Consider the following 144,179-nt stretch of genomic DNA (forward strand, 5'->3'; position numbering starts at 1 on the left):
TTTCAGATGTTGGTGGCAGTGATTCTCCTTTTGTTTTCTCATATGCTGCAACCTCTGCCTGAACATCAGCATCTACTTCAAAATCAAAAAATCAAAGAAATAGACTTGAATCGATTAACCTGTTCTTCCACACCATTTTCTTTCTTGCCTACTTCTTCTTTTTGGTCTTTCTCTTTCAAGGAACTTACAAGCGAATCATTATAGCTCAAACCAACAAAGTTACCACATATGAAAGTTTCTATGGGATCTCTAATTCCTTGGTTGTTTTTCCCAATCCCATAAACTCACAATCTCATAAAGAATTAACATCAAAATTAAAATCTAGATTATTCATTCGCGCTACGCGCGAGTCTATATTAATAATTTAGTTTATTAAAAAATTGATTTACATAAATTTTATCTTTATGAAAATATATCAAAAATTATTTTTTGTCTATATAAGTATACTCTTTACAATATATATTGTTAGTTGTGAAATAGTTTTCTGATTCTTAGTTTTCAAGTTAAAAATTAGGAGTAGGCGTTTGGGTTATGTTCACATGTCTGTTCAGTTTTAGAGTCTTCGGGATTAAAGATTTATGCCACATTCAGGTATTTATAATTTTATTTTGGGTATGGTTCAGATCTTTAAGTGTTCAGTTTCGATTAGAATAAAATGTTTTGATTATTTAAAAAAAAAATCATATATATTTTAAATTTCTGAAAAAATAAAAATAATATATAACATATAAATTTGATTGTTTAAATCGGATTGATTGTACATATTAATTTTTTTAATCGGATTGCCACTAGGCTACCACCTTGGTTAATTGACTAAGAAGTTGATTGTTTCGAGTTTTAAAGTAATTTTTGGTTTTTGATTTTTTAAAATTCATTTTCTACCCAGACATGATTTTGGCGAAGTAGTTTTTCCTATTTCTTAGAGAAACTAGTTTTTGATTCCTTTTACCATTTTCTATCTGAAAACCAAAATCTCTTTTTTTTGTTTCTCATGAGCATAAACCAAAAATTATTATTAATTTTTAAATATTATTAAATTTAGATAAATTATGTAGCATATAAGACCTATACTTACCATTCTACAAAGCACAGAAACAAACGTAAAACAACGCTACTTTTCTAAGCAAATTAAAAAATATCTTTACTACTTATTGAAACAATTAAAGTTTTATTAAGGTAAGTTAATTTATTAATGTTTTAATCAATATTTTGTATCATAGATTTTATTGAAAATTAATTAAAGTTGTTAATTAAAATTATAATAGTTTTGTTAGACTTTATTAACTACTTTCGTTTTTTAAAAGAATTTCTATTAATTTTTATATATAACATCTTAATAAATGTTATTATTTTGCCATTGTTTTTAAAATAGAATTAAATTTTAGTTTATTCAAAAATATTATTATGTACTAGACCATATGTGTAGACCTATATTTGCCACAATTAAGGAAATATTTGTTAATTTTCGTTAAAATTTTAATTTAAATTTGTAAATATTATTTATCAAAAATTATTTAATTCTAAATTTTTACATAAAATTATTGCATATATGGTTAAATTCAACACATAGAATTAATTTTTTGTAGTTAACCATTAATGAATATATATAGATTATAGTTATGGTAAACTTTTATTGAAAAATTATATCTACTTAAGGTTTTACATGTAGGGATTTCAATATATATAATATGTACAGTTTTATAAAACAAAGCGTATATTTTATATAATATTTTATATTTTATTATTTCCAGAATACGTATTTTACTATTAAAATATTTTTTCGTTTTATTATTTTTAAAGCAAAACCCAAAAATTAAAAACCAAAATCTAAAATCATTGATATTGCTTTTTAAAAAAGATTAAAATCTACCGCAAAATCAAAAACCAAAATCAAAATCTAAAATTCAAAACCCAAAAACTAAAAACAGAAACAAAAAATAATGTAGAAACCAAACAAACAATAAATTGTTAATTTTAATAGTACTGGTAAGTGTTTCAATTTTTTTTTTTAAAATAGTACTGGTATTTCCTGTATTTTTAAATAATGTGTGGTCATAATTAATTGGTCACTTCTTTTTTACGGTAATAATAAATTAAATTGTTTAAATAATTACAATTTACAAGGTTTCCCTATAAAGCTTAGAGCATCATTATCGCCGACATCTAGGGGTTTCTTCTTATGTTTAATCTATACTATTAAAGCAGAATCCTTCTTATGATTATGCCCTTGATTTTTCTAATTAATTACAAAAATTTCCATTACCTTTTTCAATTGTTTTTAATGGTTTTCGGAAATTAAAAGTCCAACAAATTAGAAAGTAGTATGTTTCTGTCCAACTAAATAAAACAGTCCAATAATTTAAACCATTTATCCATCGTTTTTAAGCCCATTTCGCGTATTTTTAAGCCAATTTATCAATCGTTTTTTAATTGCTACATACAATAAATTCAAAAGATAATATATAGAAACAAGATTTTCCGTTAACTAAATTAACTTGATGAACACGCCGAGAATATATTCTGTTTGACATAGTAACTGGATTTTCCAAATCCCCCTATATATTAAATGAGAAGTTACTTTAGTGATTTCTCGTGACGTGTCGCTCATAGGTGAAGTTTCAAGAAATTGTTATAATTTGATTGGTAGATTGTTCTTAATTTTTATTTATTTAATTTAGATCTAAAAATTTAAAGTAGGTCTAAAATCATTTAACATCACTTGTCATATAATCTAAAGAATGTTACAAATAACAATTTATGGAAAGTAATTCTCGAAATTATAGAAAGATTAATAATGTTTTATTTATTACTTTTAATATTTATAAACTATAAAATATAATGAACAAAATTTTATATAAGATAATTATAATAGTTTTATACTCTACTTGGTGAATTGTATTCGAATATAAAAATATAATATCTATTTTAAATATTACAAAATCCAAACATGTTTATTAATATTATTTTTAAATTATTTATCGTTGTTTAAAGAATAAATTTATCTGAATTTTAAAATAATTTATAAAATGTTATAAATTGTTTATAAAAATATAAACCTACTATATATTGATTGGGAAGTCACATAAGTGATTTTTTATTACGTGTTGATCATAAATGAACTCCTCAAATTGTTATAATTTGATTGGCCGATGATTTTTAATTTTATTTATTATAATTATATCTAAAAGGAAAGGATAATTCAATTACTACTTTCCAAATAATCTACATAATTTTGGAAATAATTATTTATGATAACTAATTGTTGAAACTATGAAAGAGTAATAATGTGATCAATTGTTTTATATATTTATAAATAAAACAGTCCAATAATTTAAACCATTTATCCATCGTTTTTAAGCCCATTTCACGTATTTTTAAGCCAATTTATCAATCGTTTTTTAATTGCTACATACAATAAATTCAAAAGATAATATATAGAAACAAGATTTTCCGTTAACTAAATTAACTTGATGAACACGCCGAGAATATATTCTGTTTGACATAGTAACTGGATTTTCCAAATCCCCCTATATATTAAATGAGAAGTTACTTTAGTGATTTCTCGTGACGTGTCGCTCATAGGTGAAGTTTCAAGAAATTGTTATAATTTGATTGGTAAATTGTTCTTAATTTTTATTTATTTAATTTAGATCTAAAAATTTAAAGTAGGTCTAAAATCATTTAACATCACTTGCCATATAATCTAAACAATGTTACAAATAACAATTTATGAAAAGTAATTCTCGAAATTATGGAAAGATTAATAATGTTTTATTTATTACTTTTAATATTTATAAACTATAAAATATAATGAACAAAATTTTATATAAGATAATTATAATAGTTTTATACTCTACTTGGTGAATTGTATTCGAATATAAAAATATAATATATATTTTAAATATTACAAAATCCAAACATGTTTATTAATATTATTTTTAAATTATTTATCGTTGTTTAAAGAATAAATTTATCTGAATTTTAAAATAATTTATAAAATGTTATAAATTGTTTATAAAAATATAAACCTACTATATATTGATTGGGAAGTCACATAAGTGATTTTTTATTACGTGTTGATCATAAATGAACTCCTCAAATTGTTATAATTTGATTGGCCGATGATTTTTAATTTTATTTATTATAATTATATCTAAAAGGAAAGGATAATTCAATTACCACTTTCCAAATAATCTACATAATTTTGGAAATAATTATTTATGATAACTAATTGTTGAAACTATGAAAGAGTAATAATGTGATCAATTTTTTTATATATTTATAAATTACATAAAATAAGAAACAAAAATGTTTATTTGAATTGATATAATGATTTTATATTCGTATAGAAAAACTTATATTTTTATATAAAGTATCATAATAACTATTAATGTCTAATAAATTTCATGCATGCTTTATAAATAATTTATTAAATTATAAATTAATTTATAAAATTATTTATATTGGTTATGAGATGTTTTAAATTATTATAAGAGGTTCTAAGTCATTTATAGAAGCTTATATATTAATTTATAAAATGTATTTTGAAAATTTATTTTATATTAAATGAGAACTCACTTAATTAGTTTTTTCTTAGGTGTCTTTGAGTTTTAGAAAAACTATTATAATTTGATTCGTTAATAAATTTTCTGTTTTATTTATTTTATGAGTAAAAAAATCACTTCTAGAACCAAATTTTATCAGTATCCAAACGATATAAATTCATTTCATAATATAATTTATGGTAATTAAATATGTGATTTATATAAAATATATGTAATGCTCATAAAATCATTTTATTACTCATGTATTTATAAACTATATAATATATTTCAAAAGTAATTTATATAATTGATATAGTAGTTTATATTCCTTTGTATTTGAATATGAATATATAAAGAATGTGTAACAATCATATTGTTTTATCTTTTAATCTTGATAACGACATATGACTTTAGCTATAAATTATTTAAAAAATGTTTCAAAACTAAATACCTTCAAAACTCATTTTTAACAAAAACTAAATTATTAATATTATATATAACTAATTTTAGTAAAAAGGTTCAATACAAAATATCAACATATATTTAAAATAGTTATAATTATTTTTTTCAAAAATAATTATTCTTTAAAAATATTTAACAGTAAACACATATACAATTTTTGATGATGAAAAAATATCTTAATTTGACAAACTATAATAAATATATTGTTACAAAACATTCAAACCCGCAAAATTGCGGGCATCCACCTAGTACTAACTTTAAAAGATAATGATATTCGATAATAAAGAAAAGATCCCCAACTTTCTCCTAAAACCTAAGCATTCTCTTTTGTCGGTTTAAGGATACTTAAACATGGTTTGGGTTGAGTTATAGAAAACAAAAGTTGGTCGTTGATTTGTAAGCCCAACTTACCAGTAACACTTCATGTAATTTTTGATCCTATAGGCCTTAAAGCTCATTTTTTACTTTTTTTATATTCGTTAACATAAACATGGATAATTTTTGTTCTTATTAAAAATGGTTATTTTTATGAATTAATTTTAAAATGGTTCTTAAGTTGTATTATAAATGTTAATTTTAAAATAAAAAATCTTGATAGTTTTCGGAAAGTTATTACATATCGTAAGAGTTTTAAATATAATTTATTTTCATTATTAAAATCAACTTCAATATAAATAGATTTATAAAAGATAAAAAATATTACAATGTAAGATACAGATTTCTCAATACAACGAAATCACAAGAATATTATATGTTAAATATTTAAATTTAGCCGATTTTTTCTAAAAATCACATTAAAAATACACTAATATGATTTTTAACTGTATTATCCAAAAAACAGATACCGAACCAACACCAAATTAAACTCGAAACTTTATCAATTTTTTAATATTTTTATCCCAATCAAATTGAGAGGTAATCTAATTAATCCAAAATCAAACCTAAATTTAAAAATAATAGAACAGTCCCTATATTTTTCAATTCAAAAAAACAAAATCACAACTAAAACCAAAAACTATAAAAAAATAACAAATTACAGTCGAACTGAAAATTGAACGCACATACCTAAACATATTAGTGAGCAAATAAATGGATTAATAAATTTTTCAACAAAAATATCCCTCAAATTCTAGTTTGATTTAAAAGAAAATCAAAAAGACAAATAAACCGAAGAGTCGTCTCTTCATTTGGTACCGGAAGAGCTGTCTCTTCGCCTTCCTCTCTATCTCTTCCTCTCTGTCTCTCTCCACTCCCTCTCCCATGGCGGCTTCTTCTACCTTCTCCTCATCCGATAGCGAAGCGATTCACGGGACTACTGACTCGTCCGAGTCACAGTCAGCTGCAGCAGGAGAGAGGAATAAGGTTTTTATTTCATGGAGTTTGCTCCAATTCTCCGCCATGCCTCCGCTGCTAAGAACCTCTTTTCACTATCGAGACTCACCGTTGGCTCTTCTCCCTCCGTTATCGTCAACTCCCTCCCTCATCCATCGCTGGGTATCACGTGAGCTCCGGCGGATACATGCGCGGAGCTGTGTATCGCGAGCCAAAGCAGCCTCTAACAATCGAAGAATTTCACATTCCCCGACCAAAAGTGAATGAGATTCTCATCAAAACCAAAGGTAATTAATTACATATATCCTCATGGCTTGATTCGTTTTGAAATAATTAAAAAAAAAGCTTTGATTTTCTTTTTTCAATTTGGTATGTGGGCAGCTTGTGGAGTATGCCACTCTGATCTACATGTGATGAAAGGAGAGATACCATTCTCTAGTCCTTGTGTTAATGGTCATGAGATCACTGGCGAAGTCGTTGAACATGGTCCTCTTACTGATGACAAGATCATCCAAAGGTTTCTCAAACTATTTTAATTGGAATCATATTTTTGTTTCATATTACAAATCCTGAATGTCTCAAACCTTTTTTGTTTCAGATTTCCAATTGGTTCTCGTGTAGTTGGAGCTTTCATTATGCCATGTGGAACCTGCTCTTATTGTGCTAAGGTGAGGTGGAAAGTGTAGACCTTTCATTGGATTCTCAGTTTTTAGCTGATACTCTTTACTCGGATACAGGGCCATGATGATCTTTGTGAAGACTTCTTTGCTTATAATAGAGCTAAAGGAACTCTTTACGATGGTGAAACTCGTCTGTTTTTGCGTCATGATGGTAAAAAAAAAAGTTAAAATTTGATTAGGCTTTTGTGGCATGTTAGGGAGAAGCATGATTGTTTTACATTTCTTGCTTTCCGGCAGATTCACCGGTGTATATGTACAGTATGGGAGGGATGGCTGAGTACTGCGTCACACCAGCTCATGGCTTAGCTCCTCTACCAGAGTCTCTGCCCTACAGTGAGTCTGCCATTCTAGGCTGTGCTGTTTTTTACAGCGTATGGTGCTATGGCTCATGCTGCTGAGATCCGTCCTGGAGATTCTATTGCTGTTATTGGAATCGGTGGTGTTGGCTCACGGTATGTTACTTATTTGTGTCATTGTTGTTTTATTACTTGATTTGGTATGACAAGAAACTAACCATCTTTGAGGTTGTTGCTTCAGTTGTTTGCAGATAGCGAGGACTTTTGGAGCCTCTGATTTAATAGCTGTGGATGTCCAGGATGATAAATTGGAGAAGGCTAAGACTCTTGGTGCTACTTCTTGGCTAGAACCAAGACTCTCCCTAAAAGAACCAATCGCCATCAAGAAATTTAACTGTTTAAGCAGTCCAAAAACGGAGATGGTGTTTCCCCAACTGCCATCTCGCGATCAAGAAACTGCTTCTCTAGTCATCATGTTGCAGCAATTACAAAGAAGACGACATAAGGAAATTTCTTCTCTACTCATCATCTGGTAATGGCTGACAAAGTCATCAAACAAATTCTTTCGTTTTTATTTTCTATGTTTTTATTTTAAAATCAATGTTTAAAATGTTATATTGTACTATGTTTTAAGAAAAAGTTTAAGTTTAATTAAAAAATTTTTAAAAAAATTGGTGTTTAATTAATTTTTTTTTTTACATATACTAGGATAAGGACCCCCACAGTTTGCGGGAAAAAGATGTTAAATTTTATCTTAATTCTGGTGTATCCAAAAATAATTGTAAATAAGACTAAATGAATATATGCAATTTTGAAATAATTAAAAATTTTACGATCAACTGTAAAACTATTATCTTATAATATTTAAGGCATTTTACAGTAATACTTAAGGTTCAAATTTACATAACATACCAACATAAGGATGAACATATTAATTTAGTGAGCAGTCAATATTGGTATAAATTACAAACATTGATAATGACTGAATTGCGCATGAGTGGATGTCAAAAAAAAATTGTACATTGATAATGACTGAATTGTCTTAAACATATTTGATGAAAGTAAAATATAAATCATATCTTATACATCTATTAACATTTTTTTATATATAACCATCTAGTAAATATGATTTTCTGAAACACACAATAGCAACAATCGAATAAAAATGAGATTAATACTTTCTCAATATTTTTTTTTTGGTAAAATTTTCAAATAACTGGACATTATAATATTTAAATGAGAATATGTCATAAAAATTGAAAAAAAATAGAGTTGAAAAGATAAAATAATTACAACATTTCTTGTAAGAATCTGCTACAAAGCTAATGTATAATTGGAGTATATAATCTTCATAATTAATGGTAATGAAAGAAATTATAATAAAAATCGCATCGTTAAAGTCATTTATAATGATTATATGATTAAGAAAGATCTAAAACAAAAAAAGAAAGGGTTGACTGCTATGGCGATTGACTGCTAGGGTTCGATGAATTTTCGCGAATGGGATCCGGGGACTCGAGGGGTTACAGGAATCTCGGTTCATCAATATGGGGAGTTAGAGGCGACCCACAAAGGATTCAAAGGATTGGAAAGTACAGATCTGATTGAGATTACAGGCAATCTCATACAAAAAGGAGAATTGGGAATTGAGGGATTTTGGTGTTTCTTGGAAGTTTGGTCTCGGAATCTCCAAGGTATGATTCTGAACCAGCAAGGGGAAGTAGCTGCTTTGGAGTTTAAGGAAAAGATTTACGGATCTGTTTTCTGTTTAATCGGAAAACGGTAATAAAGAAGATATGGGTTTTAACAAAGACGTCTTATTTATGGTCGGAAAAAATGTTCAGTCGGTTACAAGAGAAATGAAGAGAATGCGACAGAAAGGAAGCCGGTGGCTCGATGAGCTACCGGAAAAGTACAACTAACGGCGAGATGAAGCAAAGGTGAAAACCCTAATCTAGCCGCCAAGTGTTGGTCAGTGATTTCGGATCCTTCTCTTGTTGTCTCCCCTTTCCCTTATATAGACGTCCTGATGCTTCGTCCTTGACCTAATTTACGCCATCTTGGTGGGCCTCTTCTGCTGGGCCGAGAAGCCCGTAGGCGTCCGAGCAGCCGCTGAGCCGAATATACTTTAGTCGATGACGATCGACTAAAAGTACTCAAGATTCAAGCCGAGAGACCTGGCTCTTGAGCCGACCGATCGAGCCGTCGCTCTACCTAATCCGGGCCAGGCCTTTCTATTCCTCGGGCCTTGTGGGATGGTCAAATCCATCCTCTACAGTAAGTCCCCCCCAATCTATTAGTGAGCGAAGTGCTTTCTGGCTCGTGATGGATTCTAAGGTTTGAAGGTTTGAGGGAATATAAGGCCTGTCAGAAGGTTAGAGCGGTTGGTCGACGAGTCGCATAGCGTCGTTCTTTCGGAAGCGAGCAATAGAGGCTTTCTCGCTCCTTTTGGTCGTTGTGTCGCAGGGAAGGTTCTGGAATATTTCCGCTTGAGGCTGATTAGTCGCGGATATTCGGATCCCGACTGACATGTCTAGATTAGCCGTTGGTTTATTCTGATTTTAAGATGACCGACGTCTGATTTAGACGAGAAGCTGAACCGTCGCGAGGGTCCGCTGGACATTTTGGAGAGTTTCGAGGCCCATTTAGGCCCGTTTAGGCTTAATGACGGCGCCTCGAATCCCCCCCGCCCTTTTTCCTTTTTAAATGCACCGAGAAGTCGAAGGGTCGCGAGGGTTCGCTGGGTTTTTAGGGAGAGTTTCGAGGCCCATCTAGGCCCGAATAGACCTAATGATGATGCCTCGAATCTCCCCCTCTCTTTTCCTTATAAATACGCAGATCCCTTCTCATTTTTTCAAGTTTCCTCCGCGATCAAAGGTACTTTCTCTCTCTCCTTCTTTTATCTCTCTAAGTGTTATAGCCTTCATTCGACGCGTTCTTCGCCGCCTTGTTCTACCATGTCGTCAGCTCAGAGGTTATCGAGGCAGCAAAAGGGGAAATCAGTCGCGGCGGCATCAGCTCCGGCAAGGAGTCCTGACGGAGGTTGTATCGGGGATCTCGAATCGACTCATCACGAGGCGATGATGGACACAGTTGATTTGTCTCGCTCCCAGAGGCTTTTGGTCGCAGATGCTACGCGGCTTGCGAGAGAAGGGAGCGAGAACGTCGTCGTGAGGGATGCGACTGAGTGTGCGAGAGACGGACAGAGCGGGGCGGTGCCCGTTGACTCGATTACCTTGAGAGCTCGCGCAGTGGAAGACGATCCTTCGGAAGACGACGATTCTGAAGCCGAGTTGTTTCCGACGACCTTCTATCCCGAAGGGATTTTTGAGGAGCTTCCACGACTACATCCTGACTTATTGCGCCCTGCTTTCGTGGCTGGTCAAGATTGGGACGACGTGGACGAGACTAAGTCGACCCTGAGGAGCGTGAAGAGGGTTCTTCGGGCCAATAACGCTACAGGCGTGACCTTCCTCATTCCTACGAAGGAGCAAAGGCCTTGGTCTCCTCCGATCGGGTACCAAACGGTATACGAGTCCTACTTCCAAGATGACACTCCCTGTTGGTTCCCCATCCCGCGACTGATCACCACGTACGCTAGGCGGCGAGATCTCGCGATTAGTCAGTTACTGAACGGCTCGCTGCGACTAGCCGTCACTCTATCAGTTCTAGCGGAGCAGATTGACGTGCCGATGAGCGTCAGGTCGTTCGAGGAGATGACCTCGATAACCGACATGGAGGATGGAACCTACTCGGTGAAGATGCGACCAAACTGCAATGTGTGCGCCGGTCATCCAAACAAAACGCAGAATTGGCAGCGTTCCTATTTCTTCATCAAGTCCGACGACTCGGCTTTCGAGGAGCCTCCTCGAGAGGACTATCGGGTCTTATGGAACCGTTCTTGTGGTAGAATATCTTGTCGCGAGCTACGTCTGATTTTGTCGATCTTAACGAAACTTTCTTTTTGTTGTGCTCGCAGTTGGCCATCCCACGTCTCCAGTCTATCCTGAGGATTTCCTGAAGAGCATTCGAGCCGTCGTTTTGCTTCGAATCTATCGTTGGTCTGAGATTACCGTCGAGAGGATTTGCGAGCTTAAGGACCGCATCGCCCGAAGTGCGTTCTCTCGCCGTTTCTGGTTATTCTTTCGATCGCAAAGTTTATTTGTCACGTCCTGACCTTTCTGCCTTATGTTTTCAGGAGAGTGGAGATCTGATCTTCCGACTGTTCTTCCTATTCGCACCAAACGATTAGACATCTTCCCGAAGGACGTCCAGAAGCAAGTTTCTGAAGCAAAGAGGATGGGAACTCTTCCTGATTTGAGCGCGATATTAGCCGCCCAGCTGGGACTGGCCAGCGAGGAGGGACCCTCGACGACGGTTCCTTGCGCTGGTGAGGTTCCCGCTTCTGGTGCTAGAAACGCGGGGAAGGGTAAAAAAAGGAAGAGGGGCGGCTCGGGAGTTGAGGGGAGCGCCGAGGAGGCGAGCGACGTTCCTCCTTCTGGCGAACCCCTGAAGAAGAAGAAGAAGAAGAAGAGGACGAAGAAGCCCGTTGACGAGCAGTCAGAGAATACCGAAGAATCGACTGAGACTGAGGAGGTTGATGTTCAAGAAGATGAACTTCAACCCGAAGAGGAGGCTTCTGAGGCTGAAATCTCGGGAGAACGGAACGATGCGGCGGAAGTTGGTGAAGGGGAGGAATCTGAAATTCCTCTTAATGCCGCCCGTCCGGACGGTTCTGAAGAAGACAGCGGAGAGTCGCCGCTTTTGATCAGGAGGCATAATGGCGAGGTTGGCGATGAGGCGCGATCTCCTATTCTGCTGTCGTCTTCCGCTATCTTGAGGAGGGTGCCCGGAGTCAACTTTCCAGACAAGGTTTCGTTTCACTACGAGGGACCGGCCCCTCTAGTGTACGTTCCCGAGAAGTGCGGAGAGTTCCTTCGCCAACTAAGGGGGAGGGCGAAACCTTTGCCCACCGTGAAGGACCTCATCTTCGGGAGTGAATACGAGGAAGCTGCGAGGGCCAAGCTACTGGTAAACGGCTCGGTCTCTTCTCTTTTTTTTTTGTTTCGTTCCTTAACTTTTTCTTACAATTTTCATCTCCTCGTCTGTTTAGGGAGATAGCGTAATGAACGTAGTGATCGATAAGTACGACACTGCCCTGAAGGGAGCTTTGGGCGAACTCGAGCTGGCTAAGAAGGAGCACGCGGAGAAAGAGGAAGCTTTTGCTCGCCAGCTGAATGCATCGAGGGCTGACGTCGAGAGGCTTAACGGGATGGTTGCTCGCATTATTGCTCGAAGAGACGAGCTCAAAGTCGAGTTGGAGGTATCCCGAGGAGTCGTCCGTGAGCTCGAGCGGAAGAACGCCGAACTCGAGGGCGAGAAGGTTTCGCTTGCGACTGAAAGTAGGGTCGCAGTTTCCTAGCCAAGGTGACTACAGCTAAGGCCATCTTTTCGAGTGTTGGGTATCTCATCTCCGGCTCGGTCATTCTTTTACTTGTAAAAGATTGGTTTCTGTTCTCCCCGATCTTCTCGAATGAGTACGCTGCTAACGGCGGAGGATGTGACGGCTATGTAGAGAGACAATGTGTCGCCGGCTTCTCGCATTGATAGTACTAGGAGGGTTGTGAGGTAATGCTTGAGTTGATTGAAAGCCTCCTCGCACTTTTCATCCCAGATGAACCTCTTGTTGCCCCTTAGTAGCTCGTAGAAGGAAAGACACTTATCGGTTGATCGCGAGATGAACCTGTTGAGAGCTGCTATGCGTCCGGTTAGTCGCTGTACTTCGCGGCTGTTCTTTGGGCTTGGAAGGTCGAGGATCGCCGAGATCTGCTTGGGGTTAGCCTCGATTCCTCGTTGAGTGACGATATAGCCGAGGAATTCTCCCGAAGTGACACCGATGGTACACTTGGCCGGGTTGAGCTTCATCCCGTAGTCATTCAAGATCTTGAAGCAGTCGCGTAAGTTGTTTAGGTGATCGTCGGCCTTGAGCGATTTGACTAACATGTCGTCGATGTACACTTCCATGGTGTTGCCTAGCTGATCAGCAAACATTCGGTTGACGAGTCGCTGATAAGTCGCGCCGGCGTTCTTTAGCCCGAAGGGCATCACCTTGTAGCAGTAGGTCCCTCTGTCGGTGATGAATGCCGTCTTCTCGCGATCGTCGGGATGCATCAAGATCTGGTTGTATCCCGAGAAAGCATCCATGAAGGTTAGGAGTTCGTTACCAGCAGTTGATTCGACGAGACGATTGATATGAGGGAGTGGGTAACTGTCTTTTGGGCACGCCTTGTTGAGGTCTGTGAAGTCGACGCATATGCGCCATTTGCCATTTTTCTTTTTGACGACAACCGGGTTAGCCAACCATTCGGGGTATCGGACTTCGGTTATGAAACCCGCGTCGAGGAGCCTGTCGACTTCTTCGTTTACGGCTTTAGATCGTTCTGGACCGAGTTTTCGTCGCTTCTGTCGGATGGGTTTGAACGTCGGGTCGACGTGCAGTTCATGGGAGGTAACTGCGGGGTCGATCCCCTTCATGTCGGAAGTCTTCCAGGCGAACGTCGAGGCGCTGTCTTTGGTGAAAGAGATGATCCTTGAACATACGTCGTCGGACAGGTAGACGCCAACTCGGATGATTTTCGTCGGGTCGGATTCATCAATTGCGACTTCGCGAACTTCCTCCTTCTGGGGGTATATCTTGTTGAGTGGTTTACTGACGGAGTTGACAAGGGAAGCTTGTTGCTGCATCTTTACAGTTCCGATCAGTAGTTCTCTCGCGGCTTGTTGATCTCCCCGAATCGTCTGAGTTTTGCCGTCTTTTCCGGGAAATTTGACGCATTGATGATAAGTCGAAGGGACGGCTTTCATGGAATGCAGCCATGGTGTTCCGAGTATGGCATTATAGGGTGCTTTGGCGCGGATGACGGAGAACTTGACGGTGCGGGTTATACCACCTGCGTAAACTGGAAGGCGAATTGTCCCGATCATTTGCTCCGAGGCTCCGTTGAAGCCGGTGAGCGTGCGAGAGGAAGGCTTCATATCCCTTAAATCAACTCCCATTTTGTCGAGTGTGTCGCGAAAGATGAGATCGACTGAGCTGCCGGTATCAATAAGGACTTTTGCGACCAGACATTCGCCGATGTCAAGGTCGACGAGGAGAGGATCGTTATGTGGCATGTGGACGCCCTTGGTGTCTAGTGCCGAAAAAGTGATCTGGTGATCATTTTCGACTCGAGAAGGCCACTTCTGAGAGGTGGTTGATTGACGTTTGTAATCTTTGATGGCTCGAACCGAGTCACCGCAAGGTGGTGATCCGCCCATTATGACACTAATGTGCGGGGCTCGGGTAGCTCGCATTAATTCGAGTTGCTTCCTCAAATCGTCAGTTGTGTTCTCGAATGTAGGAATTTCTGCGGGCTGTTTCTTTTTTGATTCGAGACGTCGTCGCAGATCGGACCCTTTCGAACGGTTGAGTTGGATTCGCAGGTCGTCGGCCTTCGAATTGAGCTGGTCGCGAAGGTCGCCAGTTTGACCGACTCTCCGAGCGTTGCATATTGAGATGGTCGCACGGAGGTCGGCGGTTCCTGTGTTTTCGTTCGTGGCGCTTTTTCGCTTCAATAGAATGCGCAGGTCTTTATCTGTTTTCGAGGGAGCGAGAGACTGCTTATCCTTGCTGTCCAATTTATCGCGCAGATCTGGTTGCACTGTCGGGACGTCGTCATCAGAGGAGTCGCAAGGGCGAGAGAGTATAACTTCGACTCGTCGCCGGCGACGTGGGTGTTCGTCTTCTGACGAATCGTTGGCGGGGCCGACGTTGTTGACGGGAGTGCGCTCAGGGCTTGCTCTTTCCTCGCTCAGGGCCGTGTTCTTTTGAGACTTCTGTGCCTTCTTCTCCTTGCTCTTACTCCAACTTTTGGTGTTTTTCGGTGTCGTAGGAGAGGTGGGCATTTGAATTGTCCCATTAGCGATCCCGTCGAAAAACTGCCCGATGAGGACCTTGCATTCCTTCGTATCATGGGAATCCCTTTTGTGGTAGAGGCACCATTTTTTTGGCTCCTCGGAGTTTGAACTCGCTGGTTCGGATGAGGTTGACTGCTTCGGAGCGGAGTCTCGATCCTAGTGGTTCCAGCCTTTCTCTCGCGTGATGGCTGCTGATTTTGGAGATTCCTCATCACCGACCGAGCTAACGTAGCCTCGCTTCTGAGTGATATTTCCACCGGAGGAGTGCTGGCGGGGCTCGGGGCGGGTGTCATTTGTTCGGGAGGGTCGCTGTTTCGCTGCTGCTTCTTTTGCGAACTTTGCTCTGGTGTCTTCTTCCATGCGGATAAAGTTGTGCGAGCGAGCGATGACATCGGATACAGATTTTGTCGGGTATCGGTAGAGATCCTGACGGAATGTGGAGTCGACGTGCAAGGTGTTCATCAAAGATTCGACGGCGATATTGTCGGGAATATCAATCTTCGAGACAATAGCTTTGAATTTCTCCATGAAGTCGCGGAGACTTTGGTCGCTGGCGTGAGTGAGGTTCCACAAATCTGACATGGTCGCTTCCTGGTTGGTGAACATGATATAGTTCTTAAGGAAAGCCGTCGAGAGGTCGTGGAAACAGTCGACATAGTTTTCTTTGAGGCCGGTGAACCAAGTAAGGGCCGGTCCTTCTAGGGTTTCGACGAAGAGTTGGCAAAAGCCGGCGTCTTTGTCTTTGTCTTCGTCGGTCAGGTTTGCGCGTCGCATCGCTATGTTGAAAGACGTGACGTGAGTAGAAGGGTCAGAGAGACCTTTGAAGGTTCGAAGACGGAGTTTCTCCATCTTCGGGAGCCGCACGCCAGTAACCTTTTGCGTGAAGGGTGTACGAAGAGATTCCGCGAGTACATGCTCGATTTGGGGCGCGGACGTCGTCACCTGGTGGATCTTCGAATTGATGTCGAGGACCGACTGTTTCAACGCGGCTAGTTCGCTTGCGGTGTGCGCGTTGATGTTGTTACCGGCGCTTTGGTTATCGTTATCCCGCGTAGGTGCTACGTCGGTGTTTCGTTCTGTGGCGAACAGGTGTCGACGATACTGCGCCGTTGAAGCTTCGGCGTTTGCAGCGAGAGGAGCAAGGATCCTCTCCGAGACAAAACAAGATTTGACGTTTATTCAGGGGTTACGGTCCCATTTTGGTTATGACAATTTAGTTACAGTGGACCCGGTTGGTGCGAGTGGAGGATTGGCGTTGTTTTATAATAATGAATACCAAGTTGATATTTTATATACTAGTAATCGTATGATTGATGTTGAAACATTGGCCCTCGGGAAAAAATTTTACATGACCTTTGTATATGGAGAGCCGGTCCAGAGTTTAAGGGATCAAGTTTGGGAACGTTTAACAAGATTTGGTCTAGCAAGATCAGAGCCGTGGTTTATTATTGGAGATTTGAATGAGATAACTGGGAATCATGAAAAAGATGGGGGGCCATACGGAGTGCATGATCTTTTGTACCGTTTAATAACATGATTAGGGGTACTGGACTTTTGGAGTTTCCGGCCCGAGGAAATCAGATGTCATGGCAAGGAAGAAAGAAACAAGGAAAAAAGAAAAAAAGTAATGGTCAGGTGTCGTTTGGACCGAGCGTTAGCAAACAAAGATTGGCATACGCTTTTCCCCTGCTCTTACACGGAATATTTGAGAATGGTGGGGTCCGATCATCGACCAGTGGTGGCTTATCTTGATAATAAAGTAACAGACGGAGGGGACAAACCTAACACATTTTTTTGGAGATTAATGGACAAACCTAACACATTTTTTTCTCGTGTTTTCAAAGGCATATATTTCAGGAATGCTTCACCCCTGGAATCCATTAGATCATACTCGTCATCTTATGGCTGGCGTAGTATTGTCTCTGCTAGATCTCTGGTTATCAAAAGACTAATCAAAAGGGTGGGAACAAGATCATCTATCTCAGTACGGAATGACTCTTGGCTTCCATCCACTCGCCCGAGACCAGCAAATAAAAATGAACACAATCTTTACCCGGAACTAACAGTGGATGCTCTTATCGATGGAACATCACGGTCATGGAATCTACAGGTTATTCGGACTCTGGTGGATCCGCAAGATGTGAAAATTATTGAAAGTATTCCTATAAGCAGATTTCACCTAGAAGACCGAAATGGATGGCATTTTACAAACAATGGGAAATACACGGTTAAATCTGGATATGAAGTGGAACGAGTACATCCGGACAGAGAAAGTATGCCACCCCAGTTTGGTCCTTCGATAACACCGTTGAAGGCGTTCTGTTTGAAAGTACGCTGCCCACCCAAGATGAAACATTTTTTATGGAAAATTTTAACTGGGTGTATAGCGGTTAAGAAAAATTTGAGGTCAAGAGGAATGCAAGGAGGTACTGTATGTGACCGATGTGGAGCCCCCGAGGAGTCCACTAATCACGTTTTTTTTTTAATGTCCACCGGCGGTTCAGGTCTGGGCACTTTCACGGATTCCAACGAATCCGGATATTTCCCCCACTCAATCTTTGTTTACCAATATGGATCATTTATTTTGGAGAATGTCCCCCGAAATGGAGGATCATTACTTTGCTTGGATTCTCTGGTATATATGGAAAGGTAGAAATAATAAAGTTTTTACCAATTTGGATATGGATTCCAGAGATACTCTCAAATTGGCAGAAACGGAATCGTTACTTTGGACGAAAGCACAAAACTCTCAGACTCAGAGTACGGACCGCACCCAAGTTCCAGTACCTTTGGCAATACCGAGTATACCAGGTCGATGGTATTTTACGGACGGATCTTGAAAAACAGAGGATAAATATTCAGGGCAAGGATGGTACAGTACCCTGGAAGGTTACGATGGACTAATGGGAGCAAGGAATACGAGAGCGAGTCAGTCGCCACTACACACAGAGATAGAGGCTCTCATATGGGCAATGGAATGCATGAGGAATCTTCGACAGTCTTGTGTTACTTTTGCAATGGATTGTGCTCAATTAGTGAAGATGGTTTCGGAACCAGAAGAGTGGCCAGCCTTTGCAAGCTATTTGGAAGACATAGAGTTCTTGAAGAGAAGTTTCAACAGCTCAGAGATCATTCATATACCACGGACACAGAACTCAAAGGCGGACAGTCTAGCACGCAGTGCAAGGAAACAACCGTCGTTTGTCGTTCATATGAATGCAGAGTTACCGGGATGGTTCGCAGAGTCTATATGAGTCTGTTTTGTTGCTGACAAAAAAAAATGATTAAGAAAGATCTTATGATAAAAAAAGCTCTTCTAGAAATTAATATCTATCAAATTTTTACGTTTACAAAAATAGTATTTGTAAAACTGAATGAAAGTCTTAATAGCAATGTTCATCTACATGTTGATTGACTACAAATATATTTTTCTATACCGATTCATAAGATATTGACTTTTTCTTTTTCATTATTTTTAGTGAAAACAATGTGACGCGTATTAGAATACACCTTTTCAACTTAATTCAATAAATTTAAGATATGTAATACAATCTTCCCCGCTCATTAGTGTTTTTTTGCTTGATTTGTATTGACACCATTTTTATTGGATTGTTACAAATATTTTAGATGATAAAGTAAGAAATTAAAAGTTACAGAAAACGAATAACACGAGAGGAGAGAGAGAGTTTGTCACCAAAAAGATGCATTTCAATTCACCTCCTCCTACCAATCCCAACCAGCCAAATTCTCTCGAAATCATGGAAAAGTATTATATATTAATTTTTTTTTAAATGTAGAACAATTATATTGTAAAAAACTTGAAACACTAGTTTAATAAAAGTACTTTGATCTTAAATTATTATAAAATATATTTTGTGTCTAATATTTTTCATTTCATAATGAATAATATAGTTAAAACAATAAATTTTGATAACTTAAATTGTGAATGTAAAATGTAGAAAAATAAAATTATAGAAAACTCATTTTTCAATTTAGAGGAAAATTAAGATCTAATCATTTATTTTAAAATCATAACTTATTTAATTAAAAAGTTTGTTCACTTACATAATGTACCTGCTTAAATATAAACTATGGATTTGGAAATACAAACAAAATAAAGTAATATATTTAAGATAATTTTCACACTTTCTAAACCCAAAGAAGATATCGTATATGTTGCTGGATACTTTAATATTTTCTTGTGCACCGGAAACTTTAATCTTACGTGAAATGTTGTTTATCAATACACACAGTTAAAGAAAATTTTAATACAGAAAACAATGCTAATTTCACTGCACTTATTTTAAGTGCTATAGAAATGAAACCAATATTCAATTCAAACAAAGGAGGTTTATTAAAAGAAAGCTGGTTGGATGGAAAACATAAAACATTACAAATTTAAAATTAAATATTAAATATATTTTGTGCTGCTAAACAAAGAAATAAATTGTTAAAATATTTATTTTCAAGATCAAAGTAAGAAATGTGTAAACCAAGAAATATCCATTCAAATTTGAAATATGAGATAATCTAAATTTCGTTTGTACGACGAATAGTGGTTTCCATTTTACGGCCAGCGACGACACCTTTGAAAAGACACAAGTGTCAAAAGTTGGGTCAAAAGTTGCTACTTTTGATGAATAAGTGGTTGTTAACAAAAATTAGATGCAACTAGTATAAAACAAAGAAAAGAAACTGTACGATTTTTTTTTTTTTTGTGTGTTTTTGACTTTTCTTTCGTCTCGTTAAGAATATTGAACATATATAAATTTTAGGTTTCTATAACATTTTGTTTGTCTCTAACCAACAATTAAATATATTTGCATGGGATAATATACATAAAATCTCTTATGAATGTTTTTATATTCTCTTGGAAATTTTAAACACGTATCCAAAACAGGCAGTTGAAAACAGGCCTGGAGAAAACAATGTAAATTCACAATTTTTAACTTTTCCAAGATGCCATGAGGGTTTTCTGAGTTTAAAACGTGACACCTATGCCGACTTAAATATTTCAATGGAAAACCATGGCCGCCGAAAAGAAACACCACCAGAATAGCACTTTCCAACTCAGAGACACAACGTTTGATCAACCCATGACTATCATATGACTGTTGGATTTTAATTTTTTTTCTTCAACTCGTTTTTCACAGTTACACGCCGCCTTTTCATATATCTTGGGTTGACATGGTTATAACTCGAAGCACCGCCTAGGCCAATCGAATGACCGATCATCACCTTCTCTTGAAGCGCTGACTCGGCCAATTTTGCGTCAACTCGGCTGCGTTTTTAAACACTTGTTTCCATAACGAAAACAGTAGGATATTAAAAATGAAAGTGAGTAAGAACAATGGCATGACAAAGTAACAAAGAAACAATATATAAATTTGTTAAGAAATTTTCTTTTGGAAGGGTTGTATCTTTTGGTACAAGAAGAAGCGGTTGTGTCTTTTGGTACAAGAAGAAGGGGTTGTGTCTTTTGAAAAGCGATGCGAAAACGAAACGTTAAGAGCACCGTTTAGATTACTGATGACATCATACATTTAAATGAAACTAAAACTTGACCATTAGATTGTTATAAAAAAGCAATTCTTACCGTTCGATTTAACTTTTTTTTTCCTATAAAAAAATGTTTACATCAACGAAGACAAAAATTGGTTTCCTATTATATATTGATTTTTTACTTGCAAAAACCAATAAGCTCAAGTTCAGTTTTTCTATCTTCTTCTTCTTACGTGCAAAAAATATTTTCACTTTTGTACTTATAAAAATCAATAAACTTAAGGTTTGTCATTTTCTATCTTAATCTTATTTACTTGCTTAGTTTTATAGATCGTTTTAAGATAATTGAGTACCTTTTTATGTTTATGAATCTTTATTTATTTAAAAATACTTGTATTTTATTTTTAAAATAGTTTTTTTCTTAAATAAATTTTCACTATTTATATGTTTATATATTCAATTTTGTTTATTAAAACCATATTGCAACTTATACATCAAAAATGTTACCAATCAAAAAAATTAATAAAATGATAACTCTTATTTTTACTGCAAACTTACCATATAAATTTACAGTTTGTACTACATAATTTTTACTGCAAATTACATCGAATGACAAATCATGCTGCAACTCAATTCTAATACTACATGCCACCAATCGGAGTAAGATCCATTATTCGGAGAAAGTTAGATATTCTAAGTATTTTTTTTAACATAATTTATTACCACATTTGCTCTAGAAGATAAGTAACTCGATCCACAATTCTTCTGGTTGGCTATTTTGATCCGGCTTTTTTCAAAAACAATTTATAGTATTTGAGATTGAGTATTTGATTCTAGCTGGTTAGACCCTCTTGAAAACTACATCAAGGGCCGGCAACAAAATTGAAAAAACTCCATACAAAAATGAAAAATGTGTATATATTTACATTATTTTGGTTCGAGAACAAAATCTCAAAACCAAAAGAAAGCTATACAAAAGGAAAAAAATATTTATCAAAACGCAAAAAAAGTCTTACAAGACCAAAAAAAAAAAAACTGTAACTAGTGTCCACAATAATTTTAGCCAATCTTGGCTACATGTACAAAAAATTCACACTTGCAGACTTTTCAAAGCATAGATTTAGTGAGACATTCATGAACTTGGATGATATGTCTCGATGACTTTGTTTCATTGACTTTTAAATCACCCATTTGGCCATTTACTCTTCGAATAATTTTGGAATTAATAAAACAAATCGGTGTATCTTAACATCATCTTTAATTTTCATTGTTAATTTTTTCGTTTTTGAAGATGTCTCATCATCGATCGGATTGCTTAGTCTCCGTACCACTGTTACTGCTTATCCTCAGCTTCCTACTGGCTTCCTTCTTCGACACGGCAGGTTCTGTTCTTTTTCTTATCCTATCGATGATATCATATTAAATAATCTATTTACACTTAGTTTTCAGAATTTGATTTAATGTAATCTTATTTTTGATGATCTTAATTTGGAAATGAATCTGGGCAAATCGGAGTGTGCTACGGGAAAATTGGAAACAACCTGCCACGTCCCGCAGATGTGGTTGCGTTTTACGGGCAGCGTAACATCCGACAGATGCGGCTCTACGATCCCGACCAAGAAGTTCTCACCGCTCTAAGAGGCTCCAACTTCGAGCTTCTACTCGATGTTCCAAACTCGGATCTCCAGCGTATCGCAACCCACTACCTGGAAGCCGACACATGGGTCCGCAACAACGTCCGCAAGTACACAAAGGGTGTCAGATTCCGCTACCTATTATCGGTAGGGAACGAGGTGCAAGTAATGCAAAACATCGAGGGAGCTGTTTCAGACCTCGGGATCAAGGTCTCCACAGCCATAGACACGAGAAGCCATAGGGGGGTTCCGCCCTCGATCGGATCGTTCACAGAAAATTTTCAGATCTTTATTGCCCCGGTGATAGATTTCTTGGTAAGCAAGAAATCTCCTCTGCTAGTGAATATCGACACTTACTTCATCTACGCTAACAACATGAGAGACGTCAGTTTCGAGTACGCTCTGTTAACTTCATATAAGAATGTAGTCAATGACGGGTCAAACATATATCGAAACCTCTTCGTCGCACTCCTGGACACTATCTACGCGGCATTGGAGGAATTAAGTGGCGGAGCAGTAAATATCGTGGTGTCTGAGAGCACTTGACCAATCGGAGGAACCGCTGCGAGTGTGGACAACGCAAGAGCTTATGTGAACAGTTTATTACAAATTGTGAAGACGGGATCTCCAAGGAGGCCAGAGAGAGCTATCGAGACATATATTGTTCGATTTTGATATCAAATTAGTGAATAATATATTGTTAAATCTGATTTGCTGTTAGTGTCACACAAAAGGCTCTTTTTGGCTTCGTTATTTATTTATTTGCCAATACATTATGTATTTTCTACAATATTGTAACTTTTTGTAAGTATCAAATGTTAAATTCATCCATTACAGAAACACAGATCATCAATGAAATCTAGAATGTTTCATATAAAAATAATTTAGTTTTTTCGGAATTTATCGGCTAATTAACTAACGAGCAATATGGTGACATTGATGATGTCAAAAACTAGTAGTAACGCAAGGATACAACTCTATAGTCTACAAATTACCAGCTTGTGGCATGATTCGCCATTCGCATTTAATCATAGACCGTGTGTTGGGTACAGTGTTCGGAGAATTTTAGATAATAGATGTCAACATAATTTATTTCGACATGCAAGTACCTAGATCGATAACCATGACAACAAGATAAATACTATATACATTATCAAACTAGCATATTAGTAGTGACTACACATACATACTATGTATAAGTTTATGCAATGATAAATATTCCAAGACAGATGGTTTTGATTCACTCATTGGCTGCAAAAAAATTATGCTACAAAATATTTGATTATACTGATATTTTTAAGTTTTTTTCTCGCCGTGGTCTCGTTTAAGGATTGAAACTATCTTTGTAAGTGAACTAAAACGATGATGCTATTAGATATCAAAACAAAATATCTGTGTGATTTGTGAAGACAGAGATTAAACAGATCGAGGTACCGTTTAATGATTTTTCATGTTGCAGAGAATTTATTTGTACCAACCAGCAAGAAAATGACTAAGCAAGAAACATAAATGAGTTGTCTTAGCCCGCTACTCAAAATCAAATGAAGGAAAATAAATGTTTCTAGTTATAAATCAAGTTTTTTTTTGTCACAAAGTTATAAATCAAGTTAAAAATTAATTTGGTGTCATAAAACTGAAAAATATGTAAATTTTTAAAATACTAAATTTGTGGTAGTTTTTTTTATATTGTAGTAGTTTCATGTGTATGCAGGGTGCTTAGGGCATGGGGTGTGGATCCCGAGGTCCAAACATTTTTGAGTAAAAATAGTATTAAAGAAGGATTCAAAATTTTAAAATAACCAAGGATAGGGGCCCAAAAATTTTAAGTTGTCCATATATACATATAAAAAAAACTAAAATATTTTTTTGCCCAAGGGCCCAATAATACCCTGAGCCGGCCCTATGTGTAGGCAGCTATGTATGCATACTTATCTTTCTCAATTTCTTATGGGCTTAATTAATTAGAGTATAACTTTGGTCAAACATCTTGTACATCTAACATAATACCAAATATGTTTGTTTGAAATACTAAAATTGATGGAAAAATCATGCAAGTATTGCTGTAAGATATGACACAAGACATATATGCAAATATGTTCCTTATAAAAGAATTGACTATATTTTATTAATTACCTCATAGTTGCCGATGATTTTTTTATTTCTCATTCTGATATTAAAGACGTAAGCTTTGAATATCCAAAAATAAATAAATTATTAACAATCAAATCAACCAATTATTATGATTAAGTTATTTTATAGATATTCATATATGTACATGAATTTTTAAACTATCACAACTTACAGGAAGAGGAGCACTTATTATTGCTTGGATTATCTATTCAGCACAAGCAAACCGCTGTGATTAAATATTTTGTTTCTTATTTTTCTTCTAAACCAATATAGATCAAACTATACAAGTTTTACAAATATAAGAGGATGAACTGAATTACCTGAAGTTAAGAAAATAATAAGATAATTTAAAATTAATTAAAAAAAAACGTTTTTCAATTAAAAAAAGATGCAACTCAAAATACAAAATTAATATTTGAACTAATCCAAAATATTATACTTGAAATCACATATCAAATTAAGATGGGAACATAACCATACTTAATACAGTTTTAATTTATTTTTCTTGCATATAAATTATAAAATATTTTTTTATAAACAAGTGAAAATGAAAGGAAATATTTACCAATTTTATAATTAATTATTTTATAAATATTTATATTCATCCATGAGTATGGAAGAATCACCTAGTATAAATAAGTGAAAAAGACACTTTATTTTGAAATTTGCAAAACTCTATATTTAAAATTTTAAGATGTTCTTCTCCAAAACCAAAATTTCAAACTTAATGTTAAAATAATTTGTATTTTACAATATAGATCATATATTTTTCATAATTAATATAAATTCATAAAAATAAAATTAATAACTAGCACATTAATAAAAATTTCCCTACTTCTCTACTTTTTTTCTTACTAAGTTTTTCTGCATTTGATAAAATTTTCTGAATTGACCTGGAAATTATTGTGTCGTAATGCTCTTTCATATAGTTGACAAAATTTGAAACTCAAGGGTTTAATGAAAACATATAAGGTAAACTTGGCTTAAAGTGAATTAGTAGTTGATGCCTTATGTTTTATATTTTTTTCTCGAGCTCGTCTTTCATAAAGATATATTTATTTCTGTTTTAAAAGATATTTTTTTTAAATGTAGTAAAAAATATAAATCAATGAAATGGAACTTAAAATACAAAGAACAAAACACAAGACTAATTGGTCACATTTCAAATTAATGACTTTTTAATTATCTGATAAAAGTTCTGAAAGTGATTAAATAATTATACCTAAGATGAATGGGTAAAATTAAGAACTTTATGTCACTCTTGTTAATTATATTTATGTACATTATTTTTTTGACAATAAATTAAGTTTCTGTTTTTTGTAACAAACCAATTGAGTTTCTATAGTATGTTAAAATTGTGATAATTTTTTTTTGTTACAACTAAGGGCCATTATTTTTCGATTTCTTTAGGCGCCGTTGAACTCCGGACCGGCACTGTGTAATTTGCACCTTGTAAATATGAATACATTTTTTTAATTATATATTATATATTTAATCGTTCCGAGAATTCTGGAATCAGAAACTGTTACAAGCTCGCGAATGAATAGGGATACATTTTCGGTGTACTGATACATTTATCGCCAGTTTTAGGCAACATTTTCCATTTTATCACCAGTTCTTAATATTTTTAATTGTGTGTTTCTGTAAAAATGTTATATAACATTAGTTGAATCTTTTGAGAATTTGGATATGAACTCAAGACATTTAGAACCTAACACTTATTATTTTATTTTTTTTACTGAAACCTAACACTTATTTTGTGAGACAGAAAATCAATGGTTTTATTCGTTCTTGTGGATCTTTACTTCACCAAAGTTTTTTTTTTTGTGAAAAGGGACTTCACCAAACTTTCATAGGGAAATGCCGTAGTTTAGTTTTTATTATTTAGTATAAAGTATGGGTTGTAAGACTTTAGAGCATTCGCATCGACGGTTTATAACCGGATCACGGGCTCGGGATCCTAGGCCCATTCGATTGAAAGAAAATGTTTATTGGGTTTAATATCGTGATCCGTCTCTTGCGGGTGAACCCGTATGATACGGGGTCAAGCCACGCGTCGATAGCAGAGTGGACACGCGAGTCCGCGTGTAGACGGAGAAAAAAAGGGATTCGCGATAGATCATTCATTTTCACTTCTCTCTTCTAAAGCTAGAGTTTCGTTCTCTCCCTGGCGATTTTTCGTGCGACGAGATAGCCAGATCATTTTCTCTTTTTTCTTCGATCTAATCGACGTCGTACTCTCTCGTAGACGATCTGAGGTGAGTATCCACTAGTTTCACCGATTGATTCAATCGTTTGGGGTCGAAAGCGTTTTAGGTTAAAAATCGATTTGGGGGTTTTGATTTATGGTTTTGGGGGTTTTGTCGTAGGGTTCGAAATTGAAAAGGGGGTATAGATTTCTGGTCGTCATGCGGGTACGTTTATTTGGGATTTGTAATCGATTTAGTTTATAGTTAGGGTTCTAAAAGGAATCGTTTTTTCTGATCTCTATATATATAAACTATGTCTTTCTATTATTTTTGTGCATCAAAGTGTTTCACAATAGTTGTAAACTTGAAAACCAAAACTTCTAAACTTGTAAACTTCGTTGATACACTTGCTTTGATACACTCATCACTTGCTTTGATACACTCATCAACCATCACCACTTGCTCTGATACACTTCTCATCCATCACCACGGGGGTTCACCACGATTGCATAGACATCACCACCTCTACTTGTCAAAAACCAATCCATAGAGGTAAAATACGAACTTTTCTTTTGTTTTTATGAGGCACAAGATCTTTGGATATGGCACGCATTTTTCGGCTTACCAGGTACCCTCAACGATATCAATGTTCTAGATCGGTCACATGTTTTTGATGACATCTTACATGGTCGAGCACCTAAAGTTAAGTTCAAGGTCAACAACCACACTTATTGTATGGCCTACTATCTTACTGACGGAATTTATCCAAATTGGGCAACATTTATCCAATCCATCACACTTCCTCAAGGTCGTAAAGCCGAGAAATTTGCTGAAAAGCAAGAATCCGCCAGAAAAGATGTCGAACGGGCTTTTGGAGTATTGCAATCGAGGTTTGCAATTGTTAAAAACCCAGCTCTACAATGGGACAAGGCAAAGATAGGAAAGATAATGAAAACTTGTGTCATATTGCACAATATGATAGTAGAGAACGAACGACACGGATACGCTCAAATTAATACATCTGAGTCTGAGTCAGGAGAGTCCAGCAGAAGTTCAAGGGTGAGAAGCAGAGATAGTATTCATGTCGGTGATATGTTAGGCATCCGCAGAGAAGTTCGAGATTTAGAGAAGCATGCTCGATTGAAAGCTGATTTAGTGGAAAATATTTGGCAAAAGTTTGGTGATGAAGATGAATAAGTTTTGTATGTTTTTGAATTTCTCTATTTATGTAATCTACTCTTAATGTATTGAATAAAAAAATTTCAAAATTTTATAATATATTTTAATATTTTATTCATGTATTCTGAATTATTTCTAATTTTTTTTTTAATTTATATTATTATTTTATTCTTATGAACTCCTTCTTCGGATTCACTAATGCAGAAAACAACAAATACATGTTCATAACTATTTATGGCCCCACCAAAAAATATTAAAAAAATTGGGTGAACTCCAATGGGGGGTTCAGCAATGCTGATGCTCTTAGTGTCTAAGTCTAACGTGCGTGTATGAAAGTGCCAGTGATGGCTAGCTCCAAGAATAGTCTAATCTTAGTGGTCTAAAATCTATAATTAATAACGTAAAGGAACAGTTAATATTAGCTCACACGAGATTGACGTATGATTAACGACGGCTCATAATAATACCATAATACCATGATCCAACCTATTACTAGAAAAACACAACCACTCAAATTTGAGTATTTTAAAAAACCGATTCATGCCATCTCATTTGACTCTTCAATCTCTGGGTACATTGACCTAGCTATTGTCCTTGTGTGGAGAACTCACAATCGTAGACTTTATATGTGATTGTATTTGTTAATGGTTTACATGCATTGACTGACATGAACCCCCGGGCTCGCATTATAAATAGGCGCAAAATGGTACGATTCAAACATATCAAAAAACTCAAAGTATAACAGAAAGAAAACCACATTATAACGTCTTCTTTATTATTTCATGAAAATGTCTGAGGTTAGGATGTTAGCATTATCACCAATGTTGATGTTACTTCTCAGCCTTCTAATGGCGTCCTTCTTCGACACCACAGGTTTAGTCATCTTTTAATCATCTTCTATAACCTTATTAATTATATTATATTGAATGAATTTTATTACTAGCTGGACAAATCGGAGTATGCTACGGGGAGTATGGAAATAACCTACCAAGTAATTCGGAAGCTGTGGCTATGTACAAGCAGTATAACATCCGGCGAATGCGGATGTACGGTCCCAACCCTAATGCTCTCGACGCTCTCCGTGGCTCCAACATCGAGCTATCCTCGACATTCCCAATGGCGACTTACAACGTATCGCAGATAGCCAAACGGAGGCCAGCACATGGGTCCGAGACAACGTCCAGAAGTACAACGATGTCAGATTCAGGTACATCTCGGTCGGAAACGAGGTGATGCCCAGGGGGCCAGGTGGGGCTGGGACGGTATCCAGGCTATGCAAAACATTGATAGAGCGCTTTCCGCAGCAGGTCTCAGCAATATCAAGGTCTCCACGACTACATTCATGGGAGCCTTCACGGACACGTATCCTCCGTCGCGCGGAAGATTCAGTGATGAGTTTTTAAACTTTCTCCAACCGGTGGTAGGTTTCTTGGTAAGCAAGCGATCTCCTCTGCTCGTGAATATCTACACTTACTTCGGCTACAAGAACGGCGACGTCTCTTTAGAGTTCGCTCTGTTCAAACCGAGCAATAATGAATTCAATGACCCCAACAACCGAATAACTTAATCCATAACCAGATCTCTCTCCAGGCGATTGCGGTCTTCAGGAACATTGACAAAGAGCTGAGAAACGTTATCTCCGCTAGAAGGAAGTATAAGAAATTCAGAGATCTTATGGCTATGTGGCTTCGATAAGTCCTTAGTCTCTAGTTTAAAATGTTGACCCATCTTGTTTTTCTCTTTTTTGTCAAGATGGTTCAGAACCAAGATAATACTTTTTGTAGAATCTATCTTCATATATGATATTTACAGTTTAGCAAAAAAAAAAAAATGACCCCAACAACCAGCACCATTACCAAAACCTCTTCGACGCCAATCTCGACTCAGTTTACGCTGCGTTAGAGAAAACGGGCGGGGGATCGTTGGAAGTCGTGGTGTCGGAGAGTGGTTGGCCCACGCAGGTCAGATCTCTTAGAAACACAAGGAGTTATAAGAACAATTTTTCTTATTAGCTTTAGAAACTACTCAAAACTAAAGCTCTCAATATGTTTCACTCAGATCATATGGAACACCTCTCCATTAGACCTATATTTATATGAAAGACAATTCCCTTTAACATGTGGGATGTGGAAAACACAAACCTAACCTAAATAGAAACTTCCTTTTCCTATTTCTAGGTTTCCTTATTGTGTTTATCTTAACATATTAAACATCTAATAATATGTTAAGTTTCCACAAGCTTGGAATTATCCAACATTCACCCCCTTAATTCCAACTTGAATTAGGGAGATCAATTTCTTGAACTCCGATTAAGCTCCTCATTTGCTTGAACATAATCCTTGCTAATGGCTTGGTAAGGATGTCAGCCTTCTGCTCAACACCCGGCACATGCTCCACTTCGATATGCCCGTTCTCCACACACTCACGAATGAAGTGATACTTCTTGAGTACATGCTTACTCCTTCCATGGAAAACTGGATTCTTGGTTAGAGCAATGGCTGATTTGTTGTCGATCCTAAGCTTGACTCTCTCGCCTTCTTTGCTTAGTATCTCACTCAACAATTCCTTGATCCATATAGCTTGCTTCGCTGCTTCTGTTGCTGCCATGAATTCTGCTTCGCATGATGACAATGCAACTGTCTGCTGCTTCTGCGATGTCCAAGTGATCAGTGATGAACCGTAGTAGAATGCATGACCTGACGTGCTCCTCCCTTCATCGAGATCAATGTTGTGACTGCTGTCACTATAACCAACGACACTCCTTGACCCATCTCTCTTGAAGAACAGACCGTAGTTTGTTGTTCCTTTCACATACCGCAATATGTGCTTGATGGCTTGTCCGTGAGAGTCTCTCGGATTGTGCATGTATCGGCTAAGAACACCTACTGCGTAACACAGGTCGGGTCTTGTGAGAAGCAGATACCTCAAACATCCTATGATTCTTCTGAACTCGGTAGCATATATCTCTCGCTCATCTTCAGCTTTTGAGATCTTCAAATTCGCCTCCACTGGAATTTGAGTTGCGTTACACGCTTCCATCTTTGTGTCACGCAGGATTCCTTGAGCATACCTCTGTTGTTTTATTCTGATTCCGTCTGCTCCTTGAATCACCTCTATGCCAAGGTAGTACGTTAGCTTACCTAGATCTGACATCTCGAACTTCTTAGACATCTCCTCCTTGAATTGCCTAATCACCTTAAGTGAAGTTCCTGTCACAAATAGATCATCAACGTATATGGCAATGATCAAGACGTCTTCTCCTTCAGTCTTGCAGTACACTGATGGTTCCTTCGTGCACTTCTCAAATCTCATATCCTTGAGAACCTGATCAAGTTTCACACTCCATGCTCTGGGTGCCTGACGTAACACATGCAACGTCTTGTGTAACACACAAACTCGATCCTCTTCTCCTTTCTTCTCAGAACCAGTTGGTCTATCTACAAGCTCCCATATCTTGTTTCTTGTGATAGACTCCAACTCGTCTTCCATAGCTTCAACCCAATCTTCTTCACAAGATAAGTTGAACTCATCTGAGGCAATCTCTCCTCCTCTATTGGTGCATCCTAGATTGAACACATCTGAGGCAACCTCTCCTCCTCTATCGGTGCAACCTAGATTGAACATAGCTGAGGCAAGCTCTCCTCCTCTATCGGTATGAGATCTTTTGAACCGATAGAATGCCTCATGATTATCTGCTGTCGTTGGTGGTGCGGTTTGTCCACTCAAATCTCCAAGCAATAATCTTAATGGCTTTGATGTACGAACCATGGCCTTAGTCAGGAGTGAGTCTCTGGTTTGCTTCCCTGCGAGACATGTGTCACACACGCCTTCTTCGTGTGTTACACTCGGGAATGAGTGTCTCGTTTGCTTCCCTGCGAGACATGTGTCACACACGCCTTCTTCGTGTGTTACACTCTGCATTCCTACGACCATCTCCTTCCTTACCATGTTGTTCATCACTCCATAGCATATATGTCCTTGTCGAGCATGCCACCTCCATGTAGCATCTACGTCCCTGACATGTAAACATTTCGGGTAGCTTATCTCCATAGGGGTCTTGTAGAGACGGTTTGGAGATCTTGTCACACGAACTAGCAACCTTCCATGCGAATCTGTGAGCGTTAAGTAGACATCTTTCATGTTAACCTCACATCCGTTTTCTGTTGCTTGCCCAAGACTCAATATATTGTGCTTCAGATCGGGTATGTAGTATATGTCCTTGAGTGCCTTCTTCTCTCCAGTATTGCACACAAAGGTAACCACACCCTTTCCTACAATGTCAACACACGATCCATCACCAAACTTCACCTTCCCTTTGGTGTTGAGATTCAAACTCGAAAAGAACTCCTTGTTCCCTGTCATGTGATTGCTCGCTCCATTATCCAAATACCAGACACTTGCACTGCCTTTGTCGATATCAAGATTCTTCGGAATCACCTTATCTTCGTTCAAAAACACCACCTCGTGTACATAGAGTGCATCAGCCTCTTCTGTCTCGTTTAGGTTGGTTTCTTGATTCTTCTCTTTCTTTTCGGGACAGACAGTTGCGTAGTGACCAGGCTTGTCACATCTCCAACATATCAGCTTTGAACGATTCTTCTTCGAGTTGTTATCTTCGGTGTGTGATGCACGGTTTTGGTTGTGTGACCTACCTCGACCTCTGCCTCTACCGTTCCGTCCTCTTCCTCTACCACGGGAATTCTCATAGCCCCTCTGACTATGCTCTTCATTGTTCGAAAACATCAGTTTCCCTTGGTCTTCTTTCTGAGTTTCTTCTCCTACACGCTCCTCGTACGCCTTAAGCCTTCCAACTATGTCTTCAAACCCCGTCGAGTTGAGATCTAGGACTTGCTCAAGTGATGCTACGATCTGGATATACTTGTGTCTTGGAAGACCCTTCAAGAACTTCTTGACCATCTTGGATTCTTCTATGTTTTCTCCCAACGAGGTTGCTTTGGATGATAGGCCCGATATCTTCCCCGCGAAGTCATCGACCGTATCTGCATCATCCATCTTCAACCTATCAGACTCCGTCATCAACGTCTGAAGTCTCGCCTCCCTTACACGATCAGCTCCTAGGTGTCGCGACTTGATGGCATTCCAGATCTCTTTTGATGCGGTTTGTTCTCCCACCTGGAGAATCAAAGTCTCTGGAACAGATTGAAACAAAAGAGCTATCGCAACATCGTTCTTCTTTTGATCATCTGAACCGGGTTCGATTGTGTCCCACACTTCATGAACACGTAGTAGAACCTTCATCCTCATCGACCAAACTGTGTAGTTTGTCGGTGACAACATCGGACATTGGATGGATGTAGATCCAAAATCCTTCGTGCGTGGAGCCCTAGTCACGTCAGCCATCTTGCCGTCGCGATCTCTTGTTCACAAGCACCAGGATCTTAAGGTACAACTTAAGCTTAGATCGAGTCTCCAACCTGAGGCTCTGATACCAATTCAGATCTCTTAGAAACACAAAGAGTTATAAGAACAACTTTTCTTATTAGCTTTAGAAACTACTCAAAACTAAAGCTCTCAATATGTTTCTCTCAGATCATATGGAACACCTCTCCATTAGACCTATATTTATATGAAAGACAATTCCCTTTAACATGTGGGATATGGAAAACACAAACCTAACCTAAATAGAAACTTCCTTTTCCTATTTCTAGGTTTCCTTATTGTGTTTATCTTAACATATTAAACATCTAATAATATGTTAAGTTTCCACAAGCTTGGAATTATCCAACAGCAGGGAGGACCCGGGGCAAGTGTGCCGAATGCGGAGGCTTATGTTAACAATTTGAGACTACATGTTAATAAGAATGGATCTCCGAGAAGGCCAGGGAAAGCTATAGAGACTTACATATTCGCCATGTTCGATGAGAATGAGAAGCCGAATGATGAGACTGAGAGGTACTTTGGGCTGTTTCTTCCTACTACTAAACAGCTTAAATATGGTGTTAGTTTCAACTAACTTCCTTGGAGAGACTTCTTGAAGAAGCAAGGGCTAGTAAAGCAGTGATGCGGTAACTGGTATTTGTCTATTTGCGGTAAGTGTATTAAAAATGTGCTGAATTTTTTGTAATAATGAGGAGTAATGAGCCTTAACCATTGTTTTTACTTCAGCTGTTTCAATAATGTAATGGGAGTTGTTTAAAATATATATATATGAAGTTGTTCGTTCATAGCAAACAAAAACTTTTAAATATTTAGCTGAAACATTCAGACATGACCTCAACCGAAATCGGCATCTAAGCAAAGCCATCATCAACACGGCGTCTATTTTTGTTGTTACCCGGCTTGGAGGGAACTTTGACGAGGCCCGTATACTCGGCCTCTCGCATCAAGGCCCAAAGAGGTACGAAATTAGGGCATCAAGGACAGGAGACCTATAAAAAGGGGAGAGGAAGCAACAAGAAAAGGGACTTTGGGATTTTACACACTGAGCGGCTGGATCTAGGGTTTTAGTGATCTCTTTGATCTTGTTGCTTTTAGCTTTCTAGACCGTCTTTCTCACTTTCATGTCACTCTTGTAACCTTTTGGTTCGAATCTAATAAAAAGTCTTTAGTCATCCCATTTCCGACTTCTTTCAATCTAGTCGACTTAATCCCGTTCAAACATCAATCTTAATTTGTGGTCTGAGTTTTAAACTAATTTAATTTTTTTTTCATCATCTTTTGTACGACGATGAGGTAGCTACGAGCCTACGACTTGATATTGAGACCATAATGTATATTTCACACATGTATAAGAATATTCATTAATATTTTCATAACAAAAAGGAATATTCATTAATACGATGAGGTTATTAATTATATACTAGATTTTGAAAATTTTATTTTTATAACTTTTAAATTTTATATTCTATAGTTTATATATTTCATACTTATTTTAAATTGTATAAAACAAAATATATTATGTGTTTTATGTAGATGTATAAAATTTGAAAGCCCATGATATTTTATTTGCTAAATTGAATTAATTTGCTACCATAATGTAAATGTGTGTAATTGTTTTTCAATATTAATTTTTTTTCCGATGTAGTTTCTTTTACTTATTTAACGCTATAATTTTGTTTAAATGTCTACAATTTTAACCCACTGATTAATTTTTACAGTTTTATTTTGATAATTTTAATTTCATAAAATTTATGAAAATACAACTAATTGTCCTACATTATTATCAAATTTTAAGTTTATCAAATTTAGTACTTAACTATACTATTTATATTGACCCTTTAAGTTTTAGTAGTGTACAATGGATAATTTAAGCTAAATTGGACGTTTTAGGTATATTTATTAACTTAAATGAAAGTGGATTTATACATATAAAACACTAAATACAATATGTTTATACATATAAAAACACTAAATATGTTCTCATGAAAAGGTACGTACATGTGAATTAACTAAATGTAAATCTACATGTTGCACGGAAGCTTCATCGGACGTCCACTTTCCGCTTCGGAACCGGAAACGAAATCGGAACCTTGTGGAAGCTTACGAAATCTCGCTTCCAAAATGCTTCTAAGATATTCTCTTTAATTCTTAAAACGTTGGAAGCTTACGATTCCGTTTTGAAATTACGCTTTCATTCTTAAAAAAATGACATTATCTTATATCAATAAAAATATAAAATTATAGTTTTTAATTTATATAAAATCTAAATCTTAATAGTATTGAATAGAAAGAATAGAAATATTAAAATATTAAAATTAATACTATAAATTATCTTTATGAATTGAGGTTTTTATTAAAGTTAAATCATATATTCAAATATATAATGTCAATTAATTATAAAGTATTAAAAATAATTAATATAATAATTTATTTTAATTTTTATTTATGTGTATTTTCACAGTTTTAATATGAAATCATTTCAAAATTATTATAAATGAATAAATTATTTATTTTAAATTTAAATCATATAATTTTTAGTTCTATAATTTTTTAAAATTTCTTATATATATATATATATGGAAACGCTTCCAACACGTACCTGCTTTCTAGTTTTTTCAAAAATCTCGCTTATGCGCTTCCTTACGCTTCCGCTTCCATACCCACTTCCGCTTCTGCTTCCATGTACCCGCTTCCGTTTACATGTAACATAGATGTAAATAACATTATCATTAACTAAATGAAAGAGTAGTTTTAGGAAATATTGTCATATAAGGAAAATCATATTTGTTAGTCAATAATTCCCTTACCTATTTTTTTGTTGAATAATTGTTTCTATTAATTGTATTTTTAACTTAAAAGTTAATGGAACATTTGTAAATACTATCAAAAATCAAGGAGACCTCAAAAAATGTACTTCAATTTTAATAGTATAGAATAGATGTATATGAGTGTTCCCTTAAATGCTTGGTTATCCAGTATCCACTACATTTTCATTTACCAATTCATTATATTCTTTACAGTATTGTCCTTTTCTGAGTATCAAATGCCAAATTTAACCATTACAGAAACTAGGGGTGAGCACTTTACCCGATATCTAAAGCCGCACCCGAACCCGAACCCGATCCGAAAAACCCGAACCGAAGTAGCAAAATATCTGAATGGGTATCAAATTAGGAGAGATTGGATATCCAAACCCGAACGGGTAATATCCGAATCCGAATGGATATCCGAAGATAACCGAACATATGTATAATTAATCTTATATTTCTAGTTTACATCTCTCATTTTATATAAAATATTTATATTGATGCTACACATACTTTAAGTTCATGTGATATACATACAATTACGGAGAAAATGATTTGCTACTCACTTAAAATGCATGTCAAACTTTTTATTTCAAGAATTGACAAAAATTACATCCAAAATTTAAAAACAATAACCAGATTAATGTCTTTTTAGTTTCAAAATGTTATATCCAAATGTATTAACCATTTAATCTATTAAAAATAAAAAAATTAGTTAAGTGAAAATTATATTTATAAATATAAGAAATTTGAGAAATGAAAATTTTAATTTTTTTTTCAAAATCTAAATATCCGAACCCGATCTGAAATAACCGAATCCGAACTAAAAATACCCGAACCTGACCCGAAGTACAGAAATATCCGAACGGCTCTACACCTCTACACCGAAATATAAACACACATAATTGATTATGGCTATAATGTTTCCTCTATAGAAAAACTTCAGAACTTTCGGAAAGTATCGTCTAAGGAGAGATAGCTAAAGTGCCATTGATGATTTCAAGAACTATTAGTACCAAAAGCCATCTCACCATAATTGATGAATAGTGCCGGCCCATTGAATGCAAGGACCAGAAGCTAAAAAAAATTGAGGGCCGTGATAGTAAGTATATTATCAAAATTTAAAATTTTTTGCAGGCATGTAGATTCGAAGTAACTACCTTTGAACTATACACACCTTGACTACCATTACGCTGTAGACAACTAATTGTCAAACTACGGCCGTTAAAACATATATATTATGTTGGGCTGGAAGCTGGAGCTTCCAATGCTTGCTATCAGGGCCGGTACTGTTGATGATGGCTAGTTTGTCTAACGACGTTAGGATAAATTCAGTGGTCCGCAATAGATTTGTGATTGCCGGCTTTTACCATGATTCCAAAATGCAAGTAATCATCGCATTTAATCTTTAGGTAGTATGCCGTGGGGTGTGTAGGGAAAGATCCACTATTTGGAGAAAGTTGGATATTATATGTCTAATTATTTTTATGTTTAACATAATTTATTACCACATTTGCTCTAGAAGATTACTGATTCACAATTCCCTCTGATTAGCTATTTGATCCAGCTTATTTTTTTCTTTAAATATTTTTTTATAGAATTTGAGATTGAGTTTTGACTTTGAGAAGGTGGACGATGCCTTCCATTTAACAGTAAGATTTTTTTGTGTCAAGCTGGTTTGGCCCTATTGAATCCTACATCCAGGATCGCTTCCTAGGGAGACATGGAGTGCGACGGTCCAGCTCAATCCTTTATGTCAATAACTAAACAAAATTGAAGAAAAAAAAAGAGAAAAAGACAAAAATAGCGCTAAATCAAGTTTTTGTTCCCAAACTAGCACTCAAGGTCAAAAGTCACAAAAATAGCACTTAATGTTTTATCAAAAGTCACAAACTTAGGGTTTAGAGTTAAAAGGTGAGGTTTAGGATTTAGGGTTTAGGGTTTAGGATTTAGGGTTTAGGGTTTAGGGTTTAGAGTTTAGGGTTTAGGGTTTAGATTTTAGGGTTTAGGGTTTAGGGTTTAGGGTTTAGATTTTAGGGTTTAGGGTTTAGAGTTTAGGGTTTAGGGTTTATGGTTTATGGTTTAGGGTTTAGGGTTTAGAGTTTAGGGTTTAGGGTGTAGGGTTTAGAGTTGAGAAATAAGGTTTTGGGGATAAGATTTCAAATTTTGAAAAATAAAAAAATTAAAATTTTCAAAGGATAAACTTAGAAATGTGCTATTTTGGTCATTTTAGTTTTTGAGTACTATTTTTGTGATATAAACTTAGAAATGTGCTATTTTGGAGATTTGCCCAAAAAAAAACTCCATACAAAACTGTATATATGTATATGTCTTTTTCATATATATATTAATATATGTACGTATATATGTATATGTTATTTTGGTTCCATAATAAAAATCTTATCTACCAAAAGAAAACTTTACAAAAAAAAATAAAGTTTTATTTATGAAAACGCAAAAAAATATATTAAAAAGCAAACTTAAAAGACCCAAAAAACTTGGGCAAATCTCCAAAATAGCACATTTCTAAGTTTATATCACAAAAATAACACTCAAAAACTAAAATGACCAAAATAGCACTTTTCTAAGTTTATCCTTTGAAAATTTTAATTTTTTTATTTTTCAAAATTTGAAATCTTACCCCCAAAACCTCATTTCTCAACTCAAAACTCTAAACCCTAAACCCTAAACTCTAAACCCTAAACCCTAAACCATAAACCCTAAACCCTAAACTCTAAACCCTAAACCCTAAACCCTAAACCCTAAACCCTAAAATCTAAACCCTAAACTCTAAACCCTAAACCCTAAACCCTAAACCCTAAATCCTAAACCCCACTCTTTAACTCTAAACCACAAGTTTGTGACTTTTGATAAAACATTAAGTGTTATTTTTGTGACTTTTGACCTTGAGTGCTAGTTTGGGAACATAAACTTGATTTAGTACTATTTTTGTCTTTTTCTCAAAAAAACTTTCCCTAGGGTCCAAAATAATTTTGGCCATTCATGGCTACATGTATAGAAAAGTTCACACTTTCAGACTTTTCAAAGCATACATTTATTCATGAACTTGGATAACATTCCAAAACTAGTGAATGATATGACTGGATGACTTTGTTTGATTTCATTGACCAGTCACCCATTTACTCTTAATTTTGGATTAATAAAACAAAATCGGCGCATCTTAACATCATCTTTTCATTGTTATTTGTTGAAGATGTCTCATCATCGATCGGGTTGCTTAGTCTCCATACCACTATTATTGCTTATTCTCAGCTTCCTACTCGCTTCCTTCTCCGACAGGGCAGGTTCAGTTATCTTTCTTAACCTATTGATGATATATCATATTAAATTGTCTATTTAAACTTGTTTATTGCCGATCTTAGTGGGTTTCCGCCCTCGAGCGGATCGTTCACACCGAATTTTCGGATCTTTATTGCGCCGGTGATAAATTTCTTGGTGAGCAAGAAATCTCCTCTGCTCGTAAATATCTACACTTACTTCACCTACGCTAACAACATGAGAGACGTCCGTTTGGAATACGCTTTGTTAACTCCAAGTGAGACTGTAGTCACTGACAGGACAAACACATACGGGATAAACCTCTTCGTCGCACTCCTGGACACTGCCTACGTGGCATTGGAGAAATTAAGGGGCGGAGCAGTGAAGATCGTGGTGTCGGAGAGCGGTTGGCCGACAGCGGGAGGAACCGCTGCGAGTGTGTATAACGCAAGAACTTATGTAAAGAATTTGATACAAACTGTGAATTCGAAGACTGGAACTCCAAGGAGGCCAGAGAGAGTTACCGAGACTTATTTATTGTTGGATTTTGATATCAGGCTAGTGAATAATTGTTCTGATATCTCAGGATCAAGGCTTGATAATAGGAGATGATTTTTTTTCTGTGTTGCTTTTAAGTTTGGTTCTATTTCTTTTACGTTTTCAAACGTTGTTAAGCTTCAGAACCCACGGCAGATAAGTCCGTACGTGGGAGTTAAAAATCCACCCACCTGACTACATGTGGAACTAGCAGTTTCACACTAAGAGAATCAATCTTTGACATAAACCAACAAAGCGATTCCTCATTTAGTAGAAATCACTAGATGATCACGATGTGTTCATCCACCTTTTTAATTTGCTGATCCATTATATTTTTCGTAATTTATTATAAGTATCAAATGTCAAATTCGTCCATTATAGAAGACACATCATTGATGATAAGTATCAAATGTCAAATTCACCCATTATAGAATACTATATATGGGTTTATGCAATGATAGACGCTCCAAGACAAATGGTTTTGATTCACACATTGGCTTCAATCCCCGGTTAAGTCTCTCTTTAAATTAGATTCAAACATGCTACAAAATCCGAATATACTGATATTTTTAAGATTTTTTCTCGCCTTGGTCTCGGTTAAGGAGTGAAACTATCTTTGTAAATGAACTAAAATGATGATGCTATTGGATATCAAAACAAAATGACTATGATTCGTGAAGACAGAGATAAAACGAGGAACCGCTTAAAGATTCTTCATGTTGCAAAGATTTTATTTGTACCAACCAGCAAGAAAATGCCTAAGCAGGAAACAGAAGGCGCAAGCTAGTGCCTGCAACAGAACACACAAAACCCAATTTGTAATCTCTCTCTGGCAAGTAGCAACAAGCCAACTTGTAAATAGAGATAAACGGGCATTAACAAGCTTACCTGGAAAACAAGAAGATGAATACAAAGAGACTTTTCTGATTTTCTACCAAAAATCCTCAAGTAAACGTTGACGAGCGTCCCATCTTTTGTTCCCGTTAATAGTCCCGTAGCAGGATCAAACCTGGTTCAAAAGAGAGAGAGGAAGAGTCATGTGTTGTCGGCTCTGCAACTATGTTACAGAGGGAAAAAAATAGCTTACTTGGGGAGACGATGCCGTGGACATTTCACAATGCCAGCAAGCTAAAGAGTTACACAATATCAATTTTGATGCTTAATAAGAAACTGAAAAGTAGAAGAAAGTGTGAGAGGGATCAAACCTGTGGAAGAGACAACAGAAAATTCAGCACTTGAGGAAGAAAAAAGATTAGGAGGGTTTCACTGCAAAGGAGAATTAAGTTAGTTAGTTGGAGGATTCAACACTTTAGTTAGATGCAAAACAGTAAATGATGAAACTGAGAAGAGGGGAAACAAGGTCTACACCTGAAGTGACCCAGAATGCCAGCAACTGCCATAGTCATTCCTGCAAAGACTGTGTAAGTGTCTCCAACAAAAACTGCAGAAGGGTACCTAACAACATGAAAGAAAGGACATCAATGTGGTTAGAGGAAAGCATTAGCTTCAGCTAAAGAAAAGTCAAAAGTATTCCAGAGAAAAGACTTAGAAAGGATTACCAATTATAAGCAAGCATTGCCAAGGATGTTGCCATCAACGGTTGAGTAAGATATATAGAGAAGGCATGAGCTTGGCGAAACTCAGTATCCACAGATGCTCCGATTTGCATAACGTTGTGTACCAAGATCTGCAAGTAACTGAGATGCATCATACATAAAGGAAAATGGTACTAAGGAGTTTCAACGCATTTTTTATTGCAGAACTTACAGCAGCTGCAATAACAACGGTTTGACCGATCTCAAGGCCGTTCAGACCAGCGTGAATGTTTATAGAGTTGGTGCAAAAGACAGCCAATAACGCCATGTATAACTTATATATCCTTCCTGCCATGAGAACAATACAAATAAGTAAAATCAGTTTTAAAATAATCGCAAAAAGGAAGAATTGTACCTAGATCAAGTATCTCTAGGCCAACATAAGAAACTAGAGGTTTTGGTATAACGATAGTTGTATGTCCAGCATAAGCCATTAGCAGTGGAAGGGTTGCAAATGATGGTAAGAGAAGCTTCCTGCGTATTTTAAAAAAGAATTAATATGTAGAAATTAATCAAACAATTATAAGAAGTGCACCTACACTCTCCAGGGAACATCAAGGACGTCATCTACAAACCCAAGCAAGATCATGAAGCAAATAGATGCCAGTGCTGCATTGTACTCCACAAGCCACTGCACAGCCAGATTGATGAAAATGTGTCTTCAAAAAGTAATAAATGAGCTAAGAGCTACTAAATATTACAATTCACATAACAACAACAGGGCTTACACATAAACAATGACCCATTCAGCCAAAAGAAATGAATGATCAAGCTTGTAGATCAGAGTACATCACACTTACCAACGAATCTTCAGTGAAGTTAAAGAACTGAAATATAATCGCCACAATCAAGAAGACAATACCCACAGCTATTCCCAAAGACTCAGGCCTACAAAGAAAAAAAAGAAGAACAAAAAGTGAGAAAATGGTGAAACTCAGCACACCAAAACTCTTTAATCCGACCAAACAAGCAGAAGTCAGATGTCAAATGACACAGAGTTCAAATCAAGCCTAGACTTCGACAGAACATCCATTTCAAACACTAAAACTAAGCTGAAACCAATACAACTAAAGGAGACAAATCTAAAGAGGTAAAGACTTAAACTTTAACATAAATAAACTAATCCGACCACACAAACAGAAGTCAAATGAGATTAAATCAAGCCTAGACTTCAACAGAAACTTCCACTGAAACCAAAACAACTAAAGGAGACAAAGTAAAGACTTACACTTTAACATCTCCTTGAGGAGTGCCACGTTTATTGATATCGAAACCAAACATGTTACGCCTCAGAACATATCGAGCAGCCACAGGAATCAGCTTGAGTGTAACGAAGAAACCCACCAAGCTAAGCCCAGCGTTGATGAGGATCGGACGCTTGAGCTCGCTATCGACATTGTAGTGGAAACAGAGTAGGTAGAGGTAGAGCGAGCAGAGGAGCGAGGAGATCACGAAGATCACGCCTAGTTTCGGCGGTGCGAGATGGAAATCATCTGCGGAAGCAATGGTCGTCTTCTTCGGCGGCGGTAGTGGATTCTCCGAATTAGTGACTGAAGAGGTTCTCTTGCGAGCTGTCATGGCGGATCCGTTGGCTCTCCCCGCCTCTCTGGATTTTGCTTTTCTAGACTTTTTGCTTAAGTTGAAAGTCTCTTTAGCTTTTCACAGGGGGTCTTCAATCCGGATATTGGTTCAGTTTCGGTTCGGTTTTTTCGGTTTTTCGATATTTCGGTTAGTAAAATATAACTATCATTTTAAATCCATATTTACTTCGGTTCGGTTCGGTTTATATACCGTCGGTTTTCGGTTTATTCGGTTTTATACCAAACACCATAATTCTTTATTTCGAGATCATATTATATGAATTTTAGAGTTTTGTTGTCAACACATTCATTTATTAAAAAAATATTATAAGTTTAAATAAAAGAACAAAAATAAAAAATGTTTCTATCATCTAATAAAATAATCAAATCTATAATTAAAATCAAAGCTCAAAATTTTGATAATAAAAATAAAAAATAAAAAATAAAACAGAAGCACGAAGCACAAGAAATAAGTTATTATATTCTTTCATATTTAGCGTTCACCAAAGTCATGTTTCTTCTATTAAACACGAAACTCTATTCGTTTATAGATAAAAAAAATTGTGAAGAATTTCCACTAATTGTTATCATCAAATTTATAATCTTTATTTCAATTTAGTCAATGCTAAATTAAAGCAAAAAGATCAAAAGAAGACTAAGAAAATAAGAAGCACATTTGCGATGAATTGTTATTTAATTATAGTTCAAGTGTTTTACAAATCAGAACTATTTTATTACTGTAAAAAATATGGTAATAGTTATTAGCAAAAAAATTAACTTATGATTTTCATATGTTGTTATAAAATATATACATATTTACATGTTTCTATTTTTTAATCGGTTTTATTCGGTTTATTCGGTTATATACCGAACCATATCCAAATCCTACAGTTTTTTAAAAATCATATTCATTCGGTTTGTATGGTATATACCAAATCCAAACCATATTATCTATTTCGGTTCGGTACGGTTCGGTTCGGTTCGGTACGGTTCGGTTTTGTCATATTGAACAGCCCTAGCTTTTCAAAGCACCGCACGCGTCACGAGCCGAAGGTGGACTTACCAAATACGACGCCGTATGTGGATGGAGTTTAGATTTGTTTAAAATTGCTAATTTTGAACCGAATCGAACCAAACCGAACCAAAATTTCGGTTGGATGGTTAGGTTAGAAATTTAGTTCGATTTGGTAAGTTTTCTAAAAAAAGAAATTTATTTTTTTGTTTGGTTAGGCAATCTGTTATCTCTTTTTTGGATTTTTCTTTTAAAAAAAAATATTCAATCCATAACAAAGAACGAAATCAAACTAACCAAATTTTAAACCGAACTAATCTAATTAACCCAAAATTTTAACAAAATTAAACCAAAGTTACAAATTTCGGTAAGATTTTTAAAACTCAAATAACCGGACTTTATTTCGTGTGACTTGGGTAAAAAGGTTAGCCAAAGGTCTCTCTCCTTTAGGGCATCTCTGCCTTACATGACTCTACATACATGGACATGTCAGGTTATAGTTTATGACACTCCGGTGAGTTCTTCTCCTCAGAGAAAAGCTCCTCTTAAGAAACCAAAATGGGTTCATGCTCTTCACAAGAGGCAGCCTCTGATTGACATGGTTTAGTTTCCAAAAGAACTTTTCTTTGTTTTATTACTTTCTCTACTTGTTGCTAATGTTATATTTGTTCTTATGAACCCAGGAAACTGTGATTCTTTCCATAAATTGCGCTTCAGCTGCCAAGCTTGCCTATAAGAAGCTATCCACGCAGGTGGAGACTTCTCCTCAACAACTTTGCTATTAGTTACTTGTAAGCTCTCGTGACTTTTTACTTTACTTGTTCACTTCTTCCTTTGTCTTTGTTGTTTGTTGTTTAAGCTGCTTTCAACTTAATTTTCAGGATATCTTCTTTGACATGGTGGTCACTCGCCGCACTTTTGAGCTCTCTATCAACTCTTTATTACAGCCTTATCCAATTCTTCTCTCTACTTTCAAGTTTTCCAATTTTCTCAAGGAGGGTACTCAAAAACACGTTGATCAACCTCAGAGTACGCAGTTGTCAGATCTTATATTGGCCAATCTTCCTTCAAGAGAATGACATGAAGTAGGTTCCATCACATACTCATTGCTTTTTACGTGTCTCTGATTTGGTCATATTTTTTTTGTGTATGTATTTATAGATTAATGACAATTCTTCTGGGTTTCACAATGTCCATAACCTGTGTGGAACATGCAGAGAAAGCATCACTGCAAAGACATACTACATGGTCGGCCATTGCTGTTGATCTTGTTTTGGGGAATTTGATTGGTCTACTACCTCTATTGTTTCACACCAGACCTGTCTGCTCGTGGATATTCCACTTTGCAAAGGAGTTTACCAACGATGATATATTGCAATCCGGTTCTGTGTGGTTGATGGGAGTCCCAGCTTCGTGTAACTGCTCTTCATTGGGCAATCACACTGGTGTACTCTCACCAAATTCAAGCTTTAGCAGCTTTGTGGAGGCTTTTCAGGTAAATAATATTACTCCTCCGCTTCAAAATAGATGATGTTTTAGGGAGGTTTTGATGTTTCAAAATAGATAATGTTTTCATATATCAATGCATTTTTTCACTTTATCAAAAACTGTGTAACCAATGATATTTTGTAGTATGTTTTGTGATTGGTTGAATAACTTTTAATTTATATTTTAATGATATTTTTAAGATAAAAAAAAAGTTTCTTAATAGTTGTGCACAATCTTAAAACTTCATGTATTTTGAAACAGAGAGAGTATTAAATTAGTTGAGTTCATTCATTAAGAACTCTCTCCGTTTCATTTATATATGTTGTTTAAGATTTTTTCGCACATAGCCTTTGGTTCTGGTTTTTAATGAATTACTAGATTTTGAAATTAAAAAAAAAAATGTGTTTCTATATAATATATTGTATAGATTTGATCCCATTTATTCAGAACCACGAACTAAATTATACAAAACTGAAAATCCTGAAACTAAAAATAAACTGAATTTCATAAGTAACTAAGAACCAAAAGGGTAAGTGAATTTTAAAATAAAATTATATACTTACTAATATTAATTACATTTAATTTCTAAACGACCAAATATTTTAAAATACTATATATAAACCGAATTACCCCAAAATATTCTTTAAATTATTAAAATTATTCGAATTATCTGATATTTTTATCCGAATAACCGAAATTACATGATATTTAAACTGATAATCCCAAATTATCTAAAATTTTATCTATAAATTTGTAATTATCTGGAAAACCAGAATCGAACCATAACTTAATTGGACCCAATTTATTTTCTGCATATTAGGCGATTCTCAACTTTGCTAATGAGCCAAAGAAAAAACCCCAACTAAAATCAAACCAAACCAAATTTTGTAAATAACTGTCCTAAATTTCGAAAACCAAAACTCAAAATGCTCAAACCAAAACCGAATGCTAAAGACTAACAATCCATCTACATTTAAATAGTGCGAAAAAGTATTATATTTTTACAAATTGGTTAACTCCTTTAAGTGGGGGTACATATGTGGTTTATTGACGAATTAAGATATAAGCAGTGTTTTTATCCGATCCTGACCCGTGGTCGAACTGATAAACCCGATAGCCATATATAATCTGGATTGGCATATGTTCTTCATGTAGAATTCTATCAGAGATTCTACCAACTGATATGTTATTACAAAATTCGGATTTAATAAAAATTGATTTATTAAAAAATCTGATAAAGCATAAAAAATTATAATTGTATAAAATTTAGTATAAATACACATAAGAAGTCCAAGAATTTTATAATTGTATAAAATGTAAATTCTAATATTTTACAGTTTAAAAACATGATCAAAAAGTGATTAAAATTAAAATATGAATATATGTTCAATCGGTCAATAAATTATGTTACATATATAAGGAACATAAATTGAATAATATGCTTTGAATATTGCACATGTTCGTGTTATTAATGAGATACATATATTTCATTGATATTACTATACCAAAAATATATTTAATAATTTTTAGATGAATAAATAAATGATAATGACAGAAAATATAATATTGAAAACAAACCAACGATATTTCTAAAAAGTATATCATGTATTTATTGTTTTGATTTTTAGAGAAAATAAAGGTAAGACCAAAATATAATGAATAGTTAATGAATAGAAGCAACAACTTTTCATAGGTAGATTTTTAAAAATATTTTCCTTTTAATAGTATAACTAGATTTTGATCCGCGCTTAAGAAGTGTGGGTATTTTTTTGTTGACCATAAAGCTAAATATTAAATAAATTTATAAGTATTATTATATATCTATAATATTTAAAAGCTGTTCTATTATTATTATTTCAGTCTTGTACAACATTTTCATTGAATTTTCATATCCGAGTCAGACTTGTGGTCGAACCGATAGATCCATTTACTCGTATATAGTGAGGGTAATATATAATAAAATGAACATGATAAAAATACCTTAAAATAATGTTAATCTTTTTGAGACAAATGTTTTATTATTATAAATCTACAGTATTAAAATAATGTTCTATTTACATATATTTATGTATAAAATGGTCTTCATAATTTTGGTTGTTTTTATAAAAGAATTGAAAGTGGGTCTGAAGTTAATTGAGTTTGTAATTGTTTTTAACTTAAATGTATAAGCTTAGATGTCTAAAAATATAGATATGTGACAGGTTTTGAAAGTCAAAAGTGTACCAAATAATTTATATAGTTTTGTAGTCGACGGTCTATGAATATTTTAAAAAGGTTCAGTTATAAAATTGTGTAACGGATTTGATGGTTACAGTGAAAACCGAAGACATTAGTAGTGTTTAATCCTGGTCACATGTTGTTATAATATATAGGGGAAGACCAAAATTTAATAACCCTATAATAAAACCAAGATTGGTCTTTGGGGAAGGTATTCCCAAAAGAATCTCAATCATCATCGTTATAGGATTTGGTCAGACTTCTTAGCTAAATCTTTTCAGGTACCATATCTTGTTAATCTATTACCAAAGCTGTTTTCATATGTATAATAACATCCAACTGTAAATAAATGATGGAAGAAGGAAGCATAGAATCGGAATCCCAAACTCATCACACATTGTTATGCCTTGTTGCTGGGTTGAAACAAACTGATCTTCTCTTACCTATGATCACAGACAAAAAAAGCATGATTTTCGTTTTTGGATCCTCAATTCTGGTTATGTTTAAAACTCCTTCATCAGAGGCATGAAACCCCCAAGAGAAAGAAATGATAATGTAAAAAAAAATTAGAGAATTTGAATGGTTTTGATCTAATAAACTTTCTTTTTATCATTGTTATGTTCACAACTAAACTTTAAGTAGATCGATATGGATGCAGCGAGGCCTTACCGCTGGTACTATAGACAGTAGCGGATTCAGAAAATATTTTGAGTAGGGGCATAAGAAAAATTAGTTAGTTAAAAATATTTTTATTTAATAATATTACATATTTTTATTTAATAATATTACATAATTTTATTTTATTTTTAGTAAAGATAAAATTTAAAAGAAAACATAGAGAGATAATTATACTAATACAACTAATATATTTTTATAACTAAATGAAGAAAACAAAATGAACCCATTACGGGCATTACCCAAATGAAATGGAAAATATTAAAACTATTTGTTTGAAATAAAATAGTACTTAGTAACTATGAAAAGAAGGAAGAACAAAGAAAAATAACAAAGAACAGTCGACAATAAAAAAAAAAAAAACTGAAAAGAACAAAAAAGTAATGAGTATAACACGTGACAAAAAAAGTTATAAGAATAAAATAAAGAAATGAGAAGAAAATAAGAAGGAAAAGGGTAAAGAGGAGATTCGAGCCTTCGTTGAGTGGGGGCAGAGTGAAAATTTCAACCAACCAAACTGTAGAATCATAAGAATCTGGATGTAATTAAATTTGTTTTTACTGTTAAGTGGTGGCAGTTGCCCCCTTTCTGTATAACGTAGGTTCGCCGCTGACTATAGACGTACTATATATTTGATAATTAACCCTAACATATATTTAAATATATAATTCAAGATCTTTCTCCATATGTGGCCTTTTCTCTTCTCATTCCACTATTCGTGGAATAAACATCTACATTTGTTTGCATATCCACGTAGACAGAGATAAAACCCCATATACCAACAAATTAATTAGATATTGAATAAGTCGTATCATAATTAGAAGATGATCGGCTCTAAAACCTAGAAGTGGCGGTGGTGGTGATAATGATACATCGTTGATGGGTCATGATGATGATGCAGGCTCATACCTTCCGTTTGATGTCCATGTTCATCTCCAAGATCCCGACTAGTAGCTCCAAGATTAAGATAAACCAATCTTGAATCCAAATTACTTCCGCTCGTGTGGTCTTCTTTCATGTTATTATCATTATTGTTCCCTTCTTCTCGTGAAATCACCAATGCTGCGGACTGGATCAGCTCAAGACAAAGCCTGAGTTTATTAGGTTCAATGTGAGTCAATCCATGAATTGTCCCCTTAAACAAGAAATTTGACGTTAGGGTTCTAAGGATGTCAAGTGGAGTGATACCATCAACTGTCTGGACGTTTGGGTCGGCATGGTGGTCTAGTAAGACGGCCACCATATCCGGAGAGACCATCTCGGCCGCGATGTGGAGTGCGGTTTTCCTGGTTGGAGCCACTTGAAAGTTCACATCAGTTGCACCAATCTCAAGAAGTGCCTTCACAACCTCTCTACTACAATTCTCCACTGCGTAAATCAAAGCTAGTGACTCGTCTATATTGAGTCCTTCTCCCATAACCATTAGCTTCACGAGCTCGACATCTGAGGAGTCCAATGCTCGTCTCATCCTCCTGATCTTCTGGTCGTCTAGGTCTAGAGCCGAGGTTAGGTCATGTTGGTGAGGCATGGAAGATTTGTGACGAAGATCTTCAACCTTGGCTACGAGTTCTATTGGGAGGTGTTTGGCTAGAATCTCCGTTGAAAGACCTGATTTGGTGAGTAGGTAAGAGCAAGTGGTCCACAATTGATGCATGTCATGCTTTCTTGAAGCTATTAGCACTTTCATCACGTCTTCAATGGAGGCGTTCTCCACCATGCTTGTCAAATGTTTCTGTGATTAAAAAACAAAAGAAGAAAGTTGAGACAAAATGCTGAATTAATTTAAAGACACCATCCACCACTTATTTTTCATTTGCATTAATGTGCATGTTCATTGTCAAAAATAACTATTTTTCACAAAGTGTTTTTATTATATCCAAACCCAAATGAAAAAAAAAGGATAAGAGCATATTTATTGCAGGTTTTTTAGGTTGAGATTCTTAGCGTAATATAAGATATGACCTCTTAGATTTTAACTAAAAACACTAAGAGACGTCTATTAAATAAGAGATATAAAACCATGATTATCGGGTGAAACCCAAAATGGGTTTCTAAATTTTTTTTTTGTCTTATCTGATTTATTAAAAAAAAAGGGAACCAATTGCGGATCGCCACGTGTCGTGGGGCCCGCAAGGATCACTCAAACATCGATTCTTAACTGGCGCTTTTGGTTACCGATTTTTATGTTTTTGTGGTCCCCCTAAGAAACTGCTAAAAGCCCCCGATGCACATGCCCTAAGAGACGTTTCTTAGCTTTTTTAGTTAAAAACTTAAAAACTAAGAGACCGTATTTTATATTACGCTAAGAACTCCAACCTAATACCTGCAATAAACATGCTCTAAGACCATTATAGAAAAAAATCTATTGATAATAAAACGACCATAACATTTCTCATTTTAGGGGTTACAAATAAGATCCAGGTTATTAGTAAGCTTACTATTTATAAATATATTATTTATATAGCTAAAGAGTTTGGATACTGGAAAAAGAAAACCACGAAACAAAATCTTAACTAAAATTTCTCGGTAATATTCAAGCTTAGTTACGCATACATGAAATCGTGGCAATAATAACTCTTAGAGCATCATTATCCAGATTTTCTTAGGGCGGTGTTCTTAAGAAAATATAAGAAACTGTTTCACGTAGGGGTTTTATCAATATGGTTTCAAACCCCAACTCAACCGAACCTAACCATATCGGACAGTACATTGCCAAGATTAAAGAACAAGAATCATTAACCCAATGAGATGATGAGTCAGCAAATAAAGCTAACTATGGAAGACTCATCTGCACGTGAAAATCAAAGTGAAGTTCAACTGCTAAGTCGTGAGACTTAGTCTTCTCTTTTTATTTTTTGTTTTATGCAAATAATTAGATCACTACTTCACTTCCTATCTAATTATGCAAATAATTAGATCACTACTTCACTTCTGCAACAAAGGTTTATCATGAGACTTTCTTAATTAATATTAATTAATTAGAACCTGAGTAAGCAACGCGAGCTGCTCGACGCCAAAGTAATGAGCGGCGGCTAAGATATCTAAAGAGAGATCTACAGCTGCAGTGCAGTGCGTATGCCAACATCCACTATCTCCACAGTTCGATCTTGGCTCGTGCTTATGCGGTACGAGTGAGACTTGACCACTGTATAAGAACTGAAGTAGAAGCAAGAAAACTTCGTAGCCGACCGAGTTGACCGGTATGACTCCTCCCATTTCGGCGGCTCTGATTACTGATCCGGTTAGGTTGTTAGCCGATTCGACTCCGGTTTGTGAAGGGTCATATCCGCAAATAAAGAATTTGCGGAAGAAGAGGCTGCGTGCGGCGAGGATGCAACGGTGGGCATGGACTAGACGGCCCTCGACGCTGAAGGTGACGTCGGAGAAAGCTTGACCGTTGATTAAAAGGTTTAGAGAATCCAACGATAGAGTTTTCAGAGATTCTTCCACACTACTGCTCATCTCTTCGTGTTAATTCTTTTAGGTAATAAACTTAGGGTTTTCAGAGGAACTATATCAAAAGGGTCCTCTCCTTATAAGCTATAGAAGACGAAGAAAACAGTTGTTTTCATCTCAAGCTTATCTTTAGAAGATCAAGAAGAGAGTATAGTGTTTGAAAGATTGGTTTTGTGTATAGATAGATATAGAGAGAAAAAGACAGAGATCTGAATGGGCGGACAGGGGGGTCTCGAATTAATTTATAATGAATAAATGACGATAAAAATGATTAATGTTGACATGAGTGCTCTTCTTTATTGGCTGGGAGCAATTGGAATTTTGTATGTACTTTTTTTTTCTGTCACTCGAAGCATATCAGCAATAATTACGTGCCAAATCCATTTATTGTTGTGTTGGGGGGGGGGGGGGGGGGGGGGGGGGTGGGTGGGTTAGGCAAGCGAATACGGAGAGCAGATGAATAAATTATAGTTTTGTGAAATATAATAAGTTGTGAGAGAGATAACTAATGTAAAAACGACAAAAATTAATATATCACTTGCTAACTACCCGCCCTGATCAATCCATATTTTACCTAATATTTTAGTCGCATTAATAGTCACGTATATGATTTGTTGCAAGAAAAATAGAACTGACAAGATCTTTGGCTACTGTATTTTTGGCTTGGCATTTGGGGGGAGGGGAAGCGAATATGGAGAGCAGATGAATAAATTCTGAATATAATAAGCTGTGAGAGAGATAACTAATGTAAAAATGACAAAATTTAAAATTAATACTTATATCACTTGCTAACTACCCGCCCTGATCAATCCATATTTTACCTAATATTTTAGTCGCATTAATAGTCACGTATATAATTAGTTGCAAGAAAAATAGAACTAAGACAAGATCTTTGGCAACTGTATTTTTGGGTTGGTATACGAAATATATATCTGTGAAACTCAATCAATACCATGATGCAGAAACATACATGCATGGGGTTTTAAAAATGCCAAATAATCTAGTGGCCTTCAAAAATGGATCACACAGATATCAAATATTTGAAAAGTCAACATTAACATTTTTAGTTAGAGAATGTAATACTAGTATTTTATTTTGTTTCCAGAGAAAATCATCATTTTTCCTTCAAAGTAAATTTCAGCCGTAAATATACCATATATACAATTTTTAATTTAAAGCGTTGACCGATTGATAACAAAAATTTACATTTATAATAGGGCAGTTGCATCACTTCTGATGCGACACGTCAGCAATATGTGGGTTCCACTTTTAAAAAGTGTGAAAAAAGTGTCAAGTCTGTGACTCGAACCCGGATTATTGAGATCTAAACAACATCATTTATACCACTGAGCTAAAGGATTTTTTGTACATTGATAGCTGAAACAAATATATATTTATGAAGGTCGGAAACCTTTGCTTCTTCGGTTTTCTCTGTGAGATCCACACTTATTTATTTTATCTAATGATTTAATAAATATTTTATAACTCACGTTTTGAAATGAGATTCGTTAAAAAAAAAAGCCCAATAAACCTCTTTGGTCTGTAAGCGTTCTCTTCAATGGAAGTTTAGGGCTTTCAATTTTTAATCATCGGTTCATGACTCATCTAAGAAACACAGATTGACTCTTTGAGTTTCATGAATCAGTTTTTCTTCTTTAGTCTCTACATCTCCCCATCTTTAATAAATTCATCAGTTCTTTTATTTTGCCTGATAAATCATGATTGTATGGTTTTAATTTTCTTTGGTCATCCTTAGCTTGCACCCTTTGATCTAACCAAGAAGAAGAAGAAGACATTTGTCGTTCAGGATGCCATCGAGGACTCAACTGAGTCACACGGAAGATATACTATCTGTTGTCTGATTGTTCAAGAAGAGTTTATGTGATGTGAAACATATTTGTTTCTTTTCATCAGTTGCTTTGTTTGATCTTTTTTCCTGCAAATAATGATGACTTTGACAGTTCATTCACGGGAGCCAAGAAGTAAAAGAAGAAGAAGCCAGTGAGTGTTTGACATTTTCTGTCGTCCAGAGTTTTTTTTTTTCCATTCATTAAACTTGGATTTTGAAGATTATGTGCCTCACATTCTTTTTATTTTGATGGTTGTTAGGTTGAATGAAGATCATTGAATAAATAAAATGTCGATGCTCCTGAAGATTTGGAGGGTACTTTATATTTCTTTCTCTGATAATTCTAGCGACATAAATTTGAACCTTACAGAGGGTATATTGCAGAGCATCCTAATGATGAGGAAGAGGTGGAGGGAATTGATCTGCACCAGCAACGTTACCCGTGGGAGGGAAGTGACATGGATTACTTATACGACGAGGTAAGCATGTCATTAGATGGTTTGCGGTCCATCTTTGAGAGCCGTCGATTGTAAGTGTCTATCGTTTTGAAGTTATACGACACTAAGATGTAAAGAATTACTAATCACGATTACCTTACTAGCAGAGTTTTTTCCACAGCTATTGTCAATGGAATTAACACTGGAAATTGATGGTGCTATATTTCATGTTCCAAATGCTAACGCAAGCTCAAATGTTGATTCTCAGCTTTAACATGCCAAAATCACAATGCAGTGGGTGTTGTAAGGTAATTCAGTAGGCACAAATGTTCAGTTGAAAAAAATTCTAAACTGTATTTATGCATCAAACTTATCATCCGTAACATAATAATATGTTTTTTCTGTGCTAGGAACCGTTTGTAAATAAATGTCTCGGATATATATGACTGCTTAGTTTGTTGCTTTTGACAGTGAAATCACTAAGCTTGCAATGTGTCAGGACAACAAAAGCATCTCAGCTGATGGTTAGCTTTACAATTTCGTTGGTTTCTTTTTCCTATTATGCTGGATGGATTATTTTAGCTAACAAATATCGCAACAGAACACTGTCAATAACTCTAATAGATTTATATATACATGTAGAATTGAAAGTTTGGTGAGAACAGGAACAAGTACTTCTGTCACGCTATTGGACAGTTATACGCCATTTCAAGATAATTAATTTCTTATATTTTCCATAATCAGTAAGATTTTAACTGTTTTGTCTACTTTGCATTCATACCTCATTCTCCATCTAACTTCTCGGTGCTACTATATAATGATCAAGTCATTTTCTGCACAAATAGGCAAGTGGGGATGTTCTGTTGGGTGCTTGGTTTATTGGGCTTGGCTATACAAAGTCTGTTATGACTCTAAAACTTTTACCTCATTTAACATTGATTCTGGTTCTTGGGATAATTGCAGATTGTGAATGAAAGGCACAAGCAGGGAACATATGTGTAGCTGCGTTCGACTCGACATGTAGCGGTATCTGCAGATCCGCTGATCCCATTGTGGAGGTTAACATGCAATGTGTTGACCTGGAAATCATTATTTGGAAGCTACATTTCGAGGCATTTCCTCAACATATAAATATACCATAGACTGAGTTTGATATTTATAATACTCAGTGATCATGGAGTCTGCAGAAAATAGTCTTTTTGCATATTCTATATGGAACCAAGAGATATGTCATTTGTTTGATGATTGTATTATGATATCTACTAACATAGGAGATGACTAGAGAAAGAGAAATGAGTATGAAACTCTTATATGGGTAGCTTTTGTAAACACATTTGGATTTATTAACAGTTGTGACAAACAATTATGTTTATAGTAAAAGGAAACCCGCCGCATCGTCAATAACAAATGCCCCTGTTTTTTTGTTGTTTGGGATTGAAATAGTTTATGGGTTTTCTAAATCAATATAATTGATTTGACTAAAGCTATCTTGGATGAAAAAAAGAAGGATTGCAAGTTTAATAACTTCTACTTTAGACTTTAATTTCAACTAAATTATAATCAGTCTTTTATCCATATCATCTTAGTTATAATCGTAAGAATTTATTAGAATAAATAAACAGTTTCAACAATATTTAATATGTGATTTAATAAATAAAAGAACATGTAGGATTTTAGGATTTAAAGAGATTGAAGACAATAATTAATGAATATGAAAAGAATACGAAGCAGATGATGAAAAATGATTCGAGCAAATTGGTGGCAACACAGAGCTAAGCGAAATAAAAATATCAATCAATAAAGAATGAAACAAGAATGAGCATGATTAAGTTATTACAAAAGCCAAAACTAAGACAAATCAAACGACAGAACGTGAAAACAAATGTAAACAAGACAAGAGGAGATGGTGAAGATAAAATGCATAAAAAAACTGAATGCTAGATTAGTAAGCAAGAGACAAAAATAGATTAAAATGCAAAAACTCTGCGCCTTGGCGCGGGTAACGATCCCTTGTATACATTAATTTGACAGATACTGAATGTTGGCATGGCAGACACAAACTTGCAAAAAAAAATGGTTGGTTGGTTCCATTTAGTATATACGGTGATATGCAGTCAAACGATTTAAATGGTAGATGAACTTAGCAAATTGATTTATATAACTTTCTTCGACACTAATAGTGATAAAATTAATCAACAATGTTTGTATCGCAAATGCACCTGTGCCGCGTCACTTTATACGACACGTCTATGAAGCTTGATTTAAAAAATGCATTTACCATATTTATCGCAGAGAAAAAACAGACCAACCACGATCATTATTGGAAGCCATCTGCATGCGTGTTAATATGGAACTGGTAAATTGGCAAGGACGGTGATGGATAAGAACATTGGCCTAATTCGTTAAGGCAGAGACCACCAAAAGTCTCAAACTGTTCTCAGTTAAAATGTGATTTGATGGTTTGGCGTTTGACCGCTGGTCCATTTTTGACTATCTCTCTTCCATTGTTTCCCATTTTTTACCCCACATTTTTAAAACAAAATCTCTTATCTTTCCACATGATCCATAATACATTAGGATGGAGAAACACCAATTGATGATGTTCTATTCCGGAAGTACTTAGAATTTTAAATGATTAATTATAAAAAAGAAATAAAAAATTAATGTCCGATGATGATAAACTATTGTGGAAGTTTGTTATTTGATTAAAGATTCACTAATGTTTTTAAGATATCTGGTTTGAGTCATAGAAAAACAATTTATTAAGAATTATTCCCCCGGTGTCATTGTAGCTGGTGTTTAAAGTTTTTGCATAACGATTAAGAAAACACAAATTTTTATACAATTTATTTTGGTTACATAAAAATAATATTAAATAAAATAATTCAACTAATAAAAATGCAGTATTTTGTAATTGGTCAAAAATTTCAAATCACATTAAATTTTATCTAAAATAGTGAGAACTTCACTTATTATGAAATAAAACAAAAATAGTATTAGTAACAAACGATTTAGATGGGTTTTCATAAAACAAATTATAATGGTGTAAGTAAAATCTTCATATGTAAATTCTTTTAAGACATATAAAACTAAATGGTTGTACAATCGTCTAGTAATAATTTTTCATAATTTGTAGCAAAATAATAAATCAGTAGTAACAAGATAGAGTGATTATGTCAACAAAAATTACTCTAAAATATTATTACTGAAGTTTCTTAAAACATAACAATTTCATACTATTATATGTTTCACATTGATTTCCTAAATCTACAATATTAATGGCATATACTAAAAACGATTACTATGTAGATTTTAAGTTCAATTAAAATTTTAGCCGATTATTTGCCACTTTGCTATTCTTTTTTCGTCTATGAATTTCATTGATGAAACACAGAGACAATAAGGAGGTGTTATTGGTTTATATTTTGATTGATTTAGAAATTCATATAGTATTTATAAATCCAAGTAAAATATGCAAATCCGGAGGTTTTTTCTCGGATTTGAGTCTTTGTATTTTTAACTAAAAAATCCAAACAAATTCATTCAAATCCATTATAAAATCAAATATATTAGTAAATCCGTACGATTGAATAACACTTGATTTGATATAGAATTTATGAATTATTAAACCAATAACACATGATTTTAATACAGATTTGAAAATTATAGAACCAATAACACTAGATTTAGTTCGGATTTTCAAATCTATTAAAATACAATAACCAATAACCCCTACTAAGTACAAGAGACAATGATAAATACCGCTTTGCTATTCTAGTTCACATAATTCTTTTTTCTTTTCTTTTCTGTTTGTAACAGTAATATTTTTCCATGACTTTTTTTGAACTGAATTTTTCCATGACTTCTTTAACTCAGAAGAGTCATTTTTTTGTCATCAATATAAACACTCATCGAAACTCTGCAAACCAAACATGTAATTCAAGATACATATGAACGGTAAAAGACGGATATTTCTTAGCATTGCGTACAAGACTATCCGTCCTTAAATTTATCGTTCGTGGTATTTGAAAGAGCTCTATGATGTGAAAACTTCTTTTAGATTTTGATATCTTCCAAATAACTTGTAACTGCTGGTCATTCTTCTGACACCGAAACTGTTTTCACCAATTAAAAATAATTTTTTGAAAATGTGACATGAAACAGGCGTAGATACCTAATAGATGGTGTTTTAGAACGGTTATTCATCGGGATAATATAAAACCTGAAAAGATAAAGTAAAGATCTGTCTAGTTAGACTACTTTCGTTTGCAGCGGTATGTGTTTAATTCAGCTAATAAACGAGGTATGATTTAAATAATCAATGTATTCTATAAAAAATAATGCAGATAAACAAAAAATAACTAGTACTAACAAATAATGTAAATCTAATAAATTTGGTGGTGGAGAATTGAAGGGCATGAGAATGCGTGTCGTCCGGGTCGATCGGATCCTTCTGTCGGACCACTATCCAAGAATTTCTGGAAATCATTATCCAAAAATTACAACATATCCTAGTTCAGAAAAAAGAAAAGAATTACAACACATCTAATCTAACTCCAATTTATATAAACTTCAGTTAAAATACTAGTTCAAGTTAGATGATGAAAACTATTAAGCCTGTTTCCATTGTTACCATATGCTGATGTCTAATCACTTAATCTAGGGGTGGGCGTTCGGGTACCATTCGGGTTCGGTTCGGATCTATCCGGGTTTCGAGTTTTCAAGATTAAAGATTTTAGCCTCATTCGGGCTTTTATAAATTTTGGTTCGGGTTTGGTTCGGATTCGAATAACCCGTTTAAATAATTTTTTAAAATTTTAAATTCACTATAGACTTTAAATTTCTCAAAATTTTAAAACAAAATAATATATTACATATAAATTTGAATAACATATGCCAAAATACTTAAACTTAATATAAAAATTCGTTTGGTTTGAATATTTAGATAGAGAATCAATAGATATTTTAAATATATTTGGTGTTTTGAATATTGTTTAGTTATTTTACACCTTTAATTTTGAATATTTTTAAATATTTTCAAGTATTTTGGACAATTTAAAAATATCTTATATATTATGGATATTTTTATATATTAAATCTAAAAATAACTAATATATTTAGGTATATAAATCTAATTCGGATACATTCGGGTACCCGAAATACTTCGATTCGGATCGGGTTCGGTTCCGGTTCTTTAATACCAAAATTTTAAATACATTCGGATATTTAATAAATTTCGGTTCAGGTTCAATACTACTTTTTCGGGTCGGATTCGGTTCGGTTCTTCGGATCCAGATTTTTTACCGAGCCTTAACTTAATCTCCTTGATTTTTTCTCTTGTTGAAACCTAAGGGCACCAGCATTAGGAGTTCATAAGGGGGGTTCACACGCTTCCCGAAAAAAAAATTATTAAACTATGCTACAGTCACGACTCTGTCTTGCAACGCTCCTTCTGCATGAACCCGGATCGTTACTGTTCAGCGGGCCCCACGCCACGTGGCGGCCCGTTATTGGTTAATTTTTTTTTTTTTTTTTTTTAAATCAAACGAAAAATGAAAAAAATAAAAAATAAAAAATTCACATGATGAACCCCAACCGGGGGTTCATTAATGCGGCTGCTCTAATCTTCTAGTCCTCGAATGAATATTCTTCAAATGGGTACATAGACAATGAGGTCAGCCAAGAACACACGTGCGGGGTGTCCATTTTTTTCTTTTGTTTTCTATATTTGGTTTTGATAGAAAGAAAAAAACTCTTCTCCTTTCCAAATATATCTAGCTTTTTATATTTATAATATACATATCGATTAAATTTGTGCAGAGAAGAAAATTGAAAATGTTAGTGAAACAAGTCTGACAACACATGAAGGCACTGGCAGTCGTATGATAAGATAGATATCCGATTTGACGTTGTCTTGTCTTTTCACTTTCTTTCTCTAAAGTAAATGATAATTTTCCTTCTTTTCTTAATTTTATTGTAACTATGGTCTTTGTCCGGGCGTTCTTCTTATAATTTTTAATTAATTTTAACTTGTTTTTTTTTTATAAAGCATGTATATATATTATTTCAAAATTGACTATCAAAAATATAAGTAATAATATGCAAATTAATTTACTATGTTGTCCAACGAAATTGAAATGAATAAACTCAGAGGTTGATTAGTAATGGTGGTAAATGTGATACCACTTTTTTCAAAAAAAAAAATTTTAGAAACAATCATATTTTAACTTTTAAAATTAAAGATACAGTATAAAATTTTTAAGAAAATAGTAGTATTTTAGTTTTCAAAATCAACTTTTCTAAAGATTTTATTTAGAGCTTTGAAAATAAATATATAGCAAAACAATTAAAGCCGAAACAAAATAATTCACAGCTTGTTTTTTAAAGTAAAAGCAAAAGCAAAAACTGCAAAACAACTAATCAACTCTTCGCTCTTTGTTGTTTATTTATTATTAAAATTAACGGAAAGTGATGAATAGTCAATATTCTTAAGTCTCAGCTAAAATCTTTTGTTTCATATAAAACAATTGTTAAATCTACATTTAATTTACATTTAATTTAGAATCTACATTTAATTTAAATTTAATTTAAAACTTTTTATGTATTTAGAATTATTGATTTTACATTTTCAATTTCTGCCATCTCTACAAAAAATACAAACTGACATATATACAGGTTTTTTGCATTGTTTATTTCAAATGATAAATAATTCCATTTGTGTAATTAATTTATGGCTATGCAATATTGATCTGTTACACTAACCAAAATTTTTTTATCAAGGAGACTAAAAATTAAATTTTTTAGCTAAAGGTTAAGAAATTTTTTTCGATTAAATATCAACGGAATTAAGAGAAATGAAATTGCTTTACATGGTTTCTGATTAAAATAGATGATTTAAATCGGTTATTTTTACAAAACCAAACGATTTTATGATAAAAAAATAAATTGAATAAAAATATCAAACAACAATAATGCTATTTTTCTCAAAACTAGCTTATAGAAACACATTATAAATATAAATAAAACACAAACCAAACTAATCCAATTTTTTTTTTTAAACACCACCCAAAAATTAGTCTTTAAATCATATAAACCGGACCATCACTCTGTAGATTTGGAAACACTATATAAAATTTAGAGTATAATATAGGACTGGCGATGCCTTGCAAGTGCATATAATTATACAATGCGTATGCAAAAGCATGTTAAAAAGCCAATATTATCTTAAAAACAAACTATGTTCTAAAAGAAATCTTAAAAACAAACTCTTGTTAGTGTGAATAGCTTGGTCGGTATATGCTTTCATCTTCTCGTAATGAAAATTATGTCTCAACCTCTCTGCCACTCTTCAAGTTGAAAACTATGTTTATCTTAACTGGTCTTGATTAAAATTGCATGAAAAAAAAATAGAGTAGACATGGTAGTCTCTTAGTGGATCTGCATTTATTCTTGTAGTATCCATCCTCTCCAATTATGCAAGCTGTATTAGTGTGCTCTCTCTTTTAGATTGTGTTTTTCTTTCATGGTTTTGAAATATGATAATTGTGACTATTTGCATGATCGCATCACCCAGACTTTATGGATGACAAAATATATGTGTATTAATAAGGATATAGACTATAATTTTTGACGGTAATGACAGCTTGATTATATATGCCTGAGACATCAACTAAGATTCACATTCACATATTTAAGTGAATTTTCGAGAAAAGGAATTGTCATTCACATGAGATTGATATATTATTTGGTCTTTTAACTCGTTACTAAACCGAACCGTCAAGGGTTCATGTGAGGATGTTCCATGACTATCATTATTGTATAAACGGCTTACGTGCAAATGTTATACCAAGCTAGTCATGATAGTTGAGGAACTTGCCACAATAGCAAAGTTTGAGGTTTTGGGAGGGAAGCCTCAGTTGCCGTCATTTCTTTTAAATATACTGCAGGAGGTACCAAATTGGATGACATCTTCATCTGCAGTAGGGAATATCAGTGAAAATATATTTGAATACACACTGAGCCCTAAATCATTTTTACAATCCAGATTATTGTCATATGTATAGATATAATTAAACATATAAAACTGTAATTTTATTTTACCTTTAGATGCATAGTTTTTCACTCGCTTTAGCTTTCTTCAGTGATAATAGAGTGATCAAGATCGTTGAACGAATTGTCCTAAAAGCACATGCTAAGAGAGATGATATGAAGACACATTTTCTCATTGGCCCTGTTCTTTTACCTGCTTTTTTTACTTCTCGCTCACTTTTGTTGCATTAGCAATCTATGAATCACAAACTCAATCAAAAACCCCAACTGTTGGAATCATATTTTTTTAAAAAAAAAATTGGAACACTTACCTGATCAAAAAGCAGGATATATGTACTTTGCAAACTGAATTCCTACATTTTCTTGATTTTCCCGTCAAGATCAAACACCAATAGATGTCAAATTCCATTTACAACAGTAAGAAAAATATAACATAGCCAAGAACACATCATCGCTGCTAGACCAGTACCAAACCCAACAATGCCTGAATCCAATCAGATACAAACTCAGTGAAAAGCTTATATGAACGGCTCATGAAAAACAATAAGTCTAAACCAAAACACAAGCATGTCAAATATGTGAAGGATTCAAAAATACATAATTGCTCACAAAGATTGCAAGCATGTCAAATATGTGAAGGATTCAAAAATACATAATTGCTCACAAAGATTGCTGAAGACACGGCTGTTCTTGGATCCACTAATCATGTTGTGCAGGGAAAGACTCCACCAATGCCAGTATCTTCCCCAAAGCCATAAGAGCTTCCACGAAAGAGTTCCACCAACTAATGAAGATCAAAAAAGAAGGCCAAGAACTATACGATGTAACTAATTAACTAATCTTCTTTATCAAACTTTCACATTCACCAATATTTTGGCCTTTGTGTTCACATTCATCAATTTATTTTATGGGGAGAGATGATGAAATTGAAATAAATTTAGGCCAATTGGATTTCTGCAGTAAAGTGATAAGCTTTATGGCTCTTTGAGGAGCATCAAAATCAATATTAACTGTCAGGAGTTGGAGACAGACCATGAGACGATGGTAGTAAGTCACCGGCGAGAAGATAGGTTTTACTTTTAAAAATGGGTCAGTTCTCAATATTATTATCAGCCCACATAATTGATCCGTGAAAAGTTTGTGTCAAGTAAACAATAGTCTGACGTGGTCACTAAAAGCTTTCGTATTCGTTGATTATTTTTAATGACGTGGGATAGCTCAGAGAACTTCATATTCCCCTTTCAGTATTGCAAGATTTCTTGAAATCATTATCGCATCTTTACGGTTTGTTCCACCCTTTAATGCATTTATGTTTCGATGTCTTTTGTTAATTTCTTAACCGTTGAACTCACTTTCGATTGTAAGTGTATAAACCCACGTAACTCTTAGGTTATGAACGGGAGGTGGAGAAAATAGCGGTTCTTCCATTCAAGTGTATCGCACACACATCAATTGCCATTCATGCAAATTATTTGATTTTGATAAGTGGTTCAGTTTAATTAATAAAGTAATCAAAACAGTAGTTATGGTTCAAGCAATCCAAATTTTATAAAGTAATTTTCTTGATCCACTTTAGACAGTAAAAACACAAGGGTTACATCTATCTATCTTATTAAAATAGAAGTACACTTATAAATTAATTCTTAGTTTTTAATTTATTTATATCTCAATGCCACTGAAATAATAAATTTACCTACTTTTTAGTATTCTTGTGTTTTATAGTTTAATGAATGAATTTTCCTAAAATGAAATACAACAAATTATGTCCTACTTATTTAAGGAATACTTTCTATAATCAAGCTAAATAATAAATTACACTTAATCAATACCAAAAATATAACAAAATGTTCATTATACGGACTGGTTATTTTTTATTTTGGTATATTAACTATGTATAAAAAAACATAGAAAATGTTATAAAAATATATAATATAAAGCACAAAAAATTATAAATAATATATATTCGATTATTTGATCGTATAAATCAAATATAACCATAGACAACATTTTTATTTTACCTAAATTTTTGATCCATAAAAAATACTTTTACACCAACACACGAGTTATATTTTAAAAATATGAGTGTAATAATTGACGGATCAAAAAATAAAATAAAATTATTCACTATAAATTATAAAATTTATGGGTTTAGAAATATATTAAACAATTATTTAATACATATAAATTTTATAAATATATATTACCATTTATATAAGATAATTTAAAATAAAAATAAAAATAAAAAAATATCCGCGCGAGTGCGCGGATCAAGTTCTAGTAACTATAATTAAAGCTTAACATAATAAACTAGTCTCTTAAGAAAAAAAAATATTTTAAACCATCTACTTTTTTTTACAATAAAATATCACCTAATTTAAAACTCTAAAAAATAATATACTTTTTATATTCAAGCATAATATAAATAGAATACATGTAATATAACATATATTTGCTTATAAAATTTTGTTAAAACTCTCTTAGTATATAAAAGATTAATGTTTTAATTTTGTTTTTGTATATAATGATTGATGTTTTACTTTTAATTAATATTGTTTTTAAGACATAATATATTAATAATATTATATGATAATAAATTATAAATAAATATTTTAAGTTGAATTATGAAATATACTCGAAATATATTATTTTAAATGAATATAATAATCATAAATATTTTAGACCGTTCGATCCGTTTGATCTACTTTTGCTCCACTAGATCCGTTCGATCCGCAAGGTGTGATCCACTTTAATTTAACATGAGAAATGGTTGCACAAGAAAAGAAATTCGACAAACAGTTGGCTTATAAATGATTTTTTCATGTGCTGGCAAAAGAAATATATTATGCATGCTTTTGATGCTTTTAATTAACTTAAATATATTAGTAGGTCCTTGCATAAAAAGTATGGTTTAATTTTTTTTATGATAAATATTTTTCTTTTAGTAGGTCCTCGCTTAATCATATCCTAGGATTCTGCTTTTTGATGCATTACTTTGAGGATTTTGTGCCTATATCCAACTTCGTCTCGAAGTGTACTGTCACTCGTAAGAAGATAGCTTATAGCTGTATGATCTTCAGATACTATATAAGTGAGGCGTCCTTTTAATCAGTCAATTTTAGATTACCTTTCTCAGTTTAGATCAATTTGTATGGAAATTTAAACTATTATTTGAATTCTAATTAAATTCGTCGTTATTTCTAATAAATATTTAAATTTACTTATATATTATTTAAAATAATTAATGAATTATTTTTGAAAAACGTGAATGTATTGTTAACTCTTATCTCCGATTAACATTCTCTAATTTACGCCCCTTGAAGCATAATGTTGGAGGAAGGCTAACAAAAAAAACAAACAAGGATCACGAGAACTCTCCTGTTACAGAAGTTGAGACAGTGCCCTTTTAGATATCTCGAATTCCTACATGTCAAATTAATATTTTATCAATCGATAATGGCAGTGTCAGTAGCCTAGGATAGAGTCTAAAGAATCAAATAGTACTGAATCTTTCGGATTACGGGCACGCAACAAAAGCCTCTCAATCTTACATGGTGAGATAGATGGCTTATTTTAGGCATTATTCATACACTAATCTTTTGCTGGTTTATAAAAAATCCTGGTGTAAATGCATTATTCGCATACACCTAGATACAGACATGTGTTTAACAATGTATGATCCTACTATGAATATATATCTTCAACAGGAAAGAAATATATATATATAAAAATATGTTCGCCTCACTCCTGTTGCGCCACGTCATAAAGTCGGTTCCTGACAGGCCGACACATGTCCGGGTTGGATGATACTCACCGTTTCACTTAATCACAATTATTAATGAGCTTTTCTCTTTTTGTTAATAAATATTTCAGATTAGTGTTTTGGACTTAACATAATTGGGATTCTGGGCTCTAGGGTAACACATGAGGGGGTCCCACATGAGACGGCTTCTTCTCCAAAAATAATGTCGACGAACGAAAGACAGATCTGCTGCGTTTTACAACTCCGGTTTAAACCTACGGCCAATGAAAATTTGTTGCACCGGCCACGCTGAATTCCGATCAAGGTCAGTTGGAAGGCGTCGTATTTGGCTGTTCGATTCCACTTCTTCTACCCTTGGTTGAATTTTGGAACCGTTATGGAAGTTGGTTGGATTCAAGCATCCTCATTGACTATCACATTAAATCATTCAATGAACCTCCTCATTAAAACATTTTAACTCAAATATAACTAATCTTAACATAAATAATCCTTCGACACCCTAAAATTCTCAAAACCATAAACATTATTATATACTTCTCTTAACAAAATTTAAACAAAACATACATACAAACGGAATATACAATTACATCACAAAAAAAAAAAAAGCATGAATTACTTTAGGAATGACTTCAAGTTTTGAGTCATATTCGCAAAAAAAAAAACCTTAAATAAGTTAGTTTAATTAAGAATATTATAAAACAAAACATTTGAATTAAAATAAATATTATAAATATAATGTTATTTATCAGAGAATAGTGAAATTTACTGTCATTATAATTCAAAACAAAAAAAATAATTATAATGATCTCATAAGTCTTTCATTATTTTTTCGTTTATAATATTTTTTAATATATCATAATTTTAAATTACTTCATAAATTATTATAAAATCATTTTTATTATAACTTCCCGCCCGTAGGGCAGGGCGGCCCTAGTGATTAATGAACTAATGTGTATATATTTTAAAGCATGTCTGAGATTTTTTTTATTTTCTTCAGTATATTATAACTCAATGTAATACGATGTAAGAAAAAATAGAATTATTTATAGAAAACTAAGTTTTGCAATTTAAAAATATCGGTAAAATACTTGTTGATTCCAGAAATCTTCACACACAATTTTCATGTTTTCTTATGAAAACGATATTGTGATAATTTTATCAACCGTTTAAGTTCTGTTTTTAAGTCATGACCCATGGATGTGGATTTTTTTTACAGTATCAGTAATTATATCCAATACACATAATAGACTACATACTCATATTTACATATAGGTGAAAAGAAAGAGACGAGAAAAGATGGAGTTTCCACTTACACTCCTAAAAGTATTGTGGCAAAGACAGAAGAAGTGTTTGGTAAGGTTTGCAAATGGGTAAATAAAGAATAAAAACAAGAAAACAGGTGGTGAAACAGTAATTCTCAGCTACTCTTTATTTGGCGAAAGAAGTTTTACTTCAACCGTTGTAAGTTATAACATGGAACAAGATCTTATAGTGTGGTCATACACTACAAGAAACGGAGCACAAGATCTTATAGTGTGGTCATACACTACAAGAAACAGAGCTGTACTCCGACGAAACTTTCCCAGAATATCTGTTATCGGAAAAACAGCAACGCAATACTGACGATTTACCGAGAATAAAGAAATTTTGTCGGTATCTGATCGGTAAGATCTGATATAGTGATTTTGTCGGAAGTTTATTGGAATGTTGTTCTCGGTAGTTTCTCATAAAATTATATGTACGGACAACAATATTATTTCCTCGGTAAAACGTCATAAAGTAAAACATAAATTCATCGGAACAACTGATTTGTTTTTAAATTTATTCTTTTATCATTTATTTATTAATTTTGCCAAAGTAATTAGTTACTATGGTTTTTTTACAACCATTCATTTTCTTTCACGGATCATTTTCATTCTTTATCTTATTACCTATCTTCTCATCTATCTTTTACTTCTCTTCTCTTCTTCTGCAATCTTCTTTCATCAACTTTTCAAGATCAATCATCTATTTCTTAACTTCTCTGATCTTCTCTCTCGTTATTTTTCTTCTCATCTTCTGCTTCCATTATGTTCCTACTGCATCTTTATTTAGATTTACATAATTTATTTTTCAGATCTGTTTTTTTCTTTCCGTAAAAGACAACTGATGTTGCTGACCCTCCACCTTCGCTAATACTACTCAGGTCCTGATACTACTCCTTCCACGGCCACCACTTCCGCCGTTTCTTCACTATCTATGTCTTTTTTTCCACAGCCACCACGGTTAATGCTTCTCCCACAGACATTACAGTCACCATTTCTTCTAACACCGCCGCCGTCGCTATTTCTTCTATCACCGCCGCCGTCGCTGGTTCTTCTAACACCGCTGCCGTCGCCGTTTCTTCTATGACCGCCACCGTAGCTGTTTCTTCTATGACCACCACTGTCGCCGTTTCTTCTAGGATGCCACGTCGCCGATTCTTTGATGGCCACCACCGTCGTTATTTTACCAACCACCGCCACCAAACAGTAGATTCTTTCATAGCCATTGTAAATTTAGGTTTACTAAATATTTTTAGGGGTTTTTGCCAAAACTAACCCACAACTTGATTTTAACCCCAAACCTATACCCAAACTTGAATCAAATGCAAAACTAACCTAAAAGCCTAGTGAAATTACAGCTCAGCCCCTTGTGCCAAACAAAAAAACAGAAGCCATTTTTACGAATATACCCCTAGTAAATCGTCTGAGTCGTCTGAGATGTTGGAAGTCGTCTGGACGACTGAAGTGTAAGTCGTCTGGTACCGGTTTATTTTAAAAATAATTTATAAATCTTGTAAAAAAATATTTTGATGCGTGAAAAATAAAAATCAAGTAATTATAAACAGTTTTAAGTGATATAAATTAAGATATGATAAAATTGATTTGTTTTGAAGATAGATGAGTGGAAGTAGTGAATCATGAAATTCTTTGGTTTAGGAGTTTGTCAAACATATGTTGTAGTATTGTATGTATTGTTAGGGTTAGATTTTGGAAAACTGAAATGTTTTTTTCAAAAATTAGTTTTCACCTATATGTGTTTATTTATGTGTATAGTAAACACTTTTCAAGTTTGATTTGATTTTATGAAGTCTTTAATTAGATAATTAAGTTTAGGGGTTATGTTTAGGGTGTGGACGACATATATTTCAGTCTTCTGTTGAATAATTTACTCAGACGACGTATATTTCAGTCATCCACATCGTACCGAACCTTTAATTTTACCAATGTACGTTTTAACCTAACCGGATCATTTTACTCGGACGACTTACATTTCAGTCGTCTAGTGAAGAAATTAAAACAGACGACTTACATGTAAGTCGTCCAAATATTCCCGCCTAAAATTTTTTAAAAAAATTATTTTTCCGCTTAAATAATTTAAACCAGACGACTTACTTGTAAGTCGTCTGGAAAGTCTTCTATTTTAGTTTCCCGCTAAAAATATTTAATTTCTCGCTAAAAATATTAAACTCTTCTGGACGACTTACATGTAAGTCGTCTGTTTTAATTTCTTCACCAGACGACTGAAATGTAAGTCGTCCAGGAAGTCGTCTGAGTCAAAAATATTTAACCTAATTGGATTTTTTGTCTACCTATATAAAGAAAAATTTACACGTTCTCTCTCCTCCTCTCAAATGACTGCAACAAAAATGTAATGTTCATCATTCTAAAACTATCCAACCTCTCTCTAATCTCTTTGACTTGAAAACACCAAACTTTACATGAATTTTTCAGTTTTGTCTCATGTATTTCTTATTAATCTATCTCTTTTGCAGGTTTTTAATCAAATGGTACTCATCTTCCACTAATTTAAAGGTAAATCTATTAATTTTAGATATGTATTTTTGTGTGTTCTATAAATGTAGATTTATCTAATCTTCCACTCATTTTCTCTATTTTTAAGTCATTTGAACGTTTTTGGATATGAAGGTTTTTCAGATCTGGATTTGATATGCAGGTTTTTTAGATCTGGAAGACTTCTTGGACGACTTACCTGTTAGTCGTCTGGAAGTCGTCTGGACTTCTTGGAAGTCTTCTGACAAAGTCGTCTGGACTTCCAGGAAGTCGTCTGGACTTCCAGGAAGTCGTCTGGACTTCCAGGAAGTCGTCTGGACTTCATGGAAGTCTTCTGACGAAGTCTCCCTTTCATAATAGATCTGAGCGTTTTGGTAAGTTCTTATGTCTGATTTTTCTTCATTTGGTAACTTCTTGTTGTATAAAGTTCTTACTTTTTTCCCAAACTAAAACTCTCCAAACCCACTCTAATCTCTTTGACTTGAAAACACCAAACTTTATATGAATTTTCCAGTTTTGTCTCATGTCTTTCTTACTAATCTATCTTTTTTGCAGGTTTTTAATTAGATGGTACTCATCTTCCACTAATTTAAAGGTAGATCTATTATTTTTAGATATGTATTTTTGTGTGTTCTGTAAAGGTAGATTTATCTAATCTTTCACTCATTTTTTTCTATTTTAAGCCATTTGAACATTTTTGGATATGAAGGTTTTTCAGATCTGGATTTAATATGCAGGTTTTTCAGATTTGGAAGACTTCTGGGACGACTTACCTGTTAGTCGTCTGGAAGTCGTCTGGACTTCTTGGAAGTCTTCTGACAAAGTCGTCTGGACTTCCTGTAAAGTCGTCTGGACTTCCTGTAAAGTCGTCTGGAAGTCGTCTGAACTTCCTAAAAGTCTTCTGACAAAGTCGTCTGAACTTCCTGGAAGTCGTCTGGACTTCTTAGAAGTCGTCTGGACTTCTTAAAAGTCGTGTGGTCTTGTCTACTCAAGTGGAATCCAAGCTTGTCTTTCTAGAGGAATGATCTATAATAGTTTTGTTTGTGGTCTGTTTTGTGAATTGCATGTCTACTCTTTTAGTTGTGAATTTTTGTAAAATCAGTAATAATGTTTTCCAAGATGTATTAAATGTGCTAACAATGTGTTTACACATTTACAAATCAATGAAATAATAGACTTCAGTAGCCTTTTTCTTATCTTTGGATCTCTCATATGCAATAATAAACTCCAATGGCCTTTTTCTCATCTTAATAAACAAGAATGTTGGTAGCTTTATATTGATACAACATTTTAAGAAGCATTTTAACCCTTCTTCCAACTCATAACAATAGTCATCATTATTGTCTATAACAATAATACTTAAGAGATGGAAACAAACAATAGTAACTAGTCAAAGCATATCATATTTTATTATAAGTTTGCGTTGAAAAACTTAGTCAAATTTAGTAAAACTAAGGGAGAGAACATATTTTGTAAATATGAGTTTTACATATCTTGAAGTTACTTATCACTCTTAAAAATACAAGTTATTCAAAAACTAACGTAGAAGACTTAAAAACTAGCGGAGAAGACGCGGACGACTTCAATCTAAGTTGTCCAGACGACTAAACTATACGTCGTCTGGTCAACGCACAGGTCATTTTTGCAATTGACTTTGAAATCTGTTATTTCGGACGACTGAAAAATAAGTCGTCTACTATTGTTTGGCTAAAAAAAAACTCCAAAAAAGCTAGACGACTTACATTTCAGTCGTCATAGGTTAGTTTTGCATTTGACTAGATTATTTCAGAAGTTTGACTTTTCTGGACGACTTACATTTCAGTCGTCTAGTGAAAATTAAAATAATAATATTTTTTTAAAAGTAGACAACTTACAGTTAAGTCGTCATAGGTTAGTTTTGCAATTGAAAAAAAAAACTTCAAGATTTAATTATATACAGATGACTTATAATTCAGCCGTCCATGAGACGACTGAAATGTAAGTCGTCCATGAGACGACTGAAATGTAAGTCGTCCAGGATTTACGAGGTTTGACCAGAATCTCGGAAAAAAATCCTGGACGACTTACAAGTAAGTCGTCTCGTGGACGACTGAATTATAAGTCGTCTGTGTATAATTAAATTTTGAAGTTTTTTTTTCAATTGCAAAACTAACCTATGACGACTTAACTGTAAGTCGTCTACTTTTAAAAAAATATTATTATTTTAATTTTTGCCAGACGACTGAAATGTAAGTCGTCTGGGGAAGTCAAACTTCTGAAATTATCCAGTCAATGCAAAACTAACCTATGACGACTGAAATGTAAGTCGTCTAGGTTCTTTGAATTTTTTTTTGAAACCAAACAAAAACAGACGACTTAACTTTCAGTCGTCTCAGGTTACAAATATCAAATTCAATTGCAAAAATAACCTCTGCGTTGACCAGACGACTTCCAGGTAAGTTGTCTACAGCCAGACGACTTCCCAAGTAAGTCGTCTGACGAACAGATCTGGAAAAAAACTCGATGTCATACCTTAAATTGGTGAGATAAGTTTCTTAGCATACATAAGGCTTCTCCAAGCACACAGAATCACAAACGAAAGTAACCCACCCAGAATCGTTAGCTTCTATGACTCTATGAACCATAAAAAAATTAGAATCAAAATCTTGGGTTTTTTTAGCTCATTGTGGAGAGAAAGTGAGAGATATGTTGTGTTTAGTTCACAAGAATGAAAAAAAAAGAAGGGTAAATCGATTTTGGGAGCATTAAGAGCTTCAAATTGGTTGTTCATGGTGGTTGTGGTATTGATGACAACGGCAATCTTGTAATTACTTGAAGATGATGAGGGTGAGAGAGTAAAAATGTCGTTTTCGAAAAAAAAAAGAAAAAAAAAATTGATGGCATTTTCGTAAATTATATGAACTTGTGGGGTGAATAGGGCAAAACCAATTTTCAAAAAAAAAGGAGGTTAGTTTTGTGTTTGACTTTAAGTTATAGGTCAATTCTGCAAAAAGCCCATATTTTTATTTACAAATTTTTATGTAATAATGTTATATTATTCTAATTTATTTATACTATTTAATTTTTTGCCAAAAATTTATACTATTTCATTATTTTTGCATTTATTTTTTTTTTAATTAAATTTTTACAAATTGTCGGAACGACATTGGTAACTACCGACAATTGATACCGATGAATTTTCCGAGAACGCGTTTTCTCGGTAATTTCCGTCAAGGTGTCGACGACCTGTTATTTCCGAGACCCAAACTCCGACGTATTGACATTTCTCGGAAAAATCTCGGAGACTAGGTCTTCGGACGACCTTCCGACAAATTCCAGCGTCGGTATAAAGCTCTCTTTGTTGTAGTGATATAATAATGATCTTGTTTCCAGTTATTACCCTGTTTGCAACGCAAGGCACCTAATCAATTGCATGCAAAAACAAAATGTGAGCATGCATTTTTAATATACTATATATCTATAGTATATGATAGTCTAGTCTTTTTTTTTTGTCACGAATATAATAGTCTAGTCTATTCTCTATATATAGTTGATTTTTAAAATTTCCATGGATCGCTGTTCAAAGTCTTACATCATTTATGAAGAGAAGATAACTCATAAAACGGTTATTTTAGACATTAACAACGTACTGTGTGTGTGTGTGTGTTCAAAAAAAAAGACATTAATAACGTACCTATAGCCGTATTGGCCGAGCAAAGCTTAGTTTGTCCAATGTCCATAGAATTGCAACACCATCCAACTGTTATTCAAATGGTTTAATTATTTAAAAGAAACTACTTCAGCAAAAAATACTGATTCGACTTTTGTGGTTAGACGTGGTTTATATCTAAAACAGTAAAACGATTGATTTTTCATTGCATGAGTAAGACTACCGATCAACCTTGTATATTTTAGATGAATACCCAAAAATTTGTTTTTAGTTCATTATAAAAAAATACCTTAGAATAATGCTAGAACACATTTTTGCTGAATATATTTTGATCTGAATATATCACTTCCTTCTTTAAATGCGTCTTGCAAGGTCTCCGTGATCCTTCTTAATTCGGTGGTGATTTATGTGTACAACTTCATCGTTCCTTTACCATCTTCCTCTTCACATCAGATAAAGTTAGTTTCCTTTCCACTTCCTCTCCACTGGTTACCCATCAACTTAAACACACATTTCCCCCCAAACCCACAAAACGTTGTCATTTCTTCAGATCAAACGGGTATGTGTAAAGACACAAGTTTTTTTTTTCCGTCAAGATTTTATTTAAACAGGTCGGAGCCCGAAAGTTACAAAGCCGAAGCCCAACCCTACTAAGCATAAAGCCCAAAAACCGAAGGGCAACATAATAAACTAAAAGGGCCTGAGGCCCAAACCGATAGAAACCGAACAACTGCTTGCAGGCCCGCGCGTCAAGGAGGCCGGACACGTGTTCAGATCTCCACCATCTCGTCCCTCCCGTCTCGACCTGACCGTCACCGCTTCTAGAGCAGCACCACTGAAACCCTCGTTTCATCGGAGATCGTATTACTGGAGAGCCTCCATCGAATCATCTTCGAGATCTCATCCCGAGCCTCCCAAACATCCTCCCCATAGAGTTGAAACCCACAAACCATCTCTCTTCATTCACGCTTTGTCTTCATTTCGGAGAGCTTCATCAATCAATTCAAAATCTCCTCCAACAGATCAAAGCCGCGAACCACAGGAACCATGAACCAAGAACCACACCCGATCCAGAATCGGGAACAAACCCTAACCCACGAAAAGATTGAAACACCTAAAGCCGGCGACGCAAGACTATGAAAGCCTTCACCCCCGGAGTCAAAATCCGGCGACGGCGGAGCTGAAGAAGCTCCCACCTCCCGAAGACAAGGGCCGGCGGCGACGGAGCTGTATAAGCCTCCATCACCCGGAATCGAAACTTAATCTGACAAGCCGACTTCACCACGCCAAAACCCTCCACACGACCGCGTCGTTACTCCAGCCGCATAGCCACCATTGATGTTGGTTCACTCCCCGAGTTGACGACGACGGTTGGGAACTGGACCAGAGCTTAGACAAAGCGGTCAGAGAGAGGAGGCGAAGGAGAAACAGTGGAAGTGCATCTTAACAGAAGAACAGAGGGCTCCGGCGACGGAACGCTCGCTCACGCGCCGACCATACGCCGAATCCAAAGGTAGATCTACTTTCTCTCTCTGAAACTTTCTCAAAGACACAAGTTAGATATGTTAATTTCATAGTATAATTTTAGTTGCATATACGTGTGGTAAAGGATCACTATGTGCATATATATGTTTGTTTCTCAGTGTATGTATTGGAATAAGATTTTGTCAAGATACAAATTGATTTGACAAGACAAGACATTGGTATGATTTTGCGTGTGTGAAGTGATATGTGATGTGGACTTATGTTGACTTGACCCCTCATTCTCTCCTCATTTTATAGTCAATCATTTTTCTACATATCCAATACGTTTATTTAGAATCTGCTTAATTGCTATATACTATCTGACCACTATTCTAAAAATCCCTTATGATTATACTTCTCTATCCAAAAAAACTTCATAGTTTTAGTTTCTTCCTCTAAAAACATTTTGGATTTCACATATTATTTTCTGTACAAGTACTTAGAAAATGGAAAGCTGAGGCTTCTGGCAACCTATACACCAAATCAAAGGACAAAAAGAAACACATACAGTGTATCAGTGTTATCTTTGCATCACTAAATTCTATTTGAGTCAAATAGTTGAAAACAAAGTGTGTTACGCCTTTCAGAGTCGCATCTTCAGACACCATGGAACGGTATCAAATAGAACCTTGTAATAGGCAGCTTCCACTTTTAATTATCAAGTTTGCATCATAAAGACTCTCGTCTCTTGAAGCAGAATATCAGACATCGTGTTGTTATAGAGACAATGCACTGGAATATCGCCAATAGTCTCTCCAGTGGAAAGCTTCAAGGCCCTTTTCCTTCTTTTCCATTGAATTTTAAGAGGCCCTGAGAAGGAAACATCATCAAGAAAAAAAAATCAGATTCTATTCAAATGCACCATGAGAAGAACACACCACCATTACCATTACGTACACTTGTTATCCAACTCACTAGTTAAATCATTATCAATTAAGCAATATATTCCAAAAGATAAACAAACAATGGAACTGTTTTCTATAACTTACTTACATCTAGCGTTGCTGAAGTAGACATATGGAAGTCCAACATTTTAATCTCTTCACCGTTTTCAGAACAGTAGCTGGCTTTCTGCCTTCTCTAGCCTCTGGTGTTACCATCATTAGCGAGACCTGAGACCCTGAATATCTCTTTCATTTAAACAGGAACCAAAATGCGGTTTGAGATGGCTATACAATACAGTCTTCTCTTCAGCCCTTCGTTGGGTGAAATAGCTAAACCATCAAGCGGTTCACCAATACTTTCTTAACAAAGATGATAATTTAGTGGATAGTTCTTCAGCTCTCCTGGTAGCCCAATAAAAAAGGATAAAAGAGCAAGCGAGAAGGGAGGCAAGGATGTTAGAGTCTGCAACACTGTTTGACGCACACACAGAAACTGCATAAGGAGGTTATATAATATAGCCTTACTCAAGAAATGCAGATCCACATGATCAACTATCAGGTATACCATCTTCCTCAGGGGTTTCCTTCCGGAAGGAGAGTCAAAGAGTTTCCATCACATCACCAAGGGCTTGTCGAAGTAAGTTGACAAGGTGTTACATCGTTTTGCGCTAGAAGACCCACTAGAAGAACACTTGCTATGCAGCATCAACTGATTCAGAACCGACTCGAATAAGACACGAGGGTTTCAAATCAGAAAACAACACTCGTTTTTCCAGTAGAAGCGTCTCCGTAGACCTAGGTTTGAGTCTTCCAAAGTAATGGAGTCTTCCACATATGTAAGATCATCAACGGTTTGTGGGTGGCATTCGAACACTCATTTCTCGTCATGTGTTAGGCGAAGAAAACGGAGGAAAGGGTGAAAACTTACATAACTCATTGAATAACAACAGTTGTGTTCATCATGTCATGATAAGACCAATATTTTTACAGCAATCAAGCAAGAAAGCAGACAATTATATTCTATACATTGTTCAGAGAGTAACAACACCCACTAAGACATGAAAGAGCAAATTCATATGTACAAAGATAATATTACTTCCATTCAAATTCGATACGTTATAACACGACCGATTAGTGGGTTTGTCCTGAATAAGAGCTAGACGAATTGAGAAACCAATACCGTCTTAGTAATAATTAGCTTGCTTTGAGCCATTTCTTATTGTAATATACAAATACTAAGCCAATACCAGTAAGACTTGTTCACCTCTCACAATTAATACAATCACTCTAAGCCCTTTTCACCCACACAGCTCCTGATCCATCAGGTTTTACTTTAGAGACAACACTCAAGGCAACGCACCAATCCATTCTCATTACACTTCGAACACCGCTTGAACATTTCGTCTTCCTCCTCAAACACTTTAGTGCTACCATCACAGTTACTACACGGCACAAACCTTGCATCACCACAGCTCTTGCATGTCCCCAAGCATTCACAAGCAGGGAAACCTTTCAACATCTCAACTAACTCACCACTATCGTTTAGCTTCATAATCTCCTCTACCCCACCAATGTGGGTATCCCCAATAAACACCTGAGGCAAACAAACCGGTTTCTCCGCATCTCCGACCATGCTTTGAAGCTCTTTCCTGTATTTAGAATCCATGGAGATGTCACGCTCGTCTACAGTCACTTGAAACCCTCTTAATATCGTTCTAACGCAACAGCAGTTCTCGTACGTCTTTCGAATCCCTCTGAGTGTTGTGAAGTAGAGTACAATCTTGTCTTCTGCTTTGGCCTGTGTAGTACTCAGTGCACTAGAGGGTGGGCTTATAACCTCGACATTGATACTATCATTGCTTAATTGCTTAGAAGACAGAGGTTTCTTGTAAGAAGAGACAATGCTAGGATCTAAACCAGACAAGAAAGATTCTTCAGACAAATGCTTCCAAAGAGGTTGCTTTGGTTTATAAGACAACGGGACCCAACCTTCTTCTACTTCTTGTTCGACTCTCACGACTTCGTAAGACTCGTCTAGTTTCAAAGCCGACACATTCGGATCCGGGTCGGGTTTAGGGCAAAGATCCGAATCTAGATTGGAGATAGGCTTACCAAGTTTAGGGCTTTCGAATTCGAACTCGTAAGATTCGTCAAGTTTCAACGCAGACACAATCCGATCCGGGTCGGGTATAGGGCAAAGATCCGAATCTAGACTGGAGATAGGCTTACCGAGTTTAGGGCATTCGAATTCGAATTCATCGTCGTCTAAGCCGTCCATAAGCTCCCACGTGTTGATGACTGAGTCAGGAGAGAACGAGTCGAGTGAGACCGGGTCTGGACCGGAGATTGAGATACGATCGGAGGCGGTTTTGGATCCTTCGAGGTCGATGAGGAGGAGAGAACCGTACGAGGTGGAGGTGAGGGAGACGAGGTGGTGAGTGTCGCCTTTTCTTGCCGGGGGGTGGTGAACCAACGGCGTTGGGAAAGAGAAAGCTCTGTGGATCGCCGGAGAAGGTGAACTCATCGTCGTAGAAGAAGCGGTTTTGGAAGCAGAAGAACCCATTTGAGCCACTGATGAGGTTTGAAAGTTAGTTTCTGGGTTCTTGATTGATGGAGAAGAGAAGAAGAAAGGTAGAGAGAGAGAGAGGTGGAGAATAGCTGTCTATGGCAGTTGGAGATGGTGAGGTTATTTAATGGCGGAAGAACGATATGGTGGTGTTGATTTTCCTACAACCAATTCTCGATTTGATTTTGATTTTGATTTTGTAAGAAGAAGTTGTCTATAAGTTGGGCAATATTTATAATCTAATTATTTAAGATTAGAGGCGAGAACAGAAATGAAAAATTAAATTAAAATGTCATTATCTATGTAACCACAATCTTTATCATTTTAACTAGGTGCGTAATTTAAAATTAAATAAATTTTATTAAATATTATAGATTTTACTATTTTCTTACTAATATTTAATATAGATTTGATATATATTAAATCAATTTGTATAAAATTAATAAAAATAATATAAAATTGTATAATTATCAAATATTTAACCTAAACAATATTTATAAAATTTGTAGATATATAAGACTAATGATCTTACGATTAGATATTTAAATTTTTTTAAAATTGTAGAAATTTTTGAAAGTTTTAGTAATACAAACTGTATAAGTATGAAAATAATAATATTTCGAAATTTCAAATTTCAAATATGAATATATTTATTTTATAAATAATGTATGAGCTATTACCATATTTTAAAAAAAGTTTACCATAAAAAAATATCAATATTAAATGTAATATATGAATTCTTACCATATTCTAATAAGTTTGCCAAAAATATAAATCGATATTAAATGAAATTATCCATGTCATATTTTTTCAGAAGCCATGTCATCAATTTCAGTAGACATGTCATATTTGTTTTGTGAAATTGATTGTAGAAATGACATGTGGCAAAATCACTTCGCAAATATAGTCTAGGGGATACAGGATAGTACTAAACCATAGGAAAGAAGGAAAAAAAAGAAAAATTAGTCAAATAAAATATTGACATGTCATTTTCAAAAGATTTAACAATATATAACTTTTGTTCAAAATATATATAATATTACATTTTAATTAAGTTTAGCTTTTATTTTTGCATTTCAATACTTTCCCTCATATTAAATCATAGAAAATGTATTTAAAACCTTTTCTTTGATAAAGTATGATTGAATACCTCTCTATACGGGATTTGTTTTTTAAATATAGTAACTATATAAAATTAGTGATTCAAATAATAAAATTCGAGATACCACTTGGACAGAGTATTAATGTGAATAATTTAATCAATGACTTTAGGGGAAAGTTTATGTATCAGACCTGCTGTGGATATGTTGCTTAATTTCTTAATTTTGCTTGATTAATTTTGTCATTTTTTTATGTGCACATAACTTTTTAGTTTATTGACATGGTGTTGTTATGCCGCCTGGTACAATTAAATGACTTATTTATCTGTAGATTCAAATCCCCCACGAGAGAGTTATATGGTGCTTTGCTGTTCTTTTTAGGGTCAAATGCTTTGCTGTAACATACTTACATGTAACATTATGATTAATAATATGTCGTCCAGTGTGACTCAAGCTAAAACCGTGTTGGAAAAATATAACGGTTTAAAATAAGGGAAATTGCACCCTGTAACTACTCAAAAATCCCAAATTAGCTAACTAACCAAAATCCTCTTATCTCTCTTTCATCCTCTTCCTATTTCTTTCTACTCTCACTCTATAAATCTAATTAGGAAACTAATGAAATTACGATTAACAATTTATTAATTTTTTAAAAAAGATGTAGAAAATTCTGAAAATATTAGTAATAAAAATTGTATAATTATAAAAATACAGTTAAATAATGTATTTCGAAATTTATAATACATATTTCAATATATTTATTTTAGTGATGATTTATGAATTTTTACAATATTTTAAGAAGTTTAACAAAAATATAAATCAACATTAAATGTAATGTATTAGTTATTGCCATATTTTATAAAGTGTACCAAAAATGTACGTCAGTAATAAATATGATTGTCCATGTCATATTAATTATAAGCTATGTCAATAATCTTGTTAGCCATGTCATCATTTTTTTGTAAAAATGATTGTAGATAGGACATGTGGCAAAATCACTTCGTACGGGATTTTAGTTTTTTTTTTTTTTTTTTTGCTATTTCACAAATCTATACTATTAAAAGAGAAACATTCTAAAAAAATGTACTTAAAAAGTTGTTTGGACCCATTCATTTTGGTCCAACCTATTATATACAACCAAATGTTAATAATTTAATCCTATTATATTAACCAAAATCTATGCTCGATTAGAATTGGTCAACATACCCATCTAAAAATACGTGATGTGTTATGATTATTATTTTCTACATTACCTAAGTAAGATATTCCTCTAATAACATACACTAAAGTCTTAAACGTGAGTAGGGTATATATTTTTAATGTTTCGATGAACCACCATGGAAGATGTATTCATGCTTCTGTGAATTTTTTTTTTGGTCGAATGTTTATGTGAGTTTTGGAGATTATATTTGCAACACTATGTTAGTCGTCATCATCTTGCAGTTTCCGCTTCATGTTACTACAACACATAACAAGTGCCATGTGGTAGAACATGGCAATCATGTCTTATTGGTAATGAGTCGTCGGGTCACGAGTCAGTCTGTTTCAAAAACAATTATTATCAGTCCAATTGAAAACGGGTTATATGCAATGGAGCCGAGGAAGACAAAAAAAGAGAAACAGAAAAGGAAAATCAGAAGAAAATCCTCACCGGCTATTAATGAATCTTTCAAAAAAATTTAATTTCGAAATTTAAGGAAATTTTAGATTTGAGATTACAATATAATCTAGAAACTTAACAAATAGCTATCTCTATGGAATTATCAATTTATTCTTCAGCGTATTTATTCACAAATATAATAATTATAAAATGATAATTTTACTAAAAAATATTAAACATATAAAATGAAACACTTTTGATCAAATCTTTCACTTAAATCCACACATAACTACACTACAGAATACCTTAAATCAATAACATCAGCTGCAATCATATAAAACTTTTTTATTCAGTTAAATATTTCAACTACATGTATTCCATGTCGCTAATTTGTTAAACAAAAGTATGATATATCATTTGACTCAAAAATTGAGAGATATTAAATCTTTAATCAAAGATCTTTCCAAAAACATTTGTTTCAATTTTTCAGCTTAACCTTACAAAACCTTTGATTTAATGTGAAATCTTACAGAAATCAGAACGCTTTTACGAATCATATGCTCATAATGAAAACTATTTTAAAAAAAAAACTCACTAATAGACCTACAATATTCAGACACATCAAATATTTACAAAATCAAAATTGATAAAAATACTTTAGAAAACTATATGTTACAAAAATTATATATATTATATTAACTTAAATTTTATTATTTAATATAAGTTTAAGAATATTATAAATCATATAACTTTATATTATTAAATTATCCAAAAATCTGTTAAACATATCTTAAATTTCACCAATTCAACAAACGTAACTCTTATAAAACGCACACACAATATACTGTAAGAGAGTAGGCTTGGGCATTCGCGTTTTTGGATCAAGTACAGATCATTCTTTTCCGGTCCGTATTTTACGAGTCCATACATGTGGCCCTAACTATGTATCTAATAATTTTTGGTTTGGATTCAGGTAGGTTCGTTTATTTCAGATCTGGATGGGTCCGGGTCTATAATTCATATACCTGTAATTTTTAGGTAAATAACGGATCGTTATTCGTTCAGGTATTGAAGACCCGAAAAAACTCGAAGTACCAGAAAAATCCCAGAAACACGAAAAATACTCAAAAACTCAAAACTACCTTAAAATATTCAAATATCCAAAAAATCCAAAAATTTAACATGACCAGAAAAACCAAAAATACTTAAAACTTTATCCACATACCCAAAATATATTTTTTAAAATTTTGAAATTTTATTCAGAACTCAAAACCGAAAATCTGAACCCGTAACTTAAAAATATCCGTTATACCAAAAACATATTCATAATATCCAAAAATACCTAATAACAAAATATTTTGGGTACTTTGGTTACCCAATAAAGTCTTGGATAGGACCCGTACTCGAATAAAGCCCCACGGGTCCAAAGAAATACACTATAGATACTTTTTCCTTGACCCAGACCCAAACCAAACCTGATTTCGAGTTGGTTTCGGATAAAATGCCTAGATTTAAGAGAGAATTACGTAATAATGTACATACAAAACCCAAATAAACTAATTGATAAATTATATATTTTTTTTAAAAAATGATCTTCTTCTATATAATACGAATTTGTAACATAATAATGGAAAACAATTCTAAAATACTAATTCATATAAAAATTATTTACAATTTAAAATCCCGCGTTTTTAAAGCGCGGATCCAAATCTAGTTCTCCTTTAAAATAATTGAGATACGCATCGTCATCAATGCTTGGTAATTTAATTTCGACACGTTATTAATAAAAAAAAATAATCACGGAAACTCATACGCTCCGACCCGGATTCTCATCCCGAACCCGACCCGATACTGTTGGTTCAAGTCTTCCCGCTCCGTCGCCATTTTCAATTTGATTTTGAAATTGCATCTCGCCAAAAGCTCTCTCTCTCTCTCTCCTCCGAACAACGTCTCTCAGTTTCTCCCTCTCTCTAAGAAAATGGCTCCTCCCTTCGTCTTTCCCCAAATTCTACGAGCCCTAGAAGAAGATCCGGAAGACAATCACCGCTTGTTCGCTCAGAATCCCGTCGACGTCACCTCCCTTCGCCCTTCGGATCTCGAAGAATTCGTCAAAGGTAACACTCTTCACTCTATTAGATGAAGCCGTTGAACTACAGTAATAGGTTCACTCCGAGATGGTTTAGGCTTCATTTGCGTTGCATTGATTCTGAGATTTACGGAGCTAAGGTTATATGCTTATTAATACATATATGTTTCTTAACCAATTTGGGAACAGAATACTCTATATATATTATATTAACCCGTGATTTAAAAAAAAAATCGCCTAGTCAGCAAATCGGACCTAAACGAAACGATTTTTAGATCGATAATCTTCGTCTAAACTGTAGCTTAGCGATTTCTTAAACATTGATATTAAACATTGATATGTGAGCCTTTTTTGTTGTGGAACTCAGGTGTATCATTCGACCTATCTGATAGAGAACTCTTCTGTATCGAAGACCAAGACGTTTTCGACCGTGTCTACTCTCTAGTCAGGGACTTCTATACCCTTCCTCCATCTTGCAAGTGTAACCTTGTGGAAAGCCTCCGCTCCAATCTAAGTGTCCTTCTTCCCAATGTCGATTCCATCTCACGGTCTGTACAAGACCAGGAGGATGAAGTTCCAATCATTGACAGGATCACATCTCATCGCAATGCCTTGAAGATATACACTTTCTTTCTCATCACTATCATTATGACTGAAGAGGCACATGTTAGCTCAGTAGAGAGCACAAAGGTGAGTTCCTTTTTTCAAAAGATTACATAGGAGAATCCATCTCTTTTACGTTGCATTTTGGTATAGTGATGTTGTGGATGAACAGGTTGCGGCACGAGGGAGGAAGAAGCAGGTTGTTCAGTCATGGAACTGGGAGCCTCAGAGGGGTAGGATGCTTAATTTGATTGCAAACTCTCTTGAGATCAACTTGTCCTTGCTCTTTGGATCATCAGAGCTAGACGAAAACTACCTGTCTTTCATTGTCAAGTAATCTTCTGTGAACTGATGAATCTTGTTTATCTTGAGTTCTCCATGTTAAAGGCATAGTCTTTTAACTTTTTTTTTTTTCATTTTATTTCCTTGTAGAAACTCGTTCTCTCTTTTTGAGAATGCTGCAATCTTGAAAGATCCTGAAGCAAAAGATGCACTGTGCCGCATCATAGGGGCATCTGCTACAAAGTACCGTTACATTGTGCAGTCATGTGCCTCGGTCATGCATTTGATACACAAATATGATTTTGCTGTTGTGCACGTTGCTGATGCAGTTGCTAGAGCTGAAAGTAAGTACTCAGACGGTACCTTGGCCGTGACAATCATTAGAGATATTGGGAGGACTGACCCAAAAGCATACGTTAAAGATACAGTTGGGGCTGATAATGTGGGACGTTTCTTGGTCGAGCTTGCTGATCGTTTGCCAAAAGTAATGTCGACAAATGTTGGAGTCTTGGTCCCTCATTTTGGTGGGGAATCATACAAGATAAGGAACGCGCTAGTCGGTGTTCTTGGAAAGCTGGTTGCTAAAGCTTTTAATGATGCCGAGGGAGATGTGAGTTCCAAGTCCCTTCGTCTGCGAACTAAGCAAGCAATGTTGGAAATTTTGCTGGAACGGTGTAGAGATGTCTCTGCCTATACAAGGAGCAGAGTTCTTCAGGTTTGGGCTGAACTGTGTGAAGAGCACTCTGTTTCGATTGGCCTATGGAACGAGGTTGCATCAATATCTGCTGGAAGATTGGAAGATAAGAGTGCAATTGTTAGAAAGTCCGCATTGAATTTACTGATCACGATGTTGCAACATAACCCTTTTGGTCCACAGCTTCGTATAGCGTCATTTGAAGCAACCCTGGAGCAGTATAAAAAAAAACTGAACGAACTTGAACCAAACCGGCCTACTGAGGACTCATCGAAAGAGCCAACTTCAGATGGTGACTCCTGTATTGGAGATGGTGAAATCGATGACTTGCAACCTGAAGTTGCAAATAATACGCATCAAGATAGTCTACCTGATAGCTGTCAGCCAAAGAATGGGGAAGAGATCACTGAGAAGGATGTTTCTGTTCCAGATATTGGTAACATCGAGCAGACCAAGGCCTTGATTGCTTCCCTTGAGGCTGGACTGAGTTTCTCCAAGTGCATGTCAGCTAGTATGCCGATCTTTGTTCAGTTGATGGCTTCATCTTCTGCCAGTGATGTTGAGAATGCTATTCTATTGTTGATGAGGTGTAAGCAGTTCCAAATTGATGGTGCCGAAGCTTGTCTCCGTAAAATTCTTCCTCTGGTATGGTCTCTTTTCATATATTGTAACTTACAAAAAGATCCATTCTTCTGACATTTTATGAGTTAAGAACATCCCCTTCGTAAATGGTCCTAGAATACCTTGTTTTATGTTGTCTCTGCAGGCCTTTTCTCAGGATAAGTCCATCTATGAGGCAGTGGAGAATGCCTTCGTTTCAATCTACATAAAGAAAAATCCAGTTGAAACGGCGAGACAGCTGTTGAATCTTGCCATAGATTCGAATATAGGAGATCAAGCAGCACTAGAGTTTATTGTTAATGCTTTAGTGTCCAAAGGTGAAATTTCTAGCAGCACGGTAAGTTCCTTCTTTGACTCTAGCGATGTATATCTTTGAAATTATACTCAATCAATACATGTGGTCAAGAGGCTAATTATTGCTTCTATCGTTTCTGTTTTTGTAGACTTCGGCTCTGTGGGACTTCTTTTGCTTTAACATCAACGGGACAACTGCCGAGCAAAGTCGTGGGGCTCTATCTATCCTTTGCATGGCTGCAAAGTCGTCATCTAGGATTCTTGGATCACACATACAGGATATTATTGATATTGGGTTTGGCCGCTGGGCAAAAGTGGAACCTCTACTTGCCAGAACTGCATGCACTGCTATTCAGAGGCTTTCCGAGGAAGATAGGAAGAAGTTATTGCTCAGCAGTGGCAGCCGATTGTTTGGTATTCTTGAGAGTTTGATCACTGGGAACTGGCTTCCAGAAAACATATATTACACTACAGCTGATAAAGCCATAAGTGCCATATACATGATCCACCCTACTCCGGAAACCTTAGCTGCTACTATTATTAAAAAGTCTCTGAGCACTGTGTTTGACGTAGTTGGACAAGATCAACCACAGGATGATACTGACGACAGTATTGTCGATTTTCTGACCACAGTTCAAGTAGCAAAACTCAGTAGATTCTTGTTCGTTGTCAGTCATATTGCCATGAACCAGTTGGTGTACATAGAATCCTGCACCCAGAAGATCCGGAGACAGAAGACTAAAACGGATAAAGCGGCTGCTGAAAGTCAGAATACAGAAGAAAACCTTGGGGCCACGCAAGAGGTACGGACAGATTCCGTGAAGTGCAGCTGGTGGTACAAATGTTGAAACCCTACTGGGTTACTTTTACGTACTAGTGCTATCTCATGCGATGTTTTCTTTGTTTTACAGAACAATAGCATAAATGCTGAGCTAGGACTGGCTGCCTCTGATGACGCACTGCTTGACACACTCGCTGAAAGAGCAGAGAGAGAAATTGTTTCTGGTGGTTCTGGCGAGAAGAATCTGATTGGGGATTGTGCAACTTTTCTCTCAAAGCTTTGCAGAAATTTTTCTGTGCTGCAAAAGGTAGTTAGTTTTTAAGTTCTTTTTCTTGTTTCGTTGTTTCTGATGAAGCTGTAAGCTTGTGTTTTAGATCCCTATTCTTTCGCTCCACATTTATTTTCTTATATATTTGAATTTCCATTCTCACAGCATCCAGAACTACAAGCTTCCGCAATGCTTGCATTATGCAGATGTATGATAATTGATGCAAGTTTCTGGTAAGTTCAAATCTTTATTTCGTTTTCTCTTTATCCTTTACAAAAACTGAACTTATAGTTAAATTAATGTCTAAACCTCACTGTATGCCAGCGAATCAAATCTCCAGCTTCTCTTCACAGTTGTTGAAAACGCACCTTCTGAAGTTGTCCGGTCAAACTGCACCCTTTCCCTTGGAGACTTGGCAGTTCGTTTTCCAAATCTTTTGGAGCCTTGGACAGAAAACATGTATGCCAGGTTACGGGATACTTCAGTTTCGGTCAGGAAAAATGCTGTCCTGGTCCTTTCACATCTTATATTGAACGATATGATGAAGGTATGGCTCATTACCACTCTACATCCTCCCTTAAAGCATCTGTAATAACAGTTTGAGGTTTCATTTTTTGAATCCTGATTTTCAGGTGAAAGGGCATATTAATGAAATGGCTATTTGTATCGAAGATGATGTGGAGAGGATCTCTAGTCTCGCAAAATTGTTTTTCCATGAACTGTCTAAGAAAGGTCAGGCGTGCAATATCTACTTTACATGACATAACCAGTTCAACTTTTGAATCAAATTTAATACTTGACCTCTTTTCTGCTAACCAAATCCAGGATCCAATCCTATATACAATCTACTCCCTGATATACTTGGGCAGTTATCCAACCGGAATTTGAAGAGGGAGTCATTCTGTAATGTCATGCAATTCTTGATTGGCTCCATCAAAAAGGTATATAGCTTTTGGATATTGAAGTCAGAATGACTATCTAATCACACATCTGTATCCTCAACAATCTCCAGGACAAACAGATGGAGGCTCTGGTTGAGAAGCTTTGCAATAGGTTTAGCGGAGTCACAGGTATGCATGTATTGATGATATATTCTTACACCTGTTGTGGTTTGATAGAAAAGTACATCCCTCACAAATCTACACCTACACTTGCAGAAACAAAACAGTGGGAATACATTTCGTATTCTCTTTCGTTGCTGACATTCACTGAGAAGGGAATCAAAAAGCTTATCGAGTCATTCAAGTCCTACGAGCACGCTTTAGCAGAGGATCTAGTGACAGAAAATTTTAGAAGCATAATCAACAAGGTAACGTTTCTCTGGTTTTCTTCACCCATGTCATCATCTTCATTATTCTCGTGCTATATGTGAGTTTGGGATCTGGTTGTGAATCTGAACAGGGGAAAAAGTTTGCAAAACCAGAACTTAAAGCGTGCATTGAAGAGTTTGAGGAGAAGCTCAACAAGTTCCATTTGGAAAAGAAAGAACAAGAAGAAACCGCAAGAAACGCTCAGGTTCATGTAGAGAAAACCAAGAACATGGAATCTCTTGTTGTCCCCAGCAAAGTGAAAGAAGAACCTGTAGAAGAATATGATGAAGGTGAAGGTTAGTGACTTTGGACTATTGGCTAAAGCAAAGTTCAATGTACCAGACGGATACTCTCTCTCTATCTCTATCTCTATCTTTCTTTCTAAGGCACACTTTTGTGTTTTCCCAGGTGCTTCAGACAGTGAAATTGTGGATCCGGCAATGGAAGAAGCAGGAGATAGTTTGAAAGCATCCGACTCTGAGGAAGAGCCAGCAATGGAAGAAGCAGGAGATAGTTTGAAAGCATCCGACTCCGAGGAAGAACCATCTGACTCCGAGGAAGAAGAACCAGATTCTGAGCAAAGCGGTACCACAAGTCCTCATTCCTTAAACCAAAATACCAGTGGCGGTATGCAAAAACTTTCATATATATCTTAAACTATCTCCCACAACTTAAGTTACATGAATCCCTTTAAGAAACAGTTGAGTAAAGTTCTTTGGTTTTCAGGGGAAGAAAGCGAATCCGAGAGCAGTAACGTCAAGAGAGGAAACCGTACAGAGACATCGAGCAAACTCAGGAGAAGCCTGAGGTCAGCAAGTAGAACGTAGAGAAACCGTGTCAGGGACAGAGAGAGTGTGTGGTTAAGTTGCTCAACATCTCGAGGGCTATCTTATAAACTAGGTCTGTTTTAGTCACTGCTTTGGTTTTCATTTGATAATGCCTAGACGTTGAAGGATCAATCACATCTATTTGTCTATGGTGATATGATAAATGGTTAGCTGGGACAACTTGTAGCCAGATACGTCCTAAATTTATTTTGTAGCAAGTTCTTTTTTTGTATATCTTCGCAATGGTAAGTGGCAACTATGTTAAAGGCTTAAAGCTGTTTAGCGTTATGGCCTTTATGAGAGAGCTTTAGAGTAGGTGCTTACCTACTTTCTCCACGTTTTATTTATCAAGTGTATGCAAATTGCACTGAAGCATTAAGTGGATTAAACATCTGGACCAGATAATATTCGGTTCAGATTTTTAGTATCTAAGTGAACCGAAATAAAATCCAAATAGACCGAACCAGAGACTTAAAAGCGGTACCTTTCGGTCTCTCTCTCTTCTTGTCCTAACTCTTCACTTCAGAAACAGACTTACCTCCGTCGCCGCCATTATCTCGCCGGCTGATAAAGAGTATCTCAGACGAGAAATCGACGCCGGAGGAGAGAATAGCAATTAATCTCTCTTGTTCATCGAACAAAATGTCATCTTCTCTGTCACTTCACTCCTCCTTCATACCTTCATTCGCTGATCTTCCCGACCGTGTAAGCCCTTTCTATTGCTTTTTGTGTTCACCAATCTTAGTGATGATTTGTGCTCTCTGACTCTTGTGTTGCTTCTCTCTGAAGGGATTGGTCAGTAAAAACTCTCCGACGACTGTTTCCATTACCAAGTTTCCAACTTGGGAGAAGAAGAAGCAGATCTCGAATCGGAACCTGTTCAAGCTAAGCTGCGTGATGGAGAAGAGTATCGATGGAAACACTCATTCTGTAGTTAACACAACCCCGGATTGCTTAAATGGTTCGTTAAAGCTTCTCTCTTTTTTCTTGAATTGAACACATGAGTTTGTAGTTTTTGTGTTGATGGAGTGTGCTCCGTGTTCTTTTTTGTTTGCAGCTATTAATGTCAAAGAAGAAGCTAGCGTCGCTACTTTACTGATGAACTTGGATAATAAATTCGATCCCTTTGATGCAATGAGCACTCCCCTTTACCAGACAGCTACGTTTAAGCAGGTATTGAACTTTGATAACGTTTTGTTGTTACTTCATGCTTAGGTTTTTAAGTTTTTTTTGTTTGATTACTTTTGCAGCCTTCTGCTATAGAAAATGGCCCATATGATTACACAAGAAGTGGGAATCCTACACGGGATGCACTTCAAAGGTAACTGTTACTTAGTTTCTTCTCCATTCATAAAAGTTTTCATCTTTTCTTTATGTTTTTTTTTTTTTTTGTGTGTTTAGTCTCCTTGCGAAGCTTGACAAGGCGGATAGAGCATTTTGCTTTACTAGTGGAATGGCTGCTCTTGCTGCTGTTACGCACCTTCTCAAATCTGGTAATTTTCCGATATTGACCACTCTCCTGAAGATTACATTAGGTTGGTCGCATAGATTTGGTCTCATTGTTGTATATTTAACTTTGTTTCCATAGGTGACGAGATTGTTGCTGGAGATGATCTATATGGTGGCTCAGACAGATTACTATCCAACGTAGTTCCAAGATCTGGCGTTGTGGTTAAGTTAGTATTACTACATATACGATCCGGAAGTTTATTAGTACTATAAACTAATGATTGATGGTATTGTAGACGAGTAAACACAACTAGTTTAGAGGAGGTTGCTTCTGCTATTGGTCCCCGGACAAAACTTGTGTGGCTTGAGTCTCCAACCAACCCCAGACAACAAATCTCTGACATACGAGTAAACTCTCTTTAAACCGAGACCACTTGGAACAGATCTACTTTTATGTAATGTTTAAGTGAGATCTTGACTTTGCTTTGTTTGTAGAAAATAGCTGAGATGGCTCATGCTCAAGGTGCACTTCTGTTAGTTGACAACAGTATTATGTCACCGGTTCTCGCTCGGCCGTTAGAACTTGGAGCTGGTGTGTTAAAAAGATTTATACTTTGTTTATTTGGTTAAGAGTTTGGTTAGAACTACTTCTTAGTACACTCGTATTTGAACTTGTCTGGCTTTCTAGATATCGTGATGCACTCGGCTACTAAGTTTATAGCCGGACACAGTGATTTGATGGGGGGTGTGCTTGCTGTAAAAGGCGAAAAGTATGTTTCTCCTTTCAAGTGTTTTTTAGATATTATTTCTCTATTTACGTTCTCATACTCATTTGTTAAAAAATTTAAGATTGGCAAAGGAGTTATATTTCCTCCAAAACTCAGAAGGTTCTGGATTAGCTCCTTTCGACTGTTGGCTTTGCCTACGAGGAATCAAGACAATGGCTTTACGCATAGAGAAGCAACAGGTATTGACTTTTACCTTTCTAATTACGTATAGACTATGGAGTTGTATCTCTCTCTTTTCTGTTGGTTTCATTACTCACATACAGGAAAACGCACGGAAAATCGCAATGTACTTGTCTACTCATCCAAGAGTGAAGAAAGTGTACTATGCTGGTCTACCAGATCATCCTGGTCACCATCTCCATTTCTCTCAGGTACTAAAAACCATTTAACTAATGTACCGAATGAAAAGAGATGACTTAAGTTCTCAAAACTGCAGGCAAAGGGTGCAGGATCAGTTTTTAGCTTCATAACAGGATCTGTCGCCCTATCCAAGCATCTTGTAGAAACCACCAAGTACTTCAGCATTGCTGTCAGTTTTGGTGAGAGCCAAATACACTATTTTTCTTCTTCTATTGTTTCTGCTGAAGAAGCTGTTAGTAATATTTGGGATAATATTAATTTCATCCACTTTCTTCTCTTTGGTAGGGAGTGTTAAGTCACTTATAAGCATGCCATGCTTCATGTCACATGCAAGCATACCTGCGGAAGTTCGCGAGGCTAGAGGCTTGACGGAAGATCTTGTCCGTATATCTGCAGGCATTGAGGATGCTGATGATTTGATCTCTGATCTTGATATCGCCTTCAAAACCGGTCCCATCTAATAGCTCCACTCTGAGAAAAAGACTGTTTTCTAGTCAGTTTTTTGTGTGTTTTCATAGGTTCTTGAAAGAGGAATCTTTGTTAAGTAACTACAAAACATGATTTGGTGTTTGATAACACATCTGCTAAACCTGTATTCTAAGTTTGTAATAGACTACAAATCCAAATAAACTTGTATTGCAAGTACATAGATCTTCCTTCAAATAAGCATCTTGAGATGTGAAGAAAGAGAAGAGAGGACCCAGATAACAACTTGTCCTTAAATTCTGTTTCAGGTTAGGTTACATGGAACAAACCATGACACATCTGCACCAGAATATACCAGATCACTAGGACAGCTACTTTTTTGTATACATGACATGTAACACTGAATTGAACTGAAAACTACAGTTTGCAAATAAAGTGACAGATCTACAGATCTTTCATTTACCATTTTCAGATAGGTAAGTTGAGTTTCTTTAAAGCAAACCTAAAAAGAGTGAAACAAAATTGGTAACTGGGTTATCACCAAAGATTTACTGATGTACATATAAACATTATCCCCATACATCATCATCATCATCATTTTATTCATTATCATCCATCTATATTCCCTACTGGAACCATGTATTGTACTAGCAGCATAAGCATTCCTACAAAACTCTAAAATTAGAAACTGAAAAAGAAGCATCAAGGTGGTAGAATCAGACAGCGGTTGTGATACACTCGAATCTAGGACGTGATCTATCTGTTGAGAGCCCTTCTTCCATGGACTTCCTCTTGTTGTTACCCAATGGCTGCTCCTCTTGTTGTGCTACTTGCAGATGTACTTGTTTCGGTTCTAGTTCAGACTGAAGAGTCAAGATTTTGCTTCCAACTTCTGCTGAATCTGTAATCTCTGGTTCAACTGCTGCGGCGGCTGCTGCTACATTTAAAGGCTTTTCAATCTCTTCCAGCTTCTGGTTGTTCAACTTTGTTTTCATCATGTGAGGTTTCAACTTGTTGAGATCATCCATTCTTACTGGTTTCAAGAAAAACTCCTCAGCTCCTTCTTCTAAACATCTGTTAATGATTAATAAACATAAGAGTCTTTCATTACTGTCCTAACCGAAAGGGACACAAGCTCATCAAAGTTTAAAGATTCAGTCTTTCTTTGTTTCTTTACCTGCTGATCCTTGCAGGAACGTTCTCTGAGGACATTATTACCACAGGTATGTTCTTAAAAGCTGGTGATTCCTGCAAAATTTGAAAACAAGTTTATACTAAATTCCAGAATAAATCAAAAGATGTTATCAATACATAAACAAATCACAAGTTAAAGATATCACAAACAAGTACCTTGACTTTCTTGAGCAAATCATAACCAGTCATGCCTGGCATACAATAGTCTGTAATGATAAGATTAACTTCAACCTCCTGTCAAAAGCCAAAATCGAGCAGAATGAACAAAGTTCTATTAAGACAAAAGACTTGTAAACACAGAAGTGATTTAAATAAGTAAAAAGGAGCAAACTTTTCGAACCTGAGGAGATGTAGAAAGAGCATTTGGGTCGTTACTCTCAATACCAAGAAACTCTAAAGCCTTATAGCCTGAATCAACAGTTGTTACTGCAAACACCAAAAAAAGACATTAAAAGCTGAGATCTTTCTTCGATTCTTACAAGCTACAAAGACTTGTTATTCATGTTCTTTGAAACACGTTTTCACCTTGACACGAAGACTTTTGAAGCAGTCTCTCTATGAGTTTCCTATCTAATGAACTATCATCGACGGCTAAAACATGAAACTGCGATTCCACTGCTGCCATGCCCATTACAGAAAATTTGAAGATCTAAGGTCAAAGCTACAAACCCAGATGTACAGTCTCCGACTTTTTATTTTCTTTCGTCGGGATTGTTGCTATTTTTAAATTTCAATTAGCTTTGCAGTGTGGAGAAAGCAAGTTCTGATAGAAAAAAAAATGTTTTGTTTTTTAAGAAGACAACGCAGAGGGGGAGAAAGAAACAAAGTTTACAAATGAAAAAATGAAAAAATAATCAAAACAAATCTTTATGGGGATTTTTAAGGATTAGATAAAGAGGGAGGAGAAGTTTGCTTTATATATAAACCACAAGGTCCACAACCGCTTTGCTTTTACACCAAATTTAAAAATATGCACAGACAAAAGGATTTAATATGTGAATGAAAACCATAAATTAAATAACTTTTTGAGTATTTTGGATTTAAATGGTCATCAGTTTTTGAATAAAAACTTAATCGGTAGGTTTTATAAGAGGGACAAAATATGGGTTTTTAAAATGATTTTTGTGACTATTACTGTATTACATATCATAATTGATAAATTGGTTTTGTTTTTTCATTGGTGTTTGCATGTGAAAAAGTACTATTACTTTTGTTTACCTAAATGATTCACTATACATTTTTATTATTTAATTATTAATGTTTTTTATTCATCAAAAATTCAAAATCATTTTCTTATATATTCTATAGTACTATTATCACTCCCAGTTTTTGGAGGTTATCTTATCTTGATAATTCATGCAAATTTAAAAGATATTCTGCTAGTGTTTTCTCCTAGTTTTCCTCAATGTATGTATAACATTTCCTGACCTTCAAGTCTTCCTATATAAAATTCATCAGAAGAAATAAATACAAAAAATGGGACCCGCCAAAATCTTCAGAGATTTAGGCGACGTTGTCAAAGATGCCCCTTTTTATTTAGAGTAACACTCTTTAATTTATCATCATTAAACTATTACTTGTGTCTTGATCAAAAAAAAAAAAAACTATTACTTGTGTGTTTTAAGTTATTATAAGAAAAATACATATATTATATTATGATTTATATAATAGATGATTTATAAAGCAAAACGTGCATAATGATGGCGTTTACCGCATATTGAGTAGTTACGACTTTGTGTTGGGATAAATTTGAAGTTAGTTTAAGTTTCGAGCTATCTTAATCACATAAAGATATGAATTACTAAACTGATTAGGAAATATGTGTTTGTGTTATTTCTAATGAGAATAAGAATTGTCTTGTCCTATATAAGAGAATACCAATGTGTGGTAATGCTTTACGAGTTGAGTGATTGGGATCAAAAGTTTTGAGTGAGTTTTTTCTTTGCGGTTAATAAGAAACTGATACTTGATAATCGTGTCCTTGTGTTCGTGTTCCATACAAGCTTGATACTGTGAGATAATATTTGTTATTAGAGCCCTATATTATCATGAGCGATGTTAAAGAAGAAACGAGGGAGGCCGGACCTCCTTCGATAAAGCTTCCTATGTTAAGTACTACAATCTACACTGTCTGGGCCATGAGGATGAAGATAGCTCTTAAGGTCAACAAGGTTTGGGAAACTATTGATCCTGGAAACAAAAACGAGGATAAAAACAATATGGCCATCGCGTTACTCTTCCAGTCAATCCCTGAAGCGCTAACACTGCAAGTCGGAGAACTTGACAATGCAAAAGCTGTGTGGGATGCGTTTAAAGCTAGGCATGATGGGGCTGAAAGAGTACGAAAAGCTCGTTTAAAAACACTAATGGCAGAGTTTGATCGTCTTAAGATGAAAGAAGACGACACGATCGATACATTCGTAGGCAAGCTATCAGAGATATCATCAAAATCTGCCTCTCATGGTGAAGTCATTGAAGAATCCAAAATTGTGAAGAAGTTCTTGAAAAGTCTACCGCGGAAGAAATACATTCATATTGTTGCTTTTCTTGAACAAGTTCTTGACCTAAAAGTAACAAGCTTCGAAGACATCGTGGGAAGACTCAAGGCTTATGAGGAAAGAATTTGTGAAGAAGAAGATGAACAACAAGATGACCAAGGAAAGCTGATGTATGACAACTCGGAATCGAATCAAACTGGTTATGGTAGCTCCGGTGGAGCACGAGGTAGGGGACGCGGCGGTCGCTCTACTTGGAGAGGAAGAGGTCGCAGTCGGTTTGGAAACTTCCAGAGCCAAAGAGATGCGTACAGACAAGGTCAAGGACAGGATCTCTCTCACATCACTTTCTTCAGTTGCAATAAACAGGGACATTATGCGTCTGAATGTCCTGATAAACAAGGACTTAAGCTACAAGAAACAATTGAAAACAAAACAGAGGAGACACAAGAGGCTGATGAACTAATGATGCATGAGGTTGTCTACCTTAACGAGCAGAACGTTAACCCGAGTGTGTTTGATACTAGTCTAGATACAACAAATGTCTGGTATCTTGAAAATGGTGCAAGTAATCACATGAGCGGCAACATAATGTTCTTTGTTACACTTGATGAAACAATCACCGGGAAGGTGAGATTTGGAGATGATTCTCGCATTGACATAAGAGGAAAAGGATCGATTCAGTTTGTTTTTAAAGGAGGTGAGAAGAAGATCTTAGGTAACGTGTACTACATCCATGGGCTAAAGAGTAACATAGTCAGCTTAGGTCAAGCCACATAAGCGGGTTGCGAAGTTCGAATGAAAGATGATCAGCTCATGTTGTTCGATCGACATGGAAGCTAATGGTAAAATCGACTAGAGCTAAGAACCGACTATACAAGGTTACTCTTGAAGTAGATAATCTCCACTGTCTCCAAATATCAGCACGGAGCGAGTCTTCAAGGTGGCATGCACGTCTTGGGCATATCAACACTGATACAATGAAAGCAATGATCAATAAGGGACGAGTGACTGGCATACCGGCTTTGCAGGTTGAGAAAGAAACATGCATGTCATGTCTACTTGGGAAACAAACGATGAAATCTTTCCCTCAAACAACTACATATCGAGCTACTCACCCTCTCGAGCTCATTCATGGCGATCTCTGCGGCCCTATCACACCACCAACACCGGCGCGCAAGAGATATGTGTTCGTACTAATTGATGATTATTCCCGTTATATGTGGACTATGTTGTTACAGGAGAAAATTGAAGCTTTCGAGAAGTTTATAAACTTCAAGAAACTAGCAGAGCATGAAACAAAGTCCGTGATAAGAACGTTTCATTCAGATAGAGGGGGAGAGTTATGCTCTAATGAATTTCGTGCGTATTGTGATGAGAATGGCATTAAAAGGCACTTGACAGCACCATACTCGCCTCAACCGAAAGGTGTTGTCGAGAGACGAAACCGAACACTTCTAGAGATGATCAGGAGTATATTAAAACACATGAAGGTACCGAACGGGTTATGGGGAAAGCTGTTAGACACTCTACATATCTGATCAATCAGATCGTGACAAAGACTCTAGAAGGCAAGACGCCATATGAAGTTCTGCGAAGTAAAACACCTGATGTAGCGCATCTTAAAGTGTTCGGTTGCGTTTGTTACGCCAAAACTGATGCAGTGGGAAGAAGGAAACTTGATGATAGGTCTAAGATCCTTGTTCATCTGGGAACATAACCGGGTTCTAAGGCTTATCGATTGCTTGATCCTACTAAGAAGATGATAGTAGTCAGTCGTGATGTGGTTTTCGATGAGAGTAAATGATGGAACTGGACTAATAGCAATACAGTTCAGGATGATGATGGTGGCACCTTTACAATTGAGTTCAAGAACATGGGTGAAAGTAATGAGATTGATGGGACGAGTCAAGCAGAGGATGAGGCACAAACTGTCGTTGAAGCCGGCGATGAAGATGAAGTAGATGATGAGGATGACAATGGCGATGATGAAGGGGAACAACCACAGTTGAGAAGATCGTCAAGAACCAGCAACAGGCCTGCATACCTCGAGGATTACATCCTTATGGTTGAAGCAGAGTGTGAACGTCTCTTGACAGTAATGAATGACGAACCTTGGGACTTCACTGAAGCTAAAGGATTAAAGGTATGGGTCGATGCTTGTGAAGTTGAAATCTTTAATATTGAAAAATATAAAACATGGGAACTTGTTGATCTTCCTATGGGAGTAAAATCTACTGGTTTGAAGTGGATATTTAAGATAAAGAGGAATATTGATTGTACTATCATTAAGTACAAAGCACGGCTGGTCGCAAAGGGCTACGTTCAAAAGCAAGGAGTTGATTAAGACGAAGTCTTCGCTCCAGTGGCTCGTATTGAGACTATCCGTCTGGTTATTGCTCTTGCAGCCTCTAAAGCTTGGGAGATACATCACCTTGACGTTAAAACCGCGTTCCTTCATGGAGAACTTAGAGAAGAAGTTTTTGTCACTCAACCAGAAGGCTTTGAAGTTGCAGGCAAAGAAAATAAGGTTTACAAATTGAAAAAGGATCTCTACGGATTGAAACAAGCACCTAGGGTTTGGAATATTAAGTTGAACAAGATCTTGCGAGAGTTTAAGTTCCAGAGATGTTCGAAAGAGCCTTCATTGTACTGTAAGGAAGAAAAGGGTGGAACTCTTAGCGTTGTAGTTTATGTGGACGATCTACTTGTCACATGAACATCAGTACACTCAATCCAACAATTTAAGAGGGAGATGACAACGAAATTTGAGATGAGTGATCTTGGAAGGCTAACCTATTACCTTGGGATTGAAGTATGTCAGAGCCAAGAAGGCATTACTCTAAAGCAAGATCGATACGCTCGTAGGATACTTGAAGAGTGTGGAATGGACGCCTGCAACTCATCGTCTGTTCCCATGGATTTCAACGTGAAATTGTCGAAGTCAGTTGAGGAGAAGAGCATTAATGAAAGAGATTATCGAAGAAGCATTGAATGTCTACGATACTTGCTCCACACGCGTCCTGGCCTTTCGTTTAGTGTGGGCGTTTTGAGTAGGTACATGCACGCTCCTAAGGATTCGCATGGCGCTGCTCTGAAACAGGTAATGCGTTACCTACGAGGAACTATCTCTCTTGGTCTCGCCTACACGCAGTCTACAAGTTTGGAGCTGACGGGCTTTAGCGACAGCTCTCACAGTGTTGATATTGACGATGGGAAGAGTACTACGGGGTATGTGTTTTACCTGAACAGATGTTCGATCTCGTGGTGCTCGTGTAAACAAGAGATCGTGGCCTTATCTTCGTGTGAGGCCGAATTCATGGCGGCAACTGAGGCAGCTAAACAAGCAATTTGAAATCAAGAACTTCTAGGGGAAGTCATTGGTCAAGCAAGCGGAAAGGTAGTTATAAAGGTTGATAATAAATCTGCAATCACTCTTACTAAGAATCCAGTGTTTCATGGAAGAAGCAAACACATACATAGAAGGTTTCATTTTATTAGAGAATGTGTTGAGAATGATCAAGTGGAAGTCGAGCATGTTCCGGGTATTGAGCAGCAAGCTGGCATATTGACGAAGTCTCTTGGAAGAGTAAAATTTATCGAGATAAGGAAGTTGATTGGAGTTCAAATGGTGAGTGAAGATAACTTCAAGCTTAAGGGGGAGAATGTTGGGATAAACTTGAAGTTAGCTTAAGTTGCAAGCTATTCTAATCACATAAAGATATGAATTACTAAAGTGATTAGGAAATATGTGTTTGTGTTATCTCTAATGAAAATAGGAATTGTCTTGTTCTATATAAGAGAATACCAATGTGTGGTAATGCTTTACGAGTTGTGTGATTGAGTGATTGGGATCAAAAGTTTTGATTGAGTTTTTCCTTTGTGGTTAATAAGAAACTGATACTTGATAATCCTTTTCTTGTGTTCGTGTTCCATACAAGCTTGATACTGTGAGATAATACTTTTTGTGATGGGGTTGGTGGCAATGACTAGGCATATTGACGAAGTCTCTTGGAAGAGTAAAATTTATCGAGATAAGGAAGTTGATTGGAGTTCAAATGGTGAGTGAAGATAACTTCAAGCTTAAGGGGGAGAATGTTGGGATAAACTTGAAGTTAGCTTAAGTTGCAAGCTATTCTAATCACATAAAGATATGAATTACTAAAGTGATTAGGAAATATGTGTTTGTGTTATCTCTAATGAAAATAGGAATTGTCTTGTTCTATATAAGAGAATACCAATGTGTGGTAATGCTTTACGAGTTGTGTGATTGAGTGATTGGGATCAAAAGTTTTAATTGAGTTTTTCCTTTGTGGTTAATAAGAAACTGATACTTGATAATCCTTTTCTTGTGTTCGTGTTCCATACAAGCTTGATACTGTGAGATAATACTTTTTGTGATGGGGTTGGTGGCAATGACTAGACATTTTTTTGGTGAGGATTCTCTTCCAAAGATTTGTTTTGGCCATGGTCTTTCCATGCCCCATTATCATCATCATGATTGCATTTATTAACAGACTGTATCAGCTACGTATCGAACTCTTGGGGTCACACGTTAAAAGGCCCTCCAATGAAACGTAACCTCTCATTCGTCTAGTGGGTTCCAGTTTGTCACTCTGTTTTCATTTTCGACATTTCGTTTGTAAAATAACGAAAGTTAGAGAAATAAAATACACAACAAATAATAAATCCTGGATAAGTTATTTAATCTGTACAATTTGCTGGTAAATTAATAAATATATACATTTATTTAACGACCCTGATTGTTTTATTCTGTAAGTTATTTTAAAGACCCTGATCATTTTATATTGTTGATGTTATGCATTTTATTAACGTCATTTTATATTTAAAGATTCAAATAATCAGTTTCAAATGCATTTTAAAGTTAATGAGTTTCATGAAAAGATTTGAATGCATATTAAAAAATGATCATACCCCCAAAGTCAAACTAGTGAGTTTCATGCAAGCTGCGACAAATGAAAATTTATGTTAATACAAAAATAAGCCAGTCCAAATCAGTCGTGAATTCAATTGTTCAACATGATGATTCCACACAAGTGGACCAAATAATAGACATGAAAGAGTAAGGCACTCAAGTAATTCAAAGAAGGTGCAACTGAAGAATTGAGAAAGAAAATCAAAAGGATGGAGGATTTGACCAAAAAGATATGGGTTGATCGAGCTGTCTATTAATCCACAATGTCGGGAAGACATGCTTTTAACCCACATCAGTTTAATAGATCTTCATTTAATCACATATCCTCTCTTTCTCAATGAGGACCCCTCCTCTTCTTTTATCTAATCTACGAACACTTCATCATTACAGATTTTGACACTAAAACGTTATTTAGATCTGATCAACAATGCTATTAAGTTCAATCAATGATGTATTATCATTTACTGGCACAAAGAAGAACCAAAGTTATTAGCATTTTTTTTCTCTAAACCCATGCATTATGCATACATTTACACGGCCAGTACTGTTCTTTTTTTGTAAACAAATTATATATTTTCGCTTTAATTTTCGTCATAATTTCAAATATATCTGTCAAGGTAACTTTAAATATTAGTGTATATGAAGGTTGAATATTATATACTACAAAAATATCTATCGTTCAGTTATTTGTAAACAATAAATTTGACTAAAGTACTATATATAGAGGAATGGTCGTTGTAGTTTTTAGTTAATGAGCTTAGTACGGATTTATCATATTCAAGTTTGAATACTTTTTAATTCAAGTTTGAATACGATGCTATATATAAATAATTGAAAAAAACCACCGCTATGGATAGAACCAGACTGGATAGAACTAACTTTTGTTGCTTACAATGCGTTATGAAAGATGCTGTTTTGGATAAATAATTTTTGATGACAAAAAAAAAGATAAATATTTTTCTTTGGAACACCGGATGAAGACTAATATACTACATGTGTATGATATTTAAAAATCATAAGAGAAAATAGACTAACAAAGATAAAATGCAAAATCATGCAAAAATAAATTGTGAAATAGAAATGATGTGAAGGGGGCACTCTTTGCCTTCTAAACTTGCACAAATGGCCCCGCTTTCTCTCTTTTCCTTGTCTTCAGGCTTTTCTCCATAATGCATGCTTCTTTTCTTCTCTTACTTTTCTCCATTCAATAGTAAAAACCAAAAACAGTACTTATTTTAACGTAATTAATTTGATGAGAGACAAAACGATTTAAATGGATAATTAAAACCGTTTATTTAGATGAGAGATCTATATATCATTAAACAAATTTCAGTATGGCTCTCTTAAACCAAACAGAACTTGCCGAGACTCTCACACTGACTCTTGAGGCTTGAGAGCATTTTATGTACTCTTGCTAGATGAAAAGCCATGGCACTTTACATCATCAATATACCAACTATAAACGTTAATCAGTTAGGATGTAGTCATGAATATTTTTGTGGTGAATATGAAGTAGAGCGCAGGGTCTGATCTAACTAGGAGGTGGGATTATCTACCCTTCACCATTACAAGCATCTTAACTCTGGTAGTGGCTGGGAGCCAAAGGTCCATGGGTCCGTCTTGACCTAATATCTTGACTAGAGAACCAAAAATATAGAGTTAGGGTATCAGAAATTCCTCTGTGAATTCGTTACCAATAGAGCATCTAATAAAATTATCTAAGTAAATATCTCAAGTACTGAATTAATGATTTCTAATTTCATGAATGCCGGTTTGATTCAGCTAGTTCACAAAGGCTCGATTTTCTTAAGTGGTGTATAGATATATAATGAAGAACGAGCTGATTATGTGCAACTTTTGGTTGTTTTCAGGACTCCAAACGGTAAGATCTCAAACCCTAAATTTTTACTCTTTTTTGGCAACGAACCCGAGATCTCTCAAAACTTGGTTTTTATAATGATAGAAAAATGAATAAGTCTATGCTTACTCATAAGTTCCAAATGACCTCTGTTGACTTGTTTTTTTCAATTCTAAATTCTGCTGGTTTAATTAGTGTTACTACAATAATTAAAAAGAACTTAACTAAATTAAATGTGGTTGCAACATTCTATTTGTATATATATCCCTCCAAAATAACACTTCGTTAAGGTTAACCTATACGGTTACAGTAACCAGAAACTCTTAATTTTATAAATAGAATGTTTCAACCAAATTTTATAAATAGAATATTGCGACCAATATTATAAACATATAAAACAATGAAAATTTTATAAATAGAATGTTAAAAAGAACTTCTTTATAACTAAATTAAATGTGGTTGCAACATTCTATTTGTATATATGTGTTTTGGACCTAATCTGGTTAAGAAGACGAGCAATTTTCATTGTTTTATTAACTCAAATCAACCCAACTCTTTTAGTTATATATAGTATGAACTAGACCAAACGGTGAGGATTGAGTGGTTGCACCCAATCTGTATCATAGTTGACAAATGTGGATGCGCTCGCATTATAGCACCGTCGGTATGTTATAGAGTATATGTCAAACCACACGATTACATTTGGTCAACATTACTACTAATGATAAACACATAACTAAGCTAAATGAGCGTTATGGGCTTAATACGGTGAACCAAACCTCAGCCATTATTTTAAACGATACGATGCATAACTTCACATGGTTTGAGAACATCGATATATAGATATATTCGGATTTTGTACTGTTTAATTAACAGCTATGAATTTTCATTACAAAAAAAGATGTATTGAATTAATGAACAAGAAGACACGAGTGGTTAGAGGTTCTAAAAATAACAATCGAGTTCGGTCCTTATCGTGTTTTTTTTTTTTTTTTGTTAAATCGGTCCTTATCGTTCACCTTTGAAATTCCATTATTGGTATCTATAAGCGAAAAAAAAAAAAATTCCATTATTGATTTTGCTTTTTTTATTTGGAAAAGGCTACGCTTCTAGCGATAACTTTTTCCTGATAATACCAGGCGATAGGTTCCCTATATAATTATTCTTCCTCTTGTCATTCTTGTCGTCGGTGACCAAACCTGTGTATATGTCGTGTTACCAATGGTTAATACGCGTATTAACTGAGCGTGTGTTTTTACGATCAAAGTTGCATGTTTTAATGTTTCACAAAGCAATTAACGTTCCTAATTTCCGATCTGTATAAAATAATTGGAAGAAAATCTTGTTTATGTTACTGTGTATGAAGACTGAAGCCAGAATCGTGTACAAAACTCATTTTAATTCGTTATCTTGAAAATGTAACGATGGTTCTTTCACTTTCTGCGTCCGAGGTTGTGCCAACAATTTAGAGATTGTTTATTCGATATAGGAAATGATAGTGTAAGCTCAAAACTTAGAATGCCCTTATAATAGCTGCTGGGGCACATTCAAGAATATGGGAAGTGTCCCTCCGATGAGCACAGAGCCACATTCCTAATTATTATACACCAAATCCCTTTTGCTTTATTTTTTCTTCTCTTTGTTGGCCAAATTTGCCAAATTGTCAGTACCTCTTATAATATTTTATTTATCGCGTGCGTTTATATTTCATATTACGTACATTTAATATGTGGAGTTTGTATGGATGATTATTTTTTCAAAAAAAAAAAGTTTGTATTGGATGATTGTGTTCCTATAAGTTCGTTTAACTATAAAGCTAGTAAACTCATTTCAACCCCTTCGTGGCATATCTCTCCCCGTTTATAAACATCAATTGTGATATATCAAATGTAGTGTGTTCACAAAAAATTACTATGTAGTAATTAAACGAAAATAGTAAAAATTTACTATCGTAAAAATTTACTATCGTAAAAATTTACAATTTTATTTACTATAGTAAAATGTTATATAAATGAAAATTTTATATAAGTGAACACACTATCAGTTGTAAATTTTATTTACTATAGTAAAAATTTACTATGTAGTGTGTTCACAAAATTTACTCAGTTTCATTTATATAGATGAAAATAACTCTTATTTACTATGTAGTGTGTTCACAAAAATTTTACGTAAATACTATTGGACTTATTAGTTTTTTGTTCTCTAAAATTCCACTTTACAAACTAAACTAACTACGTTGATTTTTTGTTGTTGTTTCTTTATTTCACAAAATAAGTTGTTTGCAACGATTATTTTCTTAAAAACATTTATTTCTCTCTCCTCTCCCCTCTCTCCTCTCTCCTCTCTCCCAAGCGAACAAGTAAACAACAGATCTCCGTCACGTTTTGCTCCGGCATTCGGAGACTTCGGACCCGCGTCCGGTGCACGTTAGTTCCGACGCCGTAGGCTCGTCTCTTATCCTTCTTCTCCGACTTCCCCTTTGCACTTCCGACGCTTCTTCATCCCTTTCGCTTTGCTTGTGGTCTGTGTGTCTAAAGCTTTCCCAGAGGCGACTTCGCTGCAGAAAAGATACGTGCTGGTGCGAGTCCTTTACGCATGAAGCTACGGCGCGTTGGGGTCTGGCGGTGCAGGCGGAGGAGTCGGCGTTTAGGGTTATGGAGGTGGTACCTTTAGCTACTTCCAGATTTGGTCGAGCGTGGAGGCGTACGGCTGGTTACTTTCTCAGATCCGGTTCTCGATCTACTCGATATGAGATCCATTGGTCTGAGGCGTAGCGGCGGTGATGGAGGTTCCGTGCTCAACCCTTGGCGTCTTGGTTAGGGTAGGTTCTTCTTCGTCTCCGCCATAGGTGTTTTGGAGCTCCGTTTAGCTCGATTGCGGGTTTTAGCCAAAGGTGGTGGTGTGTGCCTCTACTTGCGGTGGTGGCTCGTGGAGAAACCTTTATCGTGATGTTTGTATTGGTCGTCTATGGCCGTACTGATGCGTTGTTGTTACCTCCCTCCTATCTGGCCTCTCTCTTCCCGGCGTGTGTTCCGGTCCATCCTTGAAGCTGTGTCGACTGATTTCTATGGATCTCTGCTCGTGTTTGTAGTGTTCTGATTGCTCCGTAGCTACCGGAAGTAATCTTGACGTTCGTAAGCTTTCGTCCTTAGGTGCTCTAAGGCGACAGTTGGTGACTGTAACACCCCCGAACCGTTCTAGGCATAGGTCGAACCACCGGCCAACAATCAAACAAGAACATGACCGACGGGCCGACCGTCTACCAAGGATCGGGAGCGCTACATGACGGGTTAACGGCCGATCCGGCCAAGGTCACGAAAAGTGCAATTCGTAACTAGGCCAGTCCGCCCGCTAACACGTCCCGTCAGACCAAAGCCAAAGGCTTCTCAACCCGTACCCCAATCTGACGTTGTGTTAGCTTGGACAAGCTAATATCAGAAACAACAAGGCATTTACACAAAACATCGCTTTATTTATCTTATATGGTTTTCAACACACAAAATATTACACAAGTAGTGGCATGCCAAGAAAGAGAAAATACATACTTATAGTCTGAAACGCTTTAACCAAAAAGATGCAAATCTACACCAGCCAGCCTAGCCTCCCGCGACCTCTACAAGCTTGCTACTGGTCACCTGAAACAACAACGAGTGAGGAGTGAGTAATCTAGCATTACTCAGCGAGTTACAATCCCCAACTAACAAATACAACCCCTCGCTATCCCACCCCAAACAATCTAAAGCGAGAGGTTCACCTAACAACACAACTCAATAACAATAAGCAATATCAGAAATACGCAGCTGGAAAAAGATAGTAAGATAACTAGCAATATGCTAATTATTAGCTCAACACCAAACTCAAATTCGACTTAAACCAGGGTTCAATAACCCGAAACACGATATAATATATATAACAAACTCGGGCCCTGGTGACGTTATGTTCCTCCTTCACTATCGGCAATATCCTATCTTCCTACCACAAAGGCCAGAAGAAGGAACTTTCAACCGACCGCGGCCCACAGTCCTTTGGGTCACCGCGCGACAGCCCACAGTCCTTCGGGTCACTGCCACATTACACCGTCGTGTAATCACTCAGCCATAGGCCATGACCCCGTCTATCTGAGTCTTCCCGATCCAGCGAATAAGGGGTTTCCTTCAACCCGCCGGGTACAAGGTCTGAAGGAACACTAACTCACCCCAATATGCCTAGCATTGTGGGTTACACAAATGCTGTCGGCCAATATACGATTAATACTAAACCCGGTAAAAATAACACAAGGTTCCTAGTATTAATCACCACACAATCAACACATTCCACCTCAAACATGCCTAGCATTGTGGGTTACACAAATGCTATATGGCCAAAATATGATTAATACTAAACCCGGTAAAAATAACATAAGGTTCCTAGTATTAATCGCAAATTAACACAATCAATCATATTCCAGAATCTAGCATAAAGACTAATTCCAGAATACCTAACTATCCACAACTTAGCGATATCATCTAAGCATTCCGCATTCGCTAACTAACCAATCAACCTAACCATTAGCATGCTACTACGGTTCTCAAACAATAACAAGCATGCCATCAACTCAATCAACATAACCTCAGTTATTCAAACCGTTACTTAGTTAGACCCGGTCACCTGCCATGATCCAACTTCCAAGTAACAGGATCCTGCATGAAAACAACTCAGCAATCAATCGATTATAACTCACAGTTTTTGGTTGACTGTGACCTTGACCCCAAACCCGACTTCTGCGATCCGAACCCTTTCTCGACCTTCTCAAGCAGACCCACATCCAGAATGGTCTTGAACTGGTCTCCACTAGAACTGATCTCTCTTCAGTTGAACAGAACCTTCTCCAGGTGCTGACTCAAAATCGGCAGAATAACTGTTCTCGAAAACTGCCTAAATCGCTCAAAAACTATCGAAACTCGATCTTTCTTTCTTTGCTTTCTCTCTCACGTTTTGAACTGAATTTCAAGTGTTCTGAATGTGTTCAAATGAGAGGGGGTCGTGGGCTATTTATAGGAAACAACAACCAATCAGGAACAAGCCGTGTGGCACCCCGTGTGTCACTTCGCATGGCTCCGTACGCATGCACGGCGACACCTCGTGCTCCACATGGCTGGCTGCATGTCTCAGTCTCATACAGTATGACACCACGCCCTCTACCTGTATGGATTCATGGCCTGGCTCCATGCAAGGAGACACCACGTCCTCCACATGTCTGGCCGCATGGCCCGGTCGCATGCATCGCTACACCTCGTGCTTCTATGTGTCACTCCGCATGCTGTGATAATTTTTACTGCAACACCTCATGCTTCTCTTGCCACACACACTGCCAGGAGCTTTCCACCACGTCCTGAACACCACACATCTAGCCACCTCGAGCTTCTCGGTCAATTGTTCGATATCGACCTTCCGGTGAATTTTTCGTCCCGCTATCATTCCCAATATTTTTCGACGCCCGTTCTGATGATCTGATTATTTTTAATAAACTCCAAATGAATCCTGACTTGATGGAAAATATTTCCCGAGTTTCCGGCTTCTTCGAAAAATTCCATAATACCGAAATTAGGGTTTTTCGCCCAATTTTCGGTCTTCCTGTTGTGCTTCCAAAAGTGTCATGCTTGAAACGTCCTTTGAGTAAATATACCACATTTTCTAACCATTGTCTAGTGGGATATTTGACTCATGGTTCAGACAAAAACAATCTGATCGACCGCGACTCGACCACCCAAAAGATACTCGACCATTCTTCTTCTTTTTTTTTTTTTAATGGGTTTCTACATTCTCCCCCCTTAACAGAATTTGTCCTCGAATTCTAAGGTTCTGAGGGGCCTCCTTCTTCCATCACAACATCCTCTCAGAAGAACTCCGGGTGATCGGTTTTAAATCGCGCTTCATCTTCCCAAGTAACATGAATCCTGTCTTGTCTTCCCCAGAACACTTGCACTTGAGCAATCTCACGATTCTTTAGCTTCCGAATGCGCCGTTCTCCCAATCTGATTGGTCCTTCCAGATACGTAAGGTTTGTCCTCAACTCCTCTAGTCTCTCGGGTTCAACAGTACTTGGATCCCGTATATGTTTCCGTAGCATGGAAACATGGAATACATGATGTAGACGCATATCCTCTGGCAGATCCAAACGGTAAGCTACCTCACCAACTTTCCCGATGATCTTGTACGGACCAATGAACCTGACCGAAAGTTTCCCGACCTTGCCAAATCTGTCCTTCCCTTTCTGTGCAGTAACTTTCAAATAGACCCAATCTCCTATCTCAAAAATTACCTCTCTTCTTGACTGGTCTGCGTACTTCTTCTGGCGGTCCTGAGCCTTCTTCATGTTGGCCTGAATCGTCTCCAGCTTAATCATGGTCTCCTGAACGATAGGTGACCCAAACATTCTTCTTTCGCCCACTTCCGTCCAACACATAGGCGTTTTTGCATGGCCTTCCGTATAACGCTTCATAAGGTGACATCCCTGATAGAACCAAAATATGGATCACTCTTTCGGTATGGTTGATATGAACTCAGATCTGAGGGGATTGAGAACTGATGGATCGAGGGGTGACACTAAGGGTTGCAGAATAGCCCAAAGATACTACCAGAAATTCGAAGGTTGCCGGATGTGACGCACCGGTCCAACACAACGAAGTGGTTCGCTTAAAGATGACCTCACCAAGAGAAGTATGAATATTCTAAGCAAAGAACAATGAGAGAAGACTCAAAATAAGCAAAGGAAAATCGATGTCCTTTTTTATTAAGGGGATCATCACATACTTATAAGGTTTGTGAGTCAAAGAAACATAAAGACATTTGTGGGAAAAGACAACATAGAAAATAGAAATGAATGAAAACAAGACATAGAATTTCAAAATTTGACTAAGACTGGTCAAGGTGCGGATTCTTATGTTGACTGGTCCAGATTCATAAAGATGTCCAGGTTCATTCTGTGGTGATCAGGTCGTCCGCGGTAAGGAGCAGGACGGACGTAAGGCTGCCCGCATGGTTGATCGTCGATGATCCATGAACGGATGAAGAGATAGCTCGACCCAAATCTTCAGAGAGCTTAAGTATCCTTCCTTTGGAGTAGTTGGAAGCATCGATCAACATGAAATCATCAAAGTGGTTGGAAATGTCGTGATCAGCCTGATCCGGGCATGCGGTACGTCCCAAACGGGCCAGGAAAGACAGGCTAAGTCCGGAATCTGATTCTTCTCGATGATCATGGGTTCTGGCTTGATTGTTGGCTCTAGAATGGCAAATGGGTCGGGGAAGAACGCCTGTGGTTCGGCTGATTCGGTCATCAGGTCGTGGATCCATCCTTAGGTCACGTCCGGGTGCACGCGGGTCGATCCGGTACACGGCTCTGTCCGTTGATCTGGTACGACTGAATGGCTGAACCTCAGCTGGACTGATCTGATCGTCCTGGTCACCATGCTGAGTCTGCTCCACGTCCTGGTCCAGGTCCTGGGTTCTATCATTCCCTCCCTCTTCAAAAGGATTTGACCACAAATCCGGATCATCTGCGCAAAAAGGAGATAAATCAGAAACATTAAAACTTGAAGAGATATCATACTTACCCTGAAGATCAAGCTGGTAAGCATTGTCATGGAGTTTCCTGAGAATCTGGAATGGACCATCGACCCGGGGCATGAGTTTGGACTTCCTTTGTTCCGGGAATCGTTCCTTCCTCAAGTGGACCCAAACAAGATCACCTTCCTGGAAGATCATTTCTTTCCTTTTCTTGTCTGCAAGTCGTGTGTAGCCCTCGGTCTTGGCTTTAATGTTGGCCTGGACCTGTTCATGCAGCTTCTTGATCGTGTCCACCTTCCTCTTGCCATCTGTACTAACTCATTCACTCAAAGGAAAAGGTAAAAGATCAAGTGGAGACAAGGGATTAAATCCATAAACAACCTCAAAAGGAGTAAACTTAGTAGCTGAATGCAAAGCATGGTTATAAGCAAATTCAACATGAGGCAAACATTCTTCCCAAGTCCTAAGATTCTTTTTAACCAAAGATCTAACAAAGCAGACAAGGTTCGGTTAACTACTTCAGTTTGCCCATCAGTTTGCGGATGACAAGTTGTAGAGAACATCAATCTAGTACCTAGCTTAGACCACAAGGTCTTCCAAAAATAGCTAAGGAACTTAGCATCACGATCAGAGACAATGGTCTTAGGCATTCCATGCAATCTAACAACTTCCTTAAAGAATAAATCTGCAACTTGCACAGCATCATCAGTTTTGTGACAAGGAATGAAATGAGGCATTTTCGAGAACCTATCAACAACCACAAAAATAGAATCTCGTCCAGCTTTAGACCTAGGCAATCCAAGCACAAAATCCATAGAAATGTCTACCCAAGGATGAGAGGGAATGGGTAGAGCTGAGTACAAACCGTGGTGTGATGCTTTAGGCTTAGACTTCTTGCACACCACACATCGGCTACAGATCCTCTCAACATCTTTCATCAGGCTCGCCCAGTAGAAATGGTCATGAACCGCCTTGTAAGTCTTCTTGACACCAAAGTGTCCCATAAGCCCACCTCCATGAGATTCCCTGAGAAACAACTCACTCAAAGAACATTGGGGCACACACAAACGGTTATCAAAGAATAAGAAACCAGAATTTTGAAAGTATTTGCCATAAGCAAACTTTGAGCATTTTCGAAAAATCTCTTTAAAATCCTGATCAGAAGCATAAAGATCCTTGATAAATTCAAAGCCAAGCAATTTAGTTTCAAGGGCTGAGAGAAGAGTATACCTTCGAGACAATGCATCAGCCACAACATTCTCCTTACCTTGTTTGTACTTGATCACATAAGGGAATGTCTCAATGAACTCCATCCAACGAGCATGACTCTTGTTTGAGCTTTTGCTGACCCTTAAGGTGTCTTAGAGACTGATGATCAGTGTGGATGATGAACTCCTTAGGCCAAAGATAGTGCTGCCACGTTTGAAGGACCCTCACCAAGGCATAGAGTTCTTGGTCGTATGTGGGGTAGTTGAGCATGGCTCCTCCAAGCTTCTCACTGAAATAAGCCACTGGTTTTCCATCCTGTATCAACACAGCACCAATACCAACACCAGAAGCATCACATTCGATTTCAAAAGCTTTAGAAAAATCTGGAAGTACAAGTAAAGGGGCGTGAGTCAACTTCCCTTTAAGGATTTCGATTGCTTCTTCCTGAGCTGGTCCCCATTTGAACCCCACGTTCTTCTTGATTACTTCACTAAGAGGAGCGGCCAAGGTACTGAAGTTTTGAACAAATCGCCTATAGAAGCCGGCAAGGCCATGGAAGCTTCTTACTTCACCAATGGTGGTCGGAATCAGCCAGTCCTGGATTGCTTGGACCTTCTGCTCGTCCACTCTCAAGCCATCTGCACCTACAACAAAACCTAGAAAGACCACATGATCTGTGCCAAAAGAACACTTTCCAAGGTTAACAAACAAACGTTCCTTTCTAAGGACTTCAAGAACAGATTTCAAGTGTTGTTTGTGCTCATCAAGGCTTTTGCTGTAAATAAGAATGTCATCAAAGTAAACCACAACAAAATGACCAATAAAAGATCTCAAGACATGATTCATTAGGCGCATGAAAGTACTAGGTGCATTAGTGAGACCAAAGGGCATGACAAGCCACTCATACAAACCTAGTTTTGTTTTGAAGGCTGTTTTCCATTCATCACCTTCTTTCATCCTAATCTGATGATAGCCACTTCTCAAATCTATCTTAGAAAAGTACTTAGAACCATGGAGTTCATCAAGCATATCATCAAGACGAGGGATAGGATGTCGATACTTTACCGTGATGTTATTTATGGCCCGACAGTCCACACACATCCTCCAGGAGCCATCCTTCTTTGGTACAAGTAGAACAGGCACGGCACAGGGACTGAGACTCTCTCTGATGTATCCCTTCTCAAGCAAGTCGTTGATCTGTTTCTGCAGCTCCTTGGTCTCGACCGGATTGGTGCGGTACGCTGGTCGGTTCGGTAGAGAGGCGCCCGGGACGAGATCGATCTGATGCTCAATGCCTCTCACCGGTGGCAATCCTTTGGGATTTCCTTCTGGAAACACATCAGAATAATCCTGCAAGATACCTAAAAACTCACTCGGAATCTCCGGTGCAAGGTCAGAAGAAGATGAGGCCAAGAGAGACTCTTTATAAATCAGTAAGAGAAATGGCTTTTGAGAGCAAAGAGACTTCCTTACCTGACTTTCTTTGATAAAGAAGTTGGAGTTTCTGGTACTGGTCTCAGGTTTATCAGCTTTAGAGTCTTGGTCTCGGTTCTTCTTAAGTTGGACCTGGTCTTGATGGACTTCCGAAGGCGACAAAGGCACCAAGGTGATCTTCTTTCCCTTATGATCAAATGAGTGCCGGTTTGTGAAACCATCATGCACTGCCTTCTTGTCAAATTGCCAAGGCCGGCCCAAGAGAACATGGCAAGCATCCATGGGAAGCACATTGCACACAACCTCATCCTCATATCGGCCAATGGAGAGTGGAACCGTGACTTGCTCCTTCACATACTGTTCTCCGGCCTCATTGAGCCACTCCAACCTGAAAGGACGAGAAAGAGGCCGAGTAACAAGCCCAAGTTTCTTTACAAGGGTGTCACTAGCCACATTAGTGCAACTACCTCCATCAATAATTAAAGAACAAACTTTATCTGAAATGAGACATCTAGAGTGAAAGAGATTCTCCTTTTGTTCTTTGTCATTGGATTTTGGTTGAACACTCAAGGCACGCCTAGTAACCAGTAGTAAACCATGGCTCGGCTCATCAAGAACATCCTCATCATAGATCGGATCAGAACTCTCCACAAAGGTCGAGCAAAACTCATCGATCACTCCATCGACCTCCTCATCAAAGATGGGATCAGTGGTGTCGTCCAAGACCTTCCTAGTAACAAGAAGGGGACCATGAACCGGGAAGTCAAGTGCTTCTTCCTTATCATCATCATCATACACTGGTCCGAGATCCTCCTTGTCTTCTTCAGATTCGACTTCTCCATTCTCCAAGAGCACCATCACCTTTTGGTTTGGACATCGGTTGGCTAGTGGCCAAGGCCATGACACCTAAAGCATTGGATGTCTCTGGTTCGTTTGGTAGCCTCTTCTTTCTTTTCTCTATCAACACGAGCAGGGTCATTAGTCTTAAAAGCTGTATTTGTTGTGGTAGAAGACTTACCCTTGTCTTGATAGTTTGGCTTGGAAGCAAAGGTCGGTTTAGAAGCAAAGGTCGGTTTAGTGAGACCCTTTCTCTTGACTTGTTGCTCGATCAGCACGGCCTTGTGTAGCATCTTCTCCATGCTGTCATAGTCTTCCAGCTCCATGCGGTCTTGTACGTCCCGGTTGAGCCCGGTAAGAAATCTGGCCATGGTGGCGTCTAAGGGCTCTTCTACATCAGCTTTGATCATCAAGGTCTCCATCTCCTGCTGATAGTCCTCAACTGACTTAGAACCTTGAAGCAAACGCCTGAGTTTATGGTGTAGATCTCGGTGGTAATGGTCGAGAACAAAGCGTCTCCGCATCAGCATGGAAAGCTCATCCCATGTATCAACTGGCGCCTCACCTGCTCTCCTCCTGCTAGTCACAACTCGATCATACCAGTTAATAGCATAGCCAGTAAACTCAGCAGCAGCAAGTCTAACCTTTTTAATGTCAGAAATTTTTTGACAATCAAACACAAGTTCAATTTTTCTTTCCCATTCAAGAAAAGCATCCAGATCATTTTGCCATCAAAATTTGGAATTTTCAATTTCAACCCATCCAAGCCATCATTGGTTCTTTCATTTCTACCAAAAGGATTGACATCACCTCGGTTTTGATGCCTAGGAACTCTCCTTGGTTGGTTGATAGATCGATCATCATCATAAGACTCTTCTCGGATTTCTAGGTCGGACCGGCTGTTCCTCCTTGGATGGTCACGTCTGGTTCTGGTTCGTGACTGAGTTGGACGGCCCTGAAGTTCATCTAGCCTCTGATGGATCGCCTCCAAACCTGTATTCAACAAGTTAGACATAGAATCATTGAGAGCACGTATTTGCAAGTTAGATAATCCGGCATATGAATTTCCGGGTCGGTTTCTTTCTTCTTCACTATCCATGGTTACCTGAAAACTTAAACAAGGTAAAGTTATATTAAAACCCTCACACACTCAGGTGTTTATCCTCACCCACACACGTGTTTCACTCAATTTTAATCACACAAGAGAGTTCCTCCCAAAGTTCTAAGAGAGCAAACTAGATCACCCAATGAGCAAATCCAAGTGAACCACAAAAGATCAAGAGAGAAAGATAAGAGATTTAGAGGGGAACCCGCCTTAACCACCTCAAAGGCCGGATTTCTCTTCGGCCAGTAGGCTTTCTCTTCCACCACCACACCACAAACAAATCAAACTTCGGAATATCTTTTTTTTTTATATGGGGGTAATGAGGGGCCGGGGTTCAAGATAGATAGATAAGAAATTTAGTTGACGAATATGGAAGATGAGATGAAATGGATTAAAAAAAAAGAGTTACCGAGAGAGTGGCTCTGATACCAATTGATAGAACCAAAATTTGACTCTTTCGGTATGGTTGATATGAACTCAGATCTGAGGGGATTGAGAACTGATGGATCGAGGGGTGACACTAAGGGTTGCGGAATAGCCCAAAGATACTACCAGAGATTCGAAGGTTGCCGGATGTGACGCACCGGTCCAACACAACGAAGTGGTTCGCTTGGAGATGACCTCACCAAGAGAAGTATGAATGTTCTAAGCAAAGAACAATGAGAGAAGACTCAAAAATAAGCAAAGGAAAATCGATGTCCTTTTTTATTAAGGGGATCATCACATACTTATAAGGTTTGTGAGTCAAAGAAACATTAAGACAACATAGAAAATAGAAATGAATGAAAACAAGACATAGAATTTCGAAATTTGACTAAGAATGGTCAAGGTGCGGATTCTTATGTTGACTGGTCCAGATTCATAAAGATGTCTAGGTTCATTCTGTGGTGATCAGGTCGTCCGCGGTAAGGAGCAGGACGGACGTAAGGCTGCCCGCATGGTTGATCGTCGATGATCCATGAACGGATGAAGAGATAGCTCGAACCAAATCTTCAGAGAGCTTAAGTATCCTTCCTTTGGTGTAGTTGGAAGCATCGATCATCATGAAATCATTAAAGTGGTTAGAAATGTCGTGATCAGCCTGATCCGGGTGTGCGGTACGTCCCAAACGGGCCAGGAAAGACAGGCTAAGTCCGGAATCTGATTCTTCTCGATGATCATGGGTTCTGGCTTGACTGTTGGCTCTAGAATGGCGAATGGGTCGGGGAAGAACGCCTGTGGTTCGGCTGATTCGGTCATCAGGTCGTGGATCCATCCTTAGGTCACGTCCGGGTGCACGCGGGTCGATCCGGTACACGGCTCTGTCCGTTGATCTGGTACGGCTGAATGGCTGAACCTCAGCTGGACTGATCTTATCGTCCTGGTCACCATGCTGAGTCTGCTCCACGTCCTGGTCCAGGTCCTGGGTTCTATCAATCCCTATGCTCGAATGATGACTGTTGTTATATGAGAACTCGACCAACGGTAAATGCTTCTCCCAAGTTCCTGCCCAATCGAGAATACACATCCGAAGCATGTCCTCGATGGTCCGAATGGTTCTCTCCGTTCGGCCATCTGTTTCTGGATGGAACGCCGTACTTCTGAATAGTTTAGTTCCCAAGGCTTCTTGCAGTGCTTCCCAGAATGATGCCGTGAACCTTGGATCGCTATCTGAGACGATGTCTGAGGGTACACCATGTAACTTCACAATTTGGTCGATGTACAGCTCGGCCAGCACTTCAACTTTATCAGTGTCCCGCATAGGCAACAAGTGTGTAACCTTGGTTAACCTATCCACAATCACCCATATCGAGTTGTTCGATCTACCTGGAGCAGTGGGTAATCCAGTGATGAAATCCATGGAAATAGAGTCCCATTTCCATTGAGGTATCGGAAGACTCTGCAATAATCCTCCTGGAACTTGATGTTCGACCTTAACTTGTTGCAAGTTGCACACTGCGCGACCCATTGCGCTACTGATCTCTTCATTTCCGGCCAATGATAGTATCTTCTCACGTCTCGGTACATCTTCGAACTTCCAGGATGGATACTAAGTAAAGAATGGTGAGCAATCCTTAGTATCTCATCTCTCAGCCCTTGTCCTTTAGGAACCGTGATACTCCCATTAATTAGCAAGGTTCCATCCTCCGACAAGTAGTATCCAGCACTATTTGGCCCACCTTGTCCTTTGAGTTCCTCAGCAATCTTCAATAGCTTCTCATCCTTAAGTTGTTCTTCTCGAATTCTCAGAATCAAGCTGGCCTGGTTCACCGCTTGAAGTCCCAATGGCTCGCTCGCTTGCCCTTTCAAAACGACCAAATTTACTTGTTTCAATTCTTGGTTCAACAGCTCCACTTCTTTCTCTAAATCTGCGTACAACTTTCTTCGACTTAAGGCGTCTGCAACAACATTCGCTTTACCAGGATGGTAGCGAATCCTTATATCTTAGTATGCCACAAACTCCATCCACCTATGATATCTTGCATATTTCTATTGTTTTATCCATTCACCCATGTGCATTTTGATCATATAGATTAGGATTTAGCCATGTTTAGGTTGCGTTTTGCATACATGAGTCCTTATCAGGTATTGGAGTACCACATGGAGTTCTTGGAGACATTTGGGTGCATTTGGAGTTCAAAAAAAGTGTTTTAAGTGATCATTGGGCGAGCAGCGCACGGGAGCGACACCATCAAGTCGCTCTGATCTCCCTATCAGAGCGACCTTACCAGAGCGACAGGGAAGAGTCGCTCGCGTTTTCATCACCCGGAGACGCGAGAACGAGTCCGGAGCGACCTCTCGCAGTGACACAGCGAGGTCGCTCCCGAAGCATGGAGCGACCTTACCAGAGCGACAAGGAAGATCGCTGCGCGCCTGATTTCTGCTCGAACTTATGATTTCTCAAGGGCCTTTTGGTCATTTCATTATGCACGTTTTTATTTTCTAAACCTATGTTTTAATACTCTGTAAGCCACCAGGAGGCAGATCATCTTTGTTCTTAAGAAAAACCACCAAAAACCTTTGGAAAGTCATCTCTTGAATCAATTGATCAGTTTTGTTATTGAAATATCTATTTTCTGTGTTTCTCTACATGATTAATCTGAAATCCAACATGGGTTTAAGAGGAATCATGGATATTAGTGAGTAATCACCTTTTGAATTCATGGGTTGGGGAGATTAAGGGTGATTAGGTTAGAGCTAGGATGTTTTAGTGTAGATCATTCATATTTCCTTGCTAACAGAGTGAACATAATGCATTTTCTGAGTTGGCCACTCAGTTGTTGATCCTTAGGCATTTCTCACCCGAAAGGTATTCGAGGAAATGCCCGAGACAACTCTTCTAAGCTTTTAGCATACTTTGCCAAAGACATTTGTTGTTAGAGGTGCTAAGATAGCCATTGGACTTGCTAGTTATGATTGCTTTCATATTATTCAACCAAAGATATTTGATGTTTGAATTGTGTTAGTAAATGAACATTCATCTAGACATAGAGTTTGTTTAGGATTGTGTCTAAGCTTAAGGTTGATAGTTTGATTGATCGTTTGCCATCCTTAGTTCGAAACTTGATCACCCGAGGTCTAATCCCTATATCCATGAGTTCTCTTTTCCATAGTTAAGAAAGTATCATTTAGTTATTCCTTTTAGTTAGTTATAGTTTAAAAACCCATCTAAATCATTGGTTGCACTTAGATTAAGTGATTACTTGCATTCTCGGTGCTTTGATATCTCTCAGAACTGGTTCGACAATCATTTTATACTACAACATTTGTCTTAGGAGCCTTGAAAACTCCTAACATCAAATTGGCGCCGTTGCCAAATTCTGAGTAGATTTAAACATTGAGATTTAGTCAATTGCTTGAGACTAAGTCATTTTTATTTTCTTTTGTTACTGATTCTTTTTCACCTCCCTTTAATCTACAGGTGTATGAACTTGCGGAGCAAGGGTCCATCAAACCTAGTTCCACGAGCTGCAGACATCAGAGCTTTAGAGAGAGAGTGTGCTAGAAAGAAAAGAGAAGAAGAGCAACAGGCTCAACTGCAAAGACTGAACACTGATATGGGAGACGTTCATCAGCATGATGCGGCGTCAATGGCGCTAATAACAATGCTCCAGCTAACCAACAGCGAGCAGCTCGACCCATTGGCACTTACGACCGCCCCAACATTCATGGTCATAGATTGGGAATCCGAGCACCCGCTGTGGCAGCCAACAACTTTGAGATCAAATCAGGACTCCTCAACGTGATCGAGAACAACAAGTATCATGGCTTGGCTCTAGAGGATCCATTTGATCACTTGGACAGGTTCGACAGCTACTGTGGGTTGTCAAAAACCAATGGTGTGTCCGAAGATGCCTTAAAGCTCAAGCTATTCCCTTCTCTTTGGGGGATAAGGCACGTCAGTGGGAGAAGTCTCTACCCAGCGACTCCATCACCACTTGGGATGATTGCAAGAAAGCATTCTTGGAGAAGTTCTTCTCTACTTCAAGAACTGCTAAGCTGAGAAACGAGATTTCCAGCTTTCAACAGAAGAACTTAGAAGGCTTCAGTGAAGCCTGGGAGAGATTCAAGGGCTACCAAGCTCAATGCCCACACCATGGTTTCTCTAAGGAGAGTTTGCTGAGCACATTCTACCGTGGTGCTCTTCCTAAGTACAGGGCCAGACTGGATACAGCTAGCAATGGGTTCTTCTTGGGGAGAACTGAGGAGGATGCAGAGGAGCTGGTTGACAACATGGTTAAGAGTGATGCAGTCTACAGTGGAGACCACGACAGAGGTAGTAGAACAGATGATAAGCAGACGAGGAAGGAGTTGAAGGCTCTACATGATAAGATAGACATCCTCATTGCTGATAAAGCTACCCAAGAGCAGCTGCACTTTGTTGGCAGCCCAAGCCAAGAGACACCAGTTGTTGTCCATGAAGTTGAGGGTTTGGAAGGTCAGGAAGAGCTGTGTTTCATCAACAACAATGGTAGCTGGTACAAGAAAGAGCCCAACTTTCAGTACAACAACTACCAACAGAAATCCTATTCCAACAACCAACAGAGTGGTTATCAGCCTCGGAATAATCAGCAAGGCAGCTATCAACCTCAGCAAAACCCTCCTCCTGGTTTCAACAACAAGGGCAACCATTCTTCCCAACAGCAATCTAACCCCTCTACCTCAACTCCTCAAGTCAGCAACACTGAAGCTCTACTGAAACAAATCCTGGAGTCTCAAACAAGAAGTGAGAAGCATGTTGGCTATGAGTTGAAGAACCTTCACTCAAAGATTGATGGGAGCTACAATGAGCTCAACAACAAGTTCAGAGCTTTGGAGAACCAGTTTGCTGCCATGAACACTCAACAAAATCGCCAACAAGGTTCTCTACCTGGAAAATTTGAGCAAAACCCAAAGGAAACCATGAAAGCTATCACTCTCAGGAGTGGTAAGGAGTTACCTCAGAGAGCTCTCACCAAGGATGCTGAGAAACAAAGTGAGGGGGTTGCCATCAACATAGATGATGAAGTGGTGATTGTTGATGAGAAGATCAATGACGAGATCTTGGAGAAGATAGTGGAAGCCAAAGGAAAAGGAAAGGTTGGAGAAGAGAAGAAAACAGTTAAGGATGGTGAAGTTGTCACTCCTGCAAGTGAAAGTTCTTTTGTTCCTCCTGCCTATGAACCCAAGCTCCCATTCCCAGGTCGATTCAAGAGGCAGCTGCTAGAGAAGTACCAAGCTCTATTTGAAAAGCAAATGAGTGAAGTCCAGGTCACAATGCCCATTATTGATGCTTTCATGCTGATTCCTCAATACAGCAAGTTCCTGAAAGATGTTGTAGCTGCAAAGAAGAAAGAGATGGAGGGCATGGTGATTCTCACTCATGAGTGCAGTGCTATCATTCAGAGGCTTGTCATTCCAAAGAAGCTAGAAGATCCAGGATGCTTCACATTACCTTGTGCTCTTGGACCTATGGTATTTGATAGATGTCTCTGCGATTTGGGAGCTAGTGTCAGCTTGATGCCCCTATCTGTTGCTAAGAAGCTCGGCTTCACTCAGTACAAGAAGTGTAGACTTTCTCTGGTATTGGCTGATCGTTCAGTGAAGTACCCTGTGGGTATCTTAGAGGACCTCCCAGTGATGGTTGGAAATTATGAGATCCCTACAGACTTTGTGGTGCTTGAAATGGGTGAAGAAGCTCAAGACCCTTTAATCCTTGGAAGGCCTTTCTTAGCCACAGCAGGAGCTATTGTTAATGTGAAAGAAGGCAAGATTGATCTCCATCTGGGTAAAGGGCACATTCTCCATTTTGACATCAAGGAGGTAATGAGGAGGCCAACAGTTCAAGGGCAAGTGTTCTACATTGAAGAGATGGACGCCCTTGCTGATGAACTCCTTGAAGAGTTGTCACTAGAGGACCCTCTACAGCATGCTTTGACTGTAGAGAGAGAGGCTGAGGTGATTGAGAACCTGGAGAGTACTGCCTATGGGATGATGCTGGATTCACACCAGGGGTTTGTCAGTAAGGATCAGTACGAGGAGCTTCCACAGATGGTTCACCAAGAAGTCTCAGCCACTCAGCAAGATGACACCCAGCAAGATGACTGGAGTGAGCTTAAGGCACCTAAAGTGGAGCTTAAACCTCTCCCCCATGGTGTAAGGTATGCATTCCTTGGTCCTAATGAAACTTATCCTGTCATTGTGAGTAGTGAACTTACTGAAACTGAGCTATCTGAACTTTTGAAAACGCTTAAAAGATTTAGAAAGGCAATAGGTTACTCACTGGATGACATCAAGGGAATATCACCCTCTTTGTGCATGCATAGGATACATCTTGAGGATGAATCAATGACTTCTATCGAGCATCAAAGAAGGTTAAATCCTAACCTGAAGGATGTTGTAAAGAAAGAGATTCTTAAACTCTTAGATGCTGGTGTTATTTACCCTATCTCAGATTCTAAATGGGTATCACCTGTGCATGTTGTACCAAAGAAAGGTGGTATCACTGTGATTAAAAATGACAAGGATGAATTGATACCAACAAGAACCATCACAGGTCATAGAATGTGCATTGATTACCGAAAACTAAACTCCGCATCTAGAAAGGATCATTTCCCATTACCATTTATTGATCAGATGCTTGAGAGACTTGCAAATCACCCATTCTATTGCTTTCTTGATGGGTACTCAGGATTTTTCCAAATCCCCATACATCCCAATGATCAAGAGAAAACGACATTCACATGTCCCTATGGTACCTTTGCATATCGAAGGATGCCATTTGGTCTATGTAATGCTCCAGCCACCTTTCAAAGGTGCATGATGTCAATTTTCTCTGATCTGATTGAGGATGTTGTGGAGGTATTTATGGATGATTTCTCTGTCTACGGATCTTCGTTTTCTGCTTGTTTGTCAAACTTGTGCAGGGTCCTACAGAGATGTGAAGACACCAACCTTGTGCTGAATTGGGAGAAGTGTCACTTCATGGTCAAGGAAGGGATTGTGCTGGGACACAAGATTTCAGAGAAGGGGATTGAGGTGGATAAAGCCAAATCGATGTTATGGTTGGTTTGCCCCCACCAAAGACAGTGAAAGACATCCAGAGTTTTCTTGGTCATGTTGGGTTCTACAGGAGGTTCATCAAGGACTTCTCCATGATCACTAGACCTTTGACCAGGCTGCTGTGCAAGGAAGCCACCTTCAGTTTTGATGTGGAATGTCTACAAGCTTTCAAGAAGCTGAAAGGTGAACTCATTAGTGCTCCAATTGTCCAGCCACCTGATTGGGATCTCCCTTTTGAGATCATGTGTGACGCTAGTGACTATGCTGTAGGAGCTGTTTTGGGGCAGAAGAAAGATGGCAAAACCCATGTGATCTACTATGCCAGCCAAACCCTCAATGATGCTCAGATGAGGTATGCCACAACAGAGAAGGAGATGCTGGCAATTGTTTTTGCCTTTGAGAAGTTCAGGAGCTACTTGGTTGGGTCTAAAGTCATTGTCTACACAGATCATGCTGCCTTGAGACACCTTTTGGCCAAGAAGGATGCAAAACCCAGGCTTTTGAGGTGGATCCTTTTGCTTCAAGAGTTTGATATGGAGATTAAGGACAAGCCAGGAGTTGAGAATGGTGTAGCTGATCATTTGTCCAGGTTGAGGGTAGAGTCTGGTATTCCTATTGACGAAGGACTTCCTGAGGAGCAGATCATGGCTATTGAAGCAGTGATAGCAGTTTGTGAGACTGGTAGGAAGCTGGAAGAAGTCAAGGCAACAGAAGAGAAGGAACCTTGGTATGCTGATTTGGTGAACTACCTAGCCACAGGAAGAGAACCTTTGAATCTTGTGGGCTATGCCAAGAAGAAGTTCTACAAGGATGTGAAGAGATACTACTGGGATGAACCCTATCTCTACATTCTCTGCAAGGATCAGCTTTATAGAAGAGTGGTTGCAAATGAGGAGATTGATGGGATCCTTACACAGTGTCATGGATCATCTTATGGAGGCCACTTTGCCACCTTCAAGACAGTTGCGAAAGTGTTACAAGCTGGATTCTGGTGGCCACATATGTTCAAGGATACACAAGACTTTGTTTCAAAGTGTGATTCTTGCCAAAGAAGAGGAAACATCACCAAGAGGAATGAGATGCCTCAGAATCCAATCCTTGAAGTTGAAGTGTTTGATGTGTGGGGTATTGACTTCATGGGACCATTTCCATCATCTTTTGGAAACAAATACATCCTTGTGGCTGTTGATTATGTCTCCAAATGGGTGGAAGCTATTGCAAGCCCCACCAATGATGCTAGAGTTGTAACCAAGATGTTCAAGAGCATCATCTTTCCAAGGTTTGGAGTCCCAAGAGTTGTGATCAGTGACGGAGGTTCCCACTTCATTAACAAACTGCTTGAGGGACTTCTCAAGAAGAATGGTGTGAAGCACAAGGTGGCAACTCCTTATCACCCCCAAACAAGTGGCCAAGTTGAGATTTCTAACAGGGAGATCAAGTCTATCTTGGAGAAGATTGTGGGGATCACAAGGAAGGATTGGTCCAATAAGCTTGATGATGCACTTTGGGCTTATAGGACAGCGTACAAGACACCACTGGGCACCACACCTTTCAACCTAGTGTATGGGAAAGCTTGCCATCTGCCAGTGGAGCTTGAGTACAAGGCACTATGGGCAATAAAGTTGCTGAACTTTGACATCAAGAGTGCCAAGGAGAAAAGGATTTTTCAGCTACATGAGCTTGATGAGATAAGAATGGATGCTTTTGAGAACTCAAGGATCTACAAGGAGAAGACTAAAGCTTTCCATGACAAGAATATCCTGAAGAGAGAGTTTAAAGAAGGAGATCAAGTTCTTCTCTACAACTCTAGGCTGAAGCTATTTCCAGGAAAGCTTAAGTCAAGGTGGTCAGGTCCTTTCAAAGTCAAAGAGGTTAGGCCATATGGAGCAATAGTTTTGTGGAGTACTGATGGAAGAGACTTCACAGTCAATGGGCAAAGGGTTAAGCTCTACATGGCTACTGCACCAGAGGAAGATGGGGTTTCAACTCCACTGTCTGACCCTACCCCGGCCTGATCCAAAAAGAGGCAAAGTCAAGCTAAAGACTTAAAACAAGCTCACTTGGGAGGAAGTCCCATGCGTATCCTTGTATATATTGCATTGGTATTTTCATTTTCATCTTATAGCATAAAAAAAAAAAAAAGAGAGAGAAGTCGTGTGCAGGTGCTTGATCGATGCAGGTTTGAGCAAAAATCGTGCGTGGGAGCGAGGTCTCACAGCGACACCTCGAAGTCACTCCAGCTGGGAGCGACGTTACGGGAGCGACACCTCGAGGTCGCTCGGCTTAAAGACGTTTTGTGCTCCAAAAAACACTCTCGGAGCGACCTCTCAGAGCGAGCACATGAAGTCGCTCCAGCTGGGAGCGACGTCACGGGAGCGACACCTCGAGGTCGCTCGCATTTTCGTCATCACGGAGCTCAAAAACTGGCCTGGAGCGACGTCCTAGAGCGACACCTTGAAGTCGCTCCAGAGCGAGGTTTCGAGAGCGACACTCCAAGGTCGCTCGCGTTTTCGTCGTCACGGAGCTCAAAAACTGGCCTGGAGCGACGTTCTAGAGCGACACCTCGAAGTCGCTCCAAATCCAGAGCGAGGTTACGAGAGCGACACTCCAAGGTCGCTCGCGTTTTCGTCGAATCACGACGCGAGAAAACGACTCGGGAGCGACCTCTCGCAGCGACACCCTCACGTCGCTCCCGAACCGGTCCAGGTAAGTTTTCTAACTCTAAACCCTGGTTTAATTCATGTAAACCGACCCTAACCACTCCTAGACCGAACCGGACGACCCTAAACCTACCCCCAACCCCCGCGACTCCATCTCTCTCTCTCTCCCCTCCTCTCACAAACTCTCAAACTCTCTCAAACTCACCCACACCAAAAATCCCAAAACTTTCTCAATTCTCACCCAAATCAACTAGTTCTTGTTTCTAAATCCAAGCTTTCGTCCCTGTAGCCTATTCCTCACTACCCATTCACCATTTTCTTTCATCCAAAGCAAGGTATTGAGTTTTTAAATTCAAATTCGTAGGTCCATGAACCCTAGGATTTGAAAATCAAAATTTGGTCATTTTCTTGCTAGATTGTGGTGAAATAGACTAGGGAAAGCTTATCTATCAAGTTGGGTTGTCGAATAAATGGTGAAATTGAGTTTAATTTGCACTTTGGCAAAATTAAGGTTCATGGATTTGGGGGTTTTCGAATTTGACCTTAATTGGGTGTGTTTGTGGGTGAACTAGATGCGTTAAGGTGTTACAAGAGTGAGAATTGTTGCATTGTGTTGAACTTGAGTTTAAATTATAATTCATTTGTTAAGTTCACTTTTGCAATTTTCACTTGCAAAGTCTTGCCCTTCTTTACTTCCATCTACTTATCTCTTTTCAAGTTTTTAATTTTTCAGGTGAAAATGGTTAAGAAGACAAAGGGAAAGTTGGAAGCTGAGAGGCAAGAAGCTGAAAGACAAGAGTTTGCACTAAGAGGAAAAGCTTTAGCCTGCGAGCCAACTGGCTCAGGGACGCAGAAGACTGTTCGACAGCAGACTTTGGCTGCAAGGAAATCGAAAGAACAGGAGAAGAGGGCAGGGAAAAGTGTAGCAGTTCCCAACCATGAGGAAAGTGAAACTGAGAGTGCTGATGAGCAGGCACCTACGAAGAAAGCCAAGATGTCCAAAGGCAAAGGGGTTGCGGTTGATCGAGATAGGGCGAAAACTCCATCTGTGGAGGAGCTGTATGATCACTTGAAGAATGAGGTCACTTGGACTCCAACCAGGTTCGCCGACCTTGATCTGCTGAAGGAGTTGGGTCTTGAATCTGACATTGAGGAGATGCTAGGACATTTGAAGATGCCAAAACTCCTCACCATGGCATATCCTTTCTACAAGGATGTCACTTGTCAGTTCTTATCTTCTCTTGCGGTCACTTACCACGACACCGCGCATGTGAGGCAAGGATGGGGCAAAATCAGTTTCAAGGTCAATGGACGAGAATACAACATGAACTTCAAGGACATTGGGAGAGTCATGGGGTTCCAAGACCTAGAAGACCACTCCCTACCCAAGTGTGAGAACCTTCCCACGGAGCTTTGGAAGTTGATCACTGGAAACAAACACACTACCGGGGCTGACAAGAACTCACACATCCGACACCCGTCCGTACGTTACCTCCACAGGATGCTCGTCCATGCATTCTACCCACGGAAGCAAGCTGGTACGGTTACTGAGGAAGACATGCGACTGCTCTGTCCGGCTATCCGTCCCTACGCCCAACCTGGAGTTTTACCCCTTCCCAGCACCGACATCTATGCTACCTTCGGGATGGTCAGTTTCTTTGTGGGTCGTCTCCAGCACTACAGAGACTGGGCGTGGTACACCACTGATTCGCGCCCAAAGATGGGGATAGGTGGAATGATCACACCACTGCTCCAATTTCTGAATGTTCCCTTGGGAAAGGACGCAGCGGGACCTAAGTTCATTGATGGCACCTACTTGAGGATTGCTACCTATTTTAGTGGGATGTATGGGAAGGACTACGTCTACCACTACTACTTGCAGGGCAAGCCAGTCGAAGTGGTTCTTCCAAACCGGAACCTGACGAGTTTAGAGATACCTGGAGCTATCAGCTTCAACATACCCCAGGAGTACTTTCTTGGAGAACACGGGCCTCTCGATCCAGTTCATGCTGCTCCATCAAGGAGAAGGAGTGTTCCTACGCGACATGACTCGCCTGTTGCAGACCCTTCTGAGCATATCTATGGACCTCCGCGCTACTACTTCAAACCACATGACGGAGTTCTTCCCCCTGGAGCTCTTCGTGATGCTCATGACCACATTGGTCGCCTTCAGAGGTGGAACAAGGCTCAGGACAGAACGATAGAAAAGCTGAAGGATAAGTGCAAGGCGCTAAGCAAGACAGTAAAGAAGCAGGCAAAGACCTCAGCCAAATTCATGAAGAAAGTAGCTGATGTCTTAACCAGGGGAGGAATAGCTGGATGTAGCTCAGCAGACTTCGCTTTCGCGAACACCTCAAACCCCCAGCCTCCACCTCCGCCTGATGCTCTTGGCTTCCCCCTCACTGCTGCGCAGCTTCAGCGTAAGTGGAGGAACCCACCCACTCAACCTTCCACTTCCGGTAACAAGTCCCCATCCCTCGCTTCTTCTGATAGTGAGGTCGAGATTGACGAGGTTGAGAGCCAACCATGGTATGGAGGCTCCGGTTCAGCATCCGGTGGTTACTACACCACCTTCCCACCTGACGACGACGATGCTGGGGCATCTGCCCCCACCTACTATCCATAGGAGGTACTTCTTTCTCTCCCTTGTATATACCATTTCCTTTTTGCATATTAGTTTTCTTTTCGGTATCTCTCTCTTTACTTGACAACACAGAGACTGTGTAACTCAAGTTTGGGGGAGGTACCAAGCATTTGATCATGTTTGCTTTGATGTTGTTTCATGGAGTCATGCATTGCATACCTATTTGCATAAAAAAAAAAAAACAAATTCATTTAGTTTGCATCATTTTGCATTTCTAGGAGAGTCTAGAGCATATAGGTTGCATTCACTTGCATTGGGAGCAATGATTTTAAATGCCTTATAAAGAACACTACGTTTCACCTGAAAAGCTATGCACCTCTCGAAAAGACTTGTATGTTTCGTGCCTTGAAAACTCTTCTTGAAACTTGTTGATTGCTGAAACCTAGTCTTTGAAGCCAACTACAACCCTATTTGAACTAAACGAACTTAATGCTTCTTGCTTAGGGTCCCTTGTGTACTGAGTCATGGCTATACACACTTGAGTTGTCACATCTTTTATGCCAATCTTTTTTGACAAACTCTAGTGGTAGACCACTCCCAAAAACCTTTCCCTCCTTTTAAGCTTTCATTGTTTGATGAGTGAGGCCTTCTTAGGAAAGTCTTACATGTGCATAATGTTGAGAGTATCGGGAACGACAATGCTTGATCTTCATTCTTGCTAGATTAGGCACATCATTGTCTAGCCATAGATGGGGGTGAGTGTTGTAAAGTTTGATTTGGGAGTATGAGAAAGTGGAAGGAAAAGAGTGAACTCTTGTGCTTAATTGACTAGTCTTTATGGGATAAGTAGAGAAACTTCTAGCTCAGTTTATGAAAAGTCTTGGCCCCCGAAAAAAAAAAGAAAAAGAAAAAAAAAATATATATATATATATAAAAAAAAAAAAAAAAAAAAAGGGCTAGCAAAACTGTTTAGAGCTAAGTTTTGTTTTGAAGTTGAGAAAAATCCTTATGAGATTTCAAAGAAAAGAGTTTTGTGTGCAGGGTGTTCTTGAGATCTTCTGGTGAGAGATGTGAGTTGGGCTTGACATTGGGGAAAGATTATGTAATTGTATGTTTGGGAAAAGGGTAGAACAATGGAGATTGAGCATTGTATGCATGAGTTGGTCCCTTTCTTAGATATATTATGTGCAATGTCAAGGCTACTTGTTTCGAGAGTAAACCACCTTAAAGATTTTATGTTTCGAACCTCTTGAATCACTTGAATAAAAGCCTTCCCTTACCCAAATGACTTGGACCGACTGACCATTTGCAAGAATTCACTAGATGTTTTGTGCTTAATGAATGTGAGAGTTGGTTGATTTGAATGTGTGGATGCTTGATGATGAGTGTAGGGGCAAAAGGAGTTGAGATAGGCCTAGAGAAGCTAGAGTGTAATAAGAGAGTGTGCTAATTGTGTTTGCTAGTTGTGTTTCTTTTGGCTATGAGCTCCCACCTTCAAACCTCTCTCCCTATGAGTTCTAGAAAGTTCACTTGTGGACAAGTAAAGAACAAGTTTGGGGGAGTTGATATCTTGCATATTTCTATTGTTTTATCCATTCACCCATGTGCATTTTGATCATATAGATTAGGATTTAGCCATGTTTAGGTTGCATTTTGCATACATGAGTCCTTATCAGGTATTGGAGTACCACATGGAGTTCTTGGAGACATTTGGGTGCATTTGGAGTTCAAAAGAAGTGTTTTAAGTGATCATTGGGCGAGCAGCGCACGGGAGCGACACCATCAAGTCGCTCTGATCTCCCTATCAGAGCGACCTTACCAGAGCGACAGGGAAGAGTCGCTCGCGTTTTCATCACCCGGAGACGCGAGAACGAGTCCGGAGCGACCTCTCGCAGCGACACAGCGAGGTCGCTCCCGAAGCATGGAGCGACCTTACCAGAGCGACAGGGAAGAGTCGCTCGCGTTTTCATCACCCGGAGACGCGAGAACGAGTCCGGAGCGACCTCTCGCAGCGACACAGCGAGGTCGCTCCCGAAGCATGGAGCGACTTGTCGGAGGGACGAGCGGAGGTCGCTGCGCGTCTTATTTCTGCTCGAACTTATGATTTCTCAAGGGCCTTTTGGTCATTTCATTATGCACGTTTTTATTTTCTAAACCTATGTTTTAATACTCTGTAAGCCACCAGGAGGCAGATCATCTTTGTTCTTAAGAAAAACCACCAAAAACCTTTGGAAAGTCATCTCTTGAATCAATTGATCAGTTTTGTTATTGAAATATCTATTTTCTGTGTGTCTCTACATGATTAATCTGAAATCCAACATGGGTTTAAGAGGAATCACGGAGATTAGTGAGTAATCACCTTTTGAATTCATGGGTTAGGGAGATTAAGGGTGATTAGGTTAGAGCTAGGATGTTTTAGTGTAGATCATTCATATTTCCTTGCTAACAGAGTGAACATAATGCATTTTCTGAGTTGGCCACTCAGTTGTTGATCCTTAGGCATTTCTCACCCGAAAGGTGTTCGAGGAAATGCCCGAGACAACTCTTCTAAGCTTTTAGCATACTTTGCCAAAGACATTTGTTGTTATAGGTGCTAAGATAGCCATTGGACTTGGTAGTTATGATTGCTTTCATATTATTCAACCAAAGACATTTATTGTTTGAATTGTGTTAGTAAATGAACATTCATCTAGACATAGAGTTTGTTTAGGATTGTGTCTAAGCTTAAGGTTGATAGTTTGATTGATCGTTTGCCATCCTTAGTTCGAAACTTGATCACCCGAGGTCTAATCCCTATATCCATGAGTTCTCTTTTCCCATAGTTAAGAAAGTATCATTTAGTTATTCCTTTTAGTTAGTTATAGTTTAAAAACCCATCTAAATCATTGGTTGCACTTAGATTAAGTGATTACTTGCATTCTCGGTGCTTTGATATCTCTCAGAACTGGTTCGACAATCTTTTATACTACAACATTTATCTTGGGAGCTTTGAAAACTCCTAACATCAACCTACGCTGGCGCAGGTTGAGATCTGGCTGAGTGAAGAGGTATTTAAGACTTTGGTAATCCGTGTATACCTCCACTTCTTCTCCATACAAGTACGATCTCCAAATTCGCAAAGCGAACACCACGGTCGCTAACTCCAAGTCATGTGTACTGTAGTTATCCTCATGCTTCCGTAGTTGTCATGAAGCATATGCAATGACTCGTCCATCTTGCATAAGAACACAACCTAACCCAACTCGTGAAGCATCCGTGTAAACCATGTAAGGTTTACCTTGCTCGGGCAAAGCTAACACATGTGCGGTCGTGAGAGCTTCCTTCAACTTCTTGAAAGCCTTCTCGGTTTCTTCCACCCATAAGAAAGGAACTCCTTTACCGGTAAGTTTAGTTAAAGGCTTTGCAATGGAGGAAAAGTCCTTAACAAACTTCCGATAATAGCCCGCAAGTTCGAGAAAACTCCTTACTTCCGTCACAGTGGTAGGTCGAGGCCATTCCCGTATGGCTTGGACCTTTTCTGGATCAGCAGCCATGCCCTCTCCTGATACTATGTGACCCAGAAATCCTATCTCTCTCTTCCAAAACGAGCACTTGCTGAACTTGGCAAATAGCTTCTGATTCCGTAACCTTTCCATAACCAGTCTCAGATGCTCTTTGTGCTCTTCCTTACTTCTCGAATACACCAGGATGTCGTCAATAAAAATGATCACGAACTTATCGAGGTAGTCGTGAAACACTTCATTCATCAGGTGCATGAAAGCCGCATGTGCGTTTGTGAGACCAAAGGGCATAACTACAAACTCATACTGCCCATATCTCGTGCGAAACGCCGTCTTCATGATGTCCGACTTGGCAATAGGAATTTGGTGATACCCTGATGCCAAATCAATCTTCGAAAACCAACTAGATCCCTTTAGTTGGTCTAACAACTCATCTATCCTCAGAAGAGGATACTTATCTTTTATCGTGATGTTGTTGATACCACGATAATCGATACACAACCTCATGCTTCCGTCCTTCTTCTTCACAAATAGCACAGGAGCTCCCCAAGGTGAAGAGCTCGACCGAATGAATCCCTTTTCCAATAGATCTTCCAATTGCTTCTTTAGCTCAGCCAACTCCGCTGGTGCCATCCGATATGGTGCCTTAGCTATAGGTTTTGCTTCAGGCTCCAAAGTAATGGTAAAGGGATTAATCCGAGGTGGAGTTAATTCCTTTAGTGGTGCAAAGATATCCTCAAACTCTTGGACCACTTCTATGTTTTCGACCTTAACTTCATCATTAGTGGCTCCTCCACTAACCGATAAGGTCACCAAATATACTTCCCCATCTTGAAACAAATCTTGTACCCTCATTGCTGCTACCAAAGACACGGTCATACTAGGACTAATTCCATAGTACACCATCTCTGGTCGTTTACCTCTGTCAAACAACAACCTTCCCTTTCCACAGTCGATCTGAACTCTGTAGCTCGATAACCAATCCATTCCAAGGATTACTTCGTACCCTTTCAAAGGCACGACTAACAGATCTGCAACAAATTCTTTCTCTTGAATGACCAATGGAACATTCTTGATACACTGATCTTCTTGAAGGGTTTGGTCTGCGGGGGTCAAGACGGCCACGTTTATCCTGTCAACCACAAAACAATCCCAAAACCGGACAGCTACTTCAGGGGTCACAAAACTATGTGTTGCCCCCGAGTCGAACAATACATGTGTGGGTTTACCAGCAACATGTATGGTTCCTGCCACAGTAACCCAATCAACAATATTTCAATCACAAAAACTAATCAAAATTCGCACAACCATCAATCCAAAATTTCTAAACGCGCAAAATAGCGATCAAGCAATCTATACTTAACCAGCATGATAACTAGGTTCCAACAACTAAATTCCATTCAATAAACAGGGGAGGTTATGCACCCAATACCTGTGATGGGACCGCTTGACGGTCCTGCATTGTCTGGGTTTTCTATCCCTAAGGCATAAACTCTACCTCCTAGGTTTTGCTTCTTTGGTGCTGGCTCAATAGCTGGACGGCTAGGAGGAGCTCGGATCGCGAGAGGGGTCGCAGGGACTGGCTTGTTTGGACATGACGATGTATAATGGCCCTTCATACCGCAAGAGAAACAAGTGACATCTTCCATCCTTAACGATGAATAGCCCTGCTGGTTACTCCGCTGGTTTTTGGGACAAAACCTTGAAATATATCCCGGCTGATCACATGTATAACATATCCCAGAGTTACCACGATTGTTGGCTTGGCCTCTGAATCCTCGCCCTTTGCCTTTGTTAGATCTTGGACCCTTGTTGAAATTCGGCCTTTCTCCTTGGCTAAACTTGGTATGTCCACCAGAATGTTGTATAGTCTTCCTTTCCGCCTCTAACGCAGTCTCAATATTAACAGCTTTTTCCACCAACTCCGATAAGCTGCTAAAGTTGCTTCCAGCTAAACGACTTCCAAGCTCCGGCTTCAATCCGTACATAAAGTTACAGATCATAGTTGCTTCATCTTCACGCCCATCAAAAACGTGTCGCCTCAACCTTGTGTATTCCGACTCATAACTCCTTACGGGCCTATCTCCTTGAACAAGGTTCATGAATTGGCGCTCCAACCGATGCTTCGCTTCTGGAGGAAAATAATTCCTCTCAAACTCTCCCTTGAACGATTCCCATGATGTGATGGTGTGTCCACGCTGCCTGTCTATACTGTCCCACCATCCTGTTGCGTCGCCTTCCAAATAGTTCACCGCGATCTTCTTCTGATACTCCTTAGGACAATCCATAGCCTCAAAGTTCTTCTCCATCATAGTAATCCACTTGTCGGCTTCAATAGGATCGGATCCTCCTTTGAACTTGTAGGATCCAATGTTCTTCATGGTAGATAATAGCTTGGAAACTTCAGGGGGTTGAGTACGCCTGCCTTGGTTACCAAGTGCCTCGGTCATCACGTCATGTAAAAGCTTCAGGTTGTTTTCCGCTCCTTGATCTTGTGGTCCTTCAGTGGAACGGTTTTGATCTGGCCTTGGGTGTGATTGAACGGATTGATCATGTTAATGTCTCCGGTGCCAAATACGACTTGCACTAATGCTCGCCATACAGTCTTCCCTTACTCTAGTCCTGTTACCGTAAATCGGAAAAGATCTTGTTCTCTGCAGAGGGCTCCTATCGTGTCCAGACATCTCACTGATGCCATTTCCATCCTCCTGATCAGATCTGTAACCCAATCCTCTGCCTGTCCAATCCATACCCTCTCCCTATATCCGACCTCGTCCATCATCACCTATCCCACGATTAGCCATCTGCACACAATCAAAAGGGTAAGTCCTATTCCTATTAAACCTATTACGGGAAGCGGCCGGTTTCCTAAACATCTTTTTGCGACTCCTTTGACTCGATAAAATCGTTAAAAACCACTTGTGTCACGCATGGACGAAACCATGCTCTGATACCTCCTCTGTAACACCCCCGAACCGTTCTAGGCATGGGTCGAACCACCGGCCAACAATCAAACAAGAACATGACCGACGGGCCGACCGTCTACCAAGGATCGGGAGCGCTACATGACGGGTTAACGGCCGATCCGGACAAGGTCACGAAAAGTACAATTCGTAACTAGGCCAGTCCGCCCGCTAACACGTCCCGTCAGACCAAAGCCTAAGGCTTCTCAACCCGTACCCCAATCTGACGTTGTGTTAGCTTGGACAAGCTAATATCAGAAACAACAAGGCATTTACACAAAACATCGCTTTATTTATCTTATATGGTTTTCAACACACAAAATATTACACAAGTAGTGGCATGCCAAGAAAGCAAAAATACATACTTATAGTCTGAAACGCTTTAACCAAAAAGATGCAAATCTACACCAGCCAGCCTAGCCTCCCGCGACCTCTACAAGCTTGCTACTGGTCACCTGAAACAACAACGAGTGAGGAGTTAGTAATCTAGCATTACTCAGCGAGTTACAATCCCCAACTAACAAATACAACCCCTCGCTATCCCACCCCAAACAATCTAAAGCGAGAGGTTCACCTAACAACACAACTCAATAACAATAAGCAATATCAGAAATACGCAGCTGGAAAAAGATAGTAAGATAACTAGCAATATGCTAATTACTAGCTCAACACCAAACTCAAATTTGACTTAAACCAGGGTTCAATAACCCGAAACACGATATAATATATATAACAAACTCGGGCTCTGGTGACGTTATGTTCCTCCTTCACTATCGGCAATATCCTATCTTCCTACCACAAAGGCCAGAAGAAGGAACTTTCAACCGACCGCGGCCCACAGTCCTTCGGGTCACCGCGCGACAGTCCACAGTCCTTCGGGTCACTGCCACATTACACCGTCGTGTAATCACTCAGCCATAGGCCATGACCCCGTCTATATGAGTCTTCCCAATCCAGCGAATAAGGAGTTTCCTTGAACCCGCCGGGTACGAGGTCTGAAGGAACACTAACTCACCCCAATATGCCTAGCTTTGTGGGTTACACAAATGTGGTCGGCCAATATACGATTAATACTAAACCCGATAAAAATAACACAAGGTTCCTAGTATTAATCACCACACAATCAAAACATTCCACCTCAAACATGCCTAGCATTGTGGGTTACACAAATGCTATATGGCCAAAATATGATTAATACTAAACCCGGTAAAAATAACACAAGGTTCCTAGTATTAATCGCAAATTAACACAATCAATCATATTCCAGAATCTAGCATAAAGACTAATTCCAGAATACCTAACTATCCACAACTTATCAATATCATCTAAGCATTCCGCATTCGCTAACTAACCAATCAACCTAACCGTTAGCATGCTACTACGGTTCTCAAACAATAACAAGCATGCCATCAACTCAATCAACATAACCTCAGTTATTCAAACCGTTACTTAGTTAGACCCGGTCACCTGCCATGATCCAACTTCCAAGTAACAGGAACCTGCATGAAAACAACTCAGCAATCAATCGATTATAACTCACAATTTTTGGTTGACTGTGACCTTGACCCCAAACCCGACTTCTGCGATCCGAACCCTTTCTCGACCTTCTCAAGCAGACCCACATCCAGAATGGTCTTGAACTGGTCTCCATTAGAACTGATCTCTCTTCAGTTGAACAGAACCTTCTCCAGGTGCTGACTCAAAATCGGCAGAGTAACTGTTCTCAAAAACTGCCTAAATCGCTCGAAAACTATCGAAACTCGATCTTTCTTTCTTTGCTTTCTCTCTCATGTTTTGAACTGACTTTCAAGTGTTCTGAATGTGTTCAAATGAGAGGGGGTCGTGGGCTATTTATAGGAAACAGCAACCAATCAGGAACAAGCCGTGTGGCACCCCGTGTGTAGCTTCGCATGGCTCCGGACGCATGCGCGGCGACACCTCGTGCTCCACATGGCTGGCTGCATGTCTCAGTCTTATGCAGGATGACACCACGCCCTCTACCTGTCTGTATGCATGGCCTGGCTCCATGCAAGGAGACACCACGTCCTCCACATGTCTGGCCGCATGGCCCGGTCGCATGCATCGCTACACCTCGTGCTTCTATGTGTCACTCCGCATGCTGTGATAATTTTTACTGCAACACCTCATGCTTCTCTTGCCACTCACACTGCCAGGAGCTTGCCACCACGTCCTGAACACACACACATCTAGCCACCTCGAGCTTCTCGGTCAATTGTCCGATATCGGCCTTCTGGTGAATTTTTCGTCCCGCTATCATTCCCAATATTTTTCGACGCCCGTTCTGATGATCTGATTATTTTTAATAAACTCCAAATGAATCCTGATTTGATGGAAAATATTTCTCGAGTTTCCGGCTTCTTCGAAAAATTCCATAATGCCGAAATTAGGGTTTTTTGCCCAATTTCCGGTCTTCCTGTTGTGCTTCCAAAAGTATCATGCTTGAAACGTCCTTTGAGTAAATATACCACATTGTCTAACCATTGTCTAGTGGGATATTTGACTCATGGTTCAGACAAAAACAATCTGATCGTCTGTGACTCAACCACCCAAAAGATACTCGACCATTCTTCTTTTTTTTTTTTTTTTTATGGGTTTCTACAGTGACGGTCGTGAAGTTCTTGTTTGGTCAGTGGGTCTTCATGGTTCTGTCGGTGGCTCCATCCGGTGCTGCGCACATCCTAGTGCCTTGGCCTCCTCTTTGATGTCATGGTAGTGTTAGCGGCTCTTGCTTTCTTTCAGGTCTCCGAGCAGGTTCTGGTTCATGCGCTGCGGCCATCTCGTTCCCGACTTCTTGTTTTTCCGTTCTTGGTATGGAGATCTCTGTATCTCTTGGCCTCGACCGGGTTGGCGCTGCCGAAGTTTGTATAGCGGGAATTGGATCCATTTTCAGGTTTGTGCTCTAATTCCCTTCTTCGTTAGCGTTTGCTCGTAATGAAGGTGACGGTTATAAGTTTCGAGGAGATCATCGAGACCTAGCTACTCCAAAGGCGACACGGGAACTCCCGGCATCTGAGGCAACGAGGAGAACCTCACTTTCTCTTGATTATCGTTGATGGTAGAGAACAGGAATCGATTTCTAATGTTTACTATAAGCAGATTAGCGGAATGTGCTGGGTTTAGTGGGTGGGCGAAGCTATTTTGTAATTCGTTAGACTAGGAAACTTTTGTTTGAATCGAGCTTGTAACCGAAACCTATTCTCGTTTTTCGGGCTGATTTATAATATGTTATTAAAAAAAAAAAAAGTTGTTTGCAACATCGTAAAACTTAAGAATGTATAAATCTTCACATTTTACCTAAAAAGTGAATTTGTCAATTTTTAACACCTTGGCAATAACATTAATGGCGCAATATAAAATAAAAATGTTAGTCTTTCTTAAGTCATTTTGTTTTTAAGCGCACTGTATTCAGGAGTCCACAATTATTCTCGAATCCTGAGTAAGATTCTTCAAGAGGTTCGAATCCTAGAAGTGCATAATAAGTACCATCAAAGCCCAAAACTACAGAAGAATATAAGTGAAGTACTCTAGTCTCTGGATACAAAATATAGAAAATTGTCTATAACTTCTCCACCAGAACACTTCTCATAAAGAATTATTCTTGGATTCACCCCCTAGGGTAAACCTCTAAGTTCACCAACCAATAGGATTGTGTTATTTCCAGGGCCGGTCCTGAGATTTTCATGGTCCAATACGAAATACAAAACTGAGGCCCCTAGATAATGTATAAAAAATATGTCGATAAAAAACTCAAGTTTATAATAAAAAAATTACAATATCCTCAAAACTAAAAAAAAAAAAACTTATCAGTTCTTAAATATAGATCTTCTTGCATTTTTTCCTGCAAAATCATCCATCAAACTTTCATAATCAAGATTCTTGATCATATCCTTTTCAATCGACAACATAGCCAAACCATTTAATCTTTCTTGTGACATAGTTGACCGTAAGTAAGACTTTATCAACTTCAGCTTCGAGAAGCTTCTTTCGGCTGAGGCAACTGAAACCGGGATTGTAAACATTACTAGGTAGGCAATCCATATATTTGGATAACCCTTCTTGTACCTTCTCAAAAAATTTAGCACCTCAGCACTCTTCTTGATATCTTCAGGTAGAATACCTCGAAAAAGCTTGATTTCAGAAAATAAATCATTTCCATCGACATCAGAATGTTCTCCATGCCTAAGAGAATCTTCAAGGTTGCTACATGATATCTTCAAGCTATCATCGCTTAATGAGTTGAACCTTCTAAGATCAAACAAAAAACCAAAAGTTTTCTCATACTCTTGAAATTGTTCTAACCTTGATTGAAAAGACACCAGAGCTTGATCCATGATTTTGATGAAATAATCTATCCTGAAACTCTCTTCCTCGCTTAGAACCACATTGTCACCAATAATTTGGCATGACTCTTCACCAAAATGTGTTTTCTTTTTAATAAGTCGCTTCTTTTTCACATGAAAAATGGGTTCAATATCCATAACAATTGCAATTTTTTTGGCTTCAGCTTTGGCTTCTTCAAATCCTGTCTCTCTGTACTTTTGAAAAAAAGAGACTAATCCCTTTAGCTGAGTGATAGCAGCATCAATATCAATATCTTCAGCCTGCAAAGTCTTGCTTGCAATATTAATGGCAGCCAAAATCTCATACCATATAACCATACCAAACAAAAACTCAAATCCTCCAATTCCGTGTGTTTCACTTATTGCGAGACATTCAGCAGTACTCCGAGTTTGAGGATCATTAGTAGTTTCTGCCAAGTAAAACAAAGCATCTCGGATTTCTGGAGCTTGAAAACGTATTGCTTTAATACTATCAATGTGACTTTCCCAACGAGTATCTGATAAGGGTTTGAGCGTAGGACCTCCTACCATTTTTTTGTATATATCCCACCTGGTCGTAGAAGGTACAAATAAATTATATAAACGCTGGATGATCCCAAAGAAATCAATCGCTTTTTCAGACGACTTAGCCATATCACAAAGTGCCAAATTCAGATTGTGACAACCACATGGTGTGTAAAAAGCTCTTGGGTTAACATCAAGCAATCTTTTCTGCACACCTTTGTTTTTCCCCTTCATATTTGAGCCATTGTTGTAGCCTTGTCCCCTCACATCATCAATGTCCAAATTAAGATCATCCAGTGTGTCACAAAGTAGATCAAACAGTCCTTTCCCTGACTTATCATCAACTTCCAAAAAGTGGATAAAATATTCTTCAACTTGAGCTGAATCTACCGAGACATCCACACACCGAATAATAAGAGACATTTGCTCTTTGTGACTAATATCAGGAGTACAATCAAGTATGACAGAGAAATACTTAGCATCTTGAATCTTCTTAATGATCATCAGCTTCATCTCAGATCCCAACATTGATATTATTTCATTCTGAATTTTGTGGCTGAGATAGTGATAATGAGTTTCTCCTCCTTTAATTCGCCTGATGTGCTCTTGGATAAATGGATCAGTCAAGAAAATTTCCATTGTTATCCTGACCAATCTTATCATTGCTTCCACGAAATGCTATGTTGCATTTAGCCATAGTCTTCACTAGTGAAAACAATCTCAATAAAACTTCTCTCCAATGCTTTTTCTCTTTCTTGATCTCTTCTTGGATATGCTTGTCGATTGTTAGATTTTTTTGCAATCTTAACTCTAATTCTATCCAATGGCTCATGCACTTGATGTGACAATGACTACTTTCATGTTGGCTAAGCCTTAACTGAACATTGTTCCAATCTTTAAATCCTGTACTAGCCAACTGAGTAGTATCTTTGTCTCCTCCAAACAACTTGCAGCAAAAACAATAAATTTTCTCTGACTTTTTTGAATAAACCAGCCATTGTCGATCTTGTGTATCCCCATTCTTCATACATCTTTTGTAATGTCTATGAGAGAAGTGTCTACCAATGGAGTTTTTAGGAAAAGTATAATCATGAGATGGTCTTGCTAGAGGACCTTTACTAACCAAAGAATCCCTCGGTGCTTGATCAATTTTTCCCCAGTTTGCAGGATCCAAAACATCAACAAAAGAATCATGTTCTGTGGAAACATCTCCGTTTTGAGTATCATCCTCATCATCTTTCTCAGCCATATTATCACTTGCTTCTTTCTCTTTACTTGCACAGTCCACTCTAGTTCCATCTTCTTCTCCTTTTTTAGAAGTCTCACAATGTTCATCTTCTATTCTAACATCTTTATCAATTCCACTATCTTGATCAGTACTAGAAGATTTTGCTTTTTTAAAATACATCAACATTGCACCTGATTGGGATTTTCTCAATTCTTCTTCTCTCTTTTTCTTCTCCCGCTTCTTAGCTCCACTTTCATATTTTGACTTCATTATTCTAAAACTAGAAAACATAGAAACACAATTAAACAAAACTATTGTGACTTCTCATCTATGATGTTGATGACAAGAAATCAAAAACAAAGTTAAAACTAAAATCAGAAATTTGAGATTTTGGTACCTGATGAGGCAGTGGAAGAGGCGTGAAGAATGTATGCGAAGAAAAAAAAAATAACCTAGAAGATAATTATTCAAAATCAGTTATTTTCCCTTTTTGTTGTTTGTCATAATTTTTTTTTCCCTTTTTTTTTTTTTTGCCTTTCAATCTACTCATATTTAATAACATAGAATATATAAAATATAATTATCTTTGTATGTTAGTGATGTCCCACAATTTTCTTTACTTATCAGTTTATATACACATAACAAATTGTCAAATTGATATATTTATAAGTAATAACATTGAAAAAAATAGGCCCTAAAATTTTGACAAAAATAGGAGGCCCCATAAATTTGTATTGAATGTTTTCGTTCAAGCCCGGGCCTGGTTATTTCATATTCGATATCTTTTAAAAAAGAAAACAAAATATTGTCAATTTATATTATTTTTTTAAAATTAAAAAGTAAAAAAGAAATAAATAAAAAATAGTAGTAATTACAAAAAAAAAATATTTTTAACGTCATCAGCAAAACATTAAACCCTAAATCCTAATCCCTAAACCCTAAATCCTAAACCTTAAACCCTTGGGTAAACCCTAAACTTTAGGATAAAGCTTAAACTATAGGATAAATCTTAAACTCTAAATCAAAATCACTAAACACTAAAATATTCAAGAGTTTAGGGTTTAGTATTTAGGGTTTAGAGTTTTAGGGTTTAGTGTTTTTATTTAGAGTTTAGGATTTACCCAAGGGTTTAGAGTTTACCCAAGGGTTTAGGGTTTACCTAAGGGTTTAGGTTTACCCAAGGGTTTAGGGTTTAGGATTTAGAGATTAGGATTTAGGGTTTAGTGTTTTGCTGACGACGTTAAAAAGATTTTTTTAATTCTTTTTTTCTGTAGCTGCTATTTTTTCACTTTTTTATTTTAAAAACATAATATAACTTGATAATATTTTGTTTCTTTTTTTAAAAGATATCGATTTGAAATAATGAAATCTTATTGGCTGGAAAGGTGCACCTAGGGGGTGAACCCAAGAATAACTCTCTCATAAATGGGCTCGTTATTACATTGTATATTCTAAGTTGGGGGAAACCGCAAGTAATGACTTTACTTAAAATTTATAGACAAGTAGCTTCATGTTCATCATTTCAATTTTGGAGGAGAGAACTGATTAGTAAAAAACAAAAGATTAAATACACGAATTAAAGCATAATTACGAGGAAGGTTATTTATTTTCTATGAACCTTTAAATTTATAAAGCGAAAATTTGATAGTACAGTTAGAACACTCTCAATGGATCCTCTTTCAAAGTTTCTTAATATACATATATGAATACATATATTAAAAAGCTTTGGAAGAGAACTCTCCATTGTGGGTGCTTTTAAAGTAGGCTCTGAAAAAATAGGAGTTCATTCAAAACCAAAAAAATTATTATAATTTTTTTTAAATTGATAGTATTTTTTTACTAGTTTTCTTTAAACAAAAATGTTTGTTTAAATTATTTGTTATTTTTAACAAAAACAAGGTTATTAGATTCAATGACATTATGGAAATAATATTTTATGTATTATTAAATTTATTCATCATAATAATAACACCAAATTAATTTATATTTTTATTCTAATTAATTACATGTTATATATTAATATATGTATATGAATAAATATTTTTTAAAATAAAATAGGGGTCCTATAAAATAATACCCCATTTAAATGTTTCAAATGTATGTCCTCAAGTCGGACTCTGAGTGCAGTACCCAAATCTCACTAACCACCACAATGGCGATGCTTACCGTTGTGTTCACAACAGTGATCATAGCGATCATCGCAATTCTCGTCTCGAGTAGCCAATTCAGTTACGAAATCTTCGCATTGCCTGAAATCCTCCGTTCGCGTGATGTGGTCCGCAAAGGTGGTTAACTTCACCGGAGCCTCTCCGGGTGTAGCTTTCGATCCATCTGGAGAAGGTCTGTACGGCGGTGTGGTCGGATCCTGAAATGGCGAGGTGAATCGCTTGGATGGATAGACTTCGCATACACTGTAGCTAACAGGTATATCAACATGTATACCCCATGTTTACAAAGATCATGTGACCATCTCGATCGAGCTTTTAGCATTGTTAACTTAGCTTCGTGATTCAAGGAGCTTTTATCATGTCTTGTGGTGGTAGCCTTAGAGGTTGCTTGTATCATTATCTTGAACCTAAACATTAGGGACGGGCACATAGTAAATATCCTGAATTTTGAAGATATCTGTATAATCAGCTCATTTTCATTCCGATTAGTAATTTATGATTTATTTAGTTTGGAGTCAATATGTATTTTTAACCAGATATTTGATCGTTCCATAGCTTTGTGCAACTCAACAGGTAACATAGGTCAGTCGCAGATTAGGTTATTATGTTTTTTCGGTTTTTCGGCTTATCCATTCGAGTTCGTATAAAAATACTTGAATTCAAATATGTTTAAAACTGTTATAAGATAAGCATTGAAATGATCATCCACTTCTTTACCAAACTCAAGCACTATGATCATCCACTCCTTTACCAACTCAAGCACTATGATCATCTACTCATCAAGCACTATGATTACTCACTCATTTACCAAATTAAGCATCATCTTTGTTATTTTATGTATTGTTGTTCACTATAAATACCATCACTCATCTCACTCTTTTGTATACCAAAAAAACAAGAACAAGAGTTTATAATCAAAGAATCATTACATCTTCTTCTTGTTCCTTATAATAAACTCTCTCCCTTATACTAGTGGTATTTGCTTCCTACGGGTATCAAATTCTACTCTTATTTAAATTTCTCGATACTATAAATTATAAGTTATTTCTTAACAAGTTATCATCACGATCGTTCTGCAATTCGGTAAAATTTATTGTATCATATATACTCTGCTATAATGGTCGGTATACCGCCTGTACTATTATTTATATTATGTTATAATGGCCGGAATACCGCCTATATTATTTATTAATATTTTAATTAATTTATTGGTCGGCCGAGCCGCCTTATATTCTATTTATTGTTAACTGGACGGCCGAGCCGCCTTTATTTTCTGTTTGTTGTTAACTGGACGGCCGAGCCGCCTTTATTTTCTGTTTGTTGTTAACTGGTCGGCTGAACCACCTTATATTTTGTTTATTGCTAATTGGTCGGCCGAGCCGCCGTATAATTTATTTATTATTCTGCATTGACCGGCTGAGCCGTCGCATAATTTATTATCATAACAAAAAATATTTATTCACCATAATTTTTATTTTTATCAAAATTTTATGAAATTTAATAGATTTGATTGATCGTTTAATACGATATTTTCAGACTGATTTTTAGTGCACTCGATTTAACCCCAACGGTCACAAAGAAAAATTTTCAAAAATTTTCTCTTTTTCAAACGGCTATGAACAGTATTTTCATCTATAAATACAACTCATTCTTCACTTAATTCACTCATCCAAAACATTTCATCTCCTCTCAAAATTTTCAAATCGCCATATTTCAGTTTTTTCAATCGCAATGAAGATGAGTCGCTTAGCTTTAATTTTATGTGCGATTTATATTTTTTCGGCTATGTATTTTATTTTTGTTGGAGGAACCACTGATGAATATTTTGGCATTAACATCGCCTTATGTTTGTTTACATTATATTTACTTGTTATTGCTTGTATGATTAATGTAAACGGTTTTTAAATTATGAAGTTCATAATAAATGGTTCATTTTAAAATTGTGAAATTCTAAAAAAAAAATATATATATATATATATATATATATAGTCATTTTAGACGATGATATATATATATATATATATATCAACGCTTGTCTATATGTAAGAATAATAGTTATTTGATGAATTAAATTTTGCTTATTATACTTTAATATGCTTCAT

The 144,179-nt window shown here is 37.1% G+C and overlaps 10 protein-coding genes, 2 long non-coding RNA genes, 1 other non-coding gene and 3 pseudogenes across 17 annotated transcripts; 9 read left to right on the forward strand and 7 right to left on the reverse strand.

The window, feature by feature from the left end:
- The first annotated feature begins 5,110 nt into the window (after positions 1 to 5,110).
- Positions 5,111 to 8,579, forward strand: LOC106417419 (annotated as a pseudogene).
- A 13,304-nt stretch (positions 8,580 to 21,883) lies between these two features.
- On the forward strand, positions 21,884 to 23,233 carry LOC125585160 (probable glucan endo-1,3-beta-glucosidase BG3). Its single transcript, XM_048753743.1, has one exon. It carries the CDS (start codon positions 22,368 to 22,370, stop codon positions 22,950 to 22,952), a length of 585 nt encoding a protein of 194 aa, XP_048609700.1. The 5' UTR covers positions 21,884 to 22,367; the 3' UTR covers positions 22,953 to 23,233.
- A 5,459-nt stretch (positions 23,234 to 28,692) lies between these two features.
- LOC106436041 lies at positions 28,693 to 29,668 on the forward strand (annotated as a pseudogene).
- Positions 29,669 to 39,015: 9,347 nt separating this feature from the next.
- Positions 39,016 to 40,011, forward strand: LOC106436042. The gene is made up of 2 exons (XR_007322088.1): positions 39,016 to 39,416; positions 39,495 to 40,011. It is a non-coding gene; the product is annotated as an uncharacterized LOC106436042 (long non-coding RNA).
- Positions 40,012 to 40,420: 409 nt separating this feature from the next.
- Positions 40,421 to 43,171, reverse strand: LOC106436040 (UDP-N-acetylglucosamine--dolichyl-phosphate N-acetylglucosaminephosphotransferase). Its single transcript, XM_013877002.3, has 11 exons — positions 42,751 to 43,171; positions 42,323 to 42,410; positions 42,062 to 42,153; positions 41,878 to 41,996; positions 41,695 to 41,810; positions 41,487 to 41,614; positions 41,296 to 41,382; positions 41,133 to 41,193; positions 41,015 to 41,055; positions 40,816 to 40,936; positions 40,421 to 40,717 (listed from the first exon to the last, which is right to left on the reverse strand). The coding sequence occupies exons 1-11, from the start codon at positions 43,098 to 43,100 to the stop codon at positions 40,658 to 40,660; spliced, it is 1,263 nt and encodes a 420-aa protein (XP_013732456.1). The 5' UTR covers positions 43,101 to 43,171; the 3' UTR covers positions 40,421 to 40,657.
- A 5,859-nt stretch (positions 43,172 to 49,030) lies between these two features.
- On the reverse strand, positions 49,031 to 52,271 carry LOC106436045 (regulatory protein NPR6-like). Of its 2 annotated transcripts, XM_048753744.1 has the most exons (3): positions 51,480 to 52,264; positions 49,683 to 50,226; positions 49,031 to 49,585 (listed from the first exon to the last, which is right to left on the reverse strand). In XM_048753744.1, the coding sequence occupies exons 1-3, from the start codon at positions 51,954 to 51,956 to the stop codon at positions 49,569 to 49,571; spliced, it is 1,038 nt and encodes a 345-aa protein (XP_048609701.1). In that variant the 5' UTR covers positions 51,957 to 52,264; the 3' UTR covers positions 49,031 to 49,568. The 2 variants fall into 2 exon arrangements, with proteins under 2 accessions (XP_048609701.1, XP_013732459.2); XM_013877005.3 differs by having other exon boundaries at positions 49,031 to 50,226; positions 51,480 to 52,271.
- Positions 52,272 to 52,389: 118 nt separating this feature from the next.
- On the forward strand, positions 52,390 to 57,699 carry LOC125585162. Its single transcript, XR_007322089.1, has 5 exons — positions 52,390 to 54,114; positions 54,184 to 54,278; positions 54,505 to 54,544; positions 54,708 to 54,760; positions 55,200 to 57,699. It is a non-coding gene; the product is annotated as an uncharacterized LOC125585162 (long non-coding RNA).
- Positions 57,700 to 76,994: 19,295 nt separating this feature from the next.
- Positions 76,995 to 78,693, reverse strand: LOC106436043 (uncharacterized protein At5g39865-like). Its single transcript, XM_013877003.3, has one exon. It carries the CDS (start codon positions 78,478 to 78,480, stop codon positions 77,251 to 77,253), a length of 1,230 nt encoding a protein of 409 aa, XP_013732457.2. The 5' UTR covers positions 78,481 to 78,693; the 3' UTR covers positions 76,995 to 77,250.
- Positions 78,694 to 82,946: 4,253 nt separating this feature from the next.
- LOC106399291 (condensin-1 complex subunit CAP-D2) lies at positions 82,947 to 89,181 on the forward strand. Of its 2 annotated transcripts, none has more exons than XM_022712261.2 (16): positions 82,947 to 83,297; positions 83,637 to 83,959; positions 84,045 to 84,205; positions 84,305 to 85,493; positions 85,615 to 85,806; positions 85,913 to 86,566; positions 86,675 to 86,851; positions 86,978 to 87,045; positions 87,137 to 87,359; positions 87,445 to 87,544; positions 87,638 to 87,753; positions 87,825 to 87,882; positions 87,970 to 88,121; positions 88,214 to 88,412; positions 88,531 to 88,749; positions 88,849 to 89,181. In XM_022712261.2, exons 1-16 carry the CDS (start codon positions 83,162 to 83,164, stop codon positions 88,947 to 88,949), a joined length of 4,068 nt encoding a protein of 1,355 aa, XP_022567982.1. In that variant the 5' UTR covers positions 82,947 to 83,161; the 3' UTR covers positions 88,950 to 89,181. The 2 variants fall into 2 exon arrangements, with proteins under 2 accessions (XP_022567982.1, XP_013695219.1); XM_013839765.3 differs by having other exon boundaries at positions 82,955 to 83,297; positions 88,214 to 88,418.
- A 189-nt stretch (positions 89,182 to 89,370) lies between these two features.
- On the forward strand, positions 89,371 to 92,191 carry LOC106399301 (cystathionine beta-lyase, chloroplastic). Of its 2 annotated transcripts, XM_013839785.3 has the most exons (13): positions 89,371 to 89,654; positions 89,739 to 89,910; positions 90,007 to 90,122; positions 90,200 to 90,270; positions 90,351 to 90,442; positions 90,538 to 90,625; positions 90,695 to 90,806; positions 90,894 to 90,990; positions 91,087 to 91,168; positions 91,248 to 91,365; positions 91,450 to 91,557; positions 91,623 to 91,725; positions 91,832 to 92,191. In XM_013839785.3, exons 1-13 carry the CDS (start codon positions 89,592 to 89,594, stop codon positions 92,005 to 92,007), a joined length of 1,398 nt encoding a protein of 465 aa, XP_013695239.1. In that variant the 5' UTR covers positions 89,371 to 89,591; the 3' UTR covers positions 92,008 to 92,191. The 2 variants fall into 2 exon arrangements, with proteins under 2 accessions (XP_013695239.1, XP_013695232.1); XM_013839778.3 differs by having other exon boundaries at positions 89,395 to 89,654; positions 91,248 to 91,557.
- Positions 92,192 to 92,481: 290 nt separating this feature from the next.
- LOC106399318 (two-component response regulator ARR9) lies at positions 92,482 to 94,083 on the reverse strand. The gene is made up of 5 exons (XM_013839795.3): positions 93,692 to 94,083; positions 93,507 to 93,592; positions 93,323 to 93,400; positions 93,150 to 93,220; positions 92,482 to 93,046 (listed from the first exon to the last, which is right to left on the reverse strand). Exons 1-5 carry the CDS (start codon positions 93,795 to 93,797, stop codon positions 92,689 to 92,691), a joined length of 699 nt encoding a protein of 232 aa, XP_013695249.1. The 5' UTR covers positions 93,798 to 94,083; the 3' UTR covers positions 92,482 to 92,688.
- Positions 94,084 to 95,214: 1,131 nt separating this feature from the next.
- On the forward strand, positions 95,215 to 96,441 carry LOC106413005. The gene has a single exon (XM_013853857.1). The coding sequence runs from the start codon at positions 95,215 to 95,217 to the stop codon at positions 96,439 to 96,441; it is 1,227 nt and encodes a 408-aa protein (XP_013709311.1).
- Positions 96,442 to 98,416: 1,975 nt separating this feature from the next.
- LOC125586020 (secreted RxLR effector protein 161-like) lies at positions 98,417 to 99,016 on the forward strand. The gene has a single exon (XM_048755791.1). The coding sequence runs from the start codon at positions 98,417 to 98,419 to the stop codon at positions 99,014 to 99,016; it is 600 nt and encodes a 199-aa protein (XP_048611748.1).
- Positions 99,017 to 108,330: 9,314 nt separating this feature from the next.
- Positions 108,331 to 111,007, reverse strand: LOC125586021. Its single transcript, XM_048755792.1, has 4 exons — positions 110,869 to 111,007; positions 110,051 to 110,311; positions 109,872 to 109,960; positions 108,331 to 108,948 (listed from the first exon to the last, which is right to left on the reverse strand). The coding sequence occupies exons 1-4, from the start codon at positions 111,005 to 111,007 to the stop codon at positions 108,331 to 108,333; spliced, it is 1,107 nt and encodes a 368-aa protein (XP_048611749.1).
- Positions 111,008 to 119,064: 8,057 nt separating this feature from the next.
- LOC125586559 lies at positions 119,065 to 119,171 on the reverse strand. The gene has a single exon (XR_007323096.1). It is a non-coding gene; the product is annotated as a small nucleolar RNA R71 (small nucleolar RNA).
- Positions 119,172 to 136,290: 17,119 nt separating this feature from the next.
- LOC106363784 lies at positions 136,291 to 140,771 on the reverse strand (annotated as a pseudogene). The gene is made up of 2 exons (XR_007322090.1): positions 138,728 to 140,771; positions 136,291 to 138,623 (listed from the first exon to the last, which is right to left on the reverse strand). The product of XR_007322090.1 is annotated as a zinc finger MYM-type protein 1-like (transcript).
- Between the last annotated feature and the right edge of the window lie 3,408 nt (positions 140,772 to 144,179).

This window comes from Brassica napus, chromosome C4, assembly GCF_020379485.1.
Source record: "Brassica napus cultivar Da-Ae chromosome C4, Da-Ae, whole genome shotgun sequence".
Classification (NCBI taxonomy): Eukaryota; Viridiplantae; Streptophyta; class Magnoliopsida; order Brassicales; family Brassicaceae; genus Brassica; species Brassica napus.

Coding starts and splice junctions, on each gene's coding strand:
- LOC106436043 (XM_013877003.3), bottom strand. CDS start 78,480: ATGGGTTCTTCTGCTTCCAAAACCGCTTCTTCTACGACGATGAGTTCA.
- LOC125585160 (XM_048753743.1), top strand. CDS start 22,368: ATGCGGCTCTACGATCCCGACCAAGAAGTTCTCACCGCTCTAAGAGGC.
- LOC106399318 (XM_013839795.3), bottom strand. CDS start 93,797: ATGGGCATGGCAGCAGTGGAATCGCAGTTTCATGTTTTAGCCGTCGAT. Junction 93,401..93,506: donor CTCTTTCTACATCTCCTCAG/GTTCGAAAAGTT, acceptor GGCTTTTGACAG/GAGGTTGAAGTTAATCTTAT. Junction 93,047..93,149: donor GTTCCTGCAAGGATCAGCAG/GTAAAGAAACAA, acceptor AATCATTAACAG/ATGTTTAGAAGAAGGAGCTG.
- LOC106413005 (XM_013853857.1), top strand. CDS start 95,215: ATGAGCGATGTTAAAGAAGAAACGAGGGAGGCCGGACCTCCTTCGATA.
- LOC106399291 (XM_013839765.3), top strand. CDS start 83,162: ATGGCTCCTCCCTTCGTCTTTCCCCAAATTCTACGAGCCCTAGAAGAA. Junction 87,545..87,637: donor CCATGAACTGTCTAAGAAAG/GTCAGGCGTGCA, acceptor AACCAAATCCAG/GATCCAATCCTATATACAAT. Junction 88,419..88,530: donor AGAATATGATGAAGGTGAAG/GTTAGTGACTTT, acceptor GTGTTTTCCCAG/GTGCTTCAGACAGTGAAATT.
- LOC106399301 (XM_013839778.3), top strand. CDS start 89,592: ATGTCATCTTCTCTGTCACTTCACTCCTCCTTCATACCTTCATTCGCT. Junction 90,991..91,086: donor GCCGTTAGAACTTGGAGCTG/GTGTGTTAAAAA, acceptor CTGGCTTTCTAG/ATATCGTGATGCACTCGGCT. Junction 91,558..91,622: donor ACCATCTCCATTTCTCTCAG/GTACTAAAAACC, acceptor TCAAAACTGCAG/GCAAAGGGTGCAGGATCAGT.
- LOC125586020 (XM_048755791.1), top strand. CDS start 98,417: ATGACAACGAAATTTGAGATGAGTGATCTTGGAAGGCTAACCTATTAC.
- LOC125586021 (XM_048755792.1), bottom strand. CDS start 111,007: ATGGGACACTTTGGTGTCAAGAAGACTTACAAGGCGGTTCATGACCAT. Junction 109,961..110,050: donor TTACCAGCTTGATCTTCAGG/GTAAGTATGATA, acceptor ATCCTTTTGAAG/AGGGAGGGAATGATAGAACC. Junction 108,949..109,871: donor ATCAGATCAGTCCAGCTGAG/GTTCAGCCATTC, acceptor TGGTTCTATCAG/GGATGTCACCTTATGAAGCG.
- LOC106436040 (XM_013877002.3), bottom strand. CDS start 43,100: ATGACAGCTCGCAAGAGAACCTCTTCAGTCACTAATTCGGAGAATCCA. Junction 41,997..42,061: donor CTTGATGTTCCCTGGAGAGT/GTAGGTGCACTT, acceptor TAAAATACGCAG/GAAGCTTCTCTTACCATCAT. Junction 41,615..41,694: donor CCGTTGTTATTGCAGCTGCT/GTAAGTTCTGCA, acceptor AGTTACTTGCAG/ATCTTGGTACACAACGTTAT.
- LOC106436045 (XM_013877005.3), bottom strand. CDS start 51,956: ATGAGCAGTAGTGTGGAAGAATCTCTGAAAACTCTATCGTTGGATTCT. Junction 50,227..51,479: donor AGCTCGCGTTGCTTACTCAG/GTTCTAATTAAT, acceptor TTTTAATCACAG/AAACATTTGACAAGCATGGT.